Source organism: Brassica rapa, chromosome A04 (genome assembly GCF_000309985.2).
Source record: "Brassica rapa cultivar Chiifu-401-42 chromosome A04, CAAS_Brap_v3.01, whole genome shotgun sequence".
Lineage (NCBI taxonomy): Eukaryota > Viridiplantae > Streptophyta > Magnoliopsida > Brassicales > Brassicaceae > Brassica > Brassica rapa.
The window spans coordinates 11,876,417-12,015,326 of NC_024798.2; the positions used below are offsets into that span (position 1 = coordinate 11,876,417).

The following is a 138,910-nucleotide window of genomic DNA, read 5'->3' on the forward strand; positions in this document are numbered from 1 at the left end:
CCGTTTTGGCAATTTTTTCTATAAAATATAGGGTAGTTTACTAGAATGATTCAAATTAATTAAGAAATGACTAGAATGACTCTTAAAAAATTAAAATTACCAAAAAAAATTTATGGCCGAAAATGCCCTTCTCCATAGTTATGATGAAAAAGGAATATTACTAAAATGCCATTTTCATTTATTTAGAATACTCCGACGGCAGATTTATTTAACGAAAAACAAATCTATCAGAATATAAATCTATTAATTTAAACTGCTATTGAATTTATATCTGTTAAGTATTTGGTGGCAGACTTGTGTATTACGACAGATGTTTTTAAGATGGCAGATTTGTATGTCCGATTTAAGGTTGTCGATAGATTTATCTATTTTAGTCTGTCGAATGTAGTAACCGTTTTTTTGTAACAGTCAGTTTTTTTCCGGAGTAGATAGAGTTTTCAGACAGATATGTTTATCGGTATTAGACTTTAGTTTTTATGATAGATTTGTTTACCCGATTTAAATTTGCAATCGACTTTTTTATCCATTTGGTGGCCGATTTTAGAAATTGCCGTCTTTGACGGCAGACTTTTGAAATATTTTTTAATTACTAGAGTGGGACAAAAATCGAATTTATAGCTAAATTCCCATAGTTTCTGATTTTATTTTTAATTGGATTCCGGTTTAGATTTTCTGGATTGGGTTTTAATTAATTTTAAAATTTGGTTTAGATTTATTTTCGGTTTAAACTAATTTAAACCAATTTTGAACTTTGGTTTAGGTTTAAGAGTATTACGGCCACGTTTTCCAATTTAGGTTTTACGTTCTTTGTCGTCTTCTTCCTCTTACTTTCATGGTGATTTACAACTGCATCTTTTAATTCATATTGAGTGGAGAGTTATGGAACACATAATTCTCGTTTCTGGAAAGTGGAAAGTTCAGAAAACTAAGTGGTTATTTGAAGTAGATAATGAGCGAGGAAGCATATTGGTTGCTGTGAATGAAGACACTCGACTTGAGGATTTTGTGAAAATCATACTTGAGGATTACGGAGTTGATTTTGCAGAAAACGACGTCGAACTGCGGTACCTTTTGCCCAAGCAGAATCAACACAAACAAAGCATCGATACACCACCTGTGAAAATAGGAAACGATAGGCAGTTTTATGCATTCTTGGGTCTCTGCAAAGTTGAGAACATTCGACTATGTGTAGAGTTTAAAGTTAACAAAATTGGTGGGAAAGCGGCTGTCGAAGATCAGAAACAACTCATACAAGGAGATGAGCCTGTGTGTGAAGATGAAGAAGATACAGACGAGGAGGGTGATCGATTCGATTACTGTGATGATTCTGATGGAACAACATCTGATGATGAAAACTTTACTACATACGGGACTCCAGCAGACCATGTAGAAGAGGTCCAGGGATCTTCTACAAATATGATTTCTGCAAGAGTACTTAAGACACAAGAAAGAGAGTCTCCGATGAGTATATCTGATTTGCGGTCATTCAAATTTGTAGTGGGACAGAGTTTCGATTCCAAAGATGCATTGGAGACACGTCTGAAGATATGTTCAGTTGTCCAACGTTTCGATTTTGATGTGGATAAATCTACAAGAAATCTGTTTCGTGTAAAATGTTGGCTAGAAGGTTGTACGTGGAAGCTTAGAGCTTCACCAGTAGGTGAATCATCAAAGTTTACAATCCGAGTATATGTAGAGGAACATACCTGCTCCATAACAGAACGTTCATCTCGTTCCCGACAAGCTACTCCTGAAATTCTTGGACTCTTGTACAAAGACTATGTTGGTGGGGTTGAACCATCAATTTTGCCACGTCACGTTTCTAGTGCTATGAACATGATCTTCGGAACAAAGGTCGACTACATTTTTGCTTCAAATATGCTTTCTTTTCTGACCTTTGCTTCCTTTTAAATGGGTTACTGTTTTTTGTCTATTACAGATGGATTATTGGAAAGCTCGTCGTACACTTATAGCTGCTAGAGATCTCGTAATGGGTTCTTCAGAGAATGGATACCAAGAATTACCTACTTATCTGCACATGATTAGAATGTCAAATCCAGGGACTTTAACTCGACTGGAAGTTGATACAGAGAATAGATTTAAGTACTTATTCCTTGCATTCGGCGCTAGCATTACTGGCTTTCCATATTTGAGGAAGGTGGTGGTGGTTGATGGAACATTTTTGCAAGGGAAATACAAAGGAACGCTTCTGATTGCAACATCACAGGATGGCAATTTTCAAATCTTTCCAATTGCATTTGCTGTGGTTGACACAGAGAATGATGAATCATGGACATGGTTTTTCCGCCAACTCAGCCGTGTGATACCCGATGATGAAGGATTGGCGTTAATCTCTGACAGGCACAAGTCAATAGGGAAAGCTATAGCAGTGGTCTATCCGTTGGCAAGTAGGGGCATTTGCACGTACCACTTATATAAAAATATCTTGTTACGATACAGAGGGCGTGATTTGTTTGGATTGGTAAAAAAAGCCGCCAACTCTTTTAGGGTAACTGACTTTCAAGCAACCTTCGACACAATCAAAGAGTTAAATCCAGATTTGCATGCATATTTGGAACGTGCTGATGTACGTAAGTGGGCACGAGCTCATTTCAGAGGTGACAGATATAACCTCCTTACAAGTAACATAGCTGAATCCATAAACAAAGCTTTGTCAGGTGCTAGAAGCTTGCCAATTGTTCACCTTCTAGAGTCAATCCGACTAATGATGACACGCTGGTTTGCAACAAGAAAACATGACGCTGAGTTGATGAAAACCATTCTTACTCGTGGTGTAGAGAAAGTGTTGGAGGTAATATTTTTTAAATCAGGTTATGTGTTTCGCTAGACTATCTGCTAATATACTAAGCTTTAACATGTTGCAGGGCCGGATGCCTATTGCTAATCTACTAAAGGTTCAAGCAATAGACATTCATCAATCACAGGTGACAGGAGTCTCGTCTTTACATGTTGTAAATCTGACCGAGAAGAAATGTTCTTGCCGCCGATTTGATTTGGAGAAGCTACCATGTGCTCATGCTATAGCTGCTGCGGAAGCTAGAAAGATATCACGTATATCACTTTGCCACCATTACTATCGGAAGCAGTACCTATACAATGCATATTTCAATGTTGTTATGCCCAAAGATGATGCTGTTCCAATTCCTGAAGAAGTTGCAAAGCAAATCTGTTTACCACCTGATGTCCGTCAACCACCAGGAAGGCCAAAAAAATCAAGACATAAATCTATTTTGGAGAAAGTTGCAGATAAGAAACGGCCAAGGAAGGAACACACATGTAGAATTTGTAACCAGATGGGACATAATTCTAAAACATGTCCTCTTAAGTGATGAGTATTCGATCTACAGTTTCAGGCTTTGGTCATTTGATTTCATTTACGCTGGTGCTACATTTAGTGGTATACTCTATGGTGTTGCAATACATTTACACTTTGGTCTTTGGTGATACATCTACTTTTCATTTACTTTGGTCTTTGGTGTATTTTTTGGTGTTGCAATACGTCTTGTGATCGTAAGAAAACATTTAGTTTGAAACATTAAATCTACTACTCCAAGTACAAAGATATAATTGATCTAAGCAACCACCAAATCATACTACTAAAGAGTATTTAAATAAAACCATCCAAGTTAAATCTACTACTCCAAGTACTAAAATAAAAAATCCATGATACACGTCCTACAACATTATAATTGGTCAAAGCAACCAGTAAATCATGCTTCTGCATCAACCTCGGCCACCTCTTCATAGATCTCTGCTGCCAACTTCATTCTTTGTTCCGGTATGATCGTATCACTCAAGCCCTGAAAAGTACATCCAATAGCAAGACATTCAATGTACTTCAAAGAGTACACACCACAATCTCCTGGGTCATCGTTCCGGGGGGCATCCTTGTGCCTACGTAAGGCGAACTGCTGCTCAGTCTTCTTCCTTCCCGAATTTGGAGGCAGCATCTTGTTAAGCACCAGTGGAATCATTTTCATGAACGGTCTGCACTCCTCCGTCAGATCCTTATGTTCCTTCACCACACTCGGAATACTATCATATACATGGATTGTCGACTTCCGTAAATCAATGCGTAGAGCAACCCAATGGTCTCCGTTAACATGGTGGCAGAGGAACAAGGTGTCGACATCTTCATACCATTTCTTTCCGGTCACAAACTGTTCCGGATATTCTCCATTGAAAGCCTTGATGTACATATCTGACACCTCAATCTTCTTCTTGTCCTGTTTTTCGAAGTCATTAACCCATGACTTCACGAACCACCGATCTAGAAATGCAACTCGAGATGAAGAATATGGAGATATGGATTGCATGGAACGTCTGTGAAACATGAGCATCGCTGCGGCAATGTGCTGTAACAATGAAAACAATTACTTAAAATCTGTAAGCCATTAATCTTATGAATCTGATGCTCAGTTTAGAAAACTCACCGAGTCAGACAGCCAGCCGTACTTATCTGTTGGCCACTCATCTCTTGGCACCATTATCTTTAAGTAAAACTGAGCGCAAAACTCACCATATCCAGATTCCTCTTGTTCCCTAAAACAGAGCATTCAAGCACCATATATATAAGAAGAAATAGGATGGAAGAGAATATTAGAGGCAAGAGAAGACACTTACAAATCTCGCTTAATAAAGTCCATAACTTTCACCAATTTCTGTGACTCAACTTTAGCAAATGGGTCGTACGACACCGTAGATGGAGTGACGCCAGTGATTATACGCTTGACAGTTGAGTTCCCTACAAACGGCCATACTTGAGTCTTTGTCAAGTGGGGTTTTCGTTTGAGCTTTACCTTCTCCAAAGTTGAAGCAAGTTCTTGCATCACTTGTCTACACTTATCACTCTTTTCCCACTCCAAATGATTCTTCCAATCTCCTGAAGAAATAGATTTGTCATTTAGTTCTGGGATGACAAATGCTTTCTCCTTCTTCACTTTCTTCACTGGCACTTCAGCTTTCTTCCCTTTATTTTTCACATCAGTGGTCTTACGCTCCTGCTTCACCATCGTCTTCTTTTTCTCCTTTTTAACAACACATTCGATTGGTAAACCATCTTGTGAATTTATCTTCTTCTGAAGCATCCATGACTGTGTAATAGAATACAAGTGTTAGTGATATTAACAAAATTAACAGAGAAGATGAGTCTCAGAAAACATACCAACTCATTGCTAGAAGCATCATCCTCTTCTGGCACAATGGAGTTGTGATCATTGGAGTTAGCTACATCGATAGGAATGTTGACACCAGCCTTCTCTTTAAGATTCTTTACGTCTTCCACCAACATGGCAATCTTCATCATTACCTCATCCTTATATAAACCCACCTTAGCATCCACTTTAGCTTGTATGGTTGCGTCCAGTTTCTCGCTAACCTTGTCAGCTACAACAACATCTATTCCATCGATTTTTCCAGTCAGGTTCTTCACCGACTCAACCAACCCAAGTATGGCGATGTTGTGAGCTACAACCTATAAGCAATTCACAGACCAAAAGAAAAATTAAGCCAGTGGTCAGAAATAACATATTCATTCAAAATGATAGCTACATACCGTTTCTGATGTGTGGCAACCATTGACATGTTCTGTGTCCTTCTTTCGCTTAGTAGAAGGACCCACATCCATGGTATCTAGAACACAAGGTGGGTTCACGTGACTTTTTCTCTTTGTCGATTTCGTAGCAGGCATTACTTCCCAATACTTTTCATCAAGCTGACCTTTGAGGATGTCCTGAATCAAGTTATCCAGCTCAGTATGTAATTTATTATCTTCCCACTGCGGATATCTATCCTCTATTGGCTTTTCAACCATGTGTCTCACACGAACCTGTGTAATATATACATGATTAGTTAAAAAATAATTTAAATTTAATTACAGAAACTTAATACTTCTCTACATACCTTCTGATATGTTCTCTTTTCTTGGGCACAGAAATCTGAGAAGTTAATACGCGGACGAGATCCCCGCCATGACAGAAGAGGGACACCAGCACCTTCTCTCCGATTCCCATATTTCTCTCCTAGACCAGGGACAAACTCAAAAACCCATATTAAGAGCGCATGAACACAACCATGAAGTGTGTAACTCTTCTTTCCATCATAGGTGAGTACTTTAATAGACTCAAGAAGGCTGGTAAATCCTACACGACCCCATGGATATCGTTGGAAAGCTTCTGGATCCATCACTCTTTTAGCACAATGTAAAGGGATTCTGCTGTTGCTTGAAATTCCAAATATCCCAATGCATAGCAGACACAACAAACCTATCATCACTCGCTTTTCTCGAGACCAGTTTCTGCAAATAGGAAAAAGGGCTTGTAACTCTTTCAATGTAGGTCCTTCTGATGTCGGCACGTTCATCTCCAGCCAGAAACTTTCATGCTCCACATCCCAAATCTCATTCTTGTCGAAAGGATCACAATTTAGCCCCGTAATTTCTCCAAACTCGTACAAAGAAAACCGCAGCGGCATACAGTCTATCGAGGACCACATCTCATGAGTGCTCTCGATAGCCAATTGATTGGCGAGAAAATGGTGAACGCAAGAAGCAGACCAAGTGTATTCCAACTCTTTTAGCTTCAGAATCACTCCAACAGCTGATTCCCTCAACTCAGACACAACATCATCCCCGACAGCTTCTACCACCGCTTGAATGTTGGCCAAAAAACAACTATGGTTCATGCTCCTACTCTGAATTGGGGTTTTATCAACATCATACAGCCTTTTCGGATACTTTCTTGCACCCGAAGAAGAAGCCATACCTACAAAAAAGAAGAAGCAATGTTACAATCCGATGAAAACATCAAACCCAAAAAGGAAACAATTTCAAACAATCAAATAGAATCTTTCACAATTCTCACGTTTTTTAATTAAATTGATTTGAAATTCGAAGTTTAGAAGAAATTGGGAATTAGGGTTCTAATTTTTTAACTTGGAATCAACTAATAAACAATAACAAAAAAACTTGAATAGCATAGATTAAAGACTCACGGATTAGAGTAAGCTGCAACTGAAACCGGATGTGACTGAGCCGAAATCGATTTGAGTTTGTCCAGGATCAAAGAGACGGAGACGAAGGCCGATGTGACTGAGACAAAAACGATTTGCTTATCTTCTGAAGGAAGAGAGAAGGTCGGAGATGGAGATGCCGGAGGCGACGAGGAGAGGTAAGAGAGGGTTGGAGATGGAGATGACGGAGACGACGAGGGGAGGTTTTGTGTTTCTGTCGTTGTCGAACCCCGACAAAAGGTAAATTCTATTTTTCCTTTTTTTTTTTCAATTTTGGTATAATTATTAATAATGGCAAAATCGTAAATTTCAATGTTCTGAAAGTTACTCTAGTAGCTTCAAATTTATAAGAGTTACTTTAGTTATTTCATGATTGTTTAGAGTCATTCTAAGTAGTTTCTCTAAAATATAAGTTAACGAAAAAAGCTAAAAAAAATTTCTATTAATTTCGAATCGATTACCAATTTTTTTAGAAAACCCTAAGAAAAAGAAGTGAAGACGAAAGAAAACAAATGAATGTGGGGAGCCAAAGACAGTCTAAAGTGGTATTTGCAGCTGAATGTGAGGAGTTGTTCGGAGCTGTTTCTAGACCGGATGCTTGGCCTTCCTTTCAATACCAATCTTCGGAAATTGGAAAGGAACCAAGGTATCAAAGAGTATAGCTTGCTTGTGGTTTTGCGTGAGGCAAACAGAGGAGCGGCTTTCACTACGCAAAGTGTCACTAATCAAGGGTTGGTACGGCCATATGTTGCAGCTGATCATCCTCCTTGGTTATTTGAATTGTTTGTTAATGAAAACCGTTCCCTCTAAGTGGGCCTTCAGGTTTGTATGTGTCGGCCAAATGTTTTGGGAAGAAGAAGAGTTACGCTGGATGGAGAATTGGAGTCTTTTGGTGATTTCTTCCTGTAGGTGATTTGTAGTCTTTCTTTCTTCGTATATATGGTGGTATAGAGCAGATGAAGTGCGGTTGTTCTTTGTAGCCTGGTAACTTTGTTATTAATATAATCTAATCGTTGGACAAAGCTTAGTTCTTTTGGGATTAGGGTTTGGTCGCCGAAAGAAAACCATAACAGGTGAGAGAGAGGAGAATACAGGGAAATTAAATAAATTTTGTATATAACATAAATTATATATATCTGGGTACTAAAATTGGCATAGTTTGAATATTTAAATGAGCACAATTTTAGAAGTAAATGTATTAAATGAGTAAAATAATTAGTTTGAATATTAAATTAGGTAGCAAAAATATTTAGGTATTAAAAACTGGGTAGCAAAAATTGGATAGCAAAATTTAGTTGGTGTATTTTTATGAATTGTTTTTAATTATTAATAGATTCCTAGAATCGGTCTGATCACTAAACCAAACACATCTCAATATTTTTTTGTTAACATGATCTTATTTTTCCAAGTGCTGAAGTGCTGATTAGTGCTTGTCGGGATTGACTGTTTAGGGATGGAGGAAGATGAAGAATTAGCTCTCTGCATCATATTAGTATCAGTGCCACTGACATCCATATGATCTTCGAGAAAAGTCACAACTTTTGAGGGAAGAAGAAGCTCCAAAAACCCTAAGAGTTGGAAGCTTTCGATGGTGAATAGTCTTTTTAAGATCAACGCGCACTAATTGATATTCCAAAAAGAACAGGTTATTGAATGTTTAATCTATCTTCTTCTTCTACTTCTCGCTCAAATCAATGGCGCAGGAAGACTTCACATGAAACGTTGACCAAATCCCGATAATCATCCACAGGTCGGAAAAAGCAACGTCCCAGCACATTAGTTTTGTCTTTTTTATTCATTCTTTTTTATAATTTGGATAAAGGCAAAAGGACCGAAGCTTTACCCTCAATATAAAAAGGTTAATGTCATATACACATAATGAGTCAATTTGTCACTAAAATAGGCAAATTCAAAAAAGTTTCTTTTAAGTGCATGACCCTTTTTTCGACGCGTTATCCACATTGACAAACTATAATATACTAGAGTGTTTTTTAAGTAGTATAGAAAAAATTGATCCATATTAATAGCATAACAACAAACATTCTATATATTTAGTTACTGTGTACTTACATTTATATTCTATGGTTTTCCAATAGAATGTAACACACTAAAATAATACATAACTAGATATTAACCCGCACATCCGTGCGGATATATTTATATTTTTAAATTAATATTTAAAATATAAATATGTTATAAAGATATATATCTAATATCAATTTTATGTATATAATTTTTATTTTGAAAATTTATATTTGTTGAAATTTGTTTGATGATATTGTACAAATCATATATTAATGAAGTATTTTTGTTTATTTATTTAAAATGCAACATTAATATTAATAATTTAACTTTAAACATTAGTTTTATACGAATTAATAAAAAAAAATTAGCTTCTTTGTTTAGAAATTTTTATTCTCGAAATGTTTTTATGTGAATAAATTAAACTATTTTTGTTATATTTTAAAATATTATTTTATTTAATATATTATATTTCAGTTTAATGTTTTTATTTTTACTAAAAATATCAACATAAAATGTTACAACCAATAAAATATTATTTATTTTGTTTTATATAAAAATTTAATTTGATAATTTAAAAAGAATTGGGCTATACTATTTAATTTCAAAATTCGTTATTGGAATATATAAAATATGGTCTATATTAAATAAGATAAACAGTCAAATGATAATTAACTAATGACAATATATTTATGTTTTCTTAGAAATGTTAATATTTAGATGTATATTTCTTTTTGTTAGGAGAATATCATATATGAGTAATTTTAGGATGTTTAGTTAAATTTCTAATGAATGGTCTAACATAGACTTGTGTATGGTAGATAAAAAATAGGATTCTATTTTAATAGAGTAGATAATGTGAATTAGCTCTACATTTGGAAATGGTTTGGGATAGCACATAGTTAAAACTTAAAAGTTTTTGATAAAGATGTTCTTCCGTTACACCGGAAGCGCATAAAAAATAAAGAAAATGATAAAGAAGAAGATGATAATGTGTGTGAGAGAGAGTATTTAATATATTATTCTATATTTAGTGATCATATAGTATATACAGAATACTGTAGCCATGAGTTTCATATGGTCATTTGTCAAATTATAGTTTTTTTTATAGTTATACAATGCAAATTCCGACGACAGAAAAAAAAAAACAGTGCAAATTCCCATGATAAAACAGACTCCTTTTTTCTTATTCAACTGGATGAGAAAAGACATTACACAGAGATCACATTTGTCTGAATCTCTTTTCAAATCCTTCCGAAGTTCGGATTGATTCTTTTTTATATCTTAGCATGACTCTCTTGCACATATAATAATATATAAACTCAAACAACTTTTATTTTTAAACTATATAAATATTTATACTACTTCAATCAATCCTGGATACCAAAGCTGCCAATTCCTTGGATCCATGATCATCATGATGCAATTCTTCATTCGAAATTATAATTTGTCTGCTGCGGCTTCTCTTGAAACTGCTGGTTGATGTTGAGTTGATCCAACATGTTTGCGTTCATTCTCTCACTTTCCCTCCTCCGGTATTCGCTCACCTCTTCTCTTAGCCTACTCATCTCTTCTCTCTGCACACTCGCCTCTTCTATTAGCCGACGAACTTCTCCATTCAATTGTTGGATCAAGTCTGCAACCACAGATTCCACGTTTATACATCATATTCAAAAATCTTATCTTTTTACAATACATATATGTTTACACCTTTCTTTAGTAATGAAGATTTATGAGTAATTAAGAAAGATGTAGCACTTAATAAATGGTCAACCGCTCGCTTTTTAATTCGAGAGTAAGATATATATATTTTAAATGGTAACAAAAGTATTAATAAAGCTTAAAGTTGTTTCCACAACTGGGTATCAGATCATGCAAGTAACCATGGATGAAAAGTCTCGTCAAAACCCTATAAACTATATCTGACATCCTCACAAAATATAGATGAGAGTACCTTCACGAAGTCGTGCATGCGCCTCCCCTGCATGAAGACGAATCCTAAATTGCACGCACTCGTCATCCGCCGTCATTCTTCCTCTCTGCATACAACCAGAATATAATATACAAGCTATTAATTAACAAAATCTATCTCACAGGAACAAACCGTGACAAGTAAGATGGTGATCACCTTCTCAAGCTTGAGCTCGGCAGTCAATATATCAATCTGAGTCTCAAGTGTCTCGACTTTGTCTTCCAACTCGGACTCGTGCAGCGCCTTCTTCGCCTTTGAACGTGCAGCTGATTCCCGGTTCGACAAGGTTCTGAAATGATATATATGATCACATGGGTATATATAAATGTCACAAAAACAAATACTTATACAATCTAAGCTAAGCTATATATAGGAGATCAATTGATTACATTTTGAGATGCTTAGGATCAGATTCTGCCATCTCTTTCAGTTCGTCAGAGGCGGCAATCTTACTCAGTTGATCTGCATTAAACAGGCCTGAGAAGACAGACGCCGGCTGACTACTCCCTGAGCCTACTGAGGAGGACTCGAGCATCGTGTGTGGAACCTGAGATAACATCCACTGCGAGGGGCTTGATCCCGCGGGGATGAAATTCTGCGACCCGAACTGGAATGGCTGTGGGATATGAAGAAGCAGTGAAAAGGGTGGGAGTGAGCTTCCGGTAGGCGGCGGCATGGTTGCTCTATTGGAACTCTCGTCACCAAAAGGGTTAGCCCTCGGGTATTGGCTGAGACCGGAGTATGAAGGAGGAATACCGGCGTGACCATCCATCGATACGGAGACGAAGAACGGCGTCGAGTCTCTGCATCATATCGACAGATTAGCGCTAAAAAGGTTAAATAAATATACATATAACTCTTGAAAAAAAACTTAGCATGCTATATACATGACTAGAATCATAAAAGGTTCAAAATGAGTGTCTAGTTTATAGAGAGAAAAAAAAACCACTGAAACATTTTGTAAGACTATATCAGAGTTTTACCAAAAAAGTAGAAAAGAATATACCAGAGCTAGGAAGAGGAGATTACACCTCAAATAGTTTATGGCTTTCGAAAAGGCTTTTGTTGCATGATACTTGCACGAGCTAGGTATTTATATTTACGGTTTCTGTTCATTTCCGAAAAGATAGGAAAAAAAGACAAAAGAGACTAGTTAGGAATCTTGTGTTGGTCAAGATGAAAATATAGACAAAAGAGACTAGTTAGGAATCTTGTATTGGTCAAGATGAAAATATATCTTTTTGTCATCATCACAGTTAAAGTTCTTTACAAGTGTCATTCACTGATAAGTGTGTTTGAGGGAAAAAAAGAATGTAATTTTTTTTTAAAAGAATGCAATATTTTTAAAAGGAATGTAATTGTTGACTATTAGCTACAGATAACTAAAGTTAGACTAATTACGGAGCAGCACGTTTCTTCCTTGTACCAATCAGTTTGCAAGTAGGGGTAAACATTTTATTTTAATTCGATTTGTTATTCGTTTCATTTTGATACGAAAAATTCAGATATACTTAAGTTTTCGAAGCAAATCAAATATTAAAAATCAATATCTGTGAAAAACGAAGCAAATCACGAATACTAAAATTTTAGACTCGGATATCTGCTCCGCTCGGATTTTTATACAAATATATATATATATATATATATATATATATATAATATATATATATATATATATATATATATATACAATTGAGTATAGAATTTTAAATGTATAATTTAATAAAATTATTATTTAAATATAATTTTATTAATTTATAATTATTAAATTAAGAAAGGAATATAATTTTTCTTATAAGATTACAATTTATGTTTTATAAAAGATTTTAAATAATTTTCCAAATTTATGGAACACATAGTCTCATTAATGTTTCCTTTTTTAATTTCATACTCCGTATTATGTAAAAGATATTATTTAAAAACAATATCTTCTAGTTGTTTCTAGATTTAGTTTGTACTAAACAAAGTGGGTGAGGTATCCATAAATATCCATAAATATTCAAAAATATTCAAAAATATCTGTAAATTTTTTGGATATCCGAAAAACTAGATATCTGTATTTTTTGAAGCAAAGAAAATAAGGAAACTAGATATCCATTATAAGCGTTATGATATTTGAGGTAGTTAGTTAGCTTCAATGTTAAAATTTTGTTTTCTACCAATCTATCTGCTACTCCGAATCTCCATGAAAACGTTAACGAAAAAAACGAAATCTCGATGAAACGCTCGGAAAATACTCTCTCCGTCTCATATTAAGTATCATTTTAGATTCTAAATTTTCTTTCATTATAAGCGTTCTTTTACATTTGAAATGCATATTTTAAATAATTTTGTGTTTTTTTTTCTTATTTTTAATTCATTAACTAAAAATCAAAACAAAATATATGTTAAATAGTGGTAAAATAGAAAATTTAACAATTTTCTTAATTTATGTGCAAAAACTTTAAACGGCACATATTATGAAACAGAGGAAGCATTTTTCTACTTGTAGGGGGTTGCGACATTGACTCCGCACATGTGATCCACGCATATTAACCGCTAACTTTTTTCGGACAAAAAGTTATATTACGAATTAAGATCAACCGTAAAATGAAGAAAGTGCCCCTGGATTCTAAACCTGAAGAATATATATAAGATATAAATTGGAACAAAGACGATGTAATACAACAAATAGAATTAGTGTTCATAATGTGACAAAGAACCAAAGATGGCAAGAATTATATTGGTTGTTTTTCTCATCATTTTATTTACATAATTTGTTGTTTTATTATTTTGTATGTATTTATGAATATTTTTCTTATCTAATAAATAAATTTAAGTTGATAAAACCGTTACTGATCACAAGATTGAGAATGTTTAACGGGATCTGGTGATTTTGAAAGGAAAAATTCCCTAAAAATATCTGAACTAAATTTCCATTTGTTGTAATAATACATAAACTATTTTTGTTCTGTTTAATACACAACCTATTTTCCGATATCGAATTAATACACTGCCAAACTGACGATGTCAAACGCTTTAACAGATTCCTTGAAACGTTGTTTGTTTGGTAGTGTAAGACTTTCAATTTTTGAAATTTATATTTTTTTTTGGTAGACTGCAGGAGACATTAGCCCCCTACTTTTTATTCAAACTCAAATTAAACAACTACAAGTAAACATGGCGAGGTCTAGAAACCCCGCTCAAGTCCTCCAACAAAATCGGAACAACAATCTCCGGAACAGTCTCAATATAATGCAAACCAAATGGTAAAGAGAACGCATAGGCGCTAATCCATCGGCAAGATGATTAGCCTCCCTATAGACATGAGAAAACTTGACAAGCCAGTCTCTTGATATGAAGCCATAGCACAAACGTACTAGAAACGACAGGGGATGAGAATCATGTATCCCTGTCCTTAGAAAATCCACCACACTCGTCGAATCCACCTCCACCTCCAGCCTTCTAATGCCACAATCCCACGCAATGCACAAGCCATAATACACTCCCCCACAGTTCCGCTAAGGATGCCGGGCAAATCCCAATGTTCACCGCAAAGCCCCCTTTCCACTCGCCATACTCACCCCTTAAACTCCTCCTGCAGTCGCCAAACCAGGGTTTCCTCTGGAAGCTCCATCCGTATTCAACTTGCACCAGCTATTTGCAGGTCGAAGCCATGATATTCGCTTCTCCACTCGAACTCCCACGGCCGAGTGATCTTTCAATTTCTTGTTCGCCAATACCACTTCATGAGCCTTGTCTTTAACAAATTTCACTCTATCTCGACATTTCCCTGTTTCACCAAAAACATAGCCACATCTCCACTTCCAACACCACCACACAGTTAGTGCAAAAAGAATCGCCCAAAGGTCTTCATTATTGGATGTGTCTTTTGTGAGATTCTCATATAACCATTCTAGAAGCGGAAGGTTAAAGAAGCGTTGCCTTTTACTCGGGGGTACAATCTTCACCCATAACCCCGCAGCTGCCGAGCAATCTCTGAGGACATGAAGAATAGTTTCATCCCCATTTTTGCACAATTGACACACTCCATTGTCGCACAAGTGTCTGCGTTTACGTTCCATATTTGTCATGATTACTTGCAGAGACACCAACCATAAGAATACTCGAACTCGTTCCGGTGCACCAACACTCCATATTCTTTTATATAAAGCTTCCATGTTCGGTCATGGGCTAACATCCCTAGTCAAGAAAGCGTACGCGGATTTTACAGAGAAAGCTCCATCTTTGTTCTCACTCCATGACATTCTATCGCGAGCCCCAGTAATATCATCTACCACCATTGAAGCCAACCTCAATCGCATCTCTAATGGCATATACGGCTCAAGAGCTTGAGTTAACCAACCAGTTCCACTTTGCCATAAGTCCCGAGCCTTTGCCTCCAACATCTCCACCGGGATATCTACCATACTCGAATCTAATAGGGGCTAATTTAACAGCCACTTATCTTTCCAGAAGCGGACCTTACGTCCATCTCCCAGAACCCAACTCGCACCTGGTACAACCACTTCTCGAATTCCCAAGGTCAAGCTCCTCCAAGTCGGTGACCATACTCCTTTAACTACCAGCCATGTGGGATCATATAGATCGCCCACTCTAAACTTATTGCGTAAATTCCTCACCCATAAGCCATCTTGAGAGTTCAAAAGTCTCCACCCAAGTTTCGCTAGTAGCACAACATTCATCTCTTTTGCTGATCTTATACCAAGCCCACCCTCTCTCTTTGGTTTGCAAACGCTCTCCCATGAAACCAAATGTTGTTTACGATTGCCCTCACTGCTCCCCCATATAAAGGACCTCGCGATCTTATCAATCTGGTCTAAGGTCGATGCTGGAAGGGCTATAGAGCTCATCGTATGAACCGGGATTGAAGACAAAACAGACTTCGTTAGGGTTATCCTCCCCGCCAGACTTAGGAATCTCGTCTTCCACCCAGCAAGTTTAGAAGAGACCTTCTCAATTACTTCCCCAAATGTTTCTTTGTTAATCCTCTTCTGCAGTACCGGCATGCCTAAGTACTTACCCAACTCCTTCGTGCCTTTAATACCACTCTCATTACTGATTGAGTTGGCTAAAAATCAGTGGATATTCTCAGAAAAGAATATTAGCGATTTCTCCAGACTCACTTTCTGTCCCGAAGCCTCGCAGAATCTCTCCAGCACTTTGCATATTATCCGAATCTGCGATATAGAAGCTTCTGCAAACAAGCTCTGGTCCTCCCCTTGATAATCTGATCGGTTTCCATTCCTTATTGGCCACATATAATCCAATTTGATGACACAGTCTCTCCATGCATAGAACAAAAAGGTATGGTGACAGAGGATCTCCTTGTCGGAGTCCACGCTGGGGCGTAAACGATTCTGTCCTTTCTCCATTCCACAATAAACTCATACCAGGATTCTTGACACATTCCATAATCCATGTAACCCATATCTGCGGTAGCTTTGCCGCATAAAGTGTTTCCTCGAGGAAATCCCATCTAATGCGGTCATAGGCCTTCTCGAGGTCTAATTTGAGAAGCATCCAACCTTTACGCCCTTTCTTCCTCCTCATTGAGTGCACAGCTTCCTGATTAACGACAATATTATCAGTACTCAGTCTACCCGGTATGAAGCTCGCTTGCGATGGACCTATCAACTTCAGCATGAGTTTCTTCAACCTCAATACCATCGCTTTTGTTACTATCTTGAATAGTACGTTGCATAAGCTAATGGGTCTGAACTGCATAATTCTCTCAGGTTTAAGAACCTTTGGTATAAGTACCGCAATTGCATCATTCATACCTTCCGGAAGAACCCCTGACTGAAAGAACTCTAACCCAAACCGGGTTACTGACTCTCCCACCACATCCCATGACTCTTGGTAGAAAACCGGTTGGAAACCATCAGGCCCCGGGGCTTTAAACTTGCCCATAGAGCGAACTTACTCCTCTACATCCAGTGCCGAGAACGGCTTATTCAACAGCTCCATTTCCTCTCGAGTGAACTCAGTGAAACCTTGCTGCGGTAGCCTATCCGTATGAAGATTGATATCATCCGTAGAGTACAGTCTTTTATAATAGGTAATAGCTAGCTTCTCCAACTCTTCTGGCTGGTCTATCCAACGTCCATTCTCATCTTTTAACATCTCAATCCTGTTCCTCTTTCGACGCACTATCGTACTCGTATGGTAATACTTTGTGTTCTTGTCCCCAAAGGATATCCATTTATCACGCGATTTCTGATACCAAAGAACTTCTTCCTGTTCCAGAACCACCTCCAAGTCCTTTAGTAGAGCCGCTTCCTTCACTAGTAGATCGTCATTCGGGTTCTCCCCAAGTATTCTATCTTTTCTCCTATTCACGTCCCCAAATACCTCTCTGTTCCATTTTTTGAGTTTTACTTTCAAGAGAGCCAGTGCCTCCGGAGTATGCATCTCCCCATTCCAGGAGGCAAGTAATAACTCTTTGAACCCTTCATGTTTAAGCCATGCCGCTTCAAATCTAAATGGCCTTCTCCCTGGGTTACCTCTTTGTTCCGGCGCAAGTTGCACATAGATTGGTGCGTGATCAGATGCTAAGAAAGGAAGATGAGAGACCACCGCCTCCTGCCATCTCACCCTCGTTTGAGCATTACCCAACACCCTATCCAAACGCTTAGCCACAAAATTTCGTGTGTCCTTCCCTCTTCTCCATGTGAACGTGTTACCTCTGAACCCCATATCCACCATGGCTAGATCATTAATCCATTCTCCAAAGGCTAGCGAATCTGGTGAAAGTCTACCTTTGCCTCCAGTTCTTTCATCAAGTCTTAAAATAGTATTAAAATCACACCCCACCAACACCGGCTCATCTATACTTTCCAGCACCCTTTTTAACTGTCCCCAAAGTCAACTCAGCCGGCTAACAGTTAGCGCAGCATAAACTGCAATAAGGTGGATGACCTCTGTCCCCATCATCATCTTAGCATGAATAAACTGCAATGATGATTCCAAAATCGTGAGCACTCCAGCTTGATCTCTCCACAGTAACCAAATTCCTCCCCTCTGACCCGTAGCATCAACACAAAACGAGTTATCAAAACCCAAGTTTTGGCAGATTCTCATTGCCTTGTCACCATCCGCATGGGTCTCAAATACGCAAGACAATCAGTATTGTACTTCTTCAAAATGTATCGAATAGAACGTCTGAAATTGGGTTTATTTGCCCCCCGGCAATTCCAGAATAAGCAATTTATCATCTTTGATAAGATTAGATCCAAATGAATTACCGGGGCACCCTGTTATGCGAGGGACAATACCCTCTCATCCCCCTGCGGGTTACTCAGTATATCAGTCTCTCGCTGCTCCGTCTCACTGATAATACTCTTCATTGGATTCTCCAATTCTTCGTCTCGCAACTGCATTCGAGATGTGGTCTGAGCTTCCTCCACTCTGTCTCTGAAAACTCCCCCCGATCTCCCCCACATCAGTATTCTCCACTCTCAAACGCTTCCCCGACTCAGATAGACTAACTTCTCCCTTCGTTGGCCCAAACACCAAACCCCGAACCGGTCTATTATTCAGCTTTTTCTCCCTGCCTCTTCCTTCCCCCATCACTTTTTTTATTTCCCGCCCCTTTCACTTTGGCTCCCACCTTCGAACTCGTTGCTGCACTCATATTACTGCCAAATATTAGAGTTTCCTTCCCATGCAAGACTCCCTTGCCCTTCTTATTCTGGATGTTCATATCATGGTTCTCCTTATTCTCTTAACCATTAACTGCATCCTTCCTTGATGCACCCACACTCGTAACCATCTCTAAGCTTCCAAATTTATTTGCAAGCGCAATGGTCCCTCTGTTGTTACGACTCGCCTCCACCGTCAAATACCGAGTCGTGACATTTGCAGTTCGAGATTGAGTTTGCGTTCCACGTCTCGGACCTCTTGCCTGAGTGAAACCATCTCCCTGCACTAGGGGATTTTGTCGCGGCGTAGATTGAGCCAATATTGGCGTTTCCGTTGGAGCTGTCTGATTAGCCACTCTTTCCGCAATGGTCTTTGGGCATTCATGAACCATGTGTCCGTAGATACCACACTTTGACCAGATTTCAGATAGACCTTCATAGGCAACAAAGTACATCTCCCCATTTATTAAGACTGTCCCTTTCAAAGGCTTTTCAAGATTGACTTCAACACAAACTCTCGCAAATCTAGCTCTTTCAAAATTCAAAGTAGTCAGATCCACCCGTATTGTCTTACCCAAACCTTTAGCAATTCCCATGAGAATCGATCGATGATAGAAATTCACTGGGATATTGGTTAGTCTGATCCATATCGGAGTTGTAACAATATCATCTCTTAACGGATCAAACTCCGGCGACCAAGCTCTCACCATAAGATAACTCCCAAACACTCTCCATGGACCTCCTGTCAGCGCCGCCAAATACTCACTCTCCTTCTCGAACCGGATCATGAAGAACTGACGAGGCAAGTCCATCACATACATTGCTCCTGTCGGACTCCATAACTCCTTTAACAATTCTTCCTCAAGGCAGTAATCGCAACGTTCCTCCCCAAAACCCTAACCACCATACACTGTTTCCACATCCCACTCATTGCTTCTAGCACCTCCGTCCCTATCGTAATAGATGGTTCACCATCCTCTCCATTCGGAAATTCCACTAGGAGTCTCTCCGACACAAACTCATCATCAATCCAGTTCTCCGGCACCGGCATACCACCCTCGCTTGTACCCACTACTTTTGAGACCCAAGAAATCCCCGTATCCGGCGGGTCCCCTGGTGGTCTCGCTCTCTCCCCCGCCTCTAAAATGGTCGCATCCTGATCCTCCGCCTGCAAACCCCTCGCGTCGCTTTTCGCCAAAACCCTAGAGTCGCTCATCGTTTCGCTTTTTTTTAAGTTTATATATTAATTGGATATCAAAATAAAGTTTATATATTAATTGGGTATCAAAAATATGCTGTTCTTAAACAGGAAGCCAAAGTAGTTTATCTATTATTATAACAAACATAAATTACTTCATGTATTTTTAGAAAATTCTTCTACAATTTTAAACCGTAGAATTAATGACATCAACATTTTTTACAAAATTGATATAACTTAATTGATATGCATATAAAATATGAGTTAACTAAAAAAGCTAAAAAGAAATTTCTATTGATTTTGAATCGTTTACCAATTTTTTTAGAAAAACCTAAGAAAAAGAAGTGAAGACGAAAGAAAACAAATGAATGTGGGGAGCCAAAGACAGTCTAAAGTGGTATTTGCAGCTGAATGTGAGGAGTTGTTCGGAGCTGTTTCTAGACCGGATGCTTGGCCTTCCTTTCAGTACCAATCTTCGGAAATTGGAAAGGAACTTCAAGGTATCAAAGAGTATAGCCTGCTTGTGGTTTTGCGTGAGGCAAACAGAGGAGCGGCTTTCACTACTCAAAGTGTCACTAATCAAGGGTTGGTACGGCCATATGTTGCAGCTGATCATCCTCCTTGGTTATTTGAATTGTTTGTTAATGAAAGTCGTTCCCTCTAAGTGGGCCTTCAGGTTTGTATGTCACATACAGTATGTGTCGGCCAAATGCTTTCGGAAGAAGAAGAGTTACGCTGGATGGAGAATTGGAGTATTTTGGTGATTTCCTCCTGTAGCTGATTTGTAGTCTTTCTTTCTTCGTATATATGGTGGTATAGAGCAGATGAAGTGCAGTTGTTCTTTGTTGCATTGTAACTTTGTTATTAATATAATCTAATCGTTGGAGAAAGAAAAAAAAAACGAACCTGCGATTGATTTGATTCTTCTAATTCTCAGATAAAGCAGGAGACAGAGAGACAACGAAATTTATGGTTCTATTAATTTATTATTATAAGATTGAATAAAAAAAGCTTAGTTCTTTTGGGATTAGGGTTTGGTCGCCGAAAGAAAACCATAACAGGTGAGAGAGAGGAGAATACATGGAAATTATATAAATGTTGTATATAACATAAATTATATATATTTGGGTATTAAAATTAGCATAGTTTGAATATTTAAATGAGCACAATTTTAAAATTAAATGTATTAAATGAGTAAATAATTAGTTTGAATATTAAATTGGGTAGCAAAAATACTTAGGTAGCAAAAATTGGATAGCAAAAATTTATTTAGTGTATTTTTACGAATTTTTTTATATTATTAATAGATTCCTAGAATCGGTCTGATCACTAAACCAAACACATCTCTAAATTTTTTTTGTTATCATGATCTTATTTTACCAAATGCTGAAGTGCTGATTAGTGCTTTTTGGGATTGACTGTTTAGGGATGGAGGAAGATGAAGAATTAGCTCTCTGCATCATATTAGTATCAGTGCCACTGCCATCCATATGATCTTCGAGAAAAGTCGCAACTTTTGAGGGAAGAAGAAGCTCCAAAAACCCTAAGAGTTGGAAGCTTTCGATGGTGAATAGTCTTTTTAAGATCAACGCACACTAATTGATATTCCAAAAATAACAGGTTATTGAATGCTTAATCTATCTTCTTCTTCTACTTCTCACTCAAATCAATGGCGCAGGAAGACTTCACATGAAACGTTGACCAAACCCCGATAATCATCCACTGGTCGGAAAAAGCAACGTCCCAGCACACCAGTTTTGGCTTTTTTATTCATTCTTTTTTATAATTTGGATAAAGACAAAAGGACCGAAGCTTTACCATCAACTATAAACAGGTTAATGTCATATACACATAATGAGTCAATTTGTCACTAAAATAGACAAAAAGTTTCTTTTAAGTGCATGGCCGTTTTTTTGACGCGTTATCCACATTGACAAACTATAATATACTAGAGTGTTTTTTTAAGTAGTATAGAAAAATTGATCCATATTAATAGCATAACAACAAACATTCTATATATTTAGTTACTGTGTACTTACATTTATAATCTATGGTTTTATAATAGAATGTAACACACTAAAATAATACATAATAATGTGAATTAGTTCTATATTTGGAAATGGTTTGGGATAGCACATAGTTAAAGTTTTTGATAAAGATGTTCTTCCGCTACAAAGATGATAATGAGAGAGAGAGAGAGAGAGAGAGAGAGTGCTGAAGTGCTGATTAGGGCTTATCGGAATTGACTGTTTAGGGATGGAGGAAGATGAAGAATTAGCTCTCTGCATCATATTAGTATCAGTGCCACTGCCACCCATATGATCTTCTAGAAAAGTCGCAACTTCTGAGGGATGAAGAAGCTCCAAAAACCCTAAGAGTTAGAATCTTTCGATGGTGAATAGTCTTCTTAAGAAATGTCAACGCACACTAATTGATAGTCCAAAAAGAACAGGTTATTGAATGCTTAATCAATCTTCTTCTTCTACTTCTCACTCAAATCAATGGCGCAGGAAGACTTCACATGAAACGTTGACCAAACCCTGATAATCATCCACTGGTCGGAAAAAGCAACGCCCAGCACACCAGTTTTGGCGTTTTTATTCATTCTTTTTTATAATTTGGATAAAGGCAAAAGGACCTAAGTCTTACCATCAACTATAAAAAATTTTATGTCATATACACATAATGAGTCAATTTGTCACTAAAATAGACAAAAAGTTTCTTTTAAGTGCATGACCGTTTTTTTTACGCGTTATCCACATTGACAAACTATAATGTACTAGAGTGTCTTTTTAAGTAGTATAGAAAAGTTGATCCATATTAATAGCATAACAACAAACATTCTATATATTTAGTTACTGTGTACTTACATTTATAATCTATGGTTTTATAATAGAATGTAACACACTAAAATAATACATAATAATGTGAATTAGTTCTATATTTGGAATGGTTTGGGATAGCACATAGTTAAAGTTTTGATAAAGCTGTTCTTCCGCTACAAAGATGATAATGAGAGAGAGAGAGAGAGAGAGAGAGAGAGAGAGACGAGAGAGAGAGAGAGTGCTGAAGTGCTGATTAGGGCTTATCGGGATTGACTGTTTTAGGGATGGAGGAAGATGAATGACATTAGCTCTCTGCATCTATTTTAGTATCAGTGCCACTGCCACCCATATGATCTTCGAGAAAAGTCGCAACTTCTGAGGGAAGAAGAAGCTCCAAAAACCCTTAGAGTTGGAATCTTTCGATGGTGAATAGTCTTTTTAAGAAATGTCAACGCACACTAATTGATAGTCCAAAAAGAACAGGTTATTGAATGCTTAATCTATCTTCTTCTTCTACTTCTCACTCAAATCAATGGCGCAGGAAGACTTCACATGAAACGTTGACCAAACCTCGATAATCATCCACTGGTCGGAAAAAGCAACGTCCCAGCACACCAGTTTTGGCGTTTTTATTCATTTTTTTTATAATTTGGATAAAGGCAAAAGGACCTAAGTTTTACCATCAACTATAAAAAAGTTTATGTCATATACACATAATGAATCAATTTGTCACTAAAATAGACAAAAAGTTTATTTTAAGTGCATGACCGTTTTTTTTTACGCGTTATCCACATTGACAAACTATAATGTACTAGAGTGTCTTTTTAAGTAGTATAGAAAAATTGATCCATATTAATAGCATAACAACAAACATTCTATATATTTAGTTACTGTGTACTCACATTTATAATCTATGGTTTTACAATAGAATGTAACACACTAAAATAATACATAATAATGTGAATTAGTTCTATATTTGGAAATGGTTTGGGATAGCACATAGTTAAAGATTTTGATAAAGATGTTCTTCCGCTACAAAGATGATAATGAGAGAGAGAGAGAGAGAGTGCTGAAGTGCTGATTAGGGCTTATCGGGATTGACTGTTTAGGGATGGAGGAAGATGAAGAATTAGCTCTCTGCATCATATTAGTATCAGTGCCACTGCCACCCATATGATCTTCGAGAAAAGTCGCAACTTCTGAGGGAAGAAGAAGCTCCAAAAACCCTAAGAGTTGGAAGCTTTCGATGGTGAATAGTCTTTTTAAGAAATGTCAACGCACACTAATTGATAGTCCAAAAAGAGCTGGTTATTGAATGCTTAATCTATCTTCTTCTTCTACTTCTCACTCAAATCAATTGCGCAGGAAGACTTCACATGAAACGTTGACCAAAGCCCGATAATCATCCACTGGTCGGAAAAAGCAACGTCCCAGCCAGTTTTGGCTTTTTTATTCATTCTTTTTTATAATTTGGATAAAGGCAAAAGGACCGAAGTTTTACCATCAACTATAAAAAGGTTAATGTAATATACACATAATGAGTCAATTTGTCACTAAAATAGACAAAAAGTTTCTTTTAAGTGCATGACCGTTTTTTTGACGCGTTATCCACATTGACAAACTATAATATACTAGAGTGTCTTTTTAAGTAGTATACAAAAATTGATCCATATTAATAGCATAACAACAAACATTCTGTATATTTAGTTACTGTGTACTTACATTTATAATCTATGGTTTTACAATAGAATGTAAGACACTAAAATAATACATAATAATGTGAATTAGTTCTATATTTGGAAATGGTTTGGGATAGAACATAGTTAAAGGTTTTGATAAAGATGTTATTCCGCTACGAGAGAGAGAGAGAGAGAGAGAGAGAGAGAGAGAGGAGAGAGAGAGAGAGAGAGAGAGAGAGAGAGAGAGAGAGAGAGAGAGAGAGAGAGAGAGAGAGAGAGAGAGAGAGAGAGAGAGAGAGAATGTACTAGAGTGTCTTTTTAAGTAGTATAGAAAAATTGATCCATATTAATAGCATAACAACAAACATTCTATATATTTAGTTACTGTGTACTTACATTTATAATCTATGGTTTTACAATAGAATGTAACACACTAAAATAATACATAATAATGTGAATTAGTTCTATATTTGGAAATATAGTGCTGATTAGGGCTTATCGGGATTGACTGTTTAGGGATGGAGGAAGATGAAGAATTAGCTCTCTGCATCATATTAGTATCAGTGCCACTGCCACCCATATGATCTTCTAGAAAAGTCACAACTTCTGAGGGAAGAAGAAGCTCCAAAAACCCTAAGAGTTGGAAGCTTTCGATGGTGAATAGTCTTTTTAAGAAATGTCAACGCACACTAATTGATAGTACAAAAAGAACAGGTTATTGAATGCTTAATCTATCTTCTTCTTCTACTTCTCACTCAAATCAATGGCGTAGGAAGACTTCACATGAAACGTTGACCAAACCCCGATAATCATCCACTGGTCGGAAAAAGCAACGTCCCAGCACACCAGTTTTGGCTTTTTTATTCATTCTTTTTTATAATTTGGATAAAGGCAAAAGGACCGAAGTTTTACTATCAACTATAAAAAGGTTAATGTCATATACACATAATGAGTCAATTTGTCACTAAAATTGACAAAAAGTTTTTTTTAAGTGCATGACTGTTTTTTTGACGCGTTATCCACATTGACAAACTATAATATACTAGAGAGAGAAAGAGAGAGAGAGAGAGAGAGAGAGAGAGAGAGAGAGAGAGAGAGAGAGAGAGAGAGAGAGAGAGAGAGAGAGAGAGAAAGTTTAATATATTATTCTATATTTAGTGATCATATAGTATAGAATGAAATAAAAATTCATTTAAAACATTTTATATCTAATGTTAAAAAACATATTATATCTTTTCGAAAATATATATCTTTTGGAAAAACATTTATATCATGTATGACGTTGATATACCATAGTTTCACTTAAAAGTACATAATTTATCATCATTTTATAAAAAACATATATAAATATGTGTTATTCTAGAATATTGATATAGAATAGTACTTAACTTTTGTGTTAAATTTTTATTTTATTGATTTTATAAAAAACATATGTCGGATTGAATTTTTTTAAGCTATAGTATATATATATATATTCAATATAATCTCTTGATTTGATTGTATTAATACAAAAGTACAGTTCAAATGAAATAGATGGGGAAAAAAAACAAAGAAAGAAGAAAGAGATAAAAATGAATGGTTAAGATTGGTTAGGGTATGAATTGTACTATTACATAATATATACACAATACTGTAGCCATGAGTTTCATATGGTTATTTGTCAAATTATAGTTTTGTTATAGTTATACAATGCAAATTCCGACGACAAAAAAAAAAGGGTGCAAATTCCCATTATAAAACAGATTCCTTTTTTTTATTCAACTGGATGAGAAAAGACATTACATAGAGATCACATTTCTCTGAATCTCTTTTCAAATCCTTCCGAAGTTCGGATTGATTCTTTTTTATATCTTAGCATGACTCTCTTGCACATATAATATATAAACTCAAACAACTTTTATTTTTAAACTATATATATATTTATAGTACTTCAATCAATCCTGGATACCAAAGCTGCCACTTCCTTGGATCCATGATCATCATGATGCAATTCTTCATTCGAAATTATAATTTGTCTGCTGCGGCTTCTCTTGAAACTGCTGGTTGATATTGAGTTGATCCAACATGTTTGCGTTCATTCTCTCACTTTCCCTCCTCCGGTATTCGCTCACCTCTTCTCTTAGCCTACTCATCTCTTCTCTCTGCACACTCGCCTCTTCTATTAGCCGACGAACTTCTCCATTCAATTGTTGGATCAAGTCTGCAACAATAACAACGTACGTATCAGAAGAAATGCAACCACAGATTCCACGTTTATACATCATATTCAAAAATCTTATCTTTTTACAATACATATATGTTTACACCTTAATTTCTTTAGTAATGAAGATTTATGAGTAACTAAGAAAGATGTAGCACTTAATAAATGGTCAACCGCTCGCTTTTTAATTCGAGAGTAAGATATATATATTTTAAATGGTAACAAAAGTATTAATAAAGCTTAAAGTTGTTTCCACAACTGGGTATCAGATCATGCAAGTAACCATGGATGAAAAGTCTCGTCAAAACCCTATAAACTATATCTGACATCCTCACAAAATATAGATGAGAGTACCTTCACGAAGTCGTGCATGCGCCTCCCCTGCATGAAGACGAATCCTAAATTGCACGCACTCGTCATCCGCCGTCATTCTTCCTCTCAGCATACAACCAGAATATAATATACAAGCTATTAATTAACAAAATCTATCTCACAGGAACAAACCGTGACAAGTAAGATGGTGATCACCTTCTCAAGCTTGAGCTCGGCAGTCAATATATCAATCTGAGTCTCAAGTGTCTCGACTTTGTCTTCCAACTCGGACTCGTGCAACGCCTTCTTCGCCTTTGAACGTGCAGCTGATTCCCGGTTCGACAAGGCTCTGAAATGATATATATGATCACATGGATATATATAAATGTCAAAAAACAAATATTTATACAATCTAAGCTAAGCTATATATAGGAGATCAATTGATTACATTTTGAGATGCTTAGGATCAGATTCTGCCATCTCTTTCAGATCGTCAGAGGCGGCAATCTTACGCAGTTGATCTGAATTAAACAGGCCTGAGAAGACAGACGACGGCTGACTACTCCGTGAGCCTACTCACGGCTGACTACTCCGTGAGTTTATAGAGAAAGAAAAAAACCATTGAAACATTTAGTAAGAATATATCAGAGTTTTACCAAAAAAAAAAGAATATACCAGAGCTAGGAAGAGGAGATCACCTCAAATAGTTTATGGCTTTCGAAAATGCTTTTGTTGCATGATACTTGCACGAGCTAGGTATTTATATTTACGGTTTCTGTTCATTTCCGAAAAGATAGGAAAAAAAAGACAAAAGAGACTAGTTAGGAATCTTGTGATGGTCATATGTTTTTGTCATCATCACAGTTAAAGTTCTTTACAAGTGTCATTCACTGCTAAGTGTATTTGGGAAAAAAAAGGAATGCAATTTCTTTTTAAATGAATGTAATATCTTTTTAAAGGAATGTAATTTGTTTTAAAGGATGTAATTGTTGACTATTAGCTACAGATAATTTAAGTCAGACCAATTACGGAGCAGCATCTTCCTTGTACCAATCAGTTTGCAAGTAGGGGTAAACATTTTTTTTATTCGATTTGTTATTCGTTTCAATTTGATACGAAAAATTCAGATATCCTTAAGTTTTCGAAGCAAAGCAAATAATAAAAATCAATATCCGTTAAAAACGAAGCAAATCACGAATACTAAATTTTTAGACTCGGATATCGACTCCGCTCGGATTTTTATACAAATATATATATATATATATATATATAATTGAATATAGAAGTTTTAATGTATAATTTAATATCATTATTATTTAAATATAATTTTATTAATTTTTAAGATTATTAAATTAAGAAAGGAAAATAATTTTTCTTATAAAATTACAATTTATGTTTTATAAAAGATTTTAAATAATTTTAAAATTTTATGGAACATATAGTCTCATTAATGTTTACTTTTTTAATTTCATTCTCCGTATTAAGTAAAAGATATTATTTGAAAACAATTTCTTCTAGTTTTTTTCTAGATTTAGCTTGTACTGAACAAAGTGGATGATGTGTCCATAAATATCCGTAAATATTCAATAATATCTGTAAATTTTTCGGATATCCGGAAAACTGGATATCTGTATTTTTTTGAAACCAAATAAAATCAGAAAATTAGATATCCGTTAAGTACGAAACAAATCACAAATAATCAAAATTATGGTAGTATTCAATCCGTGCCTAGCCCTATTTACAAGTAATAGATTTTGTTATGATATTTGAGGTAGTTAGTTAGCGTCAATGTTAAAATTTTGTTTTCTACCAATCTCTCCGCAACTCCGAATCTCCACGAAAACGTTAACGAAAAAACGAAATCTCCATGAAACGCTCGAAAAATATACTCTCTCCATCTCATATTAAGTGTTATTTTAGATTCTAAATTTTCTTTCATTATAAGCGTCCTTTTACATTTGAAATGCATATTTTAAATAATTTTCTGTTTTTTTCTTCTTATTTTTAATTCATTCACTAAAAAAACAAAACAAAAATTATATTAGATAGTGTTAAAATAGAAAATTTAACAATTTTCTTAATTCATGTGCAAAAACTTTATTATGAAACAGAGGAAGCATTTTTCTACTTGTAGGGGGTTGCGACATTGACTCCGCACATGTGATCCGCGCATATTAACCGCTAACTTTTTTGGCCAAAAAGTTATATTACGAATTAAGATCAACCATAAAATGAAGAAAATGCCCTGGATTCTAAACCTGAAGAATATATATATAAAATCTAAATTGGAACAAAGACGATGTAATACAACAAATAGAATTAGTGTTCATAATGCGACAAAGATTTAAAGATGGCAAGAATTATATTGGTCGCTTTTCTCATCATTTTATTTACATAATTTGTTGTTTTATTATTTTGTATGTATTTATGAATATTTTTCTTATCTAATAAATAAATTTAAGTTGAGAAAACCGTTACTGATCACAAGATTGAGAATGTTTAACGAGATCTGGTGATTTTGAAAGGAAACATTCCCTAAAAATATATGAACTAAATTTCCATTTGTTGTAATAATACACTAGATTTTGACCCGTACAACCGCACGGGTGTTTGTTTTCACTTTTCTATACATAAACTATTGTTTTAGAACATGAGTGGTATATATTTTTAATGTTAATCATATACTTAAATATTTATATAACTATTTCAAATACAATAATTTTATAATTTATATGTTATAATTAATTAATTGTTTAAACCTTATGTATTTGTCACTTCTTATTATATATTTATCTTATTGTATTTGTATTTAGTCATTAAGCAAATTAACATATTCATGAGAAAATATATTTAAAAAATATTTTGTATTTAATTTATGCTAAATTCTGACCCGTATTTCAAAACTGGATTTCTTTTTACCAATATTTTTATGCTTATTCATTTTAGATAATTTATTATTGTATATATAAAAGTGTAAGATATGTTAATTTTTAGACATGTATTATATAGTTTGTTAATTTTTAGCCGCTCTATCATCATATTATATTTTAAATAAATAGTTTATATTTATAAAAATAAAATTTATAAATTATCAATTGAATATAATTTTATCATATTTATTTTAGTATAATAATTATATTTTAACATGATCATGACTATAAAAGTAGACAAATAGGATATAATTTATTTATTTTTATTTCTAAACGATAACTTAAAATACATTAAGTTATTGTTTAAATATTACACAGATTTATTAGAATTTTTAAAATATAATATATAAATATATATTATATTTAAATGAAAATATATTATGATTAAAGTAGTTACAAAAATTTTATATTATTAACTTTAAAGAAATACATGTTAATTTTTATACATGTATTATATAGTTTGATAATGTTAACCCATCTTACCAACATATTAGATTTTATTTTTGAACATAAATATTTTATAATTACGAAAATAAAATATATAAATATATAAATTTAATACAATTTTATTATATTTAGCTCAATATAATCATTTTAATTAATATGATTGATTATGATTATATAATAACTAAAATATTATAGATTTTTTTATTTTCATTTTATATAACTGAATATATTAATGTATAATAATATTTTAAACTAATTTCAAAATTAGTGAAAATATTTAAATATAATTTCGAAAATGAAGATCTTGTAAAAATCTTTTTAAACAGATTTGTTAGAATTTTAAAATAAATATATTTATATTTAAAATGAAAAGATATCAAAAGATACTATGATTAAAATATTTTAAAAATTATATTTATTATTAATCTGAATTAAAATATAGTATGACTTTCTATGAATAGGTCCATTAGGTCCATTTTTAAAAAAATCACACATGAATCAAGGTTGTGACTTCTGTTTTAATATATAAGATGCATAAACTATTTTTGTTCTGTTTAATACACAACCTATTTTCCGATATCGAAGTAATACACTGCCAAACTGACTATGTCAATCACTTTAACAAATTCCTTGAAACGTCGTTTGTTTGGTAGTGTAAGACTTTCAATTTTTAAAGTTTATATATTAATTGGGTATCAAAAATATGTTGTTCTTAAACAGGAAGCCAAAGTAGTTTATCTATTATTATAACAAATATAAATTACTCCATGTATTTTTAGAAAATTCTTCTACAATTTTAAACCGTAAAATTAATGACATCAACATTTTAAAAAAAAAAATTGATATAACTTAATTGATATTATTAAACACATGAGCTACAGTTTAAGTGGAAAAACATAATTTACAAAATGAGTAGATGATGTGCTCGATAAGCAAGACGATTCAAAAGTATATGATGTGTTTGATATCTCGTTAACTAGGTGATGTTGTTATCTCTTAAGTTTTTTTAAAAACTATATTAGAGAAGAAAACAATGACCCGTAAAAGGAGTATCTCATAATTTATTGACTTTAGGAGACTTTAGGCAAAGTAGGCCTGAAACTTCACGCGTAGATGCACTTGATATTTCGTCATTTTAGTGATGTTTTAAAGGTTTTTGTGATTTTGATTCAGAAAAACAAACCCATAAATTTTCAGTTTGTGTTTACTAACTAACTTGGTTTAGTAAATGCAAAAAAAAAACCGTTTGGAGGGAATTTTTTTTGTCAACATTATTTTCATTGAAGGAAATTCAATAGGACATAGTATAAGCATATAAAAATCCATATTCCCTCCATTACAACTTGATTTAATGAAAAGCCCAAAAGTAAACTAAACCCAATATATTGACTCAATTTACTAATTTGTATAACACCTAAGAAGACATGCGTCTCACATGCACACACCCAAGACACCATCCTTTGATCTTATACTGTTGAGTTGTTCGAGACGCGCGTGCACGTGCCACCACAAGAAAGAGGAAACTCCGAAACTACTTTACCACCACCGATGCAATTACATACCACCGGCGTTGCTTTGTCCATGGCTGCGCTTCATCAAACTTTGCTTAAGTCTTGTACTCTCCTAGATTGCTTTCCACCTTACCCGTTGATACTTAAGACAGAGAGGCCTTGCTTCCCCGGAATTAAATATGAGGAGGCTGAAGTCGAAACGAAGGAAGACCCTTTACTAGATCATTTTCCAATCAGAGAAGATTCACATAACACCGTAGATAGATAAATCAATAGCGAAGTTTGATTCTCCTATGGAGCGGTTGAAGTGAGTGATGGACAAGGTATCTAAATTAGAATCAAACGGAATAGATTTGAAGCTCCGGGTGAAAAGCTAATTGATGATAACTTAACTTTATTTAGGTTCAACCAAATCATATAAAAAGATCAGAATGATAAGTGGCTCTGAAATTGTTTAAACTAACACAACAAAATCGCCTAACAAAGGAAGACCACCAATGCAAAACTAAGATCGATCATATATCTAAGCTTTTTACAGACAAAAACAAAGCAAAAGGATGGTAACCGGCGGCAAAAGCCACCGGCCACCGCTGTGAATTTTGATTAATCAAGAACTTTACTTTAGAGAGAAGTGGGAGAACCTTTGGAGATAGCTGTTTTGGTTTTGGTAAGTCATGTTCTTTCTAAAAAATATTTTTTCGTTAAGAGTTTTAGTTTAGACTAGGTAATTATCCGCGCTATGCCGCGGGATTTATTTTTTATTTATTATTTATAAAATATTTTCATTTTATAAATGAATAATTATATTAATATCATTTTCTATGGATATTTATATTCTAAAAATATATTGTATTTTTATGTTTTTGTTATTGTATAACAATTATTTATTTGATAATCTTTAATGAATTAGCTTCCAAGTTAATTTTTTTTTGAGTTGGGGGGGGGAGGGGTTTAGTTTCCAGTATGTGGTCTAAAAGACTCTAAAACTCTTCTCCTCATAAGTATTTTGTATTTTCAAATTTATTTCAAGAGAAATATCAGTTTTACATTTTTTGTATATTAAAAATCAGTTTAATCTTTATTTTTACCTTATTTATTGATTAACTAAAAGGTAATATAAAACTCTAATTAAAAATAATATAAAGAGCTTAATCATTTTCTTAATATGTCTATTTGATAGCCGGTTTAATTACCAGACTAATGTATTTGATTCTTATTTCGATTTTGTATTCTATCATTTTTTTACTAAATGATATACGCTTAATTTTTGTTTACATCACTTATATATTTATATTTTATTATTTATTTATTTTTAAATTGAGTTTAAGGTCAAGGGTAGAAGTCCATTTCTTTTTTTTTCCACACTTTTCTAGTATACTAAATTTATAATGGAGAAATTTGTGAAAATAAAATTAAAAACAACATCTTTGTCTCTTTAGTATAAATTCTTTTTGTCCCTTTTTGACTCAACTACCCTTTCCATTTTTCAAACTTAATGAAATAAATAGTTTTAGGAATCAAAAAGATTATAAAACATAGAAACAATTGATGAAATACCCATATACACAAACTGGTATCTTTTGGGTTGTAAAACTTGTTAAAGTAACAATTTTTAATTATGACAAAAAAAATTCATCTTCTACAGAAAATGACATGATATAAATTGAATTCCACGTTAAGCAAGTTATTCTAATTTCTGTAGAACCAATAATTTATCTTTCAATGGACTTTTAAGTATGAGGAATGCCAAGTCTACTCATTGTAAAAGGTCTAAGCGGTGAATACATTATTTATGAATGCAACTTCTACTTTTATGAGTAATAAATTAGTAATAAATTATAATATCTCGGTTTACTAAAACCGGTTTACTGTCATGTTACATGGTCTTCGATTTCACCAATTTAGTAATAAATTATAATATTTCGGTTTACTAAAACCGGTTTGGTTTGTCTATTTAATTTTTTTTATCAAACCAAAACTCAATTCTTTTATTCATTTTAACCTAATCTGTGTATAAATTAAAGGGAAAATTGTTAAAAGAGAACAAAAAACCAAGGTTGTTGTCCCTTTGGTATAAAACCAATTTTGTCCATTTTTTCTCCTTTTTACCCTTTGTATTTCTGAAAACTAATGAAATAAATAATTTTGTTAATCAAAAAAATTATTAAAAATATAAACAATTAATAAAACATCCATATACACAAGCTGGTAATTTTCTTTTGTTCAAAAACTTGGTAAATAAGATTTTTAAAATACGTTCTACTAAAAGTAGAATGCGTATTCTACAAAAAATGGTATAGTAGAAAACGATTTCTAAAATAAATACGTTCATCTACTTCTTTTAGAACGCCAATTCTACTATTTTCTAAATTTCTAAAAAAGAGGAATGTGCATTCTACTAATCATAAAGGTATCTACTTTCTTTCCGAATGCATCTTCTACTTTTGTAAAGTATTCTAAATTTCGGGGAATGTGTTTTCTACAATGTACTCTTACGTCTACTAAAGTAGAAAGTGTATTCAGAATTTTTATCAGTCTTCTAAACTTTTAGAAGTTGCCTTCTACGGATAAGAATACCTGATTTTTTGCGAAAATTAATGAAATTTCAGTTAAGGAAATATTCTAAAAATCTCCTAAAAATATTCTAACTTCCTAAAACGTTTTATGGTCGATTTTACTTGAAAAAATTAAAAAAATAAACGATTCTCCCTTCTCTTATTCATCAATCTATGGTTTTTCCATAGTTTTTCTTTTGATTCTTCTCACTAACTCTTGTTCTCTATGATGCATATATATACCCCTTTTTTTTCGATTGCCTTTCAAATGTTTTTTTTTCCTTTTTTCCATTAACTTTTTAAAAAAAATTCAAATTAACTTTTAAATTGTGTTTAGTTAGATTAAATATAGGGTTAGTTTTGGGATTATGAAAAAATTTATACTATTGAGACAATTTCATGTTGGTTTTATACCAAGAGGACAACAACCTTATTTTTTTGTTCTCTTTTGGCAATTTTCCCTAAATTAAATAAGTATATCTATCTCCTTCTACCTACAGCCAAGCCGTCATCTTCTTTGTGAGGTAATCCATGATGCTTCTCACCACCTTCTCCTTTTTCTTATCTTCTCTTCTTCCCCTCCTTCTGCCTACGCATGGTTCTAGGTTATTCCTTCAAATCTTCCTCTCTGTTTATGTGTGCGGAAAAGACGTTGGTTCGTCTCCGATCGTCACCACCACTGCCTCTTGCAAACTAATCACCACCGGATTCATTGTATCTTTTGTCCATAGAGTGATAAAGTCATCTTTACTCTTGTTGATTTAGTGTAGCGGGACCGAGATGTGGAGGAGAGAGCGACGTTAGAGCGGCCGTTCTTCACCATCACTCAGTGCTGGAATATATCCACCGGAGATCCCACACGTTACCATATGAGCCGTACCAAGCCACCACCGGAGATCACTATCCACTCTTGCTTGCGCACCAAGCGTTTTCTTCTCCACGTTTAATTGATTGCTTTATCAGTACCACTTGTCTTGAGCCACCGGATTGTGTTACATGGATATAGATGGGACGACGATGTTTTTTTGAAAATGATGAAATTAAGGAATCTGAGAGAGACAAATAGAATTCAGAGAATAGATAGTTGACGTGTATAATTTAGAATGATCTCTAAACAATGAAATGTTTTGACTGGTCATACAATTTTTTTCATGGCAACTCCACAATGATTTAAAAGTCTGATGTGCCATGCTCTGGAGAGAACATTGTGCTATTATTGTGTTGATTTGTAATATATATCTTGTAATTTGTATTTTGATGGAAATTCAATGCTCACTTTATTTGTCAGCTCATTTTGTTTGTTTTCAATTTACATTGTTTTATGTATGCAGTGTAATGCACTTTTATTTTCACCTCTTTTTATTTGTTTATTTATTTTTTGATATAAAACTTTGATTTTCAAAAGCTTAGGTATTAATTGGGTATCGCAAAATAGAGTGGGTATAAAACGGGGAACCAAAATTGTTTATATATTTTTTATAGCAAATGAAAATTAGATGAGGTATTTTGGAAACTTTTTCTACTTTAAACTAGCGACAGTTGACGTCATGGAGGTGTAAAACTTGCGATTTATAAAAGTTTATATATTAATTTGGTATGAAATTGGTTGTGTATTAAACGGGTAGCCAAAATCTATTATTATAAAAAAGGATTTTTTCACTCTTAGACCATCCACATGGAATTCCATATCACTAAGTCGAGATCTGTGGAGGCGACACTTGTCCGCATCCAAAACAAGGCGTTTCATTAACTTGGAGATTGTGTGGGCTTTTGGTGTAACTCATAAACATACGGGAATATTGTCGTCTGATCTTTAGATCAAATTAGAAATAATATTTTTAACAGTATACTTTTATATTTTAATACACAAATAATGTCGTGTTCTTCGTCTTATGAATACGTCATAAAACAACTCTTATGATATTGTTGATATTCAATCCGATCATACAGGTATGAAAAATTAATGTAAATCAACATAACGATGATTTTAATTGGATTTACATGTATCGAAAATACAATTAAATATTTTTATTTATTTTAATGGGCAAAATAGAACGTAAAAACCAAAAAAATAGATGAACCAATAGGTTTACCGTGAACGTACATATAAAATGTATAATATTATATAGTGAATGCAAAATTGAATTTACTAATTTGATATACATATACTGAGCATTTAACATATGAATAATGTTTTAGCAAAAAAAACATAAGAATAATTATTTGCTTTACCCATTTACATCAATTTATTTTTTAAGGTCCATGATTTCACGATAAATAGTGCTCTTAACTTCTTTTTTTCATACAATAGCGCAAACATATTATTATATATTACTCCTACCTAGCTATTTGAATAAACGAACACTTTGATATTTGAAAATTTTGAACGATTCCCTTTGTACGGTAAAAGGTTTTATTTCAAAGTATTAATACACCAATGCAAAAATATATTTTGCAAGATAATTACACGCATCTGCAGCATAAGCTCTTTATTACATACGAGCATGGGTTCTATAAAAACATTTATGCAATATTATCATTTAATTTAAATATATTGTTAATTCAAAACGCAAGTTTCCACGGTATTAATAACTTCTAAATTAATAGTAAAACCTATCTAATAAATTCTAAACTTATTTAATAACGACATGCCGTTTTCAATTTAAAGAGTGGCGGAGAGGTTGAAGTATGACTTTCATTAGGAAAAAACTATCACATTTTAATTCAAACATACAAAGACCAAGCTATTCACACTAACAAAAGGTTTTTTTGGCTTAGATAATATAAGTTTTTTCTTAACATATTTTTCTGGCATGATCATTGCATAATTATATGCAGATGAAGGGCATCATTAATCCTATTATATTAGATTGTTCTTCATAGAATAATGAAGGTTATTATCATTAATTCAGTTCAAAACTATTTATTAAAAATAACAACATATCGTTTTCAATCTACAATTTTTTTTTAAATGTTTCATAAAATTAATATAGATTCATATAAAATAGTTTTTTTCTAACTACGGGCGGACCGACCCCAGTAGTTTTATAGCAAATGAAAATTAGTTTAAGTATTTTAAAAGAAGTTTTCCTTTTCAAAACGTTAAATGTACTTTTTCAAATGTCAAAATAACATTTATTGTTAATAGATTCCAGAACCGGTCTGATCACTAAACCAAACACATCTCTATTTTTTTTTTGGCTAACGGGTACGACATGATGTTACTTTACCATGCGACGGAAATGAAATGGCGCGTTTATTGTAGGAGATGACGCGTTTATTCTAGCTGAAGCAACCACAACGGTTAAACTCCGGCAACAGTTTCTCTCGGTTTCGTCAACTCGCTGAGCGGCCCTCAGCACAAGATGAGAAAAGGAAGACACATCAAGAACAATGCGTAGTTGATGATCCACCCGAATCCCGTGTGGCTCCTGCCGTGAAACAACCATTCATCGGCCAAGGCAATTCCGTATGTGAACGTAGCTGAGCTGCTTATGACCAAAACTTTCAGAGTCGCTGGATTCGGAATTTCCAAGAATGCTCCTCTTGTTTTGGCAAGCCACCCCATCTCTGGCAGCTGCTACACTCCAGCACTTTGTTCACTCATTTTTCGAAATTTTTATTGTGCTTTCCTCTCCTCGTTATAAGAGGAGAGACTAGTAAAGTGAACGTTTAAGTTATAATATAATCACCAACTGGAAAATGAAAATTAAGATTGTGTAATCTGAAAACAGTTGAGATTTGTTTTTCAAATCAAAACATATTTAACATATTTGGTTTTACCATAGACAAAACACCTAAACTTAAGAATTAAGAGCCGAAGACAGTTGAGGCTAGTTACTTAATAGTGATGTAGCGGTTGGTGCCGTGCCTAGCCCAATAGTCTTTTAGGTCAACACGAGACGAGAGATCATATCCTTCTGCTGCTAAATGGCTTAGTAATCTGGAGAAAACGTTCCCGCTCATCTTCCTACCGCCCACCCGAGAATGCCTCTTGTTTGGCTTCTGCGGTAATGGATACAGCGACAAAGTGGTCGTGCAGCAAGACGATTGCCAACCACCATTCCCCCATTTGTAACACTGATGCGCAGAGCCCGTGCACGTGCAAACCGGCACGGGCATAGTCTTTTCGTCGAAGGTGACCAAGTTTAAACCGAAATGGTTAGTGTCCCAATCTTTTTTACGTTTCTTTCCAGGAGCAGCAACCAGAAGGTTCAGATCTTCACCCACTTTCTTTCCTTTTGGTTTGTTCTCTTTTTTCCTCTTGATTGCCTTGGTCGTGTTAGTTGATGTAGTAGGGCAGAGATCATCAATAGTGAACAAAACATCATCATCATCATCATCCGCTCCTTGACAGCGCTTCCCACCGGACAAAGCAAAGTTGAGACTGTTTTCATGGTGTTGAAGGGCAGCAAAAGCATTGTCCCTCTCAATCAAAGCTTTATCCCTTTCGGCCAGGGCTTTGTCCCGTTGCAGAAGGGCTTGGTCCCGAGCTGCAAGGGCTTCGATTTTGGCGGAGACAGCTTGGTTTCGTTCGTGAACAGCGGCGTCTCTTTCGGCGAGGATGGACATGATCTTTTTATTCATGACCAAGGCATTGTGTTGCTCTTTGATCTGATGGTGAGGCAGCATATTCCACTGTACACACACACACACACACACACACTAGTTGTCAATCAATGAGAGTAAGAAAGATTTAAAGAAAAAGCAAAAAATAGATTTGTTTACCATAGAGTGTGCTCCTTTTAAGTAATCAGACCCATTTGCACACTGCCCACCATTCTCCATTCTTCAAAAAAAAAGAAAAAAAAGATAGCTAATAAAAATGAAAGCTTCTTCTTGCTTCCTCTGAAACAAGAGTAAGAATTACAAGAAGCAGGACATAATCAATCTAACATCTGTGAGAACTGTCAGTTTACTTTTTTTTTTGTTCTTTCTTACCTTAAAATCATGAGAGTCATTTTTAAAAGAAAAACAATTTTATTATAATTATCGTAATCATTTCCCAGCTAGGGTTCCGTCGTTAGCATAATAATCTAAATTCACCAGAAAACAGGTTATAAGGGATACGAAAAGTGTAGAAATGAATCAATCTAAAAGCCTTTGCGCCCTAAAACAAACAGAAATTGAAAAATACAAAATCCAAAGGAGAAACACTTTCAATACCCCACGACCAGACAAATAAAAAAAAAGATAAAAGATAAAAGGCGCGAAAGCTTACGAGCTTGTAGAAGAAACAGGCAAACGGATAATATATTGATTAAGAAAGAGATCTTAAGGCAGGCAGGGAGAAGAAAGATGAGTACAGTCGAATGACGAGAGAAGCAGAAAGAAAGAAAGAGCTCAATACTTGTCATTTTACTAACATGCCCTCATCTCTAATACTACCAAGCTAGAACCCGTATAAAGGACAACCTCGTCTTTTCCATACGATCTTTCCTTGTGGAAAATCAGAATCTGTTTTTAACAAATAATAAAGACAAGAGCTATGATCATCATTCAAACATAGAGATCAATGCCCCCCCCCCCCCCCAAAACTTGGCCGGTTGGTTCGTACGGTCCATGCTTTTCAACACCTCCATGTCCTCTTTTGTCGATTCCAATTCCTAAACCTTATAAATTCTTTTCCAACCTCTCCATGTCTTTGGTATCACCACCTCAGCACAACCTGTGCCCCCTGTCCTTTTGTACTTCTCCTCCGCCACTTCCTGTATTGGTTCATATCAACAACAAGGAAGTTGGGTTCAGTCCTTTTTATAAATGTCAGTCAAAGACTCAAAGGTTCAGTCTTTTTAACTCTATCAGCTACAAAAACAAAAAGGAGTTGTTAAGATATTTTTTTGTGAAAACTTGAACCCCATATCCCATCATTAACCATAATTAATAACCAAATATTTAGATGATTGATAGACGGCCTCCTATACCTCTGATACCAATGCTGCGGACCTAACCAATTGAAACAAGACTTTTCCATGTCATCATGCCATGTTATCTATGTAAAGAACTTTATTTTAGCCGGTCAAATAGGAGGATTTGGTTATGCAACAAAATGCAGTGGTCTCAACTTATAACACATGGAATAAGGCAGAGATCTCACCAGTGTGCGGGGTAATGAACAAGGTAAATTTCGAGATAATCAAGTTCGAAGTTTCTTGAGACTGTCCTTGCAAGCCTCAATAACGTGGCCATGATCTGAATTCCATAGATGCGAAACCAAGACATATCAGAACTAAGAGATAGGTTAAGATGATAGCTGATGCAACATAGTCCAAATAAAAATCCCAAATAAAAATTCCAGCTTTCAACAAACCCAATATTCTATTCACATCTCCAGACATGACGGTAAGAGATTTGAGAAAGAGAGCTAAGTGACAGTACCAGCACGGCCGAGATGGCGTTCGAATGCCATCTTTCTCCATTGTCCAAACTCCTAAGCCGAAGATCGGCATCTTGTACAGTCAGATTGAGAGTTGTCAGTCGAGTGTTTAGTTTAGTTGATCAAACAAACTTGCTGATTCCTCAACAGTTCATAACTAGGCCCAATGAGCCAACAAATAACTAAAGGTCTAATGGGCTGAGTAATATCGTATGTGTGGTATATAAAAGGAACGTACGTGATCACCGATTGATTACTTAACTTTTGCTTCGGTGGTTGGGAAACATCAATTGATTCAATTTCCCTTGTTGCTCACAGGTAAATAACTTCTCTAATGGTCGGTACGGTAGCTCAATTGATTGATATATCCCTCCCTCCCTCCCTCCTAGTTTTGTGACTTTCGGGTTTCTGAGGATCTTGATTTTTGTGGGTAGGTTCGAATCTTAGGTTTTCTTTGTCTGCTGCTGATATTCGAATCTGAGGTCTTAATTTAGCTCGAAAAGTCACCGACTTTTGATATTTCCGGCTGGATAGGAATTGGTTTTATTCAGATTTCGATGACTCTTTGAATTGACTCGACTCTCTGTTTTCTGTAGGTTGGGTTTAACTTATATATCTCTACCAGTCCAAGCATCTAAACTATGGTAAGTGTGGGTCTTGTCCACAAAGGTTTAATCTTTCAATCTAAGCTCACTCAACCCTTTTTGGGACATTGCAGTTTTTCGATGGATACCATTATCCCGGAACCACCTTTGAGCATAGTTACCGCTGCTACCCTGCTTCTTTCATCGACAAGGTCTCCCTTCATCTCTCTTTTTATTTGTTTTGATATCTGATTTTCAAATTTGGAATTATGCATATATACTTGGCTTTCCATTACTTGTTGTTTCTAATTTCTGTTTCCTTTTCTCTTCCTTGCAGCCTCAAATTGAAAGTGGTGACAAGAGTAAGACCCTTTTTTTTTTTAATTAACACACTGATCTCTGTTTCCATTCAATTTTACTATTTATATTGTTCAAGTCTGACTTGTGTTGTTAAATTGATCTCAGTTATAATGCCCCCATCAGCCCTTGATCGTCTCGGTACGCCACTACTTTCTCTCTCTCTGTCTCTCTCTTTTCGATTTGGTTTAGTAGCTCTTAAACTTAAAACAGCTATCAGAGTAGTCTTATTATTGTGGAAACTTTTGCAGCATCTTTGCATATTGACTATCCTATGCTGTTTGAGCTTCGTAATGCTGGAAGTGAACGTGTTTCACACTGTGGCGTCCTTGAGTTCATTGCTGAAGAAGGCATGATTTACATGCCTTACTGGGTAACTTTCACTTTCCTTTTCTTATTGTCAGTTTAAATACATTACTCGGGATCATGCTGCTGATTGTTTGCCACTTTGATGATCTTAATCCAGATGATGCAGAATCTGCTGCTGCAAGAAGGAGACATTGTGAGAGTTAGAAATGTCACTCTTCCTAAGGGGACTTATGTTAAACTACAGCCCCACACTACTGACTTCCTCGATATATCCAACCCTAAAGCCATGTGAGTAGTCCTCATCCACACCTCTCTTTATCTCGTTCATTATTGCTTTCTAGAAAGGTTTTTCCATATATATATGACTCTGCGAATGAACCTTCTTGCAGCTTGGAGACGGCTTTGAGAAACTACTCATGCCTAACCACTGGGGATAGCATTATGGTTCCATACAACAATAAGAAGTACTTCATAGATATTGTTGAAACAAAGCCTGCTAATGGTATCAGCATCATTGAAACTGACTGTGAGGTTGATTTTGCACCTCCCCTTGATTACAAAGAGCCTGAACGTCCTAAAGCACCTACTGCTGCAGCTAAGGCTCTGGCAAAAGGTATGTATCTATTGACATGGAATCATCACTCATTAGATGGACTTACTATTAGCTTCAAGCTGTTAGATTATCATGTTTTTTTTTCTTACTTCAGCTGAGGAAGTTGTGCCTGAACCTGAACCAAAGTTTAATCCTTTCACGGGATCTGGAAGACGGTTAGATGGGAGACCTCTTTCCTATGAGCCACCTTCTTCCTCCTCTAGCGCAAAAGACAAACAGCCTGCTGTTGCTAGTGGTAATGGACAGTCGTCTGTAGCAAGTGGCTCAGAGAGAGCTGCGCGACAAGCTCAAGGAAAGCTTGTGTTTGGGGCCAACGCAAACCGTGCTCCAAAAGAAGCTCCAAAAGTACTCATTCAAACTTTTTTGGTAAATGCAATTGAATTAAGAGATAGATTACTTATTGATAAGTTTGTTTTCAGGTTGGAGCTGGAAAGGAGACAAAGAAAGAGGAAGAAGAGAAGAAAGAAGAGTCCAAGTTCCAAGCTTTCACTGGGAAGAAGTATTCATTGAGGGGTTGATGATTAACTCAGTCTGCCGGTCTATGTATGATCCCTCTGTGTATTATATCAGTACTAGTGCCTCGAATTAAACAATGAAACAAATAATTTAATAAAGCTCTCTGTTTTTCTTCTCTGGTTGGTTTGATGAGTGAGAGAGAGATGGTAGAATCACGTGTTTTCTATTGTCAGATTCATTCTCTGCTCTTTCATTCATGAGCTAAGAACAGTAGATATGAAATAAGATATGTGATTTCAATTAAGACATGTCTTCTTCTGAGTTTCACTCTCTACAGTTCTGAGATTTCACTGGAAAACACTTGGACCATACATGCATATGCCTCGAGTTTTTAACTCAAAAATAAGACGAATAGCAAAAGAATCTCTTGTTTTTCTATAACCAAATCTGATGCGGGAAGATGATCTCTGTGTTGGCACCTTACTGCATAATGGCTCTAAGAGCATCTTTAATGTATTTGTACTTGAATTCAAAGCCAAGCTCTTTGGCTCTTACAGGTAAAACCTTCTGTCCTTCAAGAACCACAGTTGCACCTTCTCCGAGCAAAGCTTTGAGTGCAAAGTCAGGAACTGGTAGCCACGACGGCCGACCAAGAACGCTGCCTAGCTGCTGGCACATCTCCCCAAGCCTAACCGGGTTTGGCGCAGTCCCGTTTATAACTCCTGCACCAACCAACACCAGAATAGCATTCCTCTTTTAATCTTAAGTAGGTAAAATAACATAGAAGAGAAACATGTACGTGATGTTGTTACCTTGATAGGATGGTTTAGTGAGGGCTTCGTAGATAAGATTCACCAAGTCATCCACGTGAATCCAAGAGAACCTACTCAGTGAATTATGCGAAAAATGGCCAGTTAGATTAGCAGAGAGGCAAGAAGAAGAATTGTTGGAGTTTACCATTGTTGTCCTGAACCCAGAGGTCCTCCAGCAAACATTTGGAAAAAGGGTATCATCATGGCTAAAGCCCCACCATCTTTACCCAGAACAACACCAATGCGGATAAGTGCAACTCTTACATCCTTATTGGCTTTCAGCGCTGTTCCTTCCCATTCTCTGCAAACCTAAGCGCACATGTACATAGAGTCAGATTGACATTTCATGAACCAAACCGGAAGAAAGTGTGTTCCAGGATTAGTACCTCTGAAAGATAATCATTTCCTGACGGACTCTTTTCATCAAAGACTCCTGTCTCACTAGCACCTGTTAATTTAAAGATCATTAGTATTCTTGTTGGCATGGGTCAGAGTGTGAAACTTTGGTGACAGACCATAGTAACCAACAGCTGTGGCGCTAACAAGAACGGTAGGTCGAGCATCCACTGGTGAATTATTAATCAACTCAACAACCTTGATGAAGTTTCACAAGAAAAAAAAAAAAAAACTTATGAATCAGAATAACTAGTCAACATGAGAAGAGCTAAAGACTACAATCAAATGAGTAACCACTACTAACTTTAGAAGTGACACGGACTCGGCTGTCCTTGATCTCCTTCTTGATCTGTAAAGCAAGCAAATATATCAGCAGTAGGATAAAGGAAGAAGCCATCAAAGTTTAGAGAAGAAACTGACCTCGGGAGACCACCTAGTACTAATAGGCAGACCAGCCAAGTTGACAACAGCAGTAGAGCCTTGAATGCAGTCTCTCCACTCCCCTTCTTCAGCAATCACGATACCTGGGAAGTCCTTGGCTGCCATCAAGAAGTAGATGAATCAGATCACAAGCAGATAAGTTTCTTAGCCACATACAAACAGTGTTTATGATCCTAGCAGAATAGTGATTACCTTCTTCTTACCAGGAAATATAAGCTCAGCTTTGGATTTGGAGCGAGTTAAGACACGGACAGAGTGATTATCTGCGTAATGAGTAAAGCATTTAAGAAACTTGAATGCTTGTTTTAAAAACGTCATCACTCTATATATAATCAATAAGCAAAAGAAGAAGAAGAGTACCAGAACGAAGTCTGTGAACCAATCGTCTGCCTATAAAGCCAGTTGCTCCAGTTACTGACACTGTCATCTTATCTTCCTACAAGTAACAAACTCTCTAGTGAACATCGAGAGCTTTGTCTTTTTGGGTTCTTGTTCAAATTGTATATAATCTAATGCAAATGGGGTTTAGGTAAAAAATGAAATAAATACCTTCTCTGATTTTTCAGAGCTACATAGAACCACTAACCTCCTCTTTGTGCCTCCCATCTAATGTAAACAAAACCAAACATTGATCACTAATAATAATCCCACTAGGAGAATGTTTTTTTCCTACAGAACTCGAAGTAGCTTACGGAGAATGACGGAGGAACGAAAAGAGAAGACGACAGAGCGAAGGAGGAGGAGGAAAGAGACGTTGTTGAGCAGAGAAGCTCCATCGCGTTGTTCTGATTTGATCGTTAACACTGAGTGGTGGAGGGGACACGTACGTACATATTGAATGAAGAAGCGAACTTAACGGGCCTTTAATGGGTTTTCCATTATTGAATCTAGTAAAATCATAAAGGCCCATTTATCTCAATTTGGGCCCATAAGTGTTTTTAGTAGTAGTCTTTGAAATGTTTCCGTCTACGTTGAGGAAGAGAGAGAGAGAGATGGCGGCGGCGATGCAGTGGTGCAGCTCCATGACGCGGCGGATTATGATGACGCAGCGTACGTCTGCAGCGCTGACTTGTTCGGCGAGGTATTCTTCTTCGTTATCCCCGGCGGCGGCGGCGATGGAAGTGTGCGGGAGAGGGGATAGTAAGACGAAGAAAGGGAAAAGGTTCAAAGGATCGTACGGGAACTCGAGAGGGAAGAAGCAGAAGATGATTGAAAGAATCAAAGACAAGCTCGAACTCCCCAGATCCACTCCTTGGCCTCTCCCTTTCAAGCTCATCTGAAGAATCTCATCTATTGTTAAGGTTTTACCGTTTGCTACAAAGAAAAAAAATGTCGCAGTGAGTTTCCAGTTATATAACTGTCTGTACACTTGTTATTCGTTATGAATCATTGATCTGTGTTTTTTTTTTTAACTCTCGAATTTCCCCCTGCCAATTTGTGCACAAGGTTGTTGAGTCTTTAATCATCTGCTATAGATACCCATTAGGTGAATTTGTCCTCTTTCACTCACCCCTTTAAGTGCTTGTCTAATTTCTTTATTGTATGAATATTATAGAACCAACCCACATCTCATGGATTGTGTACCATTTTTGGGTAGTAAGATATGGCCCAGTGACTCTTGCATTTGTAGTTTTATAACTTGTTTGACAACCCGCCGTGAGTGTCTAATGCCTATAGCTCAGTTCATAGGACAGGAGAGGGCAGAAGGTTTCCTGATCTGAGCTTTCTGTTCCAATATATCATAATTGAGTTTAATTGATCATAGTTGCTCTATATAAATTTTAGAGATATATGGTTGTTTCCTAGTCTAGCATTTGATGATGATCCTACATCTTCCCCTGCCCCCAACATCTTTGTTTTCTTGAGTTTGACTCTTCTTTTATTTTGAGTATTTGAACTTTGGATTCCTTTCTTCTCTTAGCTTCTCTCTATGAATATGCATCTTGTTGGAATTAAGTGTTGTTGCTGTTGTCACAAATTATGTTGGTTAACTAATGTGGAAGCAAACTCATTGAAACGCACAATTATGCTTCAGAAAAGTTGGCCGTGTGATTGTTTAAACAGGTCGGACATCCTGAAGATGTTATAAGGGTTGGCATTAATTTTCCACCATTAGCACCAATACACAGTATATCCAAACTTGTTTTCTTTTCAGTTGTCCCTTTAAATTAATAATTTTATCTTTGACCAAATAAACTGATAATTTGATCATTTTCCCACAATTTTTACCACATTAGCCAGATTGTAATTAATTAACAAAATCATGTCTGGTAAAACTGATTACCCACCCAATAAAACCTAAATGAGTAAATTCAACTTTTATTCCTTATCCATGAACTATAAAACCAAAAATTTCTAATCATACATCTATGTCTTTCTCTTTTTATAAAATTAGGGTTCATAGAAAGTGACTTTGGTTATTTTTCAAGGTAACAAATCGATTTAGGGAAGTTTTCAGAAAAAAATATTTGCGGTTTATCTTCAAGGCGGCAAATTGAGTTTAGAAAATCATTCACTGGAGTTCCGACAGGATGGTGAATTTATGGTGCGGGTCATGAATAATGATTGGATTTAAGTTTTAATCGGATGGAGAATTACTTTACTAAATGCAAAATTATATTAGTTAGGAAAGTTAATTAATTTGATAAAATTTATGAAAAATGATCAAATTATTAGTCTGTAAAGATAATTGATGAGCAAATAAGTTTGGGTGTACAACGTGTTGGTGCATGTAACACAAAAGGAAAATTGACGTCAATCCTACTCATAAAGATGTTAGAAACCAATAATAAAAGGAGGTTCGTTCTTGTAAATTTTCATAGAAACCAATTAATTTACCCGTTTATGTTTTTATAAGATAAAACATTAAAATGTGACTGAAACAAAAGAGCTTAGAGGAAAAGTTGTGTTTCTATTTCCAAAACTAAGAATGGTACATTATATGACATTGACTTTATATTGCATTGATTCATTTATATAATGATGATGTATAAATTAACGATTGATGAAACAAGTAAAAAAAAAAATAGAAATTAGATTTATTAAAAGAAGACTGCTGCATGAGGAATCTAACTTTTTGCTTATAAAAGGTAGAATATTGGAAGCAAATAAGTTGGTTACGGCTTTCTTAAATGTTTGTATGGTTACTAACTTGTGTTTATTGTGAATGATTGAAAGAGGAACATGAACACAATTGTAATGATGTTACTCAGAAGCTTCATGAAAAATTTGAAATTATTATATGATAAGTAATAAGGTCATGAAGAATTTTGGAAGGATACGACAAAGAATAATAAGAATTAATATAGTTTGAATCATTCTATTACTTTAAAACTAAATAAATTAGTAGAAAGTGGTGGAGAAATTTTAACACTATAGTTAATCTTTTACTTTTGTTTCAACACACTATAGTTAATCATATTTCTGAAATATCTCTCGTCATTTTTGTAATTGATTTATTTTTGGAATAATAGTTTATTTTAGTTTTTATTATATAGTTGTGATTATTCAAATATATTTTCATCACCACTTACTATATATAACGATTTCCATCTAAATTTGTTTTTCGCAAAATCAAGTATTTTGCAAACTTGTTATGATACATTTGAAAAACATCATCAACTCGTTGTTTTTAATTTTTTCATCACATACAATAGCCATAAGTACAAATTATTTGTCGAACAATTTCTCTTGTAAAATCAAAGACTGCTCAAAAGTTGCATGATTTGTCGATATTATGATAACACGATGTTTCGATTCTTCAAAATTTTATTTTATATGACATCTGATTAACAAGGAATTTGAGGGTTTCAATTTTTTGCCGAATTGTTTTCTTTTCATCTTCACGCATGTTAATTTGAAACAAAGAATGATTGTCATTAAAAACTCAATGTTTAGATCATGTCTATTAGATGTGTTAAATTTCTTTGAGATCAGTCATGTGCTCGTACTCATTTAATTGGTTGAGTTATTGTCAACAAATCCACCATTAGTCATGCTTAAACTAATATTTTTCGATTTTTTACGTTCATCAAAATTATGTGATGGTTACACTTTCTCAGGATGTGATTTGCTTTTGAAAAATTACAAATTTTGGTTGTTATTGTGTGTACCAAGAGCTATTTAAAGTCTAATAGAGATAATAAAGTGACACACTTTTTTAGTGTTTTTCAATGTTTAATCTATTTTTTTAACTATTCAACCATTCTACTGTTTCAAAAATACAAATTAATATTCTTTTATAAATTTAAATAAAAAAACTCATATAACTTATAAGTACTGGGTGAATATTTGTGCATAAGCATAGTTTGTTTTGCTGATATATTTGTTATTTGCTTAGTGCATTAATGTTTTTGTTACTATATTAACTGATACTAATTGAAAATATTTTGGATCATGTCTATTAGATGTGTTAAATTTCTTTGAGATCAGTCATGTGCTCGTACTCATTTAATTGGCTGAGTTATTGTCAACAAATCCACCATTAGTCATGCTTAAACTAATATTTTTCGATTTTTTACGTTCATCAAAATTATGTGATGGTTACACTTTCTCAGGATGTGATTTGCTTTTGAAAAATTACAAATTTTGGTTGTTATTGTGTGTACCAAGAGCTATTTAAAGTCTAATAGAGATAATAAAGTGACACACTTTTTTAGTGTTTTTCAATGTTTAATCTATTTTTTTTAACTATTCAACCATTCTACTGTTTCAAAAATACAAATTAATATTCTTTTATAAATTTAAATAAAAAACTCATATAACTTATAAGTACTGGGTGAATATTTGTGCATAAGCATAGTTTGTTTTGCTGATATATTTGTTATTTGCTTAGTGCATTACTGTTTTTGTTACTATATTAACTGATACTAATTGAAAATATTTAATTTTTATTTTGGAATATTCTATAATTAAATTTTATAATATAATCACATTTTTTAGTTTTAAGTTAAGATGTTTAATGTTTTTTTGTCCATCTAATTGGTTGTTTTTAAATTTATTTCAAACTTTTTAACATGGTTTGTTGGACATAATTTTCATATGTTTTTACGTTAAGTTTAGTAGATATGAAACATTTTATCTTAGATTTGAAGATATCACAACAAAAACAGAAGTGGCGATACCACTATGAAAATTCAGATTAATCTGAAGAAAATAAAAGAGTAGATAACTCTAAGAGAGGAGACAGAAAAACTTAGACTCGCAAGAATATTAAAGACGAGCAATATGTATTTCTTAGACGCGATAGATCAGATAAGAAAATATAAAAACCCACGGCAAATCATTGAAAAGTTTCAGCATTCAAACATAATGTCTATAGAAGGAAATAGAAATAATATGGTGACTCGTTCCTTTTCATTATTTTAGTTGTGAATTTATTTCTGATTTTTAACTGTTTAACCATTCTATTAATTTTAAAGACTACAAAATCTTATCTTTCTAATTTTTGGAATATTTCAAACAATTCAAAAAAACTTCTATAGCATACAAGTATTGGTGAATATTTGTGCATATGTATAGCTTTTTGATGATATATTTTTTATTTGCTTAATGTATTATTGTTTTGTGTTAATATATGAATTTATATATGAACTGATTTTCATAAAAACATATTTAATTCTTATTTTCGGATATCGAATAATTATATTTTCTAATATAATGGTATATTTTAGTTTTAGATAAAATATGTTAAATTTTTTATGTCCATCTAATTACTTGTTTTTAAATGTGTTTCAAACCTTTTTAACATTGTTAGCTACACATGATTTTCATATGTTTGATGCCAAGTTCAGTAAACACATAACATTTGATATCCTCAGAAATATTTTTCAAAACTCTCAAATTAGATATCAAAAACACACAAGGTGACCAAACGAAGTATTTCAGTGATAATCATCAATAAATTGAACTAGATCAGAATTTTTGACTAATAAATGAAAGAGAAAATTATAGAAAATATTCCAACTAAATTTAGTTAAGCTTTTTAATACCTAAACGTTTTCTACTACCTAATTTAATATCTTAACTAATTATTTTCCTCAACTACACAAAATTTTAAAATTGTTTCCATTTTAATATACAAACTGTGTTTATTTTTATCAAAAATATTAATAAGTTTTAAATGAAATTTATTTATTTTCTAAAATTCACAAAACAGATCTTAAAAATTTCTATTTTTTGAACTTGTAGAAATAATAATAATTAAATTGTGGAAAATCTTGAATTTAGTTTAAACTGAAGAAAACATAAGAGCATATGACTCAAAATTTTAATGATAATCATCAATAAATTAAATTGAATTAGATCAGCAAATGTATATAAAGAAAGTTTACTTTGATTGCTATGATAAAGTGCTACAATACCACATCAAAACATTTCACATTCCACAATACCTTTAAAACATTTTCCATTTTCACCTGCAACCTCAACCTTTTCTCAAGAAAAAAATACTTTCTAAACTCCACAAATTAATACTCGATAAATTAAAAAGCATGGTAAATCAATAAATTTTATCAGTTTCTAATTTGGCCAGTGTGAAATATTTCGTTAAGATAATATTTTTTTGAAAACCTTATATAAATATATGGACTCATTATTATAAATTACTAATTAATACATATATATCAACATATAAATATATACAATATAGTGTATAGTTCATTTTTATTCACATTAAATTCTTATCTTTAATTTTTCTAAATATTTTTACATATATTGATTTTGACTTTGTCGTTTTAAACTTAAAAATACATTTAAAGTTGACACAAAATATTTTGTACGCTAAATAATTGAACAAGAATAACATAAAATTTGTATATGTACGATTTAATCAATACATATACCGTAAAATCAAATATTGTTCTTATTTTTATTTGAAACATACTTCAAAATATATAAATCAAAAAATTGTAAATTAATTATTCTATAAGTTAATAAATTATCAAAATCTCAATATTATTCATTTAAAATTATTTACTGTAAGATGTTTCTTTTGATGGCCATGACCATCAATGTAAATACACACATATCAGACATAAGAAGCTAACAAAACTTCAAAATTTGTATAAAAAAAAATCTATGCGCCTGATGAGGTCTTCTTCCAACAAATTTTAATCTCAGCAATTTTTGGTCTCATCAATTGTTTTTTTAACCAATCATACTACAAATTAACTAAGGCAATGGAAAGTCAATGTCATATGTTGTACCATTCTTATATTTTCAGAAATAGAAACACAATTTTTCCACTAAGCTCGTTTCTCTCAGTCACATTTTATCTTATAGAAACATACATCAAGAAAATCTAATCACTTTCAGTACTGGTTTCTGACATCTTTATGAGTAACTCCAGTCAAATATGTGTTTACATTTAAAGCTTAGCTTAAAACTACCACCATCTCTATCATCATTCAAGACCACCGATAACACTATCGGAAACAGACTCTACCATCAAAAGACTTGGCGACCGGAAGTATGATGATGGCTTAGGTATTTGGTTTGGCTCCCAAAGTTAGACTAGAGCACACAGGTTTATTCTTTATTTTTTAAGAACAAAACAGTAACACATGATGAAAAAAGGTTTTTTGATGAGTAACTTTTAACGTTCATTCAAAGAAAAAACATCTTCAACATGTCCAAACCTTTTTAAACAAACACACGGTCAATCACAAAAATTTCATGTATCACTGATCAGTTAGCAAATCTCGATTCCAGTTCACGAAATTTGGTTCTGAGTCAGATTTGGTTTTGATTCTATTTTAAAATCAATTCCAACCCTGAGAATTAGGCACATGTGAAGAGGTTTTTAGTTGCAGTAAAATAGGACAAGAGTGGATATTACAAGGACTGACCAATGAAGACAGAACATCAGAATCAGATAAAGTCTTGTCTATTTCCAAATCAAAGCCCCTGTTAAAAAAGCAAAAGAAACAGAGAAGCTCCCCTTACGCCAAGAACCCACCTAGAAGATTTACACAAATACAACCTCATACTTCCAACGTGTTTCACTATCAGAAAAGCGTTGCCATGCTTTTCCTCCAGCTATGAGACCTCCGACTTGTCGGAAGCGGAGGCGTGAAGCTAAGACCAAACATCTCCTTCATAGCTCTTCCTTGCTCCACGAACCTAACCAGCTTCGCTACAACTGCTGCACTATCGACCACATGGATTATGTCCTTGGGTTTACTCCACAGCTGGTTCGCCAGCTGCAACCGCCTGCGTTTCGAGTTCACATCGATCCCAAACTTCTCGTAAAGCCTCTTCCTTTCTTCTCCAGAGAATCTCTTCCCCACCAGCTTGCTTAGCATCCGTCTCTCCCTCTGAAGTGCCTTCAGGCTACACAACCAATACGACCGGTTAATAAAAACGTTAGCTGTTAATTGATGATGCAAAACGCTAAAAAGCAGTAACTAACCTTGAAGCTACTGTAAGGGTTTGTCCTCTTTCAAAGGCTTCGTTTCCCTGAGAGAAGCTTTCTTTCATAAAGGAGAGTCTTCTTAGCTCTACTCCTATGTATATCGAATCTGCTTGATCTCCCTTGAAGAGCAAGAAGAAGTAAGTTCTGTGCACCAACGAGACGTTACATGTCTCCCAAAGTTCCAGAATCTGTTCCCTCTTTCTCTCAAATTCCTCCGACCAGTTCGTCAATGTCCCAGACACCTCTTCTTTGTCCAGACCAATGGCATTCCCCATTTCCTTGAGCCCTTGGACAAATGAACTGATGCTGGTGATACCTCCATCGTCTCCCACCATTGGTGTTCCAACGCTGTGAGCCTCAGTGGAATCGCTTCCGCGAGAAGACATTGAATCACTCCTCATCAATTTCATACCAGAGCCAAACTCTAATCCAGGCAACGCAACATCATGAACCTCCGGTCTTCCAGGGTAGTAGTCAGTCTCCAGGGCATCAGGAGGAGTACTTGTCCCTTCTCCGCGGCTCCAACTCTTCCTCATTCTTACGCTTCTAACACTTGATGGATTCCTGTTCTGAGCAAGACCTGTTTCAGAGTTTACCTCCAGATGTGTTTCTGCGACTGTCCTTTCTTCATCGTGGTTAATAACGTCACTGGCTGATGATTCTTCCATCTCAATGCATTGTACCTCTTTGCAGTATTCTTCTGATTGATCACCAGGCGACAATACCTCCTCCAGATCCTCGTCAGAGTGAGACCTAACAGAAGCTCTTGCAGTCGACTGAGGCATTGACGTGCCATCGGATATGAAACTAGTCCTGTCTGGATCGACAATGACTGATGTCTCTGACACTGAACCATCCTCCCACTTGTTTGTACCATTACAGAAATGTGGAGTTCCAGCCTTTGTAAGAGGGAAGAAATGAAGAAAAGGAACAGAGGATTGAGCTAAAAATGCGATAAAATTTATCTAATTATTGGATTATATGTCAGTTGAACTACGATACCTTCGAAGACTCATCGTGTTCAACCATCTTCATGAAATCTTCAAGCCGAGATTGAGCAAGATCCCGCTGTTTGGTCATTTCTGCGAGCTGCTTCTCCATCTGCATAACATCAAACCTTCATCAGAATAAATCAACCAAACTCATGCCAAAGTATCTATGGAAACTACTTTTGGGCACAGACCTTTTGTATCTGAAGATCTTTCTTTCTTAGCGCAACCCCACAGTCGCAACTTGAGGTGGCAGGAGCTGGGTTTCTCAGCTCGCTTTCGAGCCTGGCTAGCTCACGCTGCAGTTGCTTCACCAAAGCCTTGTCTGACATGACCACATTGATCTGTGCCTTCGTGGTGACTTCCTTGGCACAACAGGCAAACAAAAGAGTGTTTCTGGTCTGCTCAACATGGCTCCTTGCAGGACTCAGCGTGCAGACTATGGCGGTTCTGGCATTCCCCCCCAAACACGGCTGAAGAATACGTGTGAGTTTGGAGTCCCTGTAGTTGATGTGTCCTTGTCTTCCATTGCTGCATCATGTTGACAGTCTTTATAATTAAAACACATTTAAGTTACAAAACAACAAAAGGGAGAATCAACCAAAGTAACACTTGCACACCTGAGTTTGCGTATGACAGTTCCTAGAGTCAGCAAACTTCGATTGATATGACAACCCTCCTTAAGTCTTGCACCAGCTGATAATGCCTGCGACGCGCGCTCGCTCCCCGCCAAATCAATGAAATTCTGTACAGAAGAACAATGAGCACCACCAAGATGATTCGTCAAAGCTTCGGACCAAAAGTAGATAAAGAGCAGATGAGTACATACCACACTCGCCATGAGCGTGGTTGAGTTCTCTTTTCCTAGGAACTCCCGAGCAGAGCTTTCAACTGTCTACAAAAAAAATTAACAATTTTAGATAAGTTACAAAGCAAAAAAGAGGGGAATCTTAGTGGTAGATTTAGAGCTTTACTAGTTTGATAATTTGATGAGATCTTGAACTTCTCTCATTCAATGAGGTTTCGCCAATCTTGCGCTGGGCTGCAACAAGTACAACAAGGAAACGTGACAAGAGATTCTTTTCAGACAGCAGTTTATACATAACTATCAACTGGTTCGTGGTAATGGAAAATGGGTGGAGTTTATGAGGTTATTACCTTCACAAATTGAGATAAGATCCTTAAAATGGTTCCAGTCTCTCAGGATTTCCTCTCTGTTTTTTTCAACGACGGCCCCTTTCTGAATGGCAGAAACATAAAAGATTATTAACTAAAAAGAGTTCTTGCAATAAGGAGAAGCAACAATCTTCCACCTCAGGGTCATCACGCAGCCTCAGTGGTGGACTATCCGGGCTGAGAAGATCTCGGATGGCCTCATTGTAGATCTCTATAGCCGAAAATTTCACAACAAACGCCCTATCTTCATGCTGCAGCGTCCGTGCAATTAGTGAACCGAAAGAATAAATAATCAAAGTAGTGTGTGTGGAAATAAAGAACTTTTTAAGCGTTACCTTGAATATATAGTCAAATATGTCAGCGACAGCAAACTCAGTTATACCAGTCATGGTGTATGTCTTTCCACTGCTCGTCTGACCATATGCGAAAATACTAGCTGCGAACCAATAATTATTAGCTTTTAATGCCATCGATGTTTATGTCATCACAAGAATCAAGGAAGCTTACAGTTGATTCCTTTGACAACCGAGAGAGCAACTTCCTTGGGGCCATCCTCATAAACTTGTCTTGTTGGAGATTCACCTCGGTACACTCTATCTGTCATCAAAATGTCAAAAGAAAAAAGAGTTAAGTTGACTTAAGTACATAGAAGATATGTAAACAAAAACAACAGTACAACTCTTACCAAATGAGTATGCGGAAGGAAAAGTGGAGCCTTCACGCAGAGTGTTTCTGTACAAGACGGTGGTGTCGTTGATGCATTCCCAATCAGCAGCTTCATTAGCCAAGATCTCTTTGTCGTTGAGAGGTCTGAGTCTCACCAGAACCAATATCTTCTCTTCGCGGGCTACATGCACCTGTGTCTTGTCCATTTTCTTCAGCTCCTCTCCAGCAATCGCTCCCATTGGTCACTTTTTTTAAGGTCTTTGAGCAGAGGAAACTCGAACTCGCTTTCCTGAAACAGTTCAGACGTTAACATTGATTTATTTGCACATTTCATTCATATTTTTAACCAAAAATAGCTTTGGGAAGAGACCAAAAAGAGTCCAACTAACACAACCATAAAGAAATGAAAAAAAACTCAGACATGTCGTCTTACCAAACCAAAGACAAGAGGTTAAAACAAGAGGCATGCCTAGAAAATCCCTCTAAGGAAGAGAAGAGAAAATATAAATAGTTAAACAAAGCAAACTGGGAATGTCAGAGGATGTGGATTGCAATGCAAATACATCACTAGAGTTCAAAATGTATACCACAGAAATCGAAAGAGAGATGACTTATTAGCAGGGATAAGGTTGTTATAAGAATGTATATGATATACAGAGTTAACTTAGAAGAGAGTAGTGGTGACCCACTATGCTTGAGAACGAAGTCATGCACCATCCAAAGTTTCTTTCTTTATAGGAGAATATTAAGTAATAAATGACCCCACAGTCCACCCTTCTCTGCTGAAATGCATCCATTTATTTTAATGGAAAAGAAAGGAAAAGCTATCATAATCTTAAGTACTTTGATTGTAATCTTTACACACGGAAAAGCAGACAGAACAAAAAAAGACATAAAGAAAGAATTAATAATATAATAATTGTTTTATTCACAAGTCTTTCTCCACAATTGGCATTAAACAATCGTGAGAATATTTAAAAAAAAAATAGACATCACAAATCTCAGAACTAAACCCTAAATCTTATTATCTTGTTGCAAATGTGTGTATGAATTTACATGGAGAGAGAGGCTTCTGTACCTAGTGGTGAGTAGAGTTGTCTTCTTCCCTAAAGTGATGTCGTTTCAACAGAGGCTCTGATCTGAAACATCCACCACATAAAATCACAGCATTAATAAAACACACACGGAGAACTAATTTTGAGATAAAATGCCAAAAATAGCAATCTCTCGATCTATAAAGAAAATCAAAGTATTTAGCCAAATGGGAGGAGGTCCCCGATGAAATATCGAAAACTCGGTGGATCTCTCTAACGAGAGCGCGAAATAATAGGAGAGAATCAGAGTACAGTACTCTTCTTCTTCTTCTTCTACTCCATTTTCCTGCTGCTGCTTCCTCGTCGCCTTCTTCTTCTCGCTCTCTCTAAAAAGAGGGACCAATGGGGGGCATTGATTTGGTCCCGCAACTCGCCTCTCTTTTTCTATTCGCCGAACCGAGAGAGAGCGGTGGAAGAAAGATACCAACCGAGTGAAATTTCTATTTTACCCCTGGAACGTTGTCGGGAATCTGAAAAAAACTGCCACGTGCATTAAAAGCAATGGCCGTTCCCTTTTTCTTGTTTTCCATCTTCTCATTCATTTACTCTCTCTATTTTTCACACCTGGCACGAGGCCCGCTGCTTTTTTAGCCGTTGAGCTGTCCGGAGCCCAAGGGTTTGTTTTGATATAGACCGAGACTCTCTCCACTAGAGAGAGGGTTTCCCTTCTCATTACCGTGATTCTATTTTTTTTATTCTTTTATATATTCGACAATGCTCGTGAAAGATATACACATACTCAACCATATTTACTGACTTCCCATTCTACCGAACAAACGTGAAATAAGTAACATTCCGAAAATCACGCCTCCCTTTCCTACTTTTGTCGGTCCATCAACCTTTTTTTTCTTTTCTTGCAGCTGATAAAACATAAACTTCACAAACAACAAAAATATAAGACCCAAAATATAAAGTCAAAAGCCACAAATGGTTCACCTTTCTCTCTCCTTCTTATCGTCTCCCCCTTCCCGTCGCTTCTCCTTCTGAGTCAACTCGGTCGACCGGTGTGTGGTGGCTTGTTTAGTACCGGCGCCGGTCCCAAATCTTCATTTTCTTTCAAGTTCTTTCTGTGGTAGTTCGGTGTGCGACTTAGGGTTCGTTTTGTGAGTGATGTGCTTCTTCCAAATCGACATATACTCTCAGATCTGTGTAGATTTCTTAGATAAAAGCTCCGGATCTTATGGTTAACGGTGTGGTCTAGCTACAAAACCTGTTGTCTAAGAATCTCTGTCTAGATCTGTGTAGTTTTGTTGATTTTGCATATCCCTCTTGCTTTTGGTTACGTCTTCACATTTACAGGTTTCAGTTGTGTTGTTAGAGTTTGCTATGGATCCCGTCTAATCCATCCTTCTGCCGTTTGTGGCCTGTGCGTGTTGTTTATGGATTGGTGGGCTTGGCTCCTAGTTGTTTGTTCAGATCTCGTGGAGATTTGTTGTGTGGCTTCATACCTAGGCGTTCAACAGTCGCGTTCGACTAAGCCGTTTTCGGGGGTTTGGTGATTGAATCGAAGGAGGTTCTCGCTTGCCGGTCTATGGAGTTCGTGTTGCTTGGTTCTTGAGGAGTGTCCTCGTTGTTTCTAGGAGAAAGTGGTTTTGCGGTGGTTTGGCCGAGGGCAATCCCGCTAAACAGTCTCATAGGTTCTCTTGATGCCTGCCATACCTGTTCGGCGGAGAGTATTACCGCTAGCTTGAAACCTAGTTGCTTAGCTTAAGTTTGTAGTTTGTACTCGCCCTTTAATGTTGGGTTCGTTTGGGCATTTGCTTCCCCTGCGTGGGATCTCGTTTCCGAGGATATTTCTTTATCCGTCGGCTTAACTAACCACGAATTAATCATGTGTTTGTTGGTCTTTGTTGGTGTTGTATCAGTTGTTGTTGAATATCTATAAAATCAATCTTTGACGGAAAAAAAAAAGGCACAAATGGTTTATAAGCTCATAACCTCTGTTTGATCTCAGACCATAAACATTAATCAACTGTAGTTAATGACCCCATATGTGTTTAGTTAGTAACATTAACTATATTTAAATTTATTCTCATTTACAAATTTTGATAATACAAATTTAAAGTTTACCCTAATCCCAGCTGTCTAAACTGATAAACACACAACATCATACACATTTACTCATGCAAACCAGTGGTAGGGTTAACGCATGAAAGCCCATTATTATTGTTCAAGACAGACATTGAAAATTGCGTATTTGGATGTTGAGAGAAGAATGGGAAAAATATGGGAGGCTTGTGTGGATGCATGGCTGAGCAGGTGCGTATCCTTGAATTTTGGATCACCATTACGAGGGCCCGATCTATTTCGTAAACTGTGTTTTTTCAAATGACATTAAACTGTATGTATTTCTTTGAAAACGAGTATTTAAAATTTTGCTATTTGATTAAAACATGCAATAAATAAAATTGTTTTTTTTTGAATATATGTTAAATTTATTCAAAAGAAAACTACTTTTGTACAACAAGTGTAAACTGTTTTTTGAAAAAGCTAAAACTTAATTTTAAACCAAATCTCTTATCTTGTGGCAAACCACATTGTTAAAGCTCCTGAGAACTTCGAATCTCCCATTTGTCACAGTGAAAGGCATCTGTTTTTGACTTGCCTCTCAATCATCTTCACCAAAAGACCTGCCATGATGGGTTGGCGTCCATGTCTCCTGTCGTTTCGTTCTCGCCACAGGGATGAGAGAGTAACTTGCAGTGTGTATCGAAGGAGGAACCTCTTCAGTAGTCCTCCATTATTATCCTTGATTAGTACCATCAGTTCTGACCACAAAGTGGTGAACGAGCCCCTAAGCAAACCCCGGGCCAGTTTAGACCAAACTTCTGCTGAGTAGGGACATTCAAAAAAGAGATGATCTCTTGATTCGATCACATTCTGACAAAGAACACACAGTGAATTTGCTCCTACATTCCAAATCATCATTCGATCTCCAGTTGCCAATCTGTTTTGGATTGCTAACCAATGAATAAAAGCATATTTTTGAGAAGACAAATCTCTTTTTCGTCTTAGCTTTACTCTTCTCTTGCATATACATAATGTAAGCATTGGTTGCATATTCATAATGTAATCAACTAGGAAACAAAATTAAAATTGTATGTTGCCTAGTTGCATTTTCATTGTTAAATATTCAATAACAAGATCCGAGTAACATCATCATGTGTTGTATGTCTTCAGATTTTTTTTGCATATACTCAGTGGCGAGCCAAACAGTTTTACCAGGAACGTACTAAATTCAGGAAAAAAAATTGCAACTAATATTACATTGTGATAAATTTCATTTTATATATAACAAATATATCAAAAAAATGGTTTTCATATTTGAAATATGCATAATTTTTAAGATAATGAGTGAAATAAATAATAAATGTATAATTTGAGGAATATAAAGTGAAAGTGAAATGTTTTAGAAATTAAGTGTAGATATTAAATCAGTTTTGACAACTAAACATGTAAACTGAAGAGAAAATAGCAACAAAAACAGTAAGGGGACAACACAAACTTTTAACTTTTTTCACAGGGGAAATTAGAACAAATTTGACCACTTAAACCGTGAATTTTATTAATTATCAATGAAATAACAACTATTTCAATATTTCATAGGCGCAACTGCGCCATTTACCTTTTCTCCATGCCACTGCGTATAACATTATTTGTGGTGAATTATTTCTGTTTTCTACCATATACCAATTGATCTAATATGTATTGAATTATTTCTGTTTTCTACCATATACCAATTGATCTAATATGTATGTTACTATAATTGAATGTTATGTCGATGCAGTACTCTATGATCGAATCACATAAGCCAATGATTATATTACGAATATGAAAGAGAAGAGTTAAGCTAAAAGGAAAAAGGATTTGTTTTCCTAAAACTAAGCATAATGTAAATATACAGTAAAGTGCAATGTAAAAAGCATTAGATATCAATGAAATCAGGGATTAAAGGAAGCATAAATAGATGAAGTGGAACTGTGGAAGGAAAGTCATTAAGCAACGTTTTTGAACTCAAATAACAATGTTCTCTCCAAGTATTAACTCCTATGCTAGTCATGCATAAATACATCAACTCCTGTTGGTCAACTACACTCATATATGTATTATGATCAAGTTTGATAGGTTTATAAGACTTGTTAACATCAACTCTCATTGGCCGGTTTACTCTCTTATAGGCATTCCATGGAAATACCTCTCAGGCATATTTACGAGTTGGTACAAAGAGTACAAAACGATCATATTAACGACGATGAAAAAAAACAAAACTAGTCACATAAGAAGAGTATTATAATAACTCAAACACCAAAATCAAGCTCAAGCTCAAGTTTTGAGTTTTGGTCAACGGAACCATTCATACAAAATAGCTTAATAGGTGTAGCCTTTTACAAACATACCCTCCTTGGCATCCTCGGACTCACCTTCCCCTGTGTATTTCCCAAGCTGTGCCAACGAGTTGGCTTTGGCTCTGGTCAAGAGAGTGTCCTGAGCCGCCTTCACGTTCTCTTCTCTGCCTCCCCATGTCTTCAAGCAAGTGTTCTGCAAGGCACGTGCATAGGAGAAGGACACGTGCCATGGGTTCGGTCCTTGGTTCATTGCGTTCAGGTTCAAGGTCGCCTCCAACTCGGACTGTCCACCAGACAGGAACTGCACACATAGATAGATCAAATAACATCAAATCTCAAGCATAGTTTCTTCACGTTAAAACGGTGAAAAAAGAAAGAAACTTGCCATGATTCCGGGAACAGCGGGAGGAACTCTGTTGCGAAGGAGCTTGAGAGTGTAGGAAGCAACTTGCTCGGGAGTAGCTCTGTCTTTGGACTCAGCACCAGGAGTAACCATGCTTGGCTTCAGGAGGATACCTGTTAAAATCCACAAAGCTTGAGAGATGCTTTAAATTAAGCCACAAGCTTAATCATTTATAAACAAAGTTCATTTTTTAAGTATGACCTTCGAACATGACGTTGTTCTGAGCGAGATAGAAGAAGACCTCAGACCAGACCTTCTCCGCAACCTCGTATGTCCTGTCAATGCAGTGTTCTCCGTCCAACATAATCTCCGGCTCCACAATCGGTACCAGACCGCTGTCCTGGAGAACGCAAACGCTAAAACTTATAAATACATACAACAATATGTTGTACCTGAGAACGGTTTTACAAAAATATATATGTTGTACCTGAGAAATAGCGGCGTAGCGGGCAAGTCCCCAGGCTGCTTCTTTAACAGCCAAAGCAGAAGGTCCATTTGGAATGCTCACAACAGTACGCCTAATAGTAATTCCGTGTCCAACCAATTATAATCAAGTCATGTACATTTTTATTATGCAATGAGAACATATACAAACGTACCATTTGGCGAAACGAGCACCTTGTTGGTAGTAAGCAGCGGTACGAGAGGCTAAACCGTCAAGTCCTTGGCACCATGACTCGTCGTTAGACCCAACAAGTGGCACCAAACCCTATTTAATATAATATAAACTCATTTATCATAATATTCACGAAAAGAATCTCGAACCTAAACGTATAAGGTTTATATTTATAATTAATTACCTTGTCGACTTTGATGCCAGGGACGATGTTCTGCTGGACGAGAACGTCGACCATCTTCTTGCCGTCTACGGTGGACTGGTAGAGAGTTTCCTCGAACAGGATAGCTCCGGAGATGTACTGTCCCAGTCCTGGAGCCGACACTAGCAGTGTCCGGTAAGCCTGACGGTTAGCCTCCGTGTTCTCTAGCCCAATTGACGCTAAACGCTTCCCGCAAGTCGCGTTTGACTCATCCATCGCTAAGATTCCGCGTCCCGGAGACGCGATTGTTTTCTGCCACCAATATCTAAACCGTTAAATGATTGAACGAACGTTCAAAAAAAAAAAGGAGAATAATTTTTTTGAATAATAAAAAAAAGGAGAATATTAGTTTTGATATGATATAATTACAGCTGTTTTGACGAGCTCGTCGGCGTAGGCAGAGGCGGCATGGACGGTGAGAGCGGAAGGTGCCACGTGGCTGCGGAAAGGCGAGACGGAGGAAGGTTGGCGGAGTAGGAGACTCTGTCCTTTGAGCCAGTCAGATTTCACCGGTGAGGCTTTGAACAGAGTCGCAGAGCTTGACGCCATCGTTGGTTATCTTCTTCTTGTTCACGACTACACGCTTATAACGCTCTGACCACCACTACAACTATAGTGCGGTTTCAGTGGCTGATATATAGAAGGACAGAGAGAACACCAAAGATTGGGAAGTTGAGGTTCTCGTGATCCCGCTGACGAGGACTTGCCACGTGGACGATATAAAGAAAATGAGTTTAAGGAACCATAAATAAAATAACCCAAAAGATTACATCTAGATGAGTCTGTGAGTGGTTTTTTAAGGCTGAGGTTATGTTTTGAGATTTTCAGCAGATATTGTGAGGTACGGTCCACAGATCACTGCCATGTCAATTCCCACGTTAAATCATAGTCCCACGTGGCGAAAAGTGGGAGCCGTTTCATTTGTGGACTCCTAATAGTTGGGCCTCGACCAGACACTAAGAGCATGATTACCTCTAGAAACCCATAAAGTTTCTTAAGTACACTTTAATGACTATTTAACTATTAAATTTTAGCTAAGGATTTTAGTTAAAAATCACATAATTTTTGTGCTACAATGGTAGTTTCTTAATTTGGGTTTCTTAAAAAAAAATTAACTTTTTTTAACCATTCAAGTAAATGCTTGACATACAAACAAACACCACAAAACCATAGAACACTTGGAAGAAGTAGACGATCAATCATTAAATAAAAAATAATCTGGAAGGTCAAACCACCTAACTATATTGACCCAACAGTTACGTATGTATCAATATCATGTGTGTCGTGTTTTAATCGATCAATGTAGATGGAGAGATTAGGAACCTGATAACTGTTGTTGAAGTTACCGTACACGAAGTGATGATGCTTGTTTTACCAACGCCTTGATCGCCAAGGAACACGAGTGTTAGACCTTCTCCTTCTTCTTCTTGTCCAGGTATGGATATTTCTGGTACAATGAGATACTACTAATCACGAGAGGAAGAGCCACGAGTCAATAGTCAGTATGAGGGAGAATCGTTGAGTTGTGTACCAGTGATACGATTAGGCCCACCAATGCATCCATGATATAGTTTTGTGATCCCACAACGACATTCCAAAAATCTGTAAACACAATATAATTGAGATGGAATCCAAGGTAGAAGCAATTGTAAGCAATAGAAACTTACCGAAGAGAGAAGACTTTGATGGTGGAGGAGGCTGTTGCTGCTGAACTTTCAGTGAACACTTGATTCCTTTTCCAAAACCTCTCAATTGATTCCTCTTCCTCAAACTAAACCCACCTGTGACAACTCCAAACATGTAAACTTTCATACTCTGGGAACTTAACCCAAAACTATCCAACTTTTAGAGCTAAATCTCAAAACTAGAGTGGTTCAAATGCGAAGAATTTACAGATAATTGAGTCATATGTCACAAGTTTGAAGATACCCATATGGCAAAAGTCTCCAACTTTCTGAGGTAAATCGAATAATTAGTGTTTAAAATCGAAGAATTTACAGAGAATTGAGTCATATGTTACAGTTTGAAGATACTTGCTTAAAAGCCTAGGAAGAACTAATGAAAGATTGAAGCTTTTTTTTAATCCAAACCTGGGATTTTGGATGTTGGATTGAACTTAGAGGTATCCAAGAAAGAAGAAAGAGATTTGGAATCACCTGGAGGTTGGATCGAATCGAAGACCTGCTGCTGGTATTGGCCGAGCTATTGCCATCATCGTCCGGCAGAGACCACAAGAGAAGAGAGAGACGACAAAAAGAAAAAAAAAAGAAAAAAAATAAATAAATGCACTTTTAATGATAAGCTGACACGTGTGTTAAAAACCCTCTTAATAATCGGTCTCCACAATCCTATATTAAGGATCGGTAACAGATATTTTATTTCATTTTGATTTAATTAAATGCTTCATTAACTTTAAAAACTCTCTTAAGAAACCCGGATAATCATGGTCTAAAGGGTTTCGGCACCTCACTGGTAAGTTTTTATTTTTCTGTCTCAGTTTTTCCTTGTAAAGATCTTATTACCAGCAAATCTAATTCACAAGAACTAAAACTGTTGTTTTTTTTTTGTTAAAAGATTAAACTAAAACTGTTGTTGTTGTTGATAAATGAAGGCTGGAAGAAATCTCAGATAAACCAGCTTGTCAGTGAGTGGATGCTTTTCCCTTGCCTTGCTGGGCTTGTACTTATGGTACTCACTACTCACTCACTCAATCTACATCATTCTCCTGAATTCCACAATAGATTTCTGTAACTCCCTCTCCTCTTTTCATTGTTTTCAATTGACTAAAAAGCTTCTGAGCAATGGATGATTTGGCTTGAGTGGGATTCCAATGGGTTGCTACAGCCATATAACCCAAACCGTATAACAGACATACTTTGCTCTTCTTAAATATAACATGAATTTATTTCAGGCTCGGTTTTCTCTTAGCCCTTGCACGTCTTCTATAGCGGGACAGTGTACTTCTAGGCTTCTAGCTGCTATGCAGAGAAAGTGAAAGCTCCTTAGCTTAGAAAATCACCATATACTAAAAAAGAAAAGTAAAAAGGCATAGAAATCAGCATTATTCATTCAGTTGATACTATGTTTGAGATTGAAATTCTTGAAAAACATTAAAAGAAAATGGATAAGTCTTGCCATAGATGACACTGTTTCGAGTCCATTCAGTCCTGATATTCCACTATATAATAAAAGGACGATACAACTACCTCCTCAATTTGGTGGGACTAGGACGATAAAGTATTACAGTCCGTCCAATTTTCCCGACTACTACAGAACCAGTAGCTTCCTCCAAATGCAGAATCATGTCCTCTAGCGTTCCAGGGCATGTCCTGTGTATTTTCACCTATTCATGGAACCAGCAGTCAGACATAGCGTTTCAGGTTCAGACTTAAATGTTTCATCGAGCAAAGAAAGAGAGTCTGTTTCATGCATATGGCTCATAAAGTTGATACCTTTAAGAGCTCGTTCTTCTCCAGCGTCTCTAGGACGGAGAAGACGACTGAATCCGTGACCCCTGACTTGCCCACGAGTTGACATTTCAGCTTGTCTCCAAGGCTGTGCGCGTAAGAAGCGAGCTTTTTCTTCTCCTTCGCCGACAACTTCATTGGTGAGCTCTCAGCAATCACTTCTTCAGAGCTTCTTCTAATTTCTCTCGTGGAAACCAGTGTACGGTCCGACCCATCCTCCTCTTCTTCATCGTTTTTTACGCTATGAGAGGGTAGTAAGGACACGTTGTCTTTATCTTGTTCTGGTTCGCAAGCAGAAGACAAGTATTTAGGTACGAGGAGAGAAGAGAGTGAGATATGAGGAGACTGGAGAGGTAAAGAAGAGGATGTCGGCGAGAAGAATGAAGGGAAGCAACACTGCTGATTGGGTTTACGGATTAATAGTGAAAAGGATCTGCGGAACAGACAAAGTGGAGACTTTGGTTTGGCATGTCGGAGAAGATGTTGTTGAATCAAGTAGGTCAAAGTCGATGGTTTTGCAGTCTTCATTGCAGCTATGCCATGTCCGGGTCTCCTTCTGCTCCCTGAGATTTATGTGGGCTTATAGCAACAGCCAACATGTTGATTAATAATGTTTTTTACACAGGTAGGACAAAAAGGGTGTTTGGTCTAGTGGTATGATTCTCGCTTCGGGTGCGAGAGGTCCCGAGTTCGATTCTCGGAACACCCCTTCCTTTTTCATTTTACAATACGCATTGTGTTTCAAAACCCCTTTGATTCGTTTTGTTGCCTTTAAAACGGCACGAATTCTGTCGCACAAGAACAACACTGCAGAGTGGTTTGTGCAATAGTGTTCTAATTATTTTTGTCCAAGGATAAAAATGAAAACTTCATGATAAATATTTCTTTTTAATATCTAAGAATAAATACAAATAGTTTAGTATTTTAAAGAATATATATGATTTACAAATTACAACTATAAATACAAAGTTCAAAACGCTAAAGGAGAAATGCTATTCATTCTACTTACTCTTACTGTAAAAAAGCAAATAAAATTAGATTTATCTACTCTACATTGTACATGCTATTAGATCAATGCATCACTAAAATCAAAGTTGGATCGATGTGCAAGCAGTGACCAACCATAGAGTAACAATATTTTTTAAAAATTGCTTGAAATCGTTGATAAAAAAAATAAAACAAAGTATTTTTAATATTACTAATTTATAAAAATTGTATTGGTTTTTATTATTTTTTCTTCGTAAAACAGACTTTCTAACGACTTCCAAACACTTGAAATAGAAAAAGATTAATGCTTCCATAGAAAATCGAGAGGCAAGGAGAACCGTCTCTCTTCTTGATTCTTGGCATCGCCGTGATTTTCTTGTTCCCGCATCCACGCTTCTCTGGTAATTCTACTGGTCGCCACCGTGAAGCTGCGCTTGCTGGCTTTTCCTCCTCTGATATATGTTACTAGGTGCCTTTCATATATACTTGACTGTATATTCTTGGTTTTATTTTCTGTGATTTATGGTCTATACTCTTTGTCAGTCCCGTCTCAACAATATAGTGGATCCTGAGTTCAAGAAAACTTGAGGCCTACTTCTCAAAACAAAATATAATTTTTACACACAATTAAGCTCTACTTAAGAAAAAAATCAAAAATTTGTAATGGGTCATGTGCAAATGTGCATTCAACACATGTACAAAGCCGGGCCAGCTCTTCGTTCTAGGTTGGTTTACCTTCTTGTATACCGGTAAGCAATGAGGTTTAAATTACGGTTTAAGGTTTTCCCCATTTGATTTGATTTACTGCACATTTCTTCTGAATGACTAAAAGAATATTACGTGTGGAACGGTTGGGAATGTGCCAGGTGATTTAAGGCAAAAAACATGAGTTTGATTCGATTCATTTGTTTTTTTCTTTTTGTCGATTTATACGTAAGAGAAAGTGAATATTCTCACATGCTGATACATAGTCTGATAATCACCGAGTCTATTATATATGCATTGATTGAGAACATGATTCTGCTTATAATATATTTGAAATCGATTACACAAATTCGAAATTAGAAATCTTAGACATACTATGCAATTCACGAAGAATATGAATAAAATGACGGCCAACAATAGTACAAAGCATCGACCATTTACAATTCATAATGATAAAGAAAAAACATACCCAAAGATCCCCACTCGCCATTTTTTAATAAAAAAGGATTAGCATATAGACATGACTATAATAATCTCTTTATTATATAACCATGTAGACATTACTTAATGTCTGTATAGGCAGACCAAAAAAAAAGAAACCATAAGCTTGCCTAAAAGAAAAAAGTATCACCACACAGGCTTTCGCATTTTTACAAATAAAACAAATCATAACATAGAGTGATCTCAATGTGATTAAAGGGGACCGTTGGCGACCTTAAGTGGCTTTTGGTTATCCTCTGTGAATGCAACTTCAACACATAAGCATAGTATATACAGAACGGTAAAAATTAAGGTCGCTACATCTGGTCGGGATGTATCTCTCAGAATTCACTAGTTCAGAAGTTACAAGAGAGTACACACAAAACCCCAAAACCCTTTAAACCGCTTATCTTGGTCTGAATCTCTACCCCTTTCCAAGGAACAAAATACAAGTTTATGTTATGCAAAATGTTCTTCTTATCTTCTTGTCTATCTCTCTACACAATCTATCATATATATAACAAGAGAAACCGTGACCAAGACCACCTCAAACGCTCCCTGTCATGTCCCCGATCCTGGATAGGATCGTCCGGACGGACTGCGGTGCAAGGAAACGCACCAGTCAGGTCACATGACCTAAGGACAAGCGTGTCATGGTCCTGAATGAAGGTTAAGGGCATCAGTCAGCTGAGACTTAACCAGGATATGATGGAAACAAGGGTAAAGGAGCTGGGTGAGTGTTTAGGCAGCTGGACGAGTGTTGGTTTGAGTTCAATCAGCTCGGTTCAGCTGGTATTCAGTTCACCATGATCTGTCCAGCTCACAGGAGCTGGTGGACTAGCTCACTCAGCTGGGAACAGCTGGAGGTCAGCTCCATTCGGTGAACGGTGCGTTTTGGTTCGGATCAGTGCGGGCGAGTCCGGGACGGTTACTGGGCGAGCCGATGGTCCGGGTGCAGGACGGTTCGACCAAGTGGGTCTTAGGCTTGGGGCAGGGAGTGGGCAAGCTTCCAGAGTGTGAGCTGAGGCTCAGTGATCGATTTGCCAAAGGAAGAAAAGGGGAGAAACCGCCAATGGGCGGTTATGGGGCGGTTATGGGACGGTTTTGGGAAGAAGGGATGTGATTGGTTGGTAACTGTTCGCCCAAGCGGTTGGGGACAGTTTAAATCGTCTTCTCCCTCTCATTTCTGCCATTCTGGTCGATTTTTACTCAACTTGACACAGAGAGAAACACAGAGAAAATTCAAGAGAGAAAGAGAGACACAAACCTTGGATTGGCCGATTTGATCCAAGAGATTGCTCTTGAGTGTTCCTGGTGTGTTTGGGCGTGTGATCAAGAGAATGGATTTGAGACAGAAAGACAAGGAGAAAGACAAAGAATCCAGAGAAAAATACAGAGAGTTGGTCGGATTCCCAATCCAAGACCCATGGTGGTGTGAAGGCCATAAAGAGACAGTTTTGGGGCAGATCAAGGGGGAAGTTGAGAACGACCCTCTGAACGGTTTTGATCATTGTTGACAACACCCAAAGACTTATCTGGAGCCTGTGAACACACGCAAATGGTGAGGAAAGGAGGGAGTTGGCCGGAATCCATTCCCAAGGGCCAATGCAGCCTTAAAGGGAGATTGGTGTGGAAAGCAGTTTCATGGGGAACAAAGAGGGAAGTGATGCACGACCCTTGGATGGTGATTGATCATGGATGATCATGTCTAAGGCTTCCTATGTGTCTTGGGAACACACGCAATTGGTTAGGAGAGGAGGGGGAAGGCTTGACTTCACTCACAATGGCATGAATAGCCTTGAAGGTGGATGCAGTGTAGAAACTGGTTTCATGGAAGTTCCATGGAAGGAATGATGGTCACGAACCATGGTTAGATCTTATCAATACTGGGAGTATGTGATAAGGGTTTGATGAAGGCGTGCTAGGAGGAGCATGGACGCCCCTGATGAGGTAACAGGTGGGGACTGCAGACCATTGGACATAGTCTGGTACACTATGGGTTGATCTGGTCCAGCAGTTACACCTTACTATGTTTTATGATTATTAATCATATTATTCATTGTTCTTATGATTGAGATTGATGATTAGACATAGTAGCACTGAACCATGACTTGGCCGGTTCAGAAGAACCCTCCATGGCCTTGGTTTGGCAGCTAAGTCTGGATCTCCTACTTCCTGATGGATTTATGGCGATCTGACTTTGGAATCCTCTTAGTGGTGAATTATCATGAATTATCATGGTATTAGGGGATTTTTATCTGATTGATTTCGAGATGGTCAATGTGGCCGGTGGGGCTGTTCTAGGTCGAGATCCATAGGATCGAGATCGGTTCTTGGAATTCTGACTTGACCATTCTCTTAGTTAAGATTTATCATGAATTATCATGAATCCTAATGAGTTTTTAGGGATTGATTTAGAGATGGTCCCTTGGGCCGGTTTGGCTGGTCTTGGCCGAGATCTATGGGATGGAGGCCGGTTCTGGGAAATCTGATTGGACCATTCTCTTAGTTATGATTTATCATGAATTGTCATGAATGTTAATTGATTTTTGGAGCAGGGTTGCTTGCGGTCGAAATTGCACCTGAGGGCATATTGGGGTCAGATCCTTGTGTTAGGATATCTGATCATATGTTGTGTGCTGGAACATATTGTCACTTATGATATTGATCATATGGAATTGCTGGTTATCAACCTTGGTGTTGGTAAGGCAGGCCGTGTGTGGTCTGATCATTGGCAAGGATGGACAACCTGATCCTTGGATGATGGATCAAGGTGTCTGATCTGATTGATCAAAGGATGCACCGGTGGTAAGAGCAACACTAATCAGGTTCAGTGGGACATGGTTCCATGACTGATTAGGAAGTATGAAGACTCATCAGTTCTGAGTCATGTGGGGTGGTTGGTTGATTGACTCAGGATCTGATGGGCATTGTTAGTCTTTGTGAGGACTTGATCTGGTTAGTCCATGAGAGGACTTGGTATGATTAGTCCATGAGCTGGACTTGGTATCATAAGTTGATAAGGCAAAAGGATGTGGAACAGTGCATGAACCGGTAAGGGCCAGATGCATGTCCTTAGCTGATTGAAGACTTCCCAAAGGTTACTTATGTCTGTGGGGATGGTTGGCTGAATGACTAAGTACCCAAGGGAAGAGTTTATGCAGGTATGATCTGTCAATGTTGCATAGATCTAGATAGAATGGCTTAGGGGAACAGAACCTCTGATTGTATGACTTGGTCTAGGTTCAGATTCGACCTTGGAGCCAGCTGGCAGTTGTGTTTACTGACCAGTGGCTGAGGTGATCTGATCAGACAAGTGTTAGATTGGATTTAGTCCAATGGATGATAGATGTTATTCCGCTGTGCATAAGTTGAAATGATCTAAGCTAGGGAATGACTAAGGTAGTCTTGAGCTAAGATCTGAGTTAGCCCTCGCCTATGGGCGATGTGTTTTAAATAAAGGGCAAAATTTTTAGAGGTTCGGTCAGTGTCTAGACCGAGCGACGTGAGGCATCGACCGCGGCCTGGTCGGCCGGGATCGGGTCTTACAAGTTGGTATCAGAGCATGCTTGATCCTGTTGAGGACAGTGCTCAAATATGTTAAGTTCCAAACCGAAATTATTTCTGAAAACTGAGATGACTTGGAACCTTAGTTGTGGTGAGCCAAGTGAGAGTTGAGATAAGTTTGGGTTTCATGCTTGTGAACGGGGAAGTTCCATGATGAGCCGGCTTAGCCAAGATACACTCTTCCACGGCAAGACCCTGAAAACATAAAGGTTAGTTTATCTAGTTATTTGGGAATAATAGACGGATTGGATGATGGACGCAATGCAATATCCTTGTAGGGACGACCTGGACAAGGGAAGTAACATGGACCAGAGAGTGGCTTAGGTTGAAAGAAACGTGCAGCACTCTCTTGGAGGTAAATGTTATCCCTTGGTGGCCGTTCAAAACAAGTGAGCATATGCAATGTTCATGTTAGTCTAAGGGAGACACTACATGGCTAGTACATGAGTGGGCTTGTGATCAGATGGATCAGCTTGGACTCAGTGTAAGTCAAGGTAGGATTCCTTAAGATTGAGTGAATGTAATGGATCAATTCCAAGAGGAATTAGAAAAACGATGTTAAGTATCTTAGTATGATGAGGATTGAAGTATACTATCAACACTTTTGTGAATGGTATGGGACGTTCACAGATGTGTGATACTTTGGAGAATGGTATGGGACATTTTCCAAATGTGTGATCAAACCAAGATCCTACTCATCTAAGTACTTAATGATCGGTGGTGTGGAAACACATTATTTGATACTGGAGCTACACATAGTGTTGTGAGTCCAGGAATGGTTGGAAAAGGTTTGTTCCAGTATGGAACATGGGATGGTTCTGAACGAGTGAGTGCGGCCGGAGGGCAAGTTATGAACTCACTCGGTCTGGTTAAGGACATCCCTGTGGTGATCTTGGATAGGCCGATGCCTATAGATCTGATTGTTGTCCCCCTCAAGCATCATGAAGTGATCTTGGGCATGGACTGGTTGGGAAAGTATCGGGCAACTCTAGATTGTCACCGGGGAAGGGTGCAACTTGAGAACGAGTTTGGACCCCGATTAAGTACCAAGGAATCAAGCCAACCTCTTGTAGTTTGGTGGTTTCAGCAGTCCAAGTAGAACGGATGCTTGGAAATGGTTGTGAGGCCTTTTTGGCTACCATTTACACTGATGAGGTTGTAGGGGCCTGTGACCCAGAGGGTATACCGTTGGTTCGGGAATTTCAGGATGTGTTTGGGGCACTACAGGGCATTCCCCCTGATAGGGCTGACCCATTCATCATTGAATTGGAACCTGGAACGGCCCCATTATCTAAAAGTCCATATAGAATGGCACCAGCTCAGATGGCAGAGCTGAAGAAGCAACTTGAGGAGTTGCTTGAGAAGGGGTTCATACACCCTAGTGTATCACCTTGGGGAGCACCAGTCCTATTTGATAAGAAAAAAAGGATGGTAGCTTTAGGTTGTGCATTGATTATAGGGGTTTGAACAGGGTGACTGGGAAGAACAAGTACCCTTTACCCAGGATTGATGAATTGCTGGAATCATAAACCTTATTGTCCAGGAAGGACTTAAGGGAACAGAACAATCTGTTAGGACTCATGGTAGAGTGAGCAGCCTAAAGATTGGAACATGTTCACTAGGACTTGGCTGGTGCATCGAGGGGCTTGGAGATTGGTTGAATCTACTAAGACTTGAGTACTCAGTATGTTCCTAGGTACTGAATTTGATCTAGTCATGGAACTAAAGTGTTCTACATAGACTAGGTGTCTACTAGGAACGCAACCTGGAGAGTTGGGTCAGTGACACAAGTCATGTCTTTTTATGGGTGCTTGATGGACCACTTGATAAGATTTTGGGTTAAAAATCTATCAAGTGGGGAAGACTTGTTGTGTATATGATGACCAAGACATGGTCAGTGAGAAAGAACAAGGTGGGAGATGCAACGAACTGGTTAGAAAGAACCAATCGAGCATGCTCCATGTTCTGGGTACAAAAAAGTCGGATGGAACCTTGGTCATGAGACAAGAGGTTAACACACTGGATTCGAGGACGAATCCTTCGTAAGTGGGGGAGACTTGTCATGTCCCCGATCCTGGATAGGATCGTCCGGACGGACTGCGGTGCAAGGAAACGCACCAGTCAGGTCACATGACCTAAGGACAAGCGTGTCATGGTCCTGAATGAAGGTTAAGGGCATCAGTCAGCTGAGACTTAACCAGGATATGATGGAAACAAGGGTAAAGGAGCTGGGTGAGTGTTTAGGCAGCTGGACGAGTGTTGGTTTGAGTTCAATCAGCTCGGTTCAGCTGGTATTCAGTTCACCATGATCTGTCCAGCTCACAGGAGCTGGTGGACTAGCTCACTCAGCTGGGAACAGCTGGAGGTCAGCTCCATTCGGTGAACGGTGCGTTTTGGTTCGGATCAGTGCGGGCGAGTCCGGGACGGTTACTGGGCGAGCCGATGGTCCGGGTGCAGGACGGTTCGACCAAGTGGGTCTTAGGCTTGGGGCAGGGAGTGGGCAAGCTTCCAGAGTGTGAGCTGAGGCTCAGTGATCGATTTGCCAAAGGAAGAAAAGGGGAGAAACCGCCAATGGGCGGTTATGGGGCGGTTATGGGACGGTTTTGGGAAGAAGGGATGTGATTGGTTGGTAACTGTTCGCCCAAGCGGTTGGGGACAGTTTAAATCGTCTTCTCCCTCTCATTTCTGCCATTCTGGTCGATTTTTACTCAACTTGACACAGAGAGAAACACAGAGAAAATTCAAGAGAGAAAGAGAGACACAAACCTTGGATTGGCCGATTTGATCCAAGAGATTGCTCTTGAGTGTTCCTGGTGTGTTTGGGCGTGTGATCAAGAGAATGGATTTGAGACAGAAAGACAAGGAGAAAGACAAAGAATCCAGAGAAAAATACAGAGAGTTGGTCGGATTCCCAATCCAAGACCCATGGTGGTGTGAAGGCCATAAAGAGACAGTTTTGGGGCAGATCAAGGGGGAAGTTGAGAACGACCCTCTGAACGGTTTTGATCATTGTTGACAACACCCAAAGACTTATCTGGAGCCTGTGAACACACGCAAATGGTGAGGAAAGGAGGGAGTTGGCCGGAATCCATTCCCAAGGGCCAATGCAGCCTTAAAGGGAGATTGGTGTGGAAAGCAGTTTCATGGGGAACAAAGAGGGAAGTGATGCACGACCCTTGGATGGTGATTGATCATGGATGATCATGTCTAAGGCTTCCTATGTGTCTTGGGAACACACGCAATTGGTTAGGAGAGGAGGGGGAAGGCTTGACTTCACTCACAATGGCATGAATAGCCTTGAAGGTGGATGCAGTGTAGAAACTGGTTTCATGGAAGTTCCATGGAAGGAATGATGGTCACGAACCATGGTTAGATCTTATCAATACTGGGAGTATGTGATAAGGGTTTGATGAAGGCGTGCTAGGAGGAGCATGGACGCCCCTGATGAGGTAACAGGTGGGGACTGCAGACCATTGGACATAGTCTGGTACACTATGGGTTGATCTGGTCCAGCAGTTACACCTTACTATGTTTTATGATTATTAATCATATTATTCATTGTTCTTATGATTGAGATTGATGATTAGACATAGTAGCACTGAACCATGACTTGGCCGGTTCAGAAGAACCCTCCATGGCCTTGGTTTGGCAGCTAAGTCTGGATCTCCTACTTCCTGATGGATTTATGGCGATCTGACTTTGGAATCCTCTTAGTGGTGAATTATCATGAATTATCATGGTATTAGGGGATTTTTATCTGATTGATTTCGAGATGGTCAATGTGGCCGGTGGGGCTGTTCTAGGTCGAGATCCATAGGATCGAGATCGGTTCTTGGAATTCTGACTTGACCATTCTCTTAGTTAAGATTTATCATGAATTATCATGAATCCTAATGAGTTTTTAGGGATTGATTTAGAGATGGTCCCTTGGGCCGGTTTGGCTGGTCTTGGCCGAGATCTATGGGATGGAGGCCGGTTCTGGGAAATCTGATTGGACCATTCTCTTAGTTATGATTTATCATGAATTGTCATGAATGTTAATTGATTTTTGGAGCAGGGTTGCTTGCGGTCGAAATTGCACCTGAGGGCATATTGGGGTCAGATCCTTGTGTTAGGATATCTGATCATATGTTGTGTGCTGGAACATATTGTCACTTATGATATTGATCATATGGAATTGCTGGTTATCAACCTTGGTGTTGGTAAGGCAGGCCGTGTGTGGTCTGATCATTGGCAAGGATGGACAACCTGATCCTTGGATGATGGATCAAGGTGTCTGATCTGATTGATCAAAGGATGCACCGGTGGTAAGAGCAACACTAATCAGGTTCAGTGGGACATGGTTCCATGACTGATTAGGAAGTATGAAGACTCATCAGTTCTGAGTCATGTGGGGTGGTTGGTTGATTGACTCAGGATCTGATGGGCATTGTTAGTCTTTGTGAGGACTTGATCTGGTTAGTCCATGAGAGGACTTGGTATGATTAGTCCATGAGCTGGACTTGGTATCATAAGTTGATAAGGCAAAAGGATGTGGAACAGTGCATGAACCGGTAAGGGCCAGATGCATGTCCTTAGCTGATTGAAGACTTCCCAAAGGTTACTTATGTCTGTGGGGATGGTTGGCTGAATGACTAAGTACCCAAGGGAAGAGTTTATGCAGGTATGATCTGTCAATGTTGCATAGATCTAGATAGAATGGCTTAGGGGAACAGAACCTCTGATTGTATGACTTGGTCTAGGTTCAGATTCGACCTTGGAGCCAGCTGGCAGTTGTGTTTACTGACCAGTGGCTGAGGTGATCTGATCAGACAAGTGTTAGATTGGATTTAGTCCAATGGATGATAGATGTTATTCCGCTGTGCATAAGTTGAAATGATCTAAGCTAGGGAATGACTAAGGTAGTCTTGAGCTAAGATCTGAGTTAGCCCTCGCCTATGGACGATGTGTTTTAAATAAAGGGCAAAATTTTTAGAGGTTCGGTCAGTGTCTAGACCGAGCGACGTGAGGCATCGACCGCGGCCTGGTCGGCCGGGATCGGGTCTTACACTCCCCGTTGTACTGCTTCATTTAATGAACTCGTCGATATATATCTCTTTGTCCATTAGCTGAGAAAACGCAGTTTGCTTTTGTCTTATAAATGGACTGCGGCAAATGACTAGTCTTGTGATCCTGCAAATAGAGTACCACATGATTTTTATCTTTGATACATTGTTCTTTTTTCTCCACGTCTAAACCTTCTTTCTTTCATGATCTTAATTATTTACTAAAGCTTAACAATTCTCCACCTAGTAAAGAAAGATCAGAACAGTCATATATGTATCATCATACCTGAAAGATAGAGACATACACTTGATGGTCTTTTGGATTCCAGTCCTGGTTTCTAAGTGTTACTTCTCAGACTTGACCCTCAACAAGTTCAAAGCAGTTTGAAACTTACAGACTGACAAGATTTTGGTGAAGATATCTGCTGGTTTACTCAACATAGATATCTTCAACACTTCCACGAGTCCATCTCCAATGACTTGTCAAATCTTGTGAAACTTCACATCAACATGATTTGTCTTTTCATTATGGACATTGTTCTTTGACAGGGATATGTCGCTTTGTGAATCACAAAACACCTCAACACTCTCTTCTATTTGTACCCAAAGTCTCTTAACAGACCGTTGAGCCACAAAGCTTCCTTGACTCTATCATCCAAGACCATATATTCAGCTTTTGTGGTTGATAAAACTACAACCCTTTGAAGAGATGACCTCCAACTGATAGTATTTTCTCGGAGAGTAAATACCACACCACTGATTGATCTCCTCCTATCTACATCTACAACATATATAGTTAGAATCACAGCAGCCTCTGGGAACAAATTAAGACCTCTTGTAGCAAAGCTTTGTTTCCAGTGTACCTCTAATATATCTTATAACCCATTTAACTCCCAACCAATGTTTCTTGATTGGATTCCCATAAATATGCTGAATTGCTGATGATTTCAACTGGATAAGACATGTCAGGTCTTGTAACGATTATAGAATTTATAACTAAAAGCGCTAAATATTAAATAGTTAAAATTTGTAACTAAATGTGATAAAATAATTCTTAAAAAATTATATAATTTAAACAATAATTTTTTTAATTTACTAATTTCTATCTTATATTAAATAATAGTTACTCCATTAAAAATAATTAAAATTTAAAATACAATAATATAAAATACTATTTAGTGTAAAATTTAATATTAAAATTAAAGTTGTAAATAAAGTAAATACCAAATATTAAATTTGATATTATTTCAATACCAAATTTAGTATGTTGGTTAAAATTTCCCTAATGGTCACACTCTTCTACGTCTCCTATTGCAGTTTCAAGAATACCCTGAATCAATCTAACATTTTTTTAATGAATACAGAGATCATTTTCTTTTTTCCTTTTTTAAAATATATTTACTACAAAATCAATAACACTTTTTATATCATTTCTTTAAAAATTAATTTGGATATGATGTTGGATATATTAATAATTAACTAAAATATTTGTTTTTTAGTGGTCAAAGATAAACATTGTGTTTGAGATAATAGAGCCGAACCTTAATTAATATCTATTTTTTTTTCTTTCTTTTTTTAAAAAGAAAGATTACAATTGAGAATGGTTCGACTATTTTATTATTTGTTTTCTGATTTTTTTTTTTTAAATTGATAGGTCATTCTCTTAGAAAATTTGAATTCTGTAGAAAATATATGCATATAGAACTTATAAATTTTAACTAAAATTACTATAAAAATCTATAATACTTTTTGAGAAGTGATTTTTTCGCATTTGAGCTATCGAGTTAAAAATTAGAGTGGTTAATATCGATTATACCCTTAGTGAATAAACTATATAAATTAGTCACAAAATAAAAACGAAAGTAAATTATTTTATTAAATAAGTGAAATTAATAATAATCCAAAATGTAAAATACAATTTAAAATAAAAAGATAATTTATATATATATACTGTGTTGTTATCTGGAAATATCTTTTTAATAAAAAAATAAAAATTAAAAGAAAGAAAATACATAACTAAATATCAACCAAGTAAAAATTTTAGTTTTATATAACTAAAAAGTTAATACTGAGTGATTTTAAGATTTATTTATTAATAATGAATATAGTGTAGAAAGTGTTTTTCAAAAACTTTATATGTAAGAATTTTCAAATGAAAATAAATAATTATTAATTAGTTTAAAAAAGAAAACATAAATAATAATTTATAATTATAGTTTTTGATTAGTAATCAATATATCTATACTATTATTTATGAAGTGATTTGGCTTATTTGTCATCTTCTCCATGATTTTAGTTAATTTGCTTACTTGTCATATTTTCCATAATTTTATAGTTAATTAATATTATTATTAATTTTTTTATATCTAGATATTTATCATAATATTTAAAATCATGATAAACATGAACCTATTTTACCGATATATATATATATATATAACAATATTTTAAAAAAATATATATTAATATATAATAAACATGATATTTAGGACATTTAATTAATAAATAGATATTAATAATATATACCGATAATATCATCGTTACTTTTCTTTCATTTATAATTTTAATGACTAATATTTTAGCTAATAGCTAATTTCTCTGATTTTTAATGAAAATATTGATCAAATATAGATTATTAGAAACTTTATATATAAGTATACTAATATATCTGAATTAATCAGTTTATTTAGTTAATTTTCTTATTTTAATATTTTCCATAGTTATATGATAAATTATTAGTTTAATTAATATTATTATTTAATTTATTTATTTTTATATCGATATATTTATCATGATATTTAAAATAATTAATAAACAGTAACATATTTTACCAATATATATATATATATACTAATGTTTTTTAATTTTTTTTAATATATAATTATCATGATATTTAGGAATTAATAATTAGATATTAACAATATTTACCGATAATATCATCATTACTTTTCTCTCATTTTATACTTTTAATGACTAATATTGTAGTCAATTTCTCTGATTTTTACTGAAAATATTGATCAAATACGTATTATTATAAAATTTATATATAAGTATACTAATATATCTGAATTGATCGGTTTCTTTTGTTTATTCGGTTTGATCCCTTCATATATTGAACCATATTCATATATTAATGTATTCTAAACATAACATCCTCGGTACTTCCAGATCTAGACTATTTTCTCTATTTCGGTTTGGTTCGGTTTTGAATGGTTTGGTTTTACCAGATTGAAAACTCCTAAACTATTGTTATTTGTTAATGTTTTATATTTGTGATATTTTTATAATATTTATAGTACCACATGATTTCTTTTCAGTCCAAATACAATATGTGTTAATTTTACATACAAAATTTTCTAATTTAGTTATTACTATAAAAAAAATCAAAATCTACATCACATAAATAAAAATATGAAACAAAATAATACAATTTAATAAATTGATTACCAATATGAATATTGAAATTTTATAATTTATAATAAATTAAATTTGTATCTAATTTAATAATTATTATTTTATTAAAAAATTAGAATTAAAAATTGTTAGATGTATAAATATATTAATCCGCACAAGGTGTGGGACATCAACTAGTTAATAAATATTTATAAATGTTAATGACTGCATGACCGGGTAAAACATCTAGCGTTAAAATATTATGGAACAAAGCTATAACAAACATGTGACGTTAAAAAAAAAAAGCTATAACAAACATGTGACGTTAAAAAAAAAGCTATAACAAACATGTATCACCTATTATATCATTATTTGTCATTGCTATATTTATCATCTTTAAATTGTTCGGCTTCTAACCACACACAAAAAAAGAACTGTATGCAAGCGCTAAAAAATTTAGTTACCAGTCGAACCCAACTAATAAATCCGAATGGACACACTTTCCACTTTTTCATTAAAAAAATAAAAAAAAATAAAAGAAAACTAAAAGAATTGATCTCTCTTTTTGTATATAAAGAGGAAGCAAACAAAGAGAGCAAAAATGGCCGGCATCTTCTAATAATTATCTGTACATATATATGAGTATGATGAGAAGGCAGATGTAATCTATGATAATGATGGTAACGGGGAGAAGGTGTGAAGACTGTGGGAATCAAGCTAAGAAAGAGTGTGTGTATATGAGATGCAGAACTTGCTGCAAAGCCAAAGCCTTTCATTGCCAAACTCACATCAAGAGCACTTGGGTTCCTGCCTATAGAAGATCCCACAAACACCAATCGCAAACGCCGCCGCAACCACAGCAGCAACCGCTCTCTATTACAAACTCTAAACGTCTCATAGAACAGCACCCAACTTCTTCCCCTTCATCATCAGGTTCTTTCTTTTCTCATTGCTTCTGTGTAATTAGTGCATGCATTTAATGAGATCTCTCACCATATAACATACGGGTTTTGGAGATTCTCATGATCTGAGTTCTTCCAGCTATATTTTTTCCTTTTGGACCTGATCGTGTTGCACATAATTATATATTTGGTCAATTAAGATTTTTTTAGTACACCACATATATATTAGTTCAATATCTATATAAATGTGATGCTGCTTAGCGGTGATGGATTTGCTTTTATATATTTGAAATGATAACAAGTCTTTAATTTGCTAATTCTTGATTTTGTATCTTTATATGACCAAAGTAGACTAATTTGTGATTAGTGTATCAGTAAATACAAACTACCTCAATAGTCTCTTATGATAGTCTTTGACAGGATCGAGAAACGTATCGTGTTTGTTAATCATTTTCTTAAAACTTATATAAACTATACGAAACATTCTTTTGGGTCATTAGGTGTAAGAATCGGAACTAGTACGGGACATTTTCCTGCGGAGTTGAGTTCTGTAGCGGATTTCCGTTGCGTAAAAGTGAGTTCAATCGATGATGGAAAAGAACAATACGCTTATCAGACGACGGTGAACATTGGAGGACACGTTTTCAGAGGCATTCTTCACGATCAGGGCCTCGAAAAAGTGGTGTTAGATCATCAACCTGCTCATCATGATCAAGCTTTACTTCTCCCGTCATCTTCACGTCCCTTGATGATAACTAGTCATTTTACCGATTTCATGTCCGGCAACCACACCAAAAGTCTTCATTGACAATAATTTCGTAAAATCACTGTAAATTGACTAATTTTTTTTTGATACAAATTAAGTTCTTGTAATCTTTGTCATCTTATGAAATGGTTATAACGTTGTTACTCCAAGCTAGGGCGATCATCATGGTTGGTACATATGTAGCATAATAATGTCTATCGCTATTCTTTTGTATCTAGAAAGTATGAATCTAACTATCTAATTAAAAAAAAATCTAGGATCTAGTTACCAAAAAGTTAAAGATATAACTTGTTGTAATAGATATAGAAAGATAAGTGAAAGTTATAAATAACGAAGGAAAAAGACAAAACATTTAACATGATTTGCCAATTAGCTATCTACGTCTATGGGATAGAGAAACAAATTATTAGTGGAAACTGTACTAAGGTTATATGAATACAAAATATATACATATGAAGATTAATGGTCTGAAATAGCCCTTGGCAAAAAAAAACGGAACCGAAAAAACCGAACCGGAACCGAACCATATTATCTGAAACCAAAACCAGACCAAAACCCTTAAATATCCGAACAGTTCCTATATTTCTATATTCGAATAACCGGAACCGAACTGGAACCAACCCGAACGGATATCTAAATATCCAAAAAACAAGTTTCAGTTTTTTTTATATAAGATAAAATATCATCAACTCAACAAAGCTGGACAGGAAAAATGAGAACGACATTATCTTTATGTATTCTCTTATATTATACACATATATATACTTCCATATTAAATTACAGTAAATACTTATGAAAATAACACTTTAATGACTCGAACTTTTATTGGATTGACAAATATACAAGTGCGTAACCAATAGATCACTTAAATTAACATGTTAACTAATATTATATATATATAATATTTGTTTATATATTAAACTGATACCAAAAATCAAACTGAAACCGAATCAAAACCGAACTAAAATTTCATAAATGCCTATTTGGTATAAGAATGGTTTATCCGATATATCCGGAACCAAATGGTTCATACCCGAAACCAAATGGTTCCTACCCGAAACCAAAATGCCCACGGCCAGTCTGAAATCCTAAAAGGCTAAAACTAATGAATTCGCTGAGTTTAAAAAAGACTAAATCGAAACTACAATCTATATAGGTTATTTGTTGTAGTGAAAACATATCAACACAATTAGCTTTTATTATTAGTTTATGTTGAGTATATACGGCGATTACTGATAATGATAAATATGGTACATCTTCCTAAGTCTTAACTATAGGTTTGTGTACATTTAATATAGACAAATAAGTAAGTTAACAGGTGGCTGTTGAGGGGATTAACTTTTGCTTTGTAACTACTAACTTACCTCATTTACTCGATAGCAACCTACTCCTATTTAATTTTGCATTGATAAATGGATTTTAACGATTGAATGCATCAAGCTGATCCACCTGTCTATAATGTAATCACGAAACTATCCATAATAACAAAGCAACTCATTCATAATTAATTGTATCGTACATGACCCGATGACACATTATGTATAAACTACCCGATGACACATAAGAAATTGGTGCTTGCCCACATTTTTTTATGCATGAGAACACAAGCTTTTAACAAAAAGAAGGAAAAAAGTTCTTAGTGAAAGCACAACTTCCATTCTCTTTATTATACTTGCAACTAAACTTATGAAAATTAACAAAGCAGTATATCTATACAGAAGATGAAGATCATATTGTAGTTAAATATTGATCTAGTAAAACAAAAAAAAATATTCTCCTTTTTAAGTTATACAAATAAAACTAAGAAAATATTCTAACTAATCATATCAATAGTGTTGATACAAGATTGCATATATAGAAAAATGATAATCTAATTACACAATTACAATTAGAAAACTTATCATAGGCAAAAAGGAGGGAAGATTTCATTATGTGGCGATTAGAACACTCAGCCTTGCCTCCCAATTTTGCACTAGGCTGTTTGTCTATAAGCAAAGTTAGGTGTGCGCCTTTTACTTAGATGTTCTTGTTTAGGGTTCTAATATTTTGATTATATATGTGTTGTATACTTTGGTGAATCATTCTTTATCATGCCCTTTTTATCTTAATAAGTTTCCCTAAACAGGTGTCGATATCCTACATTGATGGTGCGATTTCCTTTTAGCATTTGGTTCTTAGAATTATTCCCTCCCTTAAAAGGTGTTATGTTATTGTACTATCAAATTTAAGGTTAAAAATTAAAAGGGGTTAATGGGAATCACACCCTATGGAGTGCCTATGTATGTTAAAGCTAAGCTATTACCTTAAAAGTTGAATAAAATAAAATTGATTGATAACTGATTAGGATTTTATGGGTACTAAAACCAAAAAGATAATGGGCATCAATATGTATGTAAGCATGCATGTTCTTACAAAAAGAAAAGAAAAACTAAAATTTTAACATTAGCTTTGTATAAATATATATAAATGATTTTGTCTCATTCGATACTACACAAAAACCTATTAATATCGCATTTAGATACCTGTTTTTCAATTCGGGAACAGATGAGTATTATATTTTTTTTTCCATCAAAGTATTCATGTTTAATATATCCTTTCTAAAAATTTAAACTAAAATATATCTTAAAACGACATTTCTTTCATTATGATTTTTTTAATAAAATGATATTTAATTTTAAATGGAGAAATATATTATAAGGAAAACAAATAGAAAATGTGATTCGTATGATTTGTAAATATCGTGATTGCTTTACACAACCATTATTTTTTTCACAGCTACATTAAGTTACACCAATCATGTATTACTAAAAAAAAAAATTAAATCTATAGGGTCCAAATATATATATATATTAAAATATATTGATTCTCCAGAAATCAAATTTCTACATTTATATGTTGTCATTTATTTATTTTAAAAGAAATTCACAGTAATAAAATATACTAAAATTGATCTGAAGTATTTACGGCTACAATTGTTTTTTTTTTAAATAACGGCCTATACCCATCAAACATTAAACATCAAACTAAGAACCTACTACACCCTTGTAGTTCATCAATTAGTTGGTTTCATTTGATATCTCATATCTTTTTTTTTTTTTTTTTTTTTGAACACAACTTTAATTAATAAGCAGACTAGTTCTGGGCGAAGCCGTTACAGAGGGCACTCTTGGCCAAAGAGTCAGCCAGAGAATTAGCAGTACGAGAAACAAACACAAAAGAACATGCAGAAAACGAGAAAGATAGAGATTCGATGTCCCGGATGATTCCGAAGAGCTCAGCCGGAGGGACCTTCGAGTTGATAGCTGCTAGCAGCCCTTGACAGTCTGACTTAAGGCAGATTTTTGAGTATCCGAGAGACTTGGCATTGAGGATAGCTTCCCTTAGGGCCAGACTTGATATCTCATATCTTGATATAATTTTTTTGTGGGTTATCCACACTGGTGTAACACATGAACATTTTGTATGAATAAGTAAAAGGTTTGTAGAAGGTTAGCCTGCACTGTGAAAAAAACTCTGCAGATTTAACATATTGGAATGCTCAAAGTTCAAATTTTATGTGCAAAGGGACGAAGGTTGACAAGACAAACACATGGCTGATTATTAAATCAATTACCAATACACGAACGGAATATATATTTCGGCCTAACTCTAAATAAACACACTTTATCATTATGGTATCATTTTCGTTAATTGGTTTACTTTTTGGAATAATAGTGTACTGATTACATTTCTCGAATGTCAAATTAAGCTTTTTCTAGAAAATCATGACATACAGCCAATGATCCACGTTAGGGTTTCTTTTATCATGATTTAATTATACAATATGAATAATTTACATGATTGCGTAATTATAATTGTTGTATGGGTAGTATCATCCTATATATTTAAAATACATTTCTCATTAATAAAAAAACATTATTTTGTATCAACATAAAATAAATAAAAAACTTTTTTATCAAACTAAAACCATCTCACCGTTGCTAGTAATTGTGATAAAATAGTATTGATATTAGATAGTTAACGTTCCAAACTGTTTATGAACGCATCAGAATTTCCTACACAATATGTAAATTGGAGGTCTAGCTAAACAATCCTATCCATATAAATATTTATGCAATAATTTTATTTTTGAAAACTTCATAGATAATCTTGTTATCTAGTATTGAAAACAATAACTACCAAAGAAAACCAAAACAAAAACATTTTCTACTAATTTTTTTCGGTTTCATCCATTTTTATCAAAAAAAATTAGCTGTTACCGTACTAGCGATCCGAAATATTTCTGGTTTCATCCATGTTCAGCGAATTAGTTGGTACTGTACATGTTAGTGATCAAGACAAAGTCTAAAGGGCTTTCAAAAAGTTGGTATGGTATGATCGTGTGCTAAAAGAATCCATGGGCTAAACCAGTTAGATAAAGCCCAAGTTAAATATGGGCCGTCACGATGAGATCGAGGACAAAACAGTAATTTAGAAAGATTCGTAATCATGTGAATCACCAAGGGTCACATCACGTGGGTCAAACTGGTGATGAAGGATCACATTTAAAATATTAATACGTGGCAGTAACTACACAAGAGGAGAAGAAGACATCACCACCTCTTGAGAATTCTCGTTAAGCTCATCTGATCTCGACATGGCGGAGATTGGCGGTGGTTGCTGTCCGCCGATGGATCTGATGCGGTCAGAGCCGATGCAGCTCGTTCAGGTCATTGTTCCGATGGAATCTGCTCATCTCACCGTCTCTTACCTCGGCGATCTCGGCCTCGTCCAGTTCAAAGACGTACGCACACACTCTCTCTCTCTCTCTCTCTCTCTCCATTGTTTCTTTGAAGTTTGATCTTCAATTGCGATCTTTGATCATTGCAGCTTAATTCGGATAAGAGCCCATTTCAACGGACGTATGCTGCTCAGGTACACTTCACATCTCTTTTCAAATGTTGAAAGAAAGTTCCTTATCTCTTACATTGGTGTTGATCTATTATCTTGATGTATGGATGAAGATCAAAAGATGTGGAGAGATGGCTCGAAAGTTGCGTTTCTTCAAAGACCAAATGTCAAAGGCTGGAGTTTCTCCCAAAGAGTTCCTTGGCAAAGATGTTGATATTGATTTTGATGATGTAGAGGTGAACCGAGATTTGCCCTGTTTGGATAGCATTGCTTCACACTTTCTTCATGCTTATAGTTGGATTCCTTCTTTCCCCTTTTTCAGGTCAAGCTTGGAGAGCTAGAAGCTGAACTTTCCGAAATTAATGCTAATAATGACAAGCTTCAGCGCTCTTACAATGAACTTATGGAGTACAAGCTCGTTCTTGAGAAGGTATTATGTTACTCAGTGTTTATAGACGCATCGTTTCCTTAGCACACAGAGAGTCCTGATTTGGTTCGTAGCTAGTTTGCCAGCTTTAGGCTTCTGTAAATATATTTTACCTGAGAAGAAAAGTAGATACTACTATAGATGATCTTTGGTCTGCATAACTTTAATGACTGTAAAGGAATTTCCATAATGCGAAATGTATATTTACATCTCGTGCATCTCACGAGGCTGTTGTGTTTTTGTTTTAGGCTGGTGAATTTTTTGCTTCAGCCCATAGAAGTGCTACCGCTCAACAGAGTGAGATAGAATCACAGCAAGTGGGTGAAGACGCTCTCGAGGCTCCTTTGTTACAGGAAGTACGGAGTCTGTACTGTTTTACTTCTTCAAGTTGCGTTTTCTGCAAATAGCTTTACAAATTTTCTTTTATTAACAGGAGAAGTCTGTTGATCCAACAAAGCAAGTAAAGCTTGGATTCCTCACTGGGCTGGTGCCTCGTGAAAAGTCTATGGTGTTTGAGAGGATCCTATTTCGTGCAACTAGGGGTAACATCTTCATACGACAGTCTGTCATTGAGGAGTCCGTTGTTGATCCCAGCTCCGGGGAGAAGGTTAGCTACTTATGTTATACTCGAAGCTTATTATGTTTGCCACAAGTAGAGATTGATTTTTGATCTAAAATAATGTTTCAGGCTGAGAAAAATGTATTTGTTGTCTTCTATTCTGGGGAAAGAGCAAAAAGCAAAATTCTTAAGATATGTGAAGCTTTTGGGGCCAATCGCTATCCTTTCAGCGAAGACCTCAGCAAACAAGCTCAAATGATGACTGAGGTATGTATTATCTTTCGATGTGTGAGTGATTTATCTGATGTCTGCTATGTTTTGATACGTATATTCTCAGAAACTATTAACTTTGTTTAGTTTTCTCATAATGTTTCAGGTTACGGGTCGGTTAGCAGAACTTAAAACTACTATAAGTGCTGGGTTGGATCACCGCAAGATTCTTCTGGAGACCATTGGAGATAAGTTTGAGCAATGGAACCTCAAGGTCTTATATTATTTTCACTAGTAGAGTGCTCATTATTGTCCAATGTCATATATTCGTTAGGTTAGATCAGTAATCATCATTAACCCTCACCCATGCAGGTTCGCAAGGAAAAAGCCATCTATCATACTCTGAACATGCTTAGTCTTGATGTGACTAAGAAGTGCCTTGTGGGTGAAGGCTGGAGTCCTGTCTTTGCAACGCCAGAAGTGAGTAACTCTAGATAGTTGCATATAATTGAAATCATTGCATATATACTGGTGGTGGTGGGACAGGGATTTATAAAATTTTGCATGTGCAGATTCAAAAAGCGTTGCAGCGTGCGGCGGTTGACTCCAATTCTCAAGTTGGATCGATTTTCCAGGTCCTGAGGACCAAAGAGATGCCTCCAACGTTTTTCCGCACAAACAAATTTACCACTGCGTTTCAGGAAATCGTAGATGCATACGGGTAAGCACCTCTTTCTGGAGTTTCCTCTATTCTTTGGGAAAGAGGAATTCGAAAATTCATTTGACTATTATTAAGCAACCTTTTGAAAAAGACCGTATAGTTTTAAGATTCTGCATCTTACATACTCATTAGAATAGAAACTTTTTTTTGTTTTTGTTTCAACTGTTTTTAAGAACTTTGCATTGCTTCGTCTCTTTGTTCAGTCTGGAAACTTTTTTATAGAAGCTGCGTTTTCCTTAATCAAGTCAGCTGGTAGAATCAACCTTACTTGCTTGCTTCATTTTTTTCCGTAGGCACTGTCCATTTGCACTTAGTGTTTTGCCTCCACTTTCACTGATCCTTTTTTTTTGTCACTACATTTCAGTGTAGCCAAATATCAGGAGGCTAATCCTACTGTATTCACAATTGTTACCTTCCCCTTCCTGTTTGCTGTTATGTTTGGTGACTGGGGTCATGGAATCTGTCTGCTGATTGCAACTATGTATCTAGTATTGAGAGAGAAGAAACTTTCCAGCCAGGTAATGTCCCTAATTGGCACCATCTATGGTCCTACTGAGCACAGTATCAGATTGGCAAAATTCCGATTTGTTTGTTATATGTTACTGTTTTTAGAGCTGCGTGCTAGTGTCAAATTAAATATAATTCAACTGAGCATTTAAAAAGAGTGTGATAAACTATGATATGTCATTTCCTTAGTTGTTACTTTGGTTAGTCGTCAATATTTTTCTTTAATGCAATTCCAGATGCTAACCCATCAATCCTTGCTTGCTGACAACAGAAACTTGGGGATATTATGGAAATGGCATTTGGTGGCCGTTACGTTATACTGATGATGTCACTCTTCTCAATATACACTGGTTTAATCTACAACGAGTTCTTCTCTATACCATTCCCATTGTTTGCTCCCTCGGCGTATGAGTGCCGGGATGCCTCTTGCAGGTATTTCGATTAGTTTCAATAAACCCTTGAGAATAAATCTTTACGTTTCTAAGTTTTTGTCTTCTACTCTCTTCTTGTTCAGTGAGGCTACTACGATTGGTCTGATCAAAACCAGAGACACTTATCCATTTGGAGTGGATCCTGTGTGGCATGGTACCCGCAGTGAGTTACCGTTCCTCAACTCCCTTAAGATGAAAATGTCAATCCTTCTTGGAGTTGCCCAAATGAACCTTGGAATCATTATGAGCTTCTGTAATGCAAAATTCTTCAAAAGCGCTGTAAACATATGGTGAGTTTATTCTAGTTCTTCATCCTATATCCCAAACAAATAAAGTCTGAAATAATCATAGTTAAAAGGTATATAATGGATTTGATCACACATGATTTCCAGGTTCCAGTTCGTTCCCCAGATGATATTCTTGAACTGCTTGTTTGGCTACCTCTCCGCTCTCATCGTCATAAAGTGGTGCACTGGTTCTCAAGCGGATTTGTATCACGTAATGATCTACATGTTCCTGAGCCCAATGGAAGATTTGGGAGAGAATCAGCTCTTCCCTCACCAGAAAACAGTACAGGTTTGCATCGACACCAAACAACAATGCTCCTTCTCTGTATTTATGTATATATTCTCTCATCTCAAATCTTTTTTCCGGTTTCAGCTCACTTTCCTCTTTCTGGCACTGATATCTGTTCCGTGGATGTTGTTGCCAAAGCCGTTCATCTTGAAGAAACAACATGAAGCTGTGAGTCCCTTTCCTCGTCAGTTAATATGATTGACCATAACTGAAACGTTGATATTTTTTGCTTTTCTTCAGAGACATCAAGGTCAGTCATACGCACAGCTTGAGGAGACAGATGAGAGTCTTCAAGTAGAAACAAACGGGGGAGCTCATGGACACGAAGAGTTCGAATTCAGCGAAATCTTTGTGCACCAGCTCATTCACACCATTGAGTTTGTGCTTGGAGCTGTTTCCAACACAGCTTCTTATCTTCGTCTCTGGGCCCTCAGGTACAAAAGACAACCAATGACTTACTAGTTTAGTCACATATAGTATTATCTTACGGGCTCTTTTATGTTGAAGTATATAATGATTTATGTCCACGTTCTTGTTCAGTCTTGCACACTCGGAGTTGTCGTCAGTCTTCTATGAGAAGGTTCTCCTTATGGCTTGGGGGTAAGTAAATGCAGTTACATCTTTCTCTAACTAATCTCACAGTTCATGTTGATAGTAACATCACAATCTCACTCTCTTCTTTTCAGATTCAACAATTTCTTGATCCTGATCGTCGGGATCCTCGTCTTCATATTTGCAACGGTGGGAGTGCTTCTGGTGATGGAGACGTTGAGCGCGTTCCTTCACGCACTGCGTCTTCACTGGGTGGAGTATCAGAACAAGTTTTACGAAGGCGATGGCTACAAGTTTGCTCCCTTCACTTTCACTCTCCTCGGAAACGAAGACGAGTAAGTGAGTGATGATTTTCTTTTGCCCTCTTCTGCGTATGTGCATATATAAGGTACTACGAGGACTCGGAGAGTTACCTGCTTCAATCAAATTATTTTATTTGTTTTATTCAAGAAAAACTTTGGATGTTTTCTACTTCCCATGTGTTGTTGTGCTTGTTTATCAAGAAACCAAACTATTAGTAATGGAGGTAATAAGTTGGGGAAGGCAGGAAGTAATTATTTAAGCATAAGAATCCTCCTTCGTTGTTTGTCGAGAAACTAAACTAATGTAATTGAGCTAATAAAGCTAAAGACATTATCATCCAGACACAAAACTGGTGGAATGCAGGGAGACAATATGGTTCATCTCCTTGTGCAACGTAGATAGGGATTTCATGTATAAAAAAAATAGATAGAGAGAGATAGGGATTGGCCATCTCCTTGTGCAACGTAGAATCTAGAAACATTTTCAAAGCTGAAACTGGAATTAAATATATTTATTTACAAGAAACATCAAAATCAAGTTGGTCGGTGTAAGAGTAAACAGAAACTAAAAATAAATAATTTGTATCAATAAGTTTTGGACAATTATTTCGAATAATACTTTTTAAATTTTGTCACAAAAATAGACAAAAACTTAAAAAAGACTATCCTAAAAAAATTTCTCATAAGTTTTTTATATAATTAACAATTTTGTGATTTTATATCGCGTCTAAAATCTTTTTAATTAAGGTTAAAATCCTCGTTTGTTGCTGTGTTTGCTTGTCAAGAAACTGAGCTCATACTAATTTTGTATATAATTTTCTTAGTATTGTGGGTGTTATTAGTATGTATGGAGAAGATAGAATAAAGTATACTTCCTTCTATAGAAGAAACAAAGATGTACATGTTTACATTCAAGTTTACATTACTTTGCAACATCTGGACGTCGCACTTGAGAGCTCTTCACCGCCGTTAGAATTAGGTTCAAGTAGCACTTACGTAACCCTCATGCATTACGTCAAATATTAAAAGCTAAGCGTTAACATTTGATTATATATGTCCCGAATGGCATGGTTACAGCTAGTCTTTGGGAAAAAGTACTTGAAGCTTTCTAAAAGCTATAGATATATAGAGTTCTCATGCCGATGCTGCAGAAATCTAAAGCATACTCCAAACACAAAACCACTAGAAATTTAGTAAATGCAATTAATTGTTTGAAGTTTACAATTATTATTAGTGTTGAGTGGATTGTGTTGATTCTCTATCTTCTTTGAAATGGTTCTTGTGATGTTGGTTTTCCAAACAAAAGATTCACCGAGAAATGCATTTCATTTAATTTATTTACAGGTTTTATAACAGGAGACAAGAGACAAATGCGAGATTGTCTTAATAATAAAAACCCTCTAGGCAGCGGCAGCGACGGTGGAAACCATACTGTCAATGCCGCAAACGTTACGGCCTTTACATAACTTATAGAAACCATTCTCACCCCAGGTTTCTCCCCATGAGTTTTTGATGATCCAATACGGCTTTTCCTTGAACCTTGCCTGAGAAAAACCGGCCGAACCATAACCCACCAACAACACACCGTGGTTGAGGCGCTTCGAGCATATGTAAGGGCACGATACTCCTCCCATGTAGGTTTGCATGTAAGCTGCATTTAGAGCCACTGCAAAAAGCCCAAAACTCAGATTTAGCCTTAAAAGGTAGATTAGTTAATCAATTGTGATGTTAGGAACGGAGAGAGTTAATACCAGCTAGAGGACCGTTTCTGACAAGATTTGCAGCGATTTGATCTTCGTTAATAGAGACAACACTGAAGTTGGAGACAGATGCAACAATCTTAGACTTGTCCAACTTACAGGTCCCACCATCAGTACCTGTGTAGGGATAGTCTTCCTCTCGCATGAGCCCTCCGGTTTTGAGGGTGTACTCAAAGGCGCTGTTCATTAGGCCACCGTTGCAACCAGAGTCACACGAACCTTCCTGTTCAGGATCACACTACAAACACAAAAAGAGATAGGCACTATTCAGTTAAAAAGTACATGAGACAAATCAATGATCATAAATGAAAAGACGAGACTGACCTCGTGATCACAATCTACGAGCTGTTGTTCACTGAGACTAACAAGTTGGCCAGTTGAGAGGAAGTGAGCACCTTCAAGCGCTCCTGTAGTGCTGAAACTCCAGCACGATCCACATGATCCCTACAGAAAACAAATCAATCAGACTTCACTGGCTTCACAGTCTTGGTCCGTATAACACTCGGACCGGCCACGGCTAATCACAATTCGGGATGTTACAATATCTCTAATAAATTCTAAATATCATCTTCTTCAAAACAATATATATATATATATATACCTGATTCTTGACGGGAGTAACTGCTCCACGATCTCTCCAATCGAAATCCTCAGGAAGATCCTTAGTAGGAAGAATCGGCGCCTGATTAGCGTCCTTGGGAAGCTTAAACCCACCTCTAACCCCTAAATGCATTCTCCTAAACTCGGAAGGAGTCAGATCGGAGAACTGCGTGACGCCATGGCGAGCAGAAGGATCCATCTTCTGATGACGCATCGCTCTCTGAAGATTAGATCTGAAAACAGCGAATCTGTGGCGGTGCTCCTCGAGAGAACCGTAAACCTTTCCGAATCTCCTCTTGAACAGAGAAAAGTGATCCTCCGATGACAATACCTTCGGCTCCGATCCGTTAACCACTTGCCGGATCAATATATCTTCGCCGTTGTTCTCGCAGAACGAAACGGAGACGAAGAATGCGAAGAGAAGGGAAACTGAGAATAAAACCCTAAGATGTTCCATCGTGTGTGTAATGGAGAAAGGAGAGAGGGAGAGAGAGCGGTTTATATAGTTATTTTAAAATCGGAAAAAGCGGAACGTGCGAAACTGAATTGTAACCAATTGTAATTTGCCACGTGTTAGATTGACCTGTAGGTTGTAATATAGGTTTCCCGCGAGAATGTTAGTTGGCACACGCGTGTATTCTGCTTATTCAGGGATTAGGTGACTAACCGTTTTAGGCTATATTCAAAACATGCTATTTTCGTTGACGTGTTGCTTAACCGGTTCTGTTTTGCTAAACCGGTTCAAAACAAATCCATGGTTTGGAGACTTTTTAGACAAAATCAAAACTGCATAAGAAAGAAAACTGACATTTAATGAGGTATCAGGACTGGAACCATCTCCTGACTTGTCCGGAACTCTGTTTTTGTGGACCGGTTTTGGCTGAGCTTTGCGAGAACTTAGACCTGTACTGTTCAATCAACATATCGAGTTTGTCCTGAACCTCGGGAGGTCCACCTCTGGAGTTTACTTTCTCTCCACCTCTAACCTCTTCAAACTTTCTCTTTCGTGGCGCATCGCTCACATCTTTGGAAACATTCTTTGGGGTTGGTTTCTCAGTGGACTCTTGCTGTCTCTTCTTCCACTGGCCTTTCTTGTTCCCTGCGTCTTCTTTCACTGAGAGACTCTTCTCCTCCGGTGTTGCTTGTTCTTTCCTCTGTTCACGTGGACGCATAGGCCTCTTCTTCTTGAACCCGCTTGCATTCTCTTCCACTGGACCAGTCTTATCCCCATCCCTCGTTCTTCGTTTTAAATCATTCCCAGGTTGAATATCTTCTGCATGCGCCTCAGATTCATTCTGTCTATTGCGTTGAAACTGTTGGTTAGCTTTATGCAGCTTCAGCTTCTGGACGTTATCAACAGCAAATTCAATAACGGGACGGTGTTGAGGACCAAATGTCTCTGCCAAACCAATGACCGTATCAGATTGCGATTCTTGGATTTTACTGAATACTTTTATTAAATAAAAACAAGATTAGAATTCAGAAACGTTTACCAGGATTGTTGTTAAGTACTCTGAGGGCAACAAGAGCATGGTCATGCTCTGTGAACTCTACAAACGCAACTCCACGTGAGTAGTTCTTCGTATCAACTTTACCCTTCTTCTCGTTTTGTAAGAACTTGATCTGGATTCAAAACCAAAAGAAACCAGAATAAAAATGACAGAACCATGTTAGGCACAAAGGAAGCGAATATGTGAGACCTGTCGGACAGTTGGCTTCTGCTTTGTAGCTCGTGAGGTAACAGCATCAACTAAGAGCTTTTGTAGTTGCTTTTCATTCATGGACATTGGCAAGTTATAGATGACTATCCTCGTTTTAGATACATGGAAGTTCGGAGACTGAAGCTTTTTCATTTTGTTTTCATGCAATCTGCAAAGGAAAACCACACATGCTCAATCAATCATCTCTTTTCCCTAGACAGTAACACTCTTGTCTGAACAAGTACAACAAAAAAAGAGGCTACCTTCGTCGCCTGTCCATATATTCTGCAGACACACCCTCAGCAGCAGGTGTACCTTCAAGGATCTGACCTTCCTGTGGAAGCCAAAACGGGATCAACATTAGTGAATGCTAATTATAATGTTCCAGAGATTTTGAGAGAAGTGGGTACCTTAGCAAGATAAAGATTCCGATGGTCAAGATTCTTGTCCTTTGTCTTTTCGAGTCCAATGTCCTGTGCAGATTTCTTATCCACAGCTCTCATAACGCTCAGTTGCCTGCCTTTGAGAAGGACACCGACACCTGAGGCAGTACTGGCTGCTGAAATGGCTGCAGCTGATGCATCTGCTGTTTTGAACTTGAGAAATGCCGTCCCTTTTGGTCGTCTGTAAAAAAACAAAACACATAGAGTGACAAATGTGAAAACACCAGCGCTTTTTATGATTGAATGAATTATAAAAGCATAGAAAGGACGCATACTTTGTGACCGGGTGGAGAACTAGGAACAAAGATTCAACTTGCCCAAATACGGCAAACCTCTGTGTGACTTCTTCCTTACTAACATCAAACGGGATATTGCTTATAAATACAGTTCTCTTAAAATCATCATCTTCCTGCGTTTCTTTAGGAGCCACCTCTTTGGTTTTCAAAGGTTCAGAGACACCAGAAGATTCAACGACAGGCTTAGCTGATGACTCCTCGAGTTTGTTTTTATCTGACTCCTCTGTCTCTCCATCATTAGAAGCAATGTTTACTTTTGAAGACGCAAGAAAGTTCTTAAGCACCTTTCTCGTAACATCTGCTTCCTCTTCAAAATTCACATCGGTCACAGCATCTTTCTCTAGTGCATCTGATTCACTTGGTTTGTTACTGCTGTCCTCCTCCTCATCGTCAATATCATCTCCAGAAGGTTGGTGGCTTTCTACAGCATCATCAACCTCCTCCATATCAACACTACTGTTATCACTGTCCTCATCACTTCCATTTTTTTCACCTGCCAAGGTTGACGCCAAAAAAATATAAGAAAAAGGCACGGCCACAAATAAATTATCAGATCCCATACACAATAACTACAAAAAGTTTAAAACCATTTAATTATAAGATTCCCAGCGATAAAAAACTACATGGTAACATACCATCTTCTGGAGCAGTAACGGCATCAGAGGCACCATTATAGAGATTCTTAGGTACAGCCCAGTCTACCGCTATAGGTCTTTTACTAAACACGTGCCCATTGAACTTTTGAATTGCCTGAAGATGCAAGAATAAGTAAGACAAGAGATCTGAATAGAAAATGACCAAATCAAGTTAGCCATGTTTCTAAATCTCACATTTTCTGCATCTCTCTTACACGTGAATTTGACAAATGCAAAACCCTTGGGTAACCTGCCAATATAATTCACTAAATGAGAATAGTGCACATTCATTTATTCATAACCAAAGAAAATCACCCAGACGAGTTAGAACATACCCAGTTTCCAAATTTTTAGGAACAAAAACATCCCACACAAACCCTATTGCTGAAAAGACATCTTTAATTTCACTAGGTTTAGCCTGCAAATTCCAAAAAAAAAAAAGATCCATGAGAAAAACATACGTAGCTTCATGTGTGAAACTTAAGAAATAACAAAAAATAAATTCAGGTTATAAGAACCTTAAAAGGAAGATTTCGGATAATAAGTTTCCACTTCTGAGCCTTTGAGCCCTGCCTCCAACAAAATACCAAAAGATTATGAACTGTTCCGGATGCTAATCAGATAAAAGCAAATAATGCTCACCTCCCCACCGAGCTGACGCGCCCAAACGAGATTTCCCTTTATCTCTGTTTGATGTAGTGCTGCAACAGCAGCACAGGCAGATTTGACACTCGTAAATAAAAAAGCTGATGCTTCTGCCCTGCATCCGTCTTGGGTAAGACCTGATAAAGACAATACATTTCAAAGCTTAATGAACACAAAGTCTGGTGTGCTCTTATAGAGAATCAACTAAGCTTTAACTATATGCTCAAAGTATTAATTAACAGGCGGAAAGGTTGTTTTCCAAACATTCAGAAACCAGAAATGGCATGCGCACACTTGATTCCTTATCTTATGATAAATATCATTTACAAAATAAAAAACATGCAAACAGAGATTTGCCTAGATTTAATTAACAAGAGATCAATACCATTTTGTTGAAGCTCTTCTTTAGGGAGGGGATATCTGACAGAGCACACAGTGCCAATCTCTTTCACACGACTATGGACTGCCTCTGCCATCTCAGCATTCACAAGGCCACCAAAGATTACAGTTCTTGCCACTCTTCACAGAATGAAAAAAACATATGTATAATGATACGTATAGAATATTAGGTGTTCTTCAAATGTTTTAAACAACTTACTTAATCTCGATAAGAGAGTCTTCCTTACAAATGACTACTATAAATTCATTTTGTATATATCTATACTAAAAAAAACAGCACGTTATTATAGACTCATACCTTTGCTTATCTGAACATGTTTCTTTATCAGCTAAATCAACATGAAGCTTAGTTGGTTTTTTGCGCTCAATTGGCTTCTTCTCTATATTTTCCTCGGGTGGAGACACTGATGCAAACAGAGATATATTGATAAGGGAGAACGGACCAAAGCAACTTAGTTAGACTAAGAAACCAAATCTAGGCAAGACTTATACCTTGCTTGTCTGTCTCAGGGATCAAACTGTCCTTGTTGTCACTCTCTGCCTGGGTATTAATATCAGGTAATGAGATCCCTAGGGAAAAATAAGAAGCGACATGGATGTCAATGAATTGGGTGATGCTATTGAAACTATCCAAAAGTCTACTACAACAACAACCTTGGGCTGCTTTTGTACGACGCTCTTTAAGAGAAGGGCGATGAGTGGCCTGTTTAACAGTAATCCTACGGCCACCAACAGTAGAACCGTTCTTCAACTCAATGGCACGGTTAGCATCTTCTGGCAAAGCACTACCAAAAGGACACATTATAAATATTATTATCAGTTTGCTCAGTAAGAGAATCAGTTAGTTTCAACAAGTGGTTAACTCACAATTTGACAAAAGCAAAGAAAGCCACGGTGTTCATTAGATCCTGTAAACAAAAACAAATAAAAAGATGATTAGCTAGCTCCTGATGGTCTACGAGATAGCTTTTTGTTTCAATAATAATGCAAGTTACCTTTGTTTGTGACCATAAAGCAAAGCCTAACGGGACCAACGTCGCTGAAGGCTTCTTCAAGCTGAAACAACAATTTTAATAAGTCAACTGAGATTCAGAAGCTCGTATTCTCGAATCCAAACTCGAATTAACAAAGGTACCTGAGCGTTGGTGAAGGAATAAGGCAAGCCAGAGACGCATACAGTGGCGGCAGAGTGTTGAGATGTTTCTTCTCCGTCTTTCCTCTCTTTCGTCTTGTTCTTCCCCATTAGATTTTGATTGATGATACCTTTCAGAGAAAACTGGCGAGAGATTTTGATTACTAGGGGTTTGAGTTGGCCGAGAGAAACCTCGCTCTAGGGTTTATTTTCAAAACCACTAAACCCAACTTTACCGGCTAAACTTGATATTTACTACAACCGAACCGAAATACACTACACCCTCTTTATTTTTTTTTTTGGTAAGAATATGGGAGAGAACCTCCCAATTTTATTTAAAAGAAACTTCAACTACAATCGAACTTGTCGTGGCTGTAATGAGCCATCAACATCGTCTCGTAACAAACTAACAATCTCTATTGGAGCAGCATCAAAACAATGAAAACCAAAAGGGAGGGAAATAGCAAGGTTGGCTAACCCATCAGCTAAGCGGTTAGCCTCCCTATACACGTGAACAATGCGGACCAACCAGTCCCTCGTCAAAAAGCCATGGCACAGTTGTACCAGGAAAGACAGCGGATGAGTATCCTCGATCCCTGCCGAAAGAAAACCCACCACCATTTTAGAATCAACCTCCACCTCCAACCTACTTATGTTTTTCTCCCAAGCAAACACAAGGCCATAATAGACCCCCCAAAGCTCTGCCAGAGGCGCAGAGCACCTCCCTATATTGAGAAAAAATCCACCACACCACTCACCATTGCCATCACGTAGCAACCCTCTTTATTGTGAACAAGATATGAGTTGCAAAGGATTTTGTTTGATGTTTTAATTTAATAAAAACCATAAAATACTAAATCATTTTATTATAGTATTATGATTGTTTTTTGCGTTTAAAATTTATTTTATAATTAAAATTCATTTTCACACATAAATTCAAATTAATATTTATATTTTATAATCATGGTGCATAGACGAGTTGTTATAAACTTTATACTAAAGATTATAGAAAATACTATACATAAACATTTAAACTGAATACAATCTGAAATAAGAAATGAAAAGTAAAAAAGAATGAAAGTTAAATACACCAATCGAATCAATGACAACATTATACATGTTCTTATGTAAAAATGTAATGTTTTATTAAATAAGTCTTTAAATTTTTATTTTGCTATGATTTTTTAAAAAAGGAAAATATTCTATTTTATAAATCTCCTTTTTATTTACAATTAAAAAAATATTAAATACTCTTTTGCAAAAATTTTAAGATTTTAGAAAAGGTAAATTACTTATATATAACCTATTACAATTATCTTCTCTTTAGAATTTCAGAAAAAAAATATTGCTAGCAAATAATTATTTTTAGTTATTATCAATATTTATAAAATTGCTATTTTTACAATTCATATCAATATACACTTCTTTTGTTAATTAAATTATTTTTAGTATCATGTTCATCATCAAACACTCTCTTATAAATATTATCAATTTCTTTTACAATTCTCTTTTGGTTAGGACTTAAAAATATTATACAAATTTCTTTTGTTTAGGATTTTTTTTTACAGTTTTGTAGGATTTTAGAAAAGGAAATTAATATTACATAATAATTTACAATTATATTTTGTCTAGGATTTAAAAAATAATTTCTATCAAATAACTATTTCCTGTTAATATTAACTATTTTTAAAAGTTGCAATTTTCAAAATTCATTTTTTAAATATCATTAATATTTTTACAATTTTTCTTGTTAATTGAATAATTGTTACTATATATATATCATTAAATTTTTGAAGTAAAAATTACTATTAAATAAAATTTTACAATTCTCTCTGGTCACGATTTAAAAAAAAAATTCTTAATTGGTTAAGATTAGAAAATGAATTCTTTTAGAAATCTCTTTTATTTAAGATTTTATGAAAATAAGAAGTCATTTTCACATAATGGAAGTTTTTATTGACACATTCACAATCTATTTTTTTAATTGACACATATCACAATCATATCATGTGAAATATTTAAAGTTAATTTTGGTTAATATTTCTTAACACAAAATTATTAAAATGTATAGTTAGTTAATTATAAAAAAAATAAGATTACTTTTACGTTTTTATTTTATTTAGACTTTTAAAAAAGAAATTAATTATTTTATTTCATTTAGATTTTTATACAACTATTTTATTTTTAATAGAAAATTATGTTTAATTATTTATATGTTTTGTCTTATATATACAAAGACATATTTATTATATTAACACATATTCATGTACGACCATAACATCAAAATTAAAAGTTATGATAGCATCATAAGATGTAATAAGGATAATAAAAAGTTATGTTATATCAAGAAATTAAAAAAAATACGGAGGTAATACTTTTCATGTAAATACTACTGTGTTTTGTAAAAATAATATGTGGAAGTTTAAACCTAAATATAGATATGAAATATTTGTATCTATTTTTTGTCATAATTTTTTAACATACTTATTTACATATAAGAAAATAATAATAGTACTTTTACAAAAAAAAAATTAACGTTTGATTAATTATGACATTGGGAAATATTACATAGATGATTTTACAGCCGACAATTCTACCACCATATGAGAATACACGCCTGACTGCGTACAATTTTCTTTTAGTTATGCTTTTTAAAAAGTAATATTATTTATTTTAAAGTTAGTTTTTATTCATGTTCTTATTAAATAATTTATTGTACTTGTAGGATTGTACAATTCGTTTTTGTTTAAATTTTTTTCTTAAAAGTAAATGTTTATCGTTTATAATTATCTATCTTTAGTATTAAAAAAAACATTATAATGAAAAATAATAATAACAATAAGACTATTAAATAATATTTACAATTATTTTTAAGAAAAATCATTTTTATTATTTTAGTATATATATTTTTGATTATGATATAGTTCAACACATATCACATTTTTAAATATATAACTACCATGTGTCACAATCATGTTAATTAGCAATTTTGAAGAACCAAACTCAATATAATATTTTATAATTATATTTTCATTAAAAGTTTAGAAAAGAAAAATTATATTAAATAAATTGTTTTCAAATCTATTTGTTAGGATTTTGAAAAAGGGAAATTTCTTAAAACATTACTACTAAATATATTTTTTAATTCGTTTTTTCTATTAAATAATTTTTAAAAGTAGTTTTTTCAAAATTTGTTTTAATTATCTTATTATATATTTAAACACATGTCACAATATTAGAAGGAGAATTATTATCAAATAATGTTTTGCAATTATCTTTTGATTAAGATTTAAAAAAATGAAAATTACTATTAAATAATATATATAATAAGATTTTTATAAAATACGTTTTTGTTAATATATTAGTATATATATTTTAATTATGAGATAGGTTGACACATGTCACAATCTTAAATATATAATTGATATATGTCGCGATCAGGTAAATTAGCAACTTTAAAAAACTAAACTTTATATAATTAGATAGATAGATAGATTGATATTGTAAAATGAAAGCCCAATGGACAACAGTACATAAGAAAATAATACATAGCCTTTTTAGCTATAACCAAATATGATACAACCGCAATTATTGACGTGGCTTCTAACCGGTAATGATTAAAAGAATATGAAGAATAAGAAAGAAAAGACGAGGAATAAAATATTAAGAATGAAAAGTAATATTTATTACTTCAAATTTGATAAGAAATAAATATAGTCTGTAATTCCTTAAATGTAAAAAAATGTTATGGAATCACAGATAACAAATAGTATTTGTAAATTGTGAAAATTGTAAAGAATAAAAAAAATTCGCTATTTTCACTCATTTATTTGGTCACCACTTAGAAGTATATCAAATTTACATGTTTATGTTTTCTTTTTCAAAATATTATGTGGCACCATAGCTACACAAAGTTGAATCAATAGTCTGCCGACTAATAGTTCAAAACCAGCTTCCCTCTAAATTCCATTTCTTATAAAGTTGAAATTCTCAGTTAATCTTTCGAAATAACACCAAGAAGACCAACAAATCTTCTTAGATCTAAAATCAAATCACAAAGGAAGCACAAGAGACGATTAAACAAGAAAGAAGAGATGAAAAAGAGAGGCACTCTACACCGGGTCAAAAGATCTGAAATCACTAGTTTTTTCACGAGAGATAGTGAGAGAAAGAGGAGAGAGAGAACAATTGTCTTTTGATATGCTCAAATTAGTTTCGATATTAGACGTATGAATTCTTGATAACCAAAAATACGGTATGAAAACATTATTTCTGCTATGTATAATATAAAAACAAAGGCGAAAAACAGTTGTGATTGGAATATAGATTTAAACATGTTGGGACATAACTGTGAAATTGTGATCTTGCTAATGTTATTATTTAAAGTACTTATGATGGTAGCAACATGGTGGATACAAAAATTCATCATAAGGATACATATATCTGGTAGGAGGAGCGGTGTATTATTTTGACTGATCAAATTATGCTGGTAAACAAACACACTCTCCAAGAACACAAACATAATGGTCATTTTTAGGGCATGCACTAGAAGGAGGACAACCATGATCCGTTTTGCATCCGGCCAGCTTAGTCTCGGTTTTTTGCTCCAAACAACTGCACTTTCCGAGCACACACTCCCCACCTCCTCTCCCTGTTCCTATAAAACACAGCAACTCACAGTCTTTTGATTTCAAACATGATAGTCCTTTGCCTTGTCCAGAGACGTTCACCAACAATGTGCCTATTAATTTTAAAACACAAATTTCACAGTTTAGTTGGTTTCTTAAATCGATTTAATCCATATATAAAAGAAAATATATAAGAAAGGAAAGAACCTGAGAAGCAAAGGATGAAAACGATGAATATTGTCATTTTTAATTCTGCCATGTCTTGCTTACCAGTTTATAGTTTGTAAATTCCTTTTGATAAAGTTTGCATAATTTTTACATGATTGTTCAGATGCTTATATAATGTTTCTTGAATCATGGAAGTGGTAATTCAGTGTATGACGTTGACTAAATGTATTATATATAGTCTGTTGACTAAAGTCTAATTCAAGTAGAATTTTTCACAGTAGTATATTTAACTAAATAGAAAATATCTTTCTATTTTATATATAGATAAGAAGTACCAATTTGGTGTAGCTTATTATAGAATAGTATAGTATACTTTCTATTTTATCAACAAATGTCAATGATGATAAGAACAAAATGAAAATAGTCCGAGTTAGTAGGTTGACCATTTAATATCATGAAGATATAGGGGTTGTTCGTTTCACCATCTGTCATCTCCATCCAGCTGTTCAATCTATATTATCCATCCAGATGATCCATCCAGATTTTAATAGGCTGTTCGTTTCTCCATCCATATGAGCAATCAAGATGAGCCATCTACATGGATTTATGTTTGTTTCTTTATTTCTATTCTTATTCAGATGAGTTTAGTAAACAAATTATAAATATACTCATGTTTTGATTTAATCATATGTTTGATATCAGTTTTAGCTATACTAATTTTATTATATAGTCTAAAATATATTTACATTGAAATTATTTTAATATTAGCATTTTGACATTTATAAATTTATAAAAAATTTATTCAAAATTTTCATTAAAATTTAACTACAACTATAACTTCTAATAAAACTCAAAGTAGAAACTCAAATTTGAATAACTTCCAAACATTGCTATGTTAAAATAATTTTTTATTGCTACACCAAAATGTCTCCAACAAATAATCATCTTGAATTTTCACCCTCTTCACTCACTGCCCCATTACTATCAAGACAACCCAAGAAGAGAAATAGCCTGCCATATAAAGAGGTCTTGGTCAGTCAACTGGAAAATAGACTTCACCAAACCACTGAGCAAATCGCATAATGGTTACAGAACATCACACTAGATTCCAAGTTTCTATTATAAACTGCATGTCAAGTTTTCAGTATCGTCCCTTTTACAGACACTGCAGGTTCATCATTTTCAGCTTATAAGCTCAATACTATTCAGCAACAACAAGACTACAAAACCACTAAACAAGAAGATTCCACTATCTGATTAACCACTAAACACCAATCTCCTGGATTTTTCTTAGTGCCGCAAAGCTAAAACACAGTAAAACAAAAGATGGAATCTCAGCCTCCAAAACTCAAATAATCCATCCCAAAAGATTTTCCACAAGTACAAGGCTATGTGTATTAAACCTGAGACAAAGCTAATGATTTATAAACCGATGAAATTTCATCAACTAAGAGATCTAGCTTAGCAACGATATGAACTCACAATATACACAAGCAGTAGTGCATACATGTTTGATGCTGATATGAAAGTCTAGTTCCTCTTGCCATCTCAAATTAATAAGACTACTGCTGCCTGAGTTCTCTCGCTTCTCAATTTTGATTCTTTCCACTTCAACCTGCAGATCACAGGAAAACAAGAGAATTCAAACCAGTAGATCCAGAAAAAGGCTAAAGAACAGAGGGACAAAAACATCACATCTTTATGTGTACAAGACAAGGATAACTTAAAATCCACATATAAATAATTGTTAAGTTATTTAATATTGTTATTTTAACCCATGTGCTCATTACTTAAATGAAACAAAAAAAAATTAAATAAAATAATTATAATTATTAAATATATACATTCCATTAATATTAACTAATTTTAGTTTTAGTAAATAATTTGATTGCCCGTCGGAATTAACGGAGTTGTAATACATTTAGTCAACCTCATACACTGAGCCGATTTCATTAACTCAGCCGTAAGAAGAATTCATACATTGAAAACACTAACATCCATATAAGCAGATTTCATTAAAAAAATACTATCATCCATACAGCACCTTTACATCCGACAAGTTTTGGCATTATGCCCACCCTGTTTACAACGAGATCATATGTGTTCTTTCCTAGGACATTTGTTCTCTAGGGAAACTTCCAATACATATCTCATCCTATTTTTATTAGGTTTTACCGGTTGTTGACGAACAAACAGGGGCAAACATGATTGGGTAGCCACGTTATTTAGAATTTTGAGCGACGAATCAATCAGAATGATCGGCTCAGCGTATGCATTAACCAAATAGCCATTGTTATAGTAAGGACTGCACAGTATGCGACAAACATTCTTGTACTCGACAGCTGCGATTGCATGGACGTATGGTAATTTCTCGTGTTCGAAACGCCGACATGTGCATTTTTTCTCTTTAAAGTTCACAACATGCAAAAACGATCCAGAAGTTACATACAGTAGAACCTCTATAAATTAATAATGTTGGAACTTTAAAAATTTATTAATTTATAGAGATATTAATTTACAAAAGTTTTCTTATTTAGATTTTTTTGTTTTAAGATATATTTATTCTAAGATAAGAAAAATATTTGATCTTAGTATATAGACATTAATTGTTATTTTTAAAATTTGACATTTATATTAATTTTATTATATTATTTGGTGTATTTAATATATATTACATAGAACTTAAATGTGGCTTTAGATATAATATTACTAAATCTCATCAAAAATATATTAAGTGTTAATAAAATATAAAGATAATTCTATTGTGAATATAAATCAAACCATATAATAATAGGTTTTTACTTATATAAAATATGTATACATATAAATTAATAATTTACAATTTTGATGGGATCATATATTTACATAAAATTTTCTAAAAAAAAAATTATCTTATTATTTGATCTATTTGTGTCAAATTTTAAATTGGTCCAAGTTGGTATCAACGAAATTTATTAATTTATAGAGACTATTAATTGATCAAATATTAATATATAGAGATTCTATTGTATGTAACTTCAGTGTGATAAGTATCATTCCTTTGCACCGTCATTGGTCTACCGGCAATAAAATGACTCTATTATAAATACAAAATAATATACATTAAAGCTGACTTAGTAACAAAACATATAAATATATGTTAAAACGGTTTTTTAGTATTGACAGGTGCAGGGTAACCACTAACCATAATCTAAAAATCCGAAATTCGAAACCGAAAAAATTAGATTTGAACCTTAGATGGTATCGGAACGTCCATAATATACACTACTAACAAAACTAGAAAGAGAAAACTTGAAAATATTTTTTTAAAGATATCGAACACGAAATAACAAAATCATATTGGTTGGTGAACCTTGAAGTTCACCTTAGGGGGTGAACCCAAAAATAAGCTATCAAAATTATGTACCATATTGATAATTAATCTAAACGAACAAAATATAGAAAATCATTTCCCGAAAGATATTGGGCAACATTTAGAAATAAAACACTTGAGCACAACGCCAAGTGACCGTAGAGAAAAGTTGAAAGAGTAGCTTATTACCACACATTTGATTTAGTTTACCAACAAAGCATACATAATCAGAAACCAATTAGCCAATTTTACTGACGTTCTTTTTGTTTTTATATTTTATTTATGGAGGTGTGCAAATCAACAACATTCCTTCAGCTCACACTTGCACCTCCCGTTCGGTTCGCCTGGACCAAGATGAAACAATCAAATCATGATCAATCCCAATATAATCGGGAAAAAAAAAACAATGTCATAGATAGGCCTGGGCGTTCGGTCCACCGTTCGGTTTCGGTTCGGTTGAATCGGTTGTTCGGACTATCGGTTCATAAAGCACAAGTACCAATCGGTATATTCTATAATGAAGAATGGTTTCGGTTCGGAATCAATCGGTTTCGGATCGGTTCGGTTGAAGTAAACAAAATCCACTACCAACCGATAACACTACGGTTCCGGTGTGGTTTCGGTTTTTAACAACCATAGTCAATCAAAAATAACCAAGCAAACCGAAATATACCAAACTTAACCAAACATCCGAAAATATCATTGAAACAATCTGAGTTCAAACACACCAAAACACAACTGAAACACAAGTTTTAGACACAACAAGCCAAGAAAATTTGTGTCTAAACTTAAAACCAACATTCAAACCAAGAACAAGTCTTCAAATTGCAAAAAAAAAAAAAAAAACTTGAAACCGAGATAAAAAAAGATAGCCATGATCTTCTTAAGCTACCACAAAGCCTTAGTCTTCTACTCTTCTTCTGCAACTGGAACTCTTTTTTCTTCATACTCTGTTTCATACAAAGTTCAACTCAATTACTAAAAGTCTAAAACCAAACATTCATGTTATAAGTAAAGAATATGAGGTGTGTAAGAATTTACCTCTTTCAAGCTTGTCCATTTCTTCAAGGTCATCTAGTATCTGAGGATTTGTAAGCACTCTTGACTCCATTTTTATGTCTTGCTTCATCCACAGCTCTGTGCACATCAAAACCTCCACCATATAATGCGTCAAACAGCTCCTGTGAGGTTCTAGAAGCCGACCGGATGTACTAAAGGCACTCTCTGAAGCAACTGAGGAGACTTGTATAGCTAGAACATCCCGCGCAATCTCAGACAAGATAGGAAACTTAACTGAGTTCTTTCTCCACCATGAGAGTACATCATACTCCATTCCAATCATCAAGTCAGGCTGTTCCACGGACTCCTTAAGGTATGTTTCCAGCTCATCCTTCTTTTCTCTAACCCCTATTTCGTTTAGCTTCTGCTTGTATCTAACATCCATCCTCTTGTAACCCACAAATTCATCCACAACCTCCATCCTTTCAACGCTTTGGTCTCTCGGCTGAGTAGATTGGTCAGACTGAGATGATTGGTCACTTGGATCAACCCTGGGTCCATGTCGTGAACTGTACTCTTTGAACAAGCTCCTCAAGAGACACATCAAGGACTCATACATCTCCTTATAGTCAACTGTATCCAGCCCATACAACTCTTCGAAACACAGCTTTGCAAGCTCCAACTTATTGCTGGGGTCGAAAACAGTGGCGACAATTAACATCATGTTAATATTCTTCATGCCATTCCAATACTTCTCAAACTTCTTCAGCATCTCTGTGGCTTTAGACCTCATTTCTGAATCAGAGCTTGTGGAGAGACCTATCAGATTAGTCGCAATGGTTACAATCTCACCGTAGCACCTATGGGAATTGAGTGAAGTTGAGGCCGAGACCACCAATGTCGAGTTGTAGAAGATGACCAGAAATCGACACAGCTTCTCAATAGCATTCCAATCCCTTAGCTGAGGAGGTCCTACCCTTTTTTCTCCATTTTCCAACTCGCTAAAATGATCATTGTACAGCTTGTCTTCTACTTCCATCTTACTGAAAGCCACCTTGAACTTCAGAGCTGTTGACAACATTAGGTAGGTAGAATTCCACCTTGTCTTGACATCCAACGGTAGACTCCCCCTTGTGATCTTACCAGAGTCAACTTTCAACTCAAAAGAGCTCAACCTGTTAGCATGCGATCTAACATAGGAGACAGCATTGCGGATAGCAACGACATTGTGATCTATTTCAGCCATTACATCCTTAACTATCAGATTAATTATATGGGCACTACATCTCAGGTGTAAAAACTCCCCATCTAACACAAAAGCGTGATCTGAACCAAGGACAAAACTACTCTGAAACTTCCTCAAAGCTGAACTATTGGCAGTAGCATTATCGACAGTTATGCAGAAAACATTTATGATTCCCCATTCAGACAAGCACTCTAGTAAGACATTGGCAATAGTCTGACCTTTGTGATCCGTGATGTGTTTGAACCCTATGATCAGCTTCTTTAACTGCCACAAAGGGTCAATGTAGTGCACTGTGATGACCATATAGCTCGCACCTGTATACATTGTTCAATAAAAAAATCCATGATCAGCTTTCTATGTATAAACGAATTGAGAGATGTCAAAAGTATAAAGTTTACCAGTTGTTTGAGAGACCCAAATATCTGTTGTCAAAGACACTCTTTGATTGCTTCTCAAGAACCATTTCTTGAGTGCATCTTTCTTTTCCACATACATTTTGTTAATATCTTTTCTTGCAGTTTTTCTTGAATGAGGAGTGTACCCAAACTTTACCTACAAACATAGAAAAGAGAAGACATTAGTTACAATTAAACATGATACTTGAAGATTATCATAAGTTACAAGAACATTAGACATTACTAACCTTGTGACAAAATTGTTTCCATGCTACGCTTTCAACGAATGATAACGGCAATTGTCCTAAGACAACCATCTGATTTGTAGCTTCTCTCAACTGACCTTCAGTCAACTTTGCCTTCTTTAATCTCCCTTCATCATCAATGTTTGCTTGCTGATTTTTTTGTCCAGCCGACCAAGCAAGATGGCTCTTACATTTTTCAAGATGGCTCCTTAGATTGGACGTCCCTGAGGTTGTGAGACACGAAAATGTGTTCTGACAGTAGTTGCAAACACACTTGTTTCGGTCTTCTGTAGTCCTTGTGTAGTGCTGCCAAACGTCGAATCTTGGAGGGAGAATACGCTTCACTTTGCTTGTCGCTCCACTAGCTCTCTCTGACTCTTTCCTTGTCTCCGTACTATTGGGAGCTTGAATGTTTCCAGCATCGTCTTTGTCTCGGCCAAATGATGATGTTGAGTCCATCTGAAAAAAAAAAAATTAACATCAAAACGTTAGACTTGCAAACCCCTGATCATAACCTATTCCATTTAAATCACAACGACATAACCTATTCGATTCAACTTAAAAAAAAATTAAGAACACAAAGAAGAACTGAAGAAACAGAAAGAAAATAACCTCTGATTGGATTCTCGATTGCTCGTGTGAAGAAGAAGAAGATGGAGACGGTAAGACATTTATATAGGCCAGTTTGAGATTCTTAATGTCGATGATCAATAACCGAAGAGTTTTTTTTTTGGAACTAGGGTTCGTGAATTACGCCTCAGCTGTTCGCCTCACGCGTGAAAGAGAAGAGACCGATGAGTTCTGTATCGGTATAAATGAATGTATGTATATGTAATAGAAATATATAAATGGTCGGTATGTTTCGGTTACCTTGTCTTGATCTCGGTTTGAAACCGGACCGGACCATAGCCGAAATTTGTGGGCTTTAAAGTCCAATCGGTATTTTCTTTGGGTCCGCTACCGATCCAAAACCGATACTTCGGTGCGGGTTATACTATGGACTTCGGCTTCAGTATATTAAGCCCAGGCCTAGTCATAGATCTTAAATCTCAAAAAGGCCATTGTAGCTTGCTATTGTCTGCCTCATGTTACCATGAGTAATAAAAACTAACTGAATCGAAACAGTGAGAACATTTTGAGATTCCGCAAACTACAATGGTCTGAAAAATAAAAAGCCTCAAAGTAATCAAGAAAACACAATAAACTCATTACAATTATCAATCATATTCAGGAGGGTTAATCTGAATGAGATGAAACAGATGCTCAACGTGCCCATCTCATTAAAATTTAATCCATTAAGACTATTTTTATCAAAAATCAGCTTAAATTTAACAACAAAAATATTAATATTTAATCAGTTGCAATTAGGATTCGAGATAGCTTATTGAAACTCTTTGAATATTCCAGAGAATTGATTCAATTCAATTCCCTAAACAAAGCTAAGATTTCCAGAAAATTTAAAACATTAATAATTGATAGTTCGCTAACATCAAACAGAGAGGGTCGAATTATATAATAAAAAAACAAAAGATAAGCGGAAAACCTAATTGTAGTAGAGCTCGAGACCCATGCCGTCGTGGAATACGGGCTCGACTTTTGCAACCTTTCTCAGGAGTGGTGCTGCTGGTGGGAGACCAGTGTCTCTGGTGACCAAGCTATATACATACACATACACAGTTCACCTTCAGGCTAAGTATATGAGGACAATATTATATCTAATAAAACGTCAAACATACCGATATAAACACGTTTGACCAGCAATGGTCTCCTTGTCAAAATAAATGTGAGTTCCTGACGTGGCATTGAGAAACAAATGGCCTACATAAAAGCAGCTTATCAATATATTAAAAAGGTCCACTATTCTTTATATACAAATATATTTTAATTTTCGATAAATGATGATATGAGGAATTGCAATACCTCCAACCATTCTTGGCTTGATGTTTGTGGTAACAACCACCTTTAGATCAACACTCATGGAATCAAGCCGTCTGTGGAAGGCAATAGCCTTTTATGCGTATAAACATATTTGAAACATATAAGGAAGAAGAGTAACTTATCCATCTTGATTGGGAGCATAACATGATTTTTTTCCTTTTGAAAGACCACTCACAGTACTCTTCACAGCAGAAAGCTCTGCTTCAATGTCTGCCAGATGATTATATTAGTAATAGAACTGGATATAATGTAGAACCAAAGTAATACGGTTATCTGGGAGTTCAGTGTTTGTGTCCGAGATTAGAAAGGGGGAGATGATCTGCAAATCGTCGATCGAGCAATTAGGATTAGAGGGCGAATCTCATGTTCTCGGGCCGAAAAGAGCGACCAAACTCAGAGTCCAACATGCAAGTCACAATGAAAACCCAATACGATTCGTGCTTAAATGAAACACTGAGTTTCATTCTTATGCGACACATGTCGACGCGAGAGAGACCGACTTATCTAGCTGGCATCCAATGTGGCTTCATGAGAGTGAAGCAAACACTCTTTTATAGTAATAATAGATATTGGTAACGTATGTTATTGGATTTGAGTTTTTTTGTTTTTTAGTGGTTTGATTAGTAACTTGTTTGTCAAGTAATCTTTGGATCTCTAACTAATTTTACTGCAATGAAGTGCTCCGTAATACAATATTTGTGAGACTTTTTTAAAGCATTTGACAAATGTTTTTTTTTAAGGTATACTATTAAATAAGGTATATGTGAAGAGGCTTTTAAGGTACTTGAAAAGCAACACATAGAACATTGGGATAAGGAGAGTAATTATTCAAGCTCTCGAAACTCCATTGTTGATGTGGGAGAACATATCAGAAGATCGTCGTTGTCCGGGATCGAAGAGCACGAAGAACCCTAAATTTTGATAGGACGCGGATGAAGAAGATTCAGGTTTCTCGTTATCGGGATATCTTGCTTGAATAGTATCTTAAGCACACATAAAAAAAAACATCACATTAATGAAACGGTGAGTTAATGAAACGGTGAGTTTTAAATCTGGATAGATATCGCAACGTCAGGAAACGACTTATTGAGCTGGAATCCAACGTGGCTTTATTAGAGTAAAGCAAACACTATTTTATAATAGATGGATATGAAACTTTTTGGTAGTATAGTATTGACAGGGTGCGGGGAAACCATTAGATGGTATCGGAACGTCCATTAATATACACTACTAACAAAACTAGAAAGATAAAATTTACAGAAAAGCCCCCCAAGTGAGAGAGAGTCTCTTTGTTTTCCATCGGAGCAGTCTCTTCGTCCGCCCGAATCCACCCACATAAACCCTAAGAATCTCCAATCCCTCTTTCGATTTGAAAACATTACGCCCTGAAAAGCTTTCATCTTCCGAATCTGACATATCTCCGTCGCATAGCGTATTGCTCCGTCTTGTCACTTCCTCCTCCGATGGATCAGCAGCAGCAACAATCCGCCATTCAAGTAAAGCTCTGAAATGCTACTCTCTCTCTCTTTTTCTCAATCAATCCATCTCTTTTTGAATGTTTTCGTTTCGGGGTTTCAGGGGGCGAAAGTGCTAATGGTCGGAGCTGGTGGGATTGGCTGCGAGTTGCTCAAGACTCTTGCTCTTTCTGGCTTCCATGACATTCATATCGTACGTTTATGATTTAGAATCTACCTTTGCACATTAGGAATGTTGCTTTATATGTCTCCCAATAAGATTAGTTGTGTTTTTTTAATCACATTACTTGCTTGTGTTGGAGATTGACATGGACACCATTGAAGTCAGTAACCTCAATAGGCAATTCTTATTCCGTCGCTCACATGTTGGGCAGTCCAAGGCTAAGGTCATTTTTTCTTTCTTGAACTAACTCTCCAAAGGGAGTTCATACGAGTTATTATATCTTTTTTTTTTGCCATATCACACCAGGTTGCCAGAGATGCAGTCTTGAGATTTAGGCCTCACATTAACATAAGGTCATACCATGCTAATGTCAAGAATCCGGAGTTCGATGTTGATTTTTTCAAGCAGTTTGATGTTGTTCTGAATGGATTGGACAACTTGGACGCAAGGCGTCATGTGAATCGCCTCTGTCTTGCAGCTGATGTTCCTCTTGTAGAAAGCGGAACAACAGGCTTCCTAGGACAGGTTACCTCTGCTTCTTATTTTTTCTAACTCATAGCATTTCTCTCTATCTAATACTTGTTTCTGTGTTTTTGAATCAGGTAACTGTGCACGTAAAGGGAAAGACAGAGTGCTATGAGTGCCAAACCAAACCCACTCCAAAGACATATCCTGTCTGTACAATAACCAGCACTCCAACTAAGGTATTGACACTGTATTGTCCATCTTATCCTAAGACGTAGTGCTTGAGTTTGATTTGCCAGTGGTATTTTGGATTTGATCCTACAGTTTGTGCACTGTATCGTCTGGGCGAAAGAGCTGCTCTTTGCGAAATTGTTTGGCGACAAGAATCAGGATAATGATCTTAACGTGCGTGCCAACAAGGCGGCTAGCGCATCCAAAGAAACAGAAGATGTATTCGAGCGTGCGGAAGATGAAGATATTGAACAGTACAGTAGAAAGATATATGATCATGTCTTTGGTTATAACATTGAAGCGGCTTTGTCCAATGAGGAGACATGGAAAAATCGTAGACGGCCAAGGCCTATATACAGTAAGGACGTCTTGCCTGAAAGTCTGACTCAGAAAAACGGAAGCACTCAGAATTGTTCTGCTGCTAGTGATGATGATTCGGCGACGGTCTCTGCCATGCCGTTGCTTGGCCTGAAGAATCCACAGGAATTGTGGGGTCTAACACAGAATTCTCTAGTGTTCATAGAAGCATTGAAGTTGTTCTTCGCTAAGAGAAAGAAGGTCGGTCTGTAAACTCTGCCCCGTCTATACATAAGCTTTCACTATACTGATTATATTCATGGTTTTATATATATGCTGCTACAGGAAATAGGACACCTTACTTTTGACAAAGATGACCAGTTAGCTGTAGAATTCGTCACTGCTGCTGCAAATATCCGTGCTGAGTCTTTTGGAATTCCTTTGCACAGTCTTTTTGAAGCCAAAGGTATTGCTGGGAACATTGTTCATGCCGTTGCTACGACTAACGCCATTGTTGCTGGTTTGATTGTTATCGAAGCAATCAAAGTGCTGAAAAAGGATGCGGACAAGTACAGGTTTGTTACTTTGATATCTTATTAGCTTCAGAATCCTTAGTATATTGTTTAAATCATCTTTATTCTCATTGGGTCTCTGTAGAATGACATATTGCTTGGAACACCCAAGCAGAAAGATGCTTCTTATGCCAGTGGAGCCATTTGAACCTAATCCTTCTTGTTATGTCTGTTCCAAGGTATAAACATTACTTTTGTCGTTCTTGTATTTTGTCTGGCATTACCAATCATCAGGTTTTTCTGTATTTTATATTTGACAGACCCCTTTAGTACTTGAGATCAATACTCAGAAATCGAAACTAAGGGATCTAGTTGATAAAATTGTCAAAGCCAAGCTTGGAATGAACCTACCATTAATTATGCACGGGGCATCACTTCTTTACGAAGTTGGTGATGATCTTGATGATATTATGGTTGCAAACTACAATGCTAATCTTGAGAAGGTTTGGTCTCGGTTGTTCTTCAATTTGCTCTTCAGGCACAGGCTGAGATTTCGCAGTTTCTTACATGTTAAGTGTTCTTTATTTCAGTCTTTATCAGAACTTCCTTCTCCCGTTATCAATGGAAGCATCCTCACTGTGGAAGATCTTCAACAAGAGCTATCTTGCAAGATTAATGTCAAGCACAGGTATTGATCCTGATTCAGTGTCATTTTGGTTTTCGGGGAATCTTAGCGTAGACAGATCCCTGAACTTCATATATTCATCAAATCAAAAATGTGCTGAAAGCTTTAGAATAGGTCATCCTATCATTCCATGTCAGACGATTTAGACATCCTCTGGTTATTATGTTCTGTCACAGGGAAGAATTTGACGAGGAAAAAGAACCGGAAGGAATGGTTCTCTCCGGATGGACACAATCTCCAGCTACCAACGGTGAGAGCGCGTCAACATCAAACAATGAGAGCGCTGTTGATGTCACCGAGAGTTCCTCTGGACCAGAGATTGCTTCTAAGAAGAGAAAACTCTCCGAGACACAGCCCGAGAATCACAAGAGAGAAACAGAGAACGTCGAGAGTGAAGATGATGATGATCTCGTGGAGATTGAAAATCCCATGACTGTGAGCAAGAAGAAAAGAGTTGCTTAGACTTTTCCTTAAGGCATCTCCGAATCCTTGCTCTTTTCTTATATATCTTTCTAACATTCTGAGGTTTTGTCACGAGAATTACAAGTATGAACTAGGGATTCCTTCATGGGGAAGAAACTACTCGGATTGTTAAATATTTTGTTTAGGACAGGATCCTCTGGAGGAGGAGCTCAGCAACTCGAGAGTCATATAGATTCTGTAACATTTTCACCTTTTCTGTTTTACTAACTGTAAAAGCTCCCTTTGTATCTTAATCCTCGTCACCATATATGATCTACTTCTTCATTTGGAAGAAGTATCAACTACTATTTCAATTCATATAATGATTTGTGGTCATACCCAGGTAAAATCTCAAGGCAGTAAGTAAGAGAGTGGGTTTACTTCACAGACACGTAAGATCAAAACTTGAAAAAGTCTTATTGTGAAACCTAAGTATCAACAAGCTACAATATAGGAGGGTGACTAACTAAATCTATCAGAGTATTATTCCAAAAAACAAATCAAAATGTAAAAAAAAAAAAGAAACAACACATTATATTACAAATCTTGTTTATCTTCCGTTGAGACTTGCAAACTGAGTAAACCTGGTGGTTCCAGAGTGTTGGTCCACGGCCGAGTCATCCTTCTCTCCAGTCTGAGAAACCGGACCTTCACTTGTTGTTGCGGCAGCTGAAACAGGTGGAGCCGCCACCGTAGCAGCCACGGTCTTCCCGGCTTCAACCTCCTGATCAGACTCAGTTTTTCCCTGAGAAAAGGCTTCTTGAAGTTGAAGAGCATATTCCAAGTTCCACAACACATCTCCCATTGATGGTCTATCAACACCATATTCAGCAAAACACTTCTCCGCAGCTTCCGCAAACTTCTTCATAGACTCGGGACACACACTGCCAACCAGATGAGGATCAATGATCTTTTCCAGCAACCCTTTCTGTTTCCATTGCATAGCCCATTCGGCTAAGTTGACCTGTTCCCTCGGAAGCTGAGGATTAATAGCCGGTCTCGCACACAAAGCTTCTAGAAGAACAACACCAAATGAATAAACATCGGACTTATCCGTAAGCTGTTGTCTCCTGAAGTACTCCGGGTCTAAATACCCGAAACTACCTTTAACAGCCGTGCTTACATAGTTTTGTCCGTAACCAACGTCTTTGGAGAGACCAAAGTCAGCGACCTTAGCAACCAAAGCTTCATCAAGAAGAATGTTTGTCGATTTAACGTCGCGATGGATAATGCCTTGAGCTGTTCCAGTGTGTAGATAATGAAGCCCACGAGCAGCTCCAATGCATATCTCTAGTCTTTGTTTCCACGTCAAGGGAGAAAGGACTTCTTTACCATAGAGATGGTCTCTGAAAGGCCCGTTGGACATGTACTCATAGACGAGAATCATCTCCGAGTTCTCGTCGCAGTATCCAATCAAGGAGACTAAGTGTCTATGTCTGAGCTTAGAGAGCATTTGAATCTCCGTGTGAAACTCCGTGATCCCTTGCTCTGACTGTGGATTCCCTCTTTTGATAGCCACTTGAGTTCCATCGTCGATGGTTCCAATGTACACGTTCCCAAATCCACCCACGCCGATGATCTCGGACGCATCGAAGTTCTTGGTGACTTCTTGAAGCTCCGAGAAGGAGAAACTGCGTCCGAGACCAAGCGTGGTATTATACAAGTTGGATTTGTGACTTGACGAGAAAGTAGTGTCACCCGAGTGTATAGGTAGCAGCCAAGAAGAGAAACTGTTCCTCTTCTGCCAATCTTGCGGCCGTTTCTTCCACTTGTAAACCATCGCTCCAAGGCCCACGAAGGCGCCGAACATCATCATGAACCCCGCGGTCGCAACCATCCCGTGCCTCCCGGCGCCCGTTGTTCTACCGTCAACTCCAAACTCTCCGTCAAGACTGTCCACTGAGTTGCTCATCTTCATGACCTCGACTCCGTTCAAGATGGCGTTCTTGGTCCCGGTGTCTTCTCCCAAGGGACCGATCTGGACCTGAAGCTCGGGTTTCATGAGGGTGGAGTTCACCACAATGTCTTTGTAGTAAGGAGAAGAGAGACCCCCGGCTAAAGTGGACAAATCAAGTCCGGAAATAGCAGTCTTGCCATTGATGTAGACGTTGAAGTAGAGGTCGTTGAGGGACTTGCTGACGATGTCGCAGAAATGGAGACGGATGAGGTAGTGAAAGGATGGGTTTGATGGGAAGTTCCATGTGACGTTGAAGTTAGGATCCATGGTGTGGGAATCAGCCATCTCTGCGGCGGTTGCGTAAACCGTCTGTGGTGCTATGAGGGGTGTAACCCCTGGAGGATACTTGATGGTGGCCGAAGAGGTTGTGTTGACATCTTTAGCAAGATTCTCATCTTTTAAGTATCCTTTGTCGGGTGTCCATGTTCTTCCTAGTGTGTCATTCTGTGGCGTGATCAAGGGGCCACCGACGTTTACCCTGTAAACCGGCTGGTACGCGTATCCAGACAGACCAGAAAAACTGTTGACAGGGAAAAGAGAAGTGCCTGCACATACCAGAGGTCATTAGCTCAACTGGAAAAGACTCTTGGCCATTGTGTCAAAGATCCTCAGTTCGAGTGACCGCTGAGACGAAACTAATATTACACGCTACGAAAAGAAGTACCTGCATCAGATATAAGCTCGTCTGGAGCAGACACGACTTCTATCGCGTTGATGAAAGCGGCTGAGTCTTTCATAGGTTTGAACCTGAGGGAGAACTGAGCATCCGTTATGTTGACGAGGTACTCCTTCTGCAGAACAGCTTGGCTATCATTGTTGTTGTTACTCAGCTTGAAGTTATGAATCAAGACGTATTTCTCTGTTAAGACAGAGAACGTTGCTTGTTGGAGATCAAACTTGTCATTGGGGAAGGCAAAGAAATGAAGACGAACCCAATGCCAGCCAGGCTGAGTCATGTGGAACTTGTAAATGGCTTCTTGTCGGAAGATCCTTGCTGTTAGGTAAAGAGGAGAAGGGAGTTTATCTGAAGGTGGGGCAGAGATCTGAATATCATCTTTGGCTTCTATGAATTGAACCGTCTCTGAGTCACTCTTGAAGACTCTACCTTCAGGTGTTTTGGCTGAAGACTTGGCCCCACAGTCGATGAGAATGTTATCTGCTGGTTTAAAAGCAGAGGTTGGGCCTCCACTTGCTGAAGCTAAGCCGGTTAGGAAGAGGATAATGGTCAAGAGAAGAGCCATCAAGGATCTGGAAGAATTAGAATCTAAGACTAGAATCATGGGGTATATTTGGTTCCTTTCTTATCTCCATCTCTGCTTTGTGGGGAAGAGAGAGAAGAGAGAAGAATGAGGGAGATATATGTATGAACCGAGATTGTTGGGTTGCTTGTAGTTGAAGGAAGAGCGAGAAAGAAAAAGTGTATGAAGGAGAAAAAGGATGAGATGTTATATGTGTGGTTCTACTATAGTAAGTTATAATTAGTGATGTGTTATATTTTTAGTAAATTGTTAAATTTGCTTGATAATAATTTATTTTGACATTGAAGGCAAAAAGAGACAACTACTATGATTTCTTATTTAAAGAAAATTTTAAGAACTAAGTTGGAAATAATCATGATTTCTTTCTGATCTTCCTGAAGCTAGGTGCCAGAAGACTATAGTTATAAACGATATGATATGATAACAAGATGAGTTAACAGAAGAAATTACATGCTAGAGCGTCTGCCACAACATAAGAGGAGATAAGAGCACATTAGGCAAAATATATTAATCTTTTTATAAATAGAAACAAAATGATACAATGTTCACATCCACAAAACTTAACTAGGTAGTAGGTACGGAGGTACCACATTCATAACTGATAAAAGCCCTACATGAGTACAACCGGTTTATTCATACGGGCCCCTCCAAGAGTGCCATGTGTTTATGTTTATGAGACGTTTGATTAAACATATCTGATCACGAGATTGTTTTACCCAAAAGAATGTTCTGAGTCTGGTACTGAAAAAGAAGTTTGGATATAGTCAACAAGCATTGGAATCTGAAGTTGGTGGATAAAATTAAATATACTCTCTCTTGTTTCATCCTAGAAACTCAAAATTTAGGATTCAAGATTACATTTTTATTTAAATGACAATTTTTTTTTGTTAGGTTAAAGAGAATTGGCCGAGAAGACATTTTGAGAAATATGCTAGTGCATAATAGTCTAGCAAACTTCTCAAGAAGTCTATTAATTAGTGCATAACTTCTTTGCATATTTTTAAGAAGTCTTTTATCTCAAAACCCTTAAATTCGATCGTTTAAATAATAAATGATTCATTAAACATAAAATCAAATTATAAAATGTTTAATATATACAAAGCTAAACATTTAGTATATGTCAAATTTTAATTTAAAAATATGTATTTAAGATTTCAAAATTTAACCGTAAAAATAACATTACTTGAACATGTGCTACTAAACTCTAACCAATGGACAATCATAATTTACAATATATATTCAGTTATATATGTGGAATTAAATTTTATTAAATTTAAATTTACATGATTTAGAATTTTTAATATTTACATGATTTCAATTTTTTTCATCAATTTTATTTTAAAACATTAATTAAAATTAAATACATGAATATGTTTCTTAAAAAAATGAGTTTAGTAGTCTTCTCTAGAATACTATTTTTTTGTTCATAAGGAGATATTTATAAATGCACTACCATTTTTAGTTATTTTTCTTTTTGGTTGAATTTGAAGTACAGATTGTCATTTAAATTCAAAATTTTAAGTTATTATTGACAAATGCCCCTTCATGTAATGTTTATATTTAAATAGAATAGATATTGTTGTAAATGAAAAATTAGAATATTAAATTATTCTTACAACTACAAAAATTAGATTTATAAAGTTAATAATATATTATATATATATCAATATACGATACATGCATGGATTTGGTGGTATATCGATTCGTGAATCAGCCCATCTTCTCGAAGATAGAGATCAAAGGAAATAGAAGATTTTGTCGAAGGAATCCAAGATGTCATGCCCTAGACCATGTAAAGAGATCTCATCTCCTTTATTATTATATCTTCGGATTGATTGATTATACTGCGTCAGGTATTGTAGCGTAAACTCTGAGGATCCCATCTGATAAAATATGTGAATCATATCTCTCAGATAAAATTTTCGTGACTTTTGCTGAAAGTTAGGATTTTTTAGGCTCAAATTTGAAGTAGCTAGGTAATGTAAATTGTCACCTATCTGCTGTTATGTTCTTGTAGATTCTTCAATTGTTTTGAGCTAATGCAATCGTCACTTTATGGGTTTCATCAGGTTTTGCAACAGCTTTTGAGGTATTATTGAGCAGTGATGACAAAAAGGAACGAAACTCAGACTTTAATGCATCTACCAAGTTGAAGCACTCTCTCAACGAAAAGAGCGGAAGAAGAAAAAGTGATTCTATCTCCATTGAGGATGTCAGGGATATCGAGGAGCTCCAGGCCGTTGATGCCTTCCGACATGCATTGTTAACCGACGAGCTGCTTCCAAGTAGACACGATGACTATCACATGATGTTGAGGTTCTTGAAAGCTAGGAATTTTGACATTGAGAAAGCAAAACTCATGTGGGCTGATATGATTCAATGGAGGAAAGAGTTTGGCACTGACACCATTCTTCAGGTAACTTTTTAACAGATGATTGATATTGGAAACCCTTATTATTCTAACCTTTTTATTTGTCGCTAACAGGATTTTGATTTCGAAGAGATTAATGAAGTGCTGGAGTATTACCCGCACTGTTATCACGGTGTTGATAAAGAAGGCAGGCCCATTTACATTGAAAGACTGGGGAAAGTTGATCCTAACAGACTCATGCAAGTTACAAGCATGGATCGATATGTAAGATATCATGTAAAGGAGTTCGAGAGGGGCTTTATGATCAAGTTTCCTTCCTGCACAATTGCTGCTAAGAAGCATATTGACTCCAACACAACTATTCTAGATGTTCAGGGAGTGGTAATTAATCTCCTACAACCTCTAATTAATGTTCTTTCTCAGATTTAGCACTATTGAATGAGTTTTATCATGCCTTGTCTTGCTTCATATAATTATTTTTTCCAGGGATTGAAAAACTTTACCAAGTCTGCTCGGGAGCTTATCACACGATTACAAAAGATCGGTGGGGATAATTATCCTGAGGTACTTTGTAACTGAAACTTCTAATACTTGATCCTCTCTGTGTTATATGCTAATATAGGCTGTGTGTTAATTCATGCAGACTCTCCACCAAATGTTTATTGTGAATGCAGGGCCTGCATTCAGACTGCTTTGGAGTACTGTGAAAAACTTTATAGACCCAAAAACAACTTCCAAAATTCATGTAATATCATCTTTAATTACTTGTCTTCAGTTAATATAAAATTCAATTTGGTCCATTGTGATGTAGGTCCTTGGATACAACTATATGACCAAATTGCTTGAAGTGATTGATGTCAAGTATGTGAATCCTATTACTTTTGTCGCCTTTGGATTCTTCTTTAGGGTCTTATGCATTTTTGTACAGTGAGTTGCCTGAGTTCTTGGGAGGTGCATGTACTTGCGCGGATCAAGGTGGTTGCATGCTTTCTGACAAGGGACCATGGAAAAACCCGGAGATTGTGAAGGTCATTTTAATTGACTCATATGTTTCTTGCCTATTACATTGTACTAGTTCTGAAGCTGAAACAACTGGTTATCTTCACTTTCTTTCAGATGGTGCTTCATGGGGGAGCATATCGGACGAAGCAAGTGGTGAAAGTTTTGAACAGCGAGGGGAAAGTCATTGATTATCCATGGGTATGTATGTAGATATTGAATCTTAGAACTAGTCTCAAAAGTTCACATGTGCCTTAACTCTGACTTTTGTCTTGAACATAGATAAATGGAAGTGACACTTCCACTGCAGAGTCTGGATCTGATGCAGAAGATATTGGGTGAAACGAGCTTGGCCGGTAGTTTTCCGGGCTATAATGAGTATGTACCCAGTGGCGGAGCTATGTAGTGGGAGAGGAGAGGGCATCAGCTGACCCCTATCACTTCTATATATAAAAAGAAAAGATATTTCAATTATGTTTGTTAGATAGTTGTTCGAATATTTAGTTTGATCCCCATATTTCAAGATCAAATCTCTCCCTTGACCCAACTTAATACTCTCTTTTTTCAGTCTTTTTTTTTCATTTTTGGTAAAAAGTAAAAACCATTGTGTTTTCTCTTTTGGTTTGATATTTTAGAACTATTTATTATAGAGATTTTTGTTTCTACTATGGGACATATATATTAACAATATATAGTTTTTATACATAAGAGTATAACATCTTTTTTACAATTTTTGGTTACAAATTAGGTGTGAAGGAATGACGAATAGTAAACATAAGCTTTCAGTTTTTTTTCAAGACAAACAACAGAAACAATTACAGAAAGCATCTCTCCACATTTTAATCTTTAATACTCTTCGCGAGTAATTTTATGTTTATATATATATATGGTTTATAAATATATATTTTCCAGGTTTTTCATAGTCTCTAGGCATGCATCATCAAGTCTTCAGAATCCAAAAAACTGAAAGAAAAAAACAAAAACAAATAAAAACAATATACAACTCAAAATTAAGTAAGTCTGAATAATCTTCAAGAGGAGTGTTGTTTGTGTACCTTCTTCTTCTTTTTCTTCTTCTCGATGTAAGCCACTATCTCTAGCTGCTTAGCCATGGCTTCGTCCAGCGTCTGATATTTTAAAATAAAAATAAATTAGTCGCTACATCATACGTGTTCTACACGTTACATAACACAAACAATAAGAGACTGGTTGGTTACCTTCTTGGTCTCAGACAACTGAAACTCAAGCTGGTCAACGCGGGTTAGAGCGGCGTTGAGAATCTGTTCTTTCTCCGCGGAGAATGGAGCCGGCTGATTGTCCAACGACCTACATTTCTCCTCCAGCTCCGCCATTCTCTTCACCATCGACATGTACTCTTGGGTCGACACCATAGCCGTCTCTCCTTTCTCTGCTGCGCCGCCGTAAATGGCTGCCTCAGTGAGCTTCCTCGGCATGTTCTTCGTTAGCCTCACCACCGTCATCAACCCCATGACCAATGACATCACGCCGCCAAACAAATATCCTTCTCCTCCTTTCCTCTCCGATGGCTTCACGGCTGAGTATAAATCTGTTCCAGCAAGTAAAGACACATGTACATGAGTAATACGTTAAGAGTTATAACAGTAACAGAATCACATTTTAGAAATTTGAATCAATGTTTCTGTGTATTGTAACCTTCAGGCTCGGTAAAGGTTGCCTTGTGGAGAGTTGTAGGCCAAGTAGACGAAGCATCCACAGTTTTGTCAACAATTGGTGTGAATTTCTCATTCTCTGCGTTGAATGTGTTCTTCTGCAAAATTGGATATTTACATCAATCAAACAGAGGGATATCTTAAAGGGATAAAAGACTTAAAACTTTATAGACAGAGAAAGAAACTCACCTCAAAGGTTTCACATTTCTTCTATGTGTTGTTACAAGCAAAAAAAGAAGAAGACAAGCTTTAGAACTTTACTACAAATGTGGGTTAAGAAAATATTGGGTTTTGTGTGTTTTACCTCTGTTGTGCTCTCATACACTGAGATTGTCTTCTCTTCAATGTTTGACAATGTCTTCCTTGGGCACTTTCCTTCTCCGTTTTGAACCATCTAAATAGTTAAAATACTAATGTTCAGTACCCTAAACCCTAATTGTTTTTGGGTTTTGTGCCAAGATAGTGTCTTAAAAAGTACCTTGAAGATGTCAGGGTCGTTCCATGGACCTTTGTCTGAACGCATGCATCCACCTTTGTCTGCACAAGTGCAGTTACCACCCAAGAACTCAGGTAGTTCACTGAACACACACACAAGAAAAAAAAAGCAGAGATTTAATTTTATGAATCTTTGGCTACAAGTCAAGAGTTATTTAGGTCTTTGTATCTGTCTTACTTGGAGTCAATAATCTCAAGCAGCTTGCTTTGGTATTTGTTGCCAAGAACCTGTAACAATAAGTAAGCAGGACATTTAAGATTATGCTATTTGGAGTGTTGAAAGTGAAAAAAAAAAAATTACGTGAATTTTAGCAGTGGTCTTTGGGTCAAGGAAAGATTTGACAGTGCTCCACAGAAGCCTGAAGCCAGAACCAGCGTTGATAATGAACATACGGTTCAATGACTATATATGATCCATAACACACACAAAAAACACATTATCTCAGTACTATTGTCTTTTGAGTTAATTATTAGCTATAAAACAAAACTAGGTCTAAACCATCATAGTTACCTCAGGGTAGTTGTCACTATCAATCTTCTGGATACGCTGGAGTAGATCCCTTGCAGCCTTACTGAAGTTCTTCAACCCCTGGAGTTAAATATCAGCATAATCATTCGCTATATCTTTGAGTTTGAATACTGAAACAAATGTGGTAAGACACTAAAAAGGCATACCACGCCTTGCACATCCAAGATGGTGGTGCTCTGATCAATGTGCCTCTTGGCAGCAATGGAGCAAGCCGGTAGCTTGATATTGAAAGCCTTCTCAAACTCCCTCACATGGTAACTCACGTACCTATCGATGGTAGTGACTTGCATCAGTTTTGTGGCATCAACTTGGCCTAGCCTTTCTATGTAAATAGGCCTTCCTTCTTTGTCAACACCATGGTAACCTTGAGGATAGTACTTGATGACTTCGTCTATTTCCTTGAAATCAAAGTCCTTTTGAAAGAACAAGAAGAAAAGAGATACAATTTAATCCTAAAGTGAAGATGATGATGATATTAAAAAATGATATTGGTTATGTTTTTTTTTAAAACCTCCATGATAGCGTCAGTACCAAACTCTTTCCTCCAATTGATCATATCACACCACATTTGCTTAGCTTTCTCGATATCAAACTTCCTGGCCCTCAAAAACCTAAGCATCATGTGATGATCATCGTGTCTTGAAGGAAGAAGCTCGTCTAAGATGAGAGCTTGACGGAAAGCGTCAACAGCTTGAAGCTCTTCCACATCAATATCGTCAACTATTGAGACGGACATCACTCTGCTGTTCCTTCGAGTTTTCTTGGTGAAAGAGTGTTTGAATTTGTTCGAGGCATTGATTGCTTTCTTCTTAAACGAACAAAGCTTTGTTTTCTTGTCATCCTCTGAGCATTCATGATCTACATTAAGAAAATCAGAATCTTTGCTTAAAGATGTCTCCTTCATTGCATAAAATCTTTACAATATTTTTTCCTTACCTGGCTTATTATGTCGATCCATATGAGCAGACATTGTATCCGCCATGCTTTTAGTCTGGATTTAAAATTCTGTTGTCACATAAACACATATATACAGGTTAAAAAATTATCTCTGAATCACTAATAAACCCCACAGAATACAAAATAATTTCATCAAGAGATTGAAAAAGAAGGTTCAGTTTTATAGATATTTGCTAAAAACAAATATCTAAGCATAATAAAATATGTCAAATCATAATAAATATTTTGTCAACTCAGAAAAATGATCTCTGAAACACTAATAAACCCCATAGGAAACCATAGAAAAATGATCCAGAGGGTAGTCCATGTGACGGTTCCTTGGCTAACAATCAAGCAATGAAAGAAGAAACAAAGAAACCCATTTAGACATTTGATCAAACATTCACAATAATCACCCTTCCTTACGAGAATTTAAGATAGCTAAAAGAATATATTCAATAATCATATGAAACGATAAAGGCATCCTGAAAAGGTTAACTTAGAGGAAACCAAACCCACATTTTTTATTATTATAAGAAACAGATAAACGGAAAAACTCAGGTAAAACTATAATCAGGGAGGATGGAAACAATCGTTGTATTCCAACATCTAGCGATTGAGATATAACAAATGAGAAAATGAAGAAGAAAAGACAAAATATAAGAGGGTTCTTGATTTTCCTGAGTGTTTTACCTATTAAAGATCAAAAGCTAAGGGAAGAAGAAAGAAAGAGAGGCGTATATAATCTCCTCTCCCCTCTCTCTCTGTTACCTACCCCCAAATAAAGGATGGCTCCAGATTTACACAACGCCAAATCTCAAAGAACAAATCTAGAAGAGAGAGAAAAGCTTATTTCAGCACAAGGGTATTGACAAAGGGTTTTACCTTCTTTTGAAATCCAGAGAGAGAGAGTTAGCTTAATGATCCATTTAAAGGAGGTTTGAAAAGGTTTGACCTTTTTTCTCATATGAAATGTAAAAGACGAGAGTACATTGTAATTTGTGTAAGAGGAGAGATAGAGAAAGAAGACGCCAGTTTTATAGGACAAGGAAGAAAGGCGCGTGCTTTTCCCGTTTTTTTCTGTTGACAGGATTTGTAAATTTACGAGGAAACCAATAAAATCCTTTTTTACTTACTTAGTGCAACTAATGCCTCCAACAAATTCACATGTTTCATAAAGAAAGGGTGTTAATATGTTCCAAAAAGTGTTATTTGAACATATTTTCCTTTTATATAAATACTATTTTAAAATATCAGTTCAGTTAATATCTACATATTTTGTTTAATATCAATAAAAACACATTGGTCTTATAAATATTTTAACTAGATTTTGACCCGCGCTTGAGAAGCGCGGGTATTTTTTGTTATCCGTTTGATAAAATTTGAATAAACGTATAACTTTTTATTAGGAATAAATGATTTTAAAATTTCTCTATTATAATGTTTGAATTTTAAATAGTATTTTCATATCCAATCCAGACATATAGTCTGTTGTGAACAGCCACAAATTAATCAAGAAGACAATAGAGAACACAACATATTGAGGCAAATACCCGCTTAGAGTTTCTTATTATTGTGTGAATGAATAATCTTACAAACCCTTAGACCCATATTTATAGCAGCCTCAAAACCCGATTTCCTTTATCCTTTAGGAATACATACTTATCTAGAAAAAGTAAATTTTCCAAATCGTCCGACCCACGAGTGATGAACTTTTACTGGTGCACAGAGATTTAAGACACACAGATGCAACATAGTCAAACCGATAGATTCAATAAATCTGTATATAGTCCTATTTTGAATTTAATAAAACAAAATATGATAAAAATACGGTAAAAGCCAAAACACACTATTAACCCGCTATCATTTTTCAGGTTTTCAAGTACTTCTAATCTTTGTCAAAACTTAAATATATGAACCGACCTATCCATGCTACATACTCAAATATTACATGTATTTTACATGTATTTGAATTATGATTCCAAACTGATCCGAACATGAAAGAACCTATCTAAACCTGAATTAAAAAAAAATCAAATATCTATTTGGGTCCAAATGTTTAGAATCCAAATAACCAAGATAGAAAGGAACCGATCCGAATACTTGAGTACCCAAACCAATTTTCTCATTATATTTTGTTTGTATTTTATAAGTTTTACATTTGTTAAATTGATATGGTTTAAGATTTATTTGATGGATTTTTTTTAACTAATTCAATAAAACATATTTGTAAGATTTCTCATAGTTTTTAAACTTTATTAATAATTTTTTTTATTATAATACATTCTATAAAAATTAAGTTAACATAATATAAATATAATTTTATTTTAACATATGATTTGTGATTTATCAAATTTAATTTTGTAAATATTTGAAACTATATAAGATGTCATGATACAATGTTTAATGATATTATTAGTACATGTATAAAATATGGAATATTATTTTAGCTTTAATATGATTGTGATCTTAGTGATATTAATATCCCACACATATCACAATGATTGTGATCCCACGAAATTAGGGGTGTTTGTTAATTTTTATGGAAACACAATTAATATCTCACGAACATCACAATTTTTCATAGTTAGTTAGAGTTATTAATTATGTATAATTAGAGTGATTAATTGTAGGACCAAAATAAATAAATGTAACAAAAAGGTCCAAACAACTTTCATAGGTAGATTTATTAAAACTCCTTCCTTTTTAATAGTATTGATTATCTCAAACCTTATTAGTTAATTATTTTCTTAATTTTTTTGTGAAAATTGATGTTAGGAGTTTTCAAGGCTCCTAAGACAAATGTTGTAGTATAAAAGATTGTCGAACCAGTTCTGAGGGATATCAAAGCACTGAGAATGCAAGTACTCACTTAATCTAAGTGCAACCAATGATTTAGATGGGTTTTAAGCTATGACTAAAACTAGAAAGCAATAACAGAATGATACTTTCTTAACTAAAGGAAAAGAGAACTCATGGGCATAGGGATTAGACCTTGGGTGATCAAGTATCGAACTAAGGATGGCAAATGATCAATCAAACTATCAACCTTAAGCCTAGACACAATTCTAAGCAAGCTCTATGTCTAGATGAATGCTCATTTGCTAACATATCTCAAACATCAAATGTCTTTGGTTAAATAATATGAAAGCAATCATTACTAACAAGTCTATTAGCTATCTTAGTACCTTTAACAACAAATGTCTTTGGCAAAGTATACTAAAAGCCTAGGAGAGTTGTCTCGGGCATTTCATCGAACACCTTTCGGGTGAGAAATGCCTAAGGATCAACAACTGAGTGGCCAACTCAGAAGATGCATTATGATTACTCTACTAGCAAGGAAATATGAATGATTTACACTAAAACATCCTAGCTCTAACCTAATCACCCTTAATCTCCCTAACCCATGAATTCACAAAGTGATTACTCACTAATCTCCATGATTCCTCTTAAACCCATATTGGATTTCAGATTAATCATGTAGAGAAATAGATAAGAAATCAACAAGAACACAAGAACATAACAAATCAAAACCCAAGAGATGAACTTCTCAAGAGAGTTCTTGTGTATTTCTCAATAGATCAAAAGATAAAAGATAATCTGCCTCTGGTGGCTACAAAAGATGTTTAAAACATAGGTTTTTCCAAGTGCAAAACGTCCAAAATAAATTGCAAAAAGGTCCTTAAGAAATCGTGATTTTCGGCAGCAAAATAACGCGGAGCGACTTGCAGGTGTCGCTCCGGGAAGTCGCTCCAGGGCCGATTTTTGGTGTCTCCGGGCGAGAGGTCGCGAGCGACTTTGGTGTGTCGCTCCAACGGGTCGCTCTGGATCGGGAGCGACCTTGGTAGGTCGCTCTGAGAGGTCGCTCCAGAGCCACTTTTAGTGTCTCCGACGGCACAAACGCGAGCGACCTTGGTGTGTCACTCCAGCAGGTCGCTCTGAACATCGGGAGCGACTTCAGCACGTCGCTCTGGAAGGTCGCTCCAGGGTCAAATATGTGTGTCTCCGGATGTGAAAACGCGAGCGACTTCGTGCAGTCGCTCTGGATGAGTCGCTCCGGGATGTGGTGCACAGCGACCTCATGTAGTCGCTCCGAGAAGTCGCTCCAGGCAGTGCTCGTCCAAAGACCACTCTAATCACCTCCTTTGAGCTCCAAATGCACCCAAATGTCTCCAGAAACTCCATGTGGTACTCAAATACCTGATAGAGACATATGTATGCAAAATGCAACCTAAACATGTCTAAATCCTAATCTATATGATGAAAATGTTTATGAATGAATGGATAAAACAATGTAAATATGCAAGATATCAACTCCCCCAAACTTGTTCTTTTACTTGTCCACAAGTGAACTTTCTAGAACTCATAGGGAGAGAGGTTGAAGGTGGGAGCACATAGCCAAAAGAAACACAACTAGCACACTCTCTTATTACACTCTAGCTTCTCTAGGCCTATCTTAACTCTTTTTGTTCTTACACTCATCATCAAGCATCCACACATTCAAATCAACCAACTCTCACATTCATTAAGCACAAAACATCAGGTGAATTCTTGCAAATGGTCAGTTGGTCCAAGTCATTTGGTTGGGTAAGGGAAGGCTTTTATTCAAGTGATTCAAGAGGTTCAAAACATATGATCTTTAAGGTGGTTTACTCTCAAAACAAGTAGCCTTGACATTGCACATAATATATCTAAGAAAGGGACCAACTCATGCATACAATGCTCAATCTCCATTGTTCTACCCTTTTCTCAAACATACAAATCACACAATCATTTCCCAATGTCAAACCCAACTCACATCTCTCACCAAAAGATCCTAAGAACTTTCACTCCTTCTCTTTGAAATCTACAAGGGATTTTTTCACAACCTCAAAACATTTCTTAGCTCCTAACAACTTTGCTAGCCCCCTTTTCTTTCTTTTTCTCCTTTTTTTTTTTCTCTTTTTTTTCGTTTTTCTTTTTCTTTTTTTTTTTTTTTTTTTTTTTAGGCTGGGGGCCAAGACTTTTCAAAACTTGAGCTAGAGGCTTCTATACTGGTCCCAATAAAACAATTCACTTAAGCACAAAGAGTCTATTCTTTTCCTTTTTCATTTCTCCCAAATCATAATCACAACACTCACCCCCACCTATAGCTAGACAATAGAGTGTCCAATCTAGCAAGAATGAAGATCAAGCATTGTCGTTCCCGATACTCTCAACATTATGCACATGTAAGACTTTCCGAAAAAGGCCTCACTCATCAAACAATGAAAGCTTAAAAGGAGGAAAAGGTTTTGGGAGTGGTCTACCACTAGAGTTTGTCAAAAAAGATTGGTATAAAAGATGTGACAACTCAAGTGTGTATAGCCATGACTCAGTACACAAGGGACCATGAGCAAGAAGCATTAAGTTCGTTCAGTTCAAATAAGGTTGTAGTTGGCTTCAAAGACTGAGTTTCAGCAATCAACAAGTTTCAGGAAGAGTTTTCAAGGCTCGAAACATACAAGTCTTTTTGAGAGGTGCAAAAGCTAGTCAAGTGCAACGTAGTGTTCTTTACAAGGCATTCAAAATCATTGCTCCCAATGCAAGTGAATGCAACCTATATGCTCTAGACTCTCCTAAAAATGCAAATGATGCAAACTAAATGATTGATTTTTTTTTTTTTATCTATGCAAATAGGTATGCCATGCATGACTCAATGAAACAACATCAAAGCAAACATGATCAAATACTTGGTACCTCCCCCAAACTTGAGTTACACAGTCTCTGTGTCGTCAAGTAGAGAGAGATACCGAAAAGAAGACTAATATGCAAAAATGAAATGGTATATACAAGGGAGTGTGGTGGGTTACCTTCTATAGGGAATGAGTAGAGGGAGATGCTCCCTCCTCGTCGTCCTCAGGTGGTAACTCTTCAAGGTGCTCATCAGCAGGAGTGCCCATCTCTTCAATGTAGAAGGCTTGCCCGAACACAGTTGGTTTCCTCATTTTCCCCTTGATGTCAAAGTGGAGGATGTTCTCTTTACCCAAATGGAGATCAATCGTGCCCTCCTTCACATTAACAATAGCTCCTGCTGTAGCTAAGAATGGCCTTCCTAGAATCAATGGATCTTGAGCCTCCTCACCCATCTCAAGCACCACAAAATCTGTAGGTATCTCATACCTTCCAATCTTCACAGGGAGGTCCTCTAAGATGCCCACAGGGTACTTCACTGAACGATCAGCTAACACCAGAGAGAGTCTACACTTCTTGTACTGAGTGAATCCAAGCTTCTTTGCAACAGACAAAGGCATCAAGCTGACACTAGCTCCCAAATCGCAGAGACTTTTCTCAAATACCATAGGTCCAAGAGCACAAGGTAGTGTGAAGCTTCCTGGATCCTCTAATTTCTCTGGAACATCAAGCCTCTGGATGATGGCATTGCACTCATGGGTAAGAATCATCATGCCTTCCATCTCCTTCTTCTTTGCAGCTACAACATCTTTCAGGAACTTGTTGTATTGAGGAATCAACATGAAAGCATCGATGATGGGCATTGCAACCTGAGCTTCACTCATTTGCTTCTCAAACAGAGCCTTGTACTTCTCTAGCAGCTGCTTCTTGAATCTACCAGGGAATGGAAGTTTGGGTTCATAGGAGGAGGAACAAAAGAACTTTCACTTGCTGGAGTAACAACTTCACCATCCTTTACTGTCTTCTTCTCTTCCCCAACCTTTCCTTTACCTTTGGCTTCCACTATCTTCTCCAAGATCTCGTCATTGATCTTCTCATCAACAATCACCACTTCATCATCTATGTTGATGGCAACCCCCTCACCTAGTTTCTCAGCATCCTTGGTGAGGGTTCTAGGAGGTAACTGCTTACCACTCCTAAGGGTGATAGCTTTGGCCTCCTTGGGATTTTGGTCAGACTTTCCAGGTAGAGATCCTTGCTGGCGATTCTGGTGAGTGTTCATGGAAGCAAATTGATTCTCTAAATTCCTGACTGTAGAAGCAAGGTGTGAGAATTTGTTGTTGAGCTCATTGTAGCTCCCATCAATCTTGGAATGAAGGTTCTTCAACTCATAACCAACTTGCTTCTCACTTCTAGTCTGAGACTCCAAGATTTGTTTCAGTAAGGTATCAGTGCTGCTCTCTTGAGGAGCAGAGGAACCAGACGAGGGGTTTTGCTGAGGCTGATAGCTGCCTTGCTGGTTATTTCTAGGCGGATAACCACTCTGTTGGTTGTTGGGATAGGATTTCTGTTGGTAGTTGTTGTACTGAAAGTTGGGCTCCTTTTTGTACCAGCTACCATTGTTGTTAATGAAACACAACTCCTCTTGACCTTCCAAACCCTCAACCTCATTGACAGCAAGTGGATCTTCCTGCTTGGAGTTACCAACAAACTTCAGCTGCTCTTGGGTTGCTTTTTCAGCAATGAGTAGGTCGATCTTGTCTTCCAAAGCTTTGATCTCTTTCCTCGTCTGCTTATCATCTGTTCTACTGCCTCTGTCGTGGTCTCCACTGTAGACTGCATCACTCTTTACCATGTTGTCAACCAGCTCTTCTGCATCCTCCTCAGTTCTCCCCAAGAAGAACCCATTGCTAGCTGTATCCAGTCTGGCTCTGTACTTAGGAAGAGCACCACGGTAGAATGTGCTCAGTAAGCTCTCCTTAGAAAAGCCATGGTGTGGGCATTGAGCTTGGTAGCCCTTGAATCTCTCCCAGGCTTCACTGAAGCCTTCCAAGTTCTTCTGTTGAAAGCTGGAAATCTCGTTTCTCAGCTTAGCAGTTCTTGAAGTAGAGAAGAACTTCTCCAAGAATGCTTTCTTGCAGTCATCCCAAGTAGTGATGGAGTCACTGGGTAGAGACTTCTCCCACTGACGTGCCTTATCCCCCAAAGAGAAAGGGAATAGCTTGAGCTTTAAGGCATCTTCGGACACACCATTGGTTTTTGACAACCCACAGTAGCTGTCGAACCTGTCCAAGTGATCAAATGGATCCTCTAGAGCCAAGCCATGATACTTGTTGTTCTCGATCACGTTGAGGAGTCCTGATTTGATCTCAAAGTTGTTGGCTGCCACAGCGGGTGCTCGGATTCCCAATCTATGACCATGAATGTTGGGGCGGTCGTAAGTGCCAATGGGTCGAGCTGCTCGCTGTTGGTTTTGAGGTATGTCTCCCATATCAGTACTCAATCTCTGCAAGTGAGCCTGTTGCTCTTCTTCTCTTCTATTTCTAGCACACTCTCTCTCTAAAGCTCTGATGTCTGCAGCTATTGGAACTAGGTTTGATGGACCCCTGCTCCTCAAGTTCATACACCTGTAGATTAAAGGGAGGTGAAGAAAGAGAATCAGTAACAAAAGAAAATAAAAATGACTTAGTCTCAAGCAAGTGACTAAATCTCAATGTTCAAATCTACTCAGAATTTGGCAACGGCGCCAATTTGATGTTAGGAGTTTTCAAGGCTCCTAAGACAAATGTTGTAGTATAGAAGATTGTCGAACCAGTTCTGAGGGATATCAAAGCACTGAGAATGCAAGTACTCACTTAATCTAAGTGCAACCAATGATTTAGATGGGTTTTAAGCTATGACTAAAACTAGAAAGCAATAACAGAATGATACTTTCTTAACTAAAGGAAAAGAGAACTCATGGGCATAGGGATTAGACCTTGGGTGATCAAGTATCGAACTAAGGATGGCAAATGATCAATCAAACTATCAACCTTAAGCCTAGACACAATTCTAAGCAAGCTCTATGTCTAGATGAATGCTCATTTGCTAACATATCTCAAACATCAAATGTCTTTGGTTGAATAATATGAAAGCAATCATTACTAACAAGTCTATTAGCTATCTTAGCACCTTTAACAACAAATGTCTTTGGCAAAGTATACTAAAAGCCTAGGAGAGTTGTCTCGGGCATTTCATCGAACACCTTTCGGGTGAGAAATGCCTAAGGATCAACAACTGAGTGGCCAACTCAGAAGATGCATTATGATTACTCTACTAGCAAGGAAATATGAATGATCTACACTAAAACATCCTAGCTCTAACCTAATCACCCTTAATCTCCCTAACCCATGAATTCACAAAGTGATTACTCACTAATCTCCATGATTCCTCTTAAACCCATATTGGATTTCAGATTAATCATGTAGAGAAATAGATAAGAAATCAACAAGAACACAAGAACATAACAAATCAAAACCCAAGAGATGAACTTCTCAAGAGAGTTCTTGTGTATTTCTCAATAGATCAAAAGATAAAAGATAATCTGCCTCTGGTGGCTACAAAAGATGTTTAAAACATAGGTTTTTCCAAGTGCAAAACGTCCAAAATAAATTGCAAAAAGGTCCTTAAGAAATCGTGATTTTCGGCAGCAAAATAACGCGGAGCGACTTGCAGGTGTCGCTCCGGGAAGTCGCTCCAGGGCCGATTTTTGGTGTCTCCGGGCGAGAGGTCGCGAGCGACTTTGGTGTGTCGCTCCAACGGGTCGCTCTGGATCGGGAGCGACCTTGGTAGGTCGCTCCAGAGCCACTTTTAGTGTCTCCGACGGCACAAACGCGAGCGACCTTGGTGTGTCACTCCAGCAGGTCGCTCTGAACATCGGGAGCGACTTCAGCACGTCGCTCTGGAAGGTCGCTCCAGGGTCAAATATGTGTGTCTCCGGATGTGAAAACGCGAGCGACTTCGTGCAGTCGCTCTGGATGAGTCGCTCCGGGATGTGGTGCACAGCGACCTCATGTAGTCGCTCCGAGAAGTCGCTCCAGGCAGTGCTCGTCCAAAGACCACTCTAATCACCTCCTTTGAGCTCCAAATGCACCCAAATGTCTCCAGAAACTCCATGTGGTACTCAAATACCTGATAGAGACATATGTATGCAAAATGTAACCTAAACATGTCTAAATCCTAATCTATATGATGAAAATGTTTATGAATGAATGGATAAAACAATGTAGATATGCAAGATATCAAAAATTTCAAAATAAAATTCTCAATAAAACATTGATTATATTTTACAAAAATTGCAAATGTTATTTGTTCAAATTAGGCGACCTCAATAATTCTAAGCTACAGTAATTCATTTTGTTCAGATAATGTTCATTAGCATTTTTTGAAATTTTCATTTTCTTAAAGAATACATAGATTTTTTTTTAATTCCATCAGTTTCGAATTATATATTGTATTTTAAAGGTAAAATTTTGTTTTGTATGAGTCGCTTTTATACTTTTTATGCAAATTTTTAACGAAATTTCCAATTTTATTCATATTCCTTCAACTATTATTTAGTAATATTAAAGAATTTTAATATATTAACTAGAGAAATATAAATTTTTTTAATATGTGTGAAAACATTAAACTAATTTTTTGTTGAAACGGAGGAAGTATATGATATTTTACTTGTTTTATAACAATTCTATATATTTATGCGTTTTGGGAATAAGTCACTAAATTACAAAAAAAAGTACTTATATTTCTGATTAAAAAGCTAGTGAAACATTGTAAAATTAATACTATGATCATGATAACTATTGTTCAAAATTAATTTAAACATATGATTTAGTTTTATTCACTCCATAAAATTTTGTGGTTGGCTATGCTACTGCATTTATGCATGGGTAAATATATACTCTCTCTGTTTTGAAATGTAAGATGTTTATGTTTTAATATATAAGATATTCTCATATTTAGATAGTTTTAACTTTATCAAAATCTGTATAACCATTCAAATTTAATAATTCTATTTTGTAATTGGTTAAATAATTTTAATTTATAGTTTTAATAATATTTTTTAGATAAAAATAATTTTTTAATAAATGTTTTACTTAGAATATTTTATAATTAGGAACAGGGAGAGAGAGTATATACGAATTACAATCATACAATATTTTTTCTAACATAAGAAAAAATAATGATATGATAGGGAAGAGCTGGTTTTCTTACTTTGAAAATTGTTAAATGAATTTTCTATTTCCGACAATATAATTATGAACGGGATGGATGGCTTCGGCTTTCCCAAATTAATAAAGCAGGCTGATAAAGATAAACAGTTAGTATCATTTATTTCTTCTTTTTTCATTTCTCTATGTCGACCTTATCATTTAATTTTTCCAGCTAAAACCTATAAACTCTATTAAATTTTGATATATGGACCGACCATCATGAATGAACACAAGCCTCCAGCTCCTATATTAATTAACTTTATAATATACACATTAATGATTACTCTTCTAAAAAGAATGAGCATTGCAAATAGAAAAATATCAGGTCAACATTTCACAGCGGCCTTACAACATTTTGACATCAAACGGGTTTACAATTTTAAAAATAGAACAAATAACATTGATGGCCCGAATTTAGGCCCTTATCCTTTTTTGTTTGCATCTGATTTGGAGAGACATATCGACGGTTGCGTTCTTCGTCGCCGTCTTCATTTTCCATGGCAATTGTACTGTTACGGCGACTCCAATGTTTATCGTGGCCGAAGATCAATTTCTGGCGCCAAATGCCTAAGAAATTAAGGAGACAAGAGAATGTGCATGGCTATGATAGCCTCGCTTGACATGCATTATCGCATCATCGCTGCATACTTTCTCTATACATGCATCATCACACATGATTTGGTATGTATACATAAGTCCAATTTTAACACTACATTATATCTCGAGTCCAATGATCTCGACTGTGGACACAGTAGCCGCTCTAACACATATGCATATGGATATGGTCAGGGCCGTCTCAAATTAATTTGAGGCCCTGTTCAAAAAAAATATTAATCGTACATTTTATCAAATAATTTATAAATTAATAATTTTATCTGATTTTTTTTTAAATTATAAGTTCTAAATTTAGCATTATATCTAAATTTTTAAAGTTTTTTACTATAATTTATCTATATATTTCAAAAAATCCTTAAATTTTTTATTTTTATATTTCGGGGTCCTGTTCGACCGCTCCACTTGCGCGTGCTGTTAGACGGCCCTAGATATGGTGCAATTGCATAGGGTCCAATTTTATTTTACACATTTTCTTTATATTTGAAGATTCACTTAAACTAGACTAAAAATATTATTACATTAAGATATGAAAATACTTGTAAAGTGGGGGGTCCATTTTAATATTTGAATAGGGTCCACTGAAACTTAAAGCCGGACCTGCTGTGGAGTAAAGACTTGAAAGCATTTGTTTGGTTTGTTGTGTTTGATAGATCTTGGTGATGGTGATTTTATCCATGTGAGTGGAGATGCTCATGTTAATACATGCATCTCGCATGACTCAAGGCTACACAAAATCAGTTTCAAATCTCCCCAAAAACCACCCTTCCCGGTTAATTAGTACTATAACTTGGCTCATACGTTATCTATGTAACTATGTTTGATCTCTCCCCAAAAACGAAGGCCTAGTGGAAACTTCTGATTTGGATATATTGGGGATGTGAGCTGCTTCATATAGAGCTATGAACGGCTCTTTTAATTCTCTCCTTGTTGGTTGGTTCTTCTCATCATGTTATATGTCTACAACAAAATTAATCATTTTAACATCAAACTGACAGAAAATAAAAATATATATCTCTCTTTACAAAAACGAACAAAATTATACAAAGAAAATAAAAAGAAAAGCTAAACAACATTTTATGCTCGGGCTTTGAAATATTTGTACCCGTATATTTACAAACACACAAAATATATGTGAATGTTATTGCATAAACTAAAGTTTTTCCTTATTCTTCTTTTTTCCTTGCTTTTTTATTTTTCTTTACATCTAAACAATACAAAACTCTT

General features: G+C 36.0%; 18 protein-coding genes, 2 long non-coding RNA genes, 2 other non-coding genes and 2 pseudogenes across 37 annotated transcripts in view; 9 read left to right on the forward strand and 15 right to left on the reverse strand.

Annotated features, from left to right (window-relative positions):
- Nucleotides 1-3,588: 3,588 nt before the first annotated feature.
- On the reverse strand, nt 3,589-7,453 carry LOC103849811. Of its 2 annotated transcripts, XM_033290319.1 has the most exons (7): nt 7,012-7,453; nt 5,923-6,782; nt 5,576-5,848; nt 5,186-5,494; nt 4,645-5,114; nt 4,455-4,563; nt 3,589-4,376 (listed from the first exon to the last, which is right to left on the reverse strand). In XM_033290319.1, exons 2-7 carry the CDS (start codon nt 6,778-6,780, stop codon nt 3,732-3,734), a joined length of 2,664 nt encoding a protein of 887 aa, XP_033146210.1. In that variant the 5' UTR covers nt 6,781-6,782; nt 7,012-7,453; the 3' UTR covers nt 3,589-3,731. The 2 variants fall into 2 exon arrangements, with proteins under 2 accessions (XP_033146210.1, XP_033146209.1); XM_033290318.1 differs by having other exon boundaries at nt 5,923-7,452.
- A 2,035-nt stretch (nt 7,454-9,488) lies between these two features.
- LOC103864257 (transcription factor VIP1-like) lies at nt 9,489-12,098 on the reverse strand. The gene is made up of 5 exons (XM_033290594.1): nt 12,030-12,098; nt 11,413-11,826; nt 11,180-11,312; nt 11,006-11,090; nt 9,489-10,687 (listed from the first exon to the last, which is right to left on the reverse strand). The coding sequence occupies exons 2-5, from the start codon at nt 11,793-11,795 to the stop codon at nt 10,482-10,484; spliced, it is 807 nt and encodes a 268-aa protein (XP_033146485.1). The 5' UTR covers nt 11,796-11,826; nt 12,030-12,098; the 3' UTR covers nt 9,489-10,481.
- A 1,730-nt stretch (nt 12,099-13,828) lies between these two features.
- On the reverse strand, nt 13,829-21,038 carry LOC103864258 (annotated as a pseudogene).
- Nucleotides 21,039-25,495: 4,457 nt separating this feature from the next.
- On the reverse strand, nt 25,496-29,658 carry LOC117133723 (transcription factor RF2b-like). Its single transcript, XM_033290595.1, has 4 exons — nt 27,329-29,658; nt 27,097-27,229; nt 26,923-27,007; nt 25,496-26,568 (listed from the first exon to the last, which is right to left on the reverse strand). Exons 1-4 carry the CDS (start codon nt 27,358-27,360, stop codon nt 26,363-26,365), a joined length of 456 nt encoding a protein of 151 aa, XP_033146486.1. The 5' UTR covers nt 27,361-29,658; the 3' UTR covers nt 25,496-26,362.
- An 8,338-nt stretch (nt 29,659-37,996) lies between these two features.
- Nucleotides 37,997-39,688, reverse strand: LOC103864260 (protein BASIC PENTACYSTEINE4). 3 transcript variants are annotated; one of them, XM_009142018.3, is made up of 3 exons: nt 39,545-39,688; nt 39,052-39,112; nt 37,997-38,961 (listed from the first exon to the last, which is right to left on the reverse strand). In XM_009142018.3, the coding sequence occupies exons 2-3, from the start codon at nt 39,109-39,111 to the stop codon at nt 38,161-38,163; spliced, it is 861 nt and encodes a 286-aa protein (XP_009140266.1). In that variant the 5' UTR covers nt 39,112; nt 39,545-39,688; the 3' UTR covers nt 37,997-38,160. The 3 variants fall into 3 exon arrangements, with proteins under 3 accessions (XP_009140266.1, XP_033146483.1, XP_033146484.1); XM_033290592.1 differs by having other exon boundaries at nt 39,052-39,171; nt 39,545-39,685; XM_033290593.1 differs by lacking the exon at nt 39,545-39,688 and having other exon boundaries at nt 39,052-39,527.
- A 1,269-nt stretch (nt 39,689-40,957) lies between these two features.
- On the forward strand, nt 40,958-43,194 carry LOC103864264 (ubiquitin recognition factor in ER-associated degradation protein 1). 2 transcript variants are annotated; one of them, XM_009142020.3, is made up of 10 exons: nt 40,958-41,017; nt 41,296-41,343; nt 41,418-41,495; nt 41,621-41,645; nt 41,749-41,781; nt 41,892-42,013; nt 42,107-42,237; nt 42,339-42,562; nt 42,657-42,907; nt 42,982-43,194. In XM_009142020.3, exons 2-10 carry the CDS (start codon nt 41,341-41,343, stop codon nt 43,078-43,080), a joined length of 966 nt encoding a protein of 321 aa, XP_009140268.1. In that variant the 5' UTR covers nt 40,958-41,017; nt 41,296-41,340; the 3' UTR covers nt 43,081-43,194. The 2 variants fall into 2 exon arrangements, with proteins under 2 accessions (XP_009140268.1, XP_033146482.1); XM_033290591.1 differs by lacking the exon at nt 40,958-41,017 and adding an exon at nt 41,051-41,129.
- Nucleotides 43,195-43,295: 101 nt separating this feature from the next.
- LOC103864263 (epimerase family protein SDR39U1 homolog, chloroplastic) lies at nt 43,296-45,549 on the reverse strand. Its single transcript, XM_009142019.3, has 11 exons — nt 45,360-45,549; nt 45,217-45,273; nt 45,028-45,103; nt 44,871-44,930; nt 44,647-44,765; nt 44,531-44,575; nt 44,346-44,424; nt 44,217-44,278; nt 43,976-44,139; nt 43,831-43,901; nt 43,296-43,740 (listed from the first exon to the last, which is right to left on the reverse strand). Exons 1-11 carry the CDS (start codon nt 45,441-45,443, stop codon nt 43,499-43,501), a joined length of 1,059 nt encoding a protein of 352 aa, XP_009140267.1. The 5' UTR covers nt 45,444-45,549; the 3' UTR covers nt 43,296-43,498.
- Nucleotides 45,550-45,614: 65 nt separating this feature from the next.
- LOC103864265 (30S ribosomal protein S31, mitochondrial) lies at nt 45,615-46,081 on the forward strand. Its single transcript, XM_009142023.3, has one exon. It carries the CDS (start codon nt 45,624-45,626, stop codon nt 45,945-45,947), a length of 324 nt encoding a protein of 107 aa, XP_009140271.2. The 5' UTR covers nt 45,615-45,623; the 3' UTR covers nt 45,948-46,081.
- A 6,365-nt stretch (nt 46,082-52,446) lies between these two features.
- Nucleotides 52,447-57,513, reverse strand: LOC103864266 (kinesin-like protein KIN-7E). 5 transcript variants are annotated; one of them, XM_018658522.2, is made up of 14 exons: nt 57,263-57,513; nt 56,990-57,050; nt 55,931-56,200; nt 55,753-55,842; nt 55,581-55,681; nt 55,383-55,496; nt 55,228-55,309; nt 55,044-55,111; nt 54,899-54,964; nt 54,690-54,814; nt 54,264-54,600; nt 54,083-54,181; nt 53,078-53,979; nt 52,447-52,998 (listed from the first exon to the last, which is right to left on the reverse strand). In XM_018658522.2, exons 3-14 carry the CDS (start codon nt 56,148-56,150, stop codon nt 52,674-52,676), a joined length of 2,529 nt encoding a protein of 842 aa, XP_018514038.1. In that variant the 5' UTR covers nt 56,151-56,200; nt 56,990-57,050; nt 57,263-57,513; the 3' UTR covers nt 52,447-52,673. The 5 variants fall into 5 exon arrangements, with proteins under 5 accessions (XP_018514038.1, XP_018514039.1, XP_033146488.1 ...); XM_018658523.2 differs by having other exon boundaries at nt 57,258-57,503; XM_033290597.1 differs by lacking the exons at nt 56,990-57,050; nt 57,263-57,513 and adding exons at nt 56,345-56,393; nt 56,499-56,516.
- A 3,707-nt stretch (nt 57,514-61,220) lies between these two features.
- LOC103864267 (fructose-bisphosphate aldolase 1, chloroplastic) lies at nt 61,221-63,202 on the reverse strand. The gene is made up of 7 exons (XM_009142025.3): nt 62,942-63,202; nt 62,555-62,824; nt 62,354-62,463; nt 62,182-62,272; nt 61,956-62,094; nt 61,737-61,867; nt 61,221-61,652 (listed from the first exon to the last, which is right to left on the reverse strand). The coding sequence occupies exons 1-7, from the start codon at nt 63,119-63,121 to the stop codon at nt 61,374-61,376; spliced, it is 1,200 nt and encodes a 399-aa protein (XP_009140273.1). The 5' UTR covers nt 63,122-63,202; the 3' UTR covers nt 61,221-61,373.
- A 783-nt stretch (nt 63,203-63,985) lies between these two features.
- LOC117133724 lies at nt 63,986-65,482 on the forward strand. Its single transcript, XR_004457710.1, has 2 exons — nt 63,986-65,044; nt 65,184-65,482. It is a non-coding gene; the product is annotated as an uncharacterized LOC117133724 (long non-coding RNA).
- On the reverse strand, nt 65,056-68,749 carry LOC103864268. Of its 2 annotated transcripts, none has more exons than XM_018658528.2 (3): nt 66,025-68,749; nt 65,779-65,915; nt 65,056-65,597 (listed from the first exon to the last, which is right to left on the reverse strand). In XM_018658528.2, the coding sequence occupies exons 1-3, from the start codon at nt 66,565-66,567 to the stop codon at nt 65,588-65,590; spliced, it is 690 nt and encodes a 229-aa protein (XP_018514044.1). In that variant the 5' UTR covers nt 66,568-68,749; the 3' UTR covers nt 65,056-65,587. The 2 variants fall into 2 exon arrangements, with proteins under 2 accessions (XP_018514044.1, XP_018514045.1); XM_018658529.2 differs by having other exon boundaries at nt 65,056-65,547; nt 66,025-68,748.
- TRNAP-CGG lies at nt 66,677-66,748 on the forward strand. The gene has a single exon. It is a non-coding gene; the product is annotated as a tRNA-Pro (tRNA).
- An 8,069-nt stretch (nt 68,750-76,818) lies between the features above and the next one.
- On the forward strand, nt 76,819-85,078 carry LOC103864269 (protein SHI RELATED SEQUENCE 3). The gene is made up of 2 exons (XM_009142027.3): nt 76,819-81,149; nt 81,619-85,078. Exons 1-2 carry the CDS (start codon nt 80,885-80,887, stop codon nt 81,924-81,926), a joined length of 573 nt encoding a protein of 190 aa, XP_009140275.2. The 5' UTR covers nt 76,819-80,884; the 3' UTR covers nt 81,927-85,078.
- Nucleotides 85,079-86,520: 1,442 nt separating this feature from the next.
- On the forward strand, nt 86,521-91,400 carry LOC103864270 (V-type proton ATPase subunit a2). The gene is made up of 18 exons (XM_009142028.3): nt 86,521-86,667; nt 86,754-86,798; nt 86,888-87,010; nt 87,097-87,204; nt 87,450-87,557; nt 87,635-87,808; nt 87,890-88,027; nt 88,137-88,244; nt 88,343-88,450; nt 88,543-88,691; nt 89,056-89,209; nt 89,470-89,630; nt 89,713-89,919; nt 90,022-90,205; nt 90,290-90,373; nt 90,446-90,639; nt 90,746-90,805; nt 90,892-91,400. Exons 1-18 carry the CDS (start codon nt 86,521-86,523, stop codon nt 91,094-91,096), a joined length of 2,457 nt encoding a protein of 818 aa, XP_009140276.2. The 3' UTR covers nt 91,097-91,400.
- Nucleotides 91,401-92,364: 964 nt separating this feature from the next.
- On the reverse strand, nt 92,365-94,115 carry LOC103864272 (probable cysteine protease RD19B). Its single transcript, XM_009142029.3, has 4 exons — nt 93,421-94,115; nt 93,144-93,263; nt 92,811-93,057; nt 92,365-92,725 (listed from the first exon to the last, which is right to left on the reverse strand). The coding sequence occupies exons 1-4, from the start codon at nt 93,874-93,876 to the stop codon at nt 92,460-92,462; spliced, it is 1,089 nt and encodes a 362-aa protein (XP_009140277.1). The 5' UTR covers nt 93,877-94,115; the 3' UTR covers nt 92,365-92,459.
- On the reverse strand, nt 94,099-99,919 carry LOC103864273 (annotated as a pseudogene).
- A 3,095-nt stretch (nt 99,920-103,014) lies between these two features.
- On the reverse strand, nt 103,015-106,107 carry LOC103864274. The gene is made up of 2 exons (XR_632192.2): nt 103,505-106,107; nt 103,015-103,410 (listed from the first exon to the last, which is right to left on the reverse strand). It is a non-coding gene; the product is annotated as an uncharacterized LOC103864274 (long non-coding RNA).
- Nucleotides 106,108-112,840: 6,733 nt separating this feature from the next.
- LOC103864277 (SUMO-activating enzyme subunit 2) lies at nt 112,841-116,198 on the forward strand. The gene is made up of 11 exons (XM_009142034.3): nt 112,841-113,136; nt 113,219-113,308; nt 113,418-113,501; nt 113,585-113,803; nt 113,881-113,982; nt 114,068-114,532; nt 114,617-114,846; nt 114,929-115,022; nt 115,104-115,286; nt 115,374-115,471; nt 115,645-116,198. Exons 1-11 carry the CDS (start codon nt 113,104-113,106, stop codon nt 115,928-115,930), a joined length of 1,884 nt encoding a protein of 627 aa, XP_009140282.1. The 5' UTR covers nt 112,841-113,103; the 3' UTR covers nt 115,931-116,198.
- Nucleotides 116,199-116,325: 127 nt separating this feature from the next.
- On the reverse strand, nt 116,326-119,198 carry LOC103864276 (probable receptor-like protein kinase At2g21480). Its single transcript, XM_009142033.3, is given in 3 exon segments — nt 116,326-118,432; nt 118,552-119,170; nt 119,172-119,198. Coding segments are annotated over 3 exon segments (2,598 nt in total). The 3' UTR covers nt 116,326-116,480.
- A 1,633-nt stretch (nt 119,199-120,831) lies between these two features.
- Nucleotides 120,832-123,409, forward strand: LOC103864278 (phosphatidylinositol/phosphatidylcholine transfer protein SFH8-like). Of its 3 annotated transcripts, XM_009142035.3 has the most exons (9): nt 120,832-120,938; nt 121,216-121,562; nt 121,632-121,898; nt 122,004-122,081; nt 122,161-122,262; nt 122,329-122,378; nt 122,446-122,545; nt 122,634-122,717; nt 122,799-123,409. In XM_009142035.3, exons 1-9 carry the CDS (start codon nt 120,920-120,922, stop codon nt 122,856-122,858), a joined length of 1,107 nt encoding a protein of 368 aa, XP_009140283.1. In that variant the 5' UTR covers nt 120,832-120,919; the 3' UTR covers nt 122,859-123,409. The 3 variants fall into 3 exon arrangements, with proteins under 3 accessions (XP_009140283.1, XP_033145380.1, XP_033145379.1); XM_033289489.1 differs by having other exon boundaries at nt 122,446-122,717; XM_033289488.1 differs by having other exon boundaries at nt 122,446-123,409.
- Nucleotides 123,268-127,223, reverse strand: LOC103864279 (phosphatidylinositol/phosphatidylcholine transfer protein SFH3). 5 transcript variants are annotated; one of them, XM_018658582.2, is made up of 14 exons: nt 127,053-127,223; nt 126,168-126,236; nt 125,743-126,089; nt 125,378-125,644; nt 125,214-125,291; nt 125,004-125,105; nt 124,881-124,930; nt 124,686-124,785; nt 124,512-124,601; nt 124,397-124,414; nt 124,191-124,305; nt 123,734-124,083; nt 123,572-123,643; nt 123,268-123,479 (listed from the first exon to the last, which is right to left on the reverse strand). In XM_018658582.2, exons 2-14 carry the CDS (start codon nt 126,211-126,213, stop codon nt 123,465-123,467), a joined length of 1,650 nt encoding a protein of 549 aa, XP_018514098.1. In that variant the 5' UTR covers nt 126,214-126,236; nt 127,053-127,223; the 3' UTR covers nt 123,268-123,464. The 5 variants fall into 5 exon arrangements, with proteins under 5 accessions (XP_018514098.1, XP_009140285.1, XP_009140284.1 ...); XM_009142037.3 differs by having other exon boundaries at nt 124,397-124,417; XM_009142036.3 differs by having other exon boundaries at nt 124,397-124,417; nt 126,861-127,067.
- A 6,581-nt stretch (nt 127,224-133,804) lies between these two features.
- Nucleotides 133,805-133,911, forward strand: LOC117133845. The gene has a single exon (XR_004457886.1). It is a non-coding gene; the product is annotated as a small nucleolar RNA R71 (small nucleolar RNA).
- A 4,747-nt stretch (nt 133,912-138,658) lies between these two features.
- The window catches only part of LOC103864281, a 2,466-nt gene continuing 2,214 nt past the window's right edge, over nt 138,659-138,910 (reverse strand). The window contains exon 1 of the mRNA XM_009142041.3: nt 138,659-138,910. This exon is cut by the window's right edge and continues 2,214 nt beyond it. Within this exon, the coding sequence (XP_009140289.2) occupies nt 138,891-138,910 (20 nt within the window). The 3' untranslated portion in view covers nt 138,659-138,890.

Coding starts and splice junctions, on each gene's coding strand:
- LOC103849811 (XM_033290319.1), bottom strand. CDS start 6,780: ATGGCTTCTTCTTCGGGTGCAAGAAAGTATCCGAAAAGGCTGTATGAT. Junction 5,849..5,922: donor AAAAGAGAACATATCAGAAG/GTATGTAGAGAA, acceptor TATATTACACAG/GTTCGTGTGAGACACATGGT. Junction 4,564..4,644: donor GACTTTATTAAGCGAGATTT/GTAAGTGTCTTC, acceptor GCTCTGTTTTAG/GGAACAAGAGGAATCTGGAT.
- LOC103864257 (XM_033290594.1), bottom strand. CDS start 11,795: ATGGATGGTCACGCCGGTATTCCTCCTTCATACTCCGGTCTCAGCCAA. Junction 11,313..11,412: donor GATCCTAAGCATCTCAAAAT/GTAATCAATTGA, acceptor ATATCATTTCAG/AACCTTGTCGAACCGGGAAT. Junction 11,091..11,179: donor CCGAGCTCAAGCTTGAGAAG/GTGATCACCATC, acceptor GGTTGTATGCAG/AGAGGAAGAATGACGGCGGA.
- LOC117133723 (XM_033290595.1), bottom strand. CDS start 27,360: ATGGCAGAATCTGATCCTAAGCATCTCAAAAT. Junction 27,230..27,328: donor GATCCTAAGCATCTCAAAAT/GTAATCAATTGA, acceptor ATATCATTTCAG/AGCCTTGTCGAACCGGGAAT. Junction 26,569..26,922: donor GCATGCACGACTTCGTGAAG/GTACTCTCATCT, acceptor TTATTGTTGCAG/ACTTGATCCAACAATTGAAT.
- LOC103864260 (XM_009142018.3), bottom strand. CDS start 39,111: ATGGAGAATGGTGGGCAGTGTGCAAATGGGTCTGATTACTTAAAAGGA. Junction 38,962..39,051: donor TAAAAGGAGCACACTCTATG/GTAAACAAATCT, acceptor GTGTGTGTACAG/TGGAATATGCTGCCTCACCA.
- LOC103864264 (XM_009142020.3), top strand. Junction 41,496..41,620: donor CTGCTTCTTTCATCGACAAG/GTCTCCCTTCAT, acceptor TCTTCCTTGCAG/CCTCAAATTGAAAGTGGTGA. Junction 42,908..42,981: donor CTCCAAAAGAAGCTCCAAAA/GTACTCATTCAA, acceptor GTTTGTTTTCAG/GTTGGAGCTGGAAAGGAGAC.
- LOC103864263 (XM_009142019.3), bottom strand. CDS start 45,443: ATGGAGCTTCTCTGCTCAACAACGTCTCTTTCCTCCTCCTCCTTCGCT. Junction 44,425..44,530: donor GAGTCCGTGTCACTTCTAAA/GTTAGTAGTGGT, acceptor AACTTCATCAAG/GTTGTTGAGTTGATTAATAA. Junction 43,741..43,830: donor CACTAAACCATCCTATCAAG/GTAACAACATCA, acceptor TGGTTGGTGCAG/GAGTTATAAACGGGACTGCG.
- LOC103864265 (XM_009142023.3), top strand. CDS start 45,624: ATGTTTCCGTCTACGTTGAGGAAGAGAGAGAGAGAGATGGCGGCGGCG.
- LOC103864266 (XM_018658522.2), bottom strand. CDS start 56,150: ATGGGAGCGATTGCTGGAGAGGAGCTGAAGAAAATGGACAAGACACAG. Junction 55,843..55,930: donor TCCTTCCGCATACTCATTTG/GTAAGAGTTGTA, acceptor TTTTGATGACAG/ATAGAGTGTACCGAGGTGAA. Junction 54,815..54,898: donor CCACGCTCATGGCGAGTGTG/GTATGTACTCAT, acceptor TCTTCTGTACAG/AATTTCATTGATTTGGCGGG.
- LOC103864267 (XM_009142025.3), bottom strand. CDS start 63,121: ATGGCGTCAAGCTCTGCGACTCTGTTCAAAGCCTCACCGGTGAAATCT. Junction 61,868..61,955: donor GAACAACGTCATGTTCGAAG/GTCATACTTAAA, acceptor GGATTTTAACAG/GTATCCTCCTGAAGCCAAGC. Junction 61,653..61,736: donor CCGCTGTTCCCGGAATCATG/GCAAGTTTCTTT, acceptor CTATGTGTGCAG/TTCCTGTCTGGTGGACAGTC.
- LOC103864268 (XM_018658528.2), bottom strand. CDS start 66,567: ATGAAGACTGCAAAACCATCGACTTTGACCTACTTGATTCAACAACAT. Junction 65,916..66,024: donor AGAAGAACGAGCTCTTAAAG/GTATCAACTTTA, acceptor TTCCATGAATAG/GTGAAAATACACAGGACATG.
- LOC103864269 (XM_009142027.3), top strand. CDS start 80,885: ATGATAATGATGGTAACGGGGAGAAGGTGTGAAGACTGTGGGAATCAA. Junction 81,150..81,618: donor TTCTTCCCCTTCATCATCAG/GTTCTTTCTTTT, acceptor TTGGGTCATTAG/GTGTAAGAATCGGAACTAGT.
- LOC103864270 (XM_009142028.3), top strand. CDS start 86,521: ATGGCGGAGATTGGCGGTGGTTGCTGTCCGCCGATGGATCTGATGCGG. Junction 87,558..87,634: donor AGGCTCCTTTGTTACAGGAA/GTACGGAGTCTG, acceptor TTTTATTAACAG/GAGAAGTCTGTTGATCCAAC. Junction 89,920..90,021: donor AAAAGCGCTGTAAACATATG/GTGAGTTTATTC, acceptor CATGATTTCCAG/GTTCCAGTTCGTTCCCCAGA.
- LOC103864272 (XM_009142029.3), bottom strand. CDS start 93,876: ATGGAACATCTTAGGGTTTTATTCTCAGTTTCCCTTCTCTTCGCATTC. Junction 93,264..93,420: donor TTACTCCCGTCAAGAATCAG/GTATATATATAT, acceptor TGTTTTCTGTAG/GGATCATGTGGATCGTGCTG. Junction 92,726..92,810: donor CAGAAACGGTCCTCTAGCTG/GTATTAACTCTC, acceptor GGCTTTTTGCAG/TGGCTCTAAATGCAGCTTAC.
- LOC103864277 (XM_009142034.3), top strand. CDS start 113,104: ATGGATCAGCAGCAGCAACAATCCGCCATTCAA. Junction 113,309..113,417: donor GCTTCCATGACATTCATATC/GTACGTTTATGA, acceptor CTTGTGTTGGAG/ATTGACATGGACACCATTGA. Junction 113,502..113,584: donor TTGGGCAGTCCAAGGCTAAG/GTCATTTTTTCT, acceptor ATATCACACCAG/GTTGCCAGAGATGCAGTCTT.
- LOC103864278 (XM_033289488.1), top strand. Junction 122,263..122,328: donor AAACAACTTCCAAAATTCAT/GTAATATCATCT, acceptor ATTGTGATGTAG/GTCCTTGGATACAACTATAT. Junction 122,379..122,445: donor CTTGAAGTGATTGATGTCAA/GTATGTGAATCC, acceptor ATTTTTGTACAG/TGAGTTGCCTGAGTTCTTGG.
- LOC103864279 (XM_009142037.3), bottom strand. CDS start 126,213: ATGGCGGATACAATGTCTGCTCATATGGATCGACATAATAAGCCAG. Junction 124,602..124,685: donor ACGACCCTGACATCTTCAAG/GTACTTTTTAAG, acceptor TTAACTATTTAG/ATGGTTCAAAACGGAGAAGG. Junction 124,084..124,190: donor AACCTTTACCGAGCCTGAAG/GTTACAATACAC, acceptor TTGCTGGAACAG/ATTTATACTCAGCCGTGAAG.